At 43.1% G+C, this 144,179-nt stretch overlaps 3 protein-coding genes across 6 annotated transcripts in view; 1 reads left to right on the top strand and 2 right to left on the bottom strand.

Moving 5' to 3' along the window:
• Positions 1-796: 796 nt before the first annotated feature.
• On the bottom strand, positions 797-69,395 carry kat2b (K(lysine) acetyltransferase 2B). Of its 3 annotated transcripts, XR_014619585.1 has the most exons (19): positions 69,160-69,395; positions 58,898-59,024; positions 54,962-55,107; positions 49,526-49,612; positions 48,864-49,045; positions 35,970-36,161; positions 35,174-35,274; positions 34,731-34,859; positions 31,381-31,514; positions 25,728-25,936; positions 24,684-24,810; positions 23,484-23,594; positions 20,617-20,760; positions 15,171-15,285; positions 13,408-13,441; positions 8,912-8,975; positions 7,177-7,261; positions 2,366-3,727; positions 797-2,260 (listed from the first exon to the last, which is right to left on the bottom strand). XR_014619585.1 is itself a non-coding variant. In XM_084312879.1 (18 exons), the coding sequence occupies exons 1-18, from the start codon at positions 69,370-69,372 to the stop codon at positions 3,534-3,536; spliced, it is 2,388 nt and encodes a 795-aa protein (XP_084169005.1). In that variant the 5' UTR covers positions 69,373-69,395; the 3' UTR covers positions 797-3,533. The 3 variants fall into 3 exon arrangements, 2 of the variants coding, with proteins under 2 accessions (XP_084169005.1, XP_084169004.1); XM_084312879.1 differs by having other exon boundaries at positions 797-3,727; positions 15,177-15,285; XM_084312878.1 differs by having other exon boundaries at positions 797-3,727.
• A 1,183-nt stretch (positions 69,396-70,578) lies between these two features.
• Positions 70,579-120,319, bottom strand: rab5aa (RAB5A, member RAS oncogene family, a). 2 transcript variants are annotated; one of them, XM_084311764.1, is made up of 7 exons: positions 120,121-120,319; positions 104,535-104,756; positions 100,407-100,558; positions 99,704-99,826; positions 99,161-99,254; positions 73,768-73,884; positions 70,579-73,188 (listed from the first exon to the last, which is right to left on the bottom strand). In XM_084311764.1, exons 2-6 carry the CDS (start codon positions 104,698-104,700, stop codon positions 73,769-73,771), a joined length of 651 nt encoding a protein of 216 aa, XP_084167890.1. In that variant the 5' UTR covers positions 104,701-104,756; positions 120,121-120,319; the 3' UTR covers positions 70,579-73,188; position 73,768. The 2 variants fall into 2 exon arrangements, with proteins under 2 accessions (XP_084167890.1, XP_084167889.1); XM_084311763.1 differs by having other exon boundaries at positions 70,579-73,884; positions 120,121-120,318.
• Positions 120,320-143,803: 23,484 nt separating this feature from the next.
• LOC311226592 (tripartite motif-containing protein 16-like) overlaps positions 143,804-144,179 on the top strand; it is a gene marked incomplete at both ends in the record, with an annotated part of 86,723 nt that continues 86,347 nt past the window's right edge. The window contains one exon of the mRNA XM_084312012.1: positions 143,804-144,179. This exon is cut by the window's right edge and continues 1,287 nt beyond it. Within this exon, the coding sequence (XP_084168138.1) occupies positions 143,804-144,179 (376 nt within the window).

A 144,179-nucleotide genomic window follows, 5' to 3' on the forward strand; every position in this document is an offset into this window, starting at 1 on the left:
TATTCTATAAAAATGTTTCTATCAAGGCAAGAATGACTTGGAACTCATGTCAAAAAGACTGGTCTGGTCTTTAAACTAAAACATTTGAATGAAGAAAAGAAAAAGTTCTTATTTGCCATGTTAAAGAATACTTGCTTGAAAAATAAATAAAAGTGCATTTCAACGATGAAAGAAAGGAGCTTTTGGGTTCAGAAACCGAAAAAAATATATATTTACAATTAAAAATATACATTGAGCAATGTAAGTGCTTTGAAAGAGTTAAAATCTTTACAAATTTAAAATATGTTTTCCTTTTTCTTTTCTCTTTTAAACACAACATACATAACACTCTTACTGTCTTACGCAACACAAACACAAACTTTGACCTCACCGATACCAAGCGCACACTCGCACGCTTTGGGAAACACACATTGACACAGTTTCAAGGGGTGCCTTGACATTTTGAATTGAAGTCTGGTTTTTCCTTCCCCTGTTCTTCCGTTAAAAGCTTTTAAGAGTTTGTCTTTCAACTACCCTTAAAAGAACACGCCAACATTTTGGGAAATTAGCTTACTGTCTTCTCCAGAGAGAGACAAGAAGATAGATACCAGTTTCCTCTCTGTGCGTTCAGTAGAAAGCTATCTGGCTGCACGTTAGCCTAGCTTAGCACAATGAATGGAAGTGGACATGGGCGGTTAGCCTAGGCATTGTCCAACACCTGTCCCGAAGGCTAACCGGCCATGTCCGCTTCCATTCATTGTGCTAAGCTAGGCTAACATTCAGCCAGATAGCTTTCTACTGAACGCACAGAGAGGGAACTGGTATCTATCTTCTAATTTCTCAAAATGTTGGCGTGTTCCTTTAAGTGGCTTAGTTGTTAGTTGTTAGTGTTCTTCGCTGGGCTTCAACATGGAATGGTTATTATTAGTTTAGTTAGTTACTAGTTCATGGAAGAGGCAGCACAGAAAATGACTGGCATTTTACCCCGTCTTTACATCTCCCTTGTATTATTGCTAAAAGCCTAATCTGTGATCCAAAGGTAAACAAATGGGTAGCCCCACCAGTGCCACCCATCTTAAATAGTAATGGAGAGATTATTTAGTCTAGTCGATAAACAAGTAAATATGAGTTTTTTTTTATTGTATTTGCTGGATTTTGTAGTGGCAAGAGGTTTAATGTCATGTTAAATGTTTATAAATATTTAAGTAAAAAGAAATTCTATATTCTGAAAGAAATAAGAAAGTTCCAGAAAAGCTTAAACTCTTCAAGGACTACGTATAATGTTTACTGTATATGTGTATGTTATAAATCACAGATTGGGGCTTTAATAGGGAAAACAAATATTTGAATAGATATCACTATGAAACTTTCCCAGTTTGTTATGTACATAAAAACTAAGAAAAAATTTATTGCAAGTTTTCTGCATTTTATGCTTATATAATTATGCAAATGAGCCACTTCCTCATTTAATAATACCAACATGGATTATGCCAGATTCAAAACTTGGTTTCATTTTGTTGATACATTCAAAATGAAACTTTTTCCAGAAGGGATTGTGGCTATGTCCTCTTATCAGCCCATACATCAGGAAATACTGTCTACTGTCAAAAAAAACGGTTTTGGTATAAAATGTACTATAAACCTATGAATGATATATCAACAAACCCTTCGGTAATTAGAAGCATGATATGGATGGGAAGAAATGTGGAAAGTTTGGTGTGTGTAGGTACTAGGGAAATGGAGTTCCATGACTTTGTGTGTAAGTAAAATGCATAAAAACTACAAAAGACTCAAAGTTCTGTATTGTAATTGTGATCTATGGACCCAATCAGACAAAATTAAGTAAAATAAACGAATTGTCTGTTTTCGATATTTGATTGCCACTAGTTTCAAATAAGACATGAAAGCAAAATATAACAAAATCTCAATATCGTGGGAAAAAAGCAAAAAGGTTATTTCGGGGGTACTGTCTCGCCTTAATCGTTATTCGCCCACCTCGATACCCGTTACACGCCAGGCCGCCTCAGCAGGGTCACCTAGGCTTTCACAGAGGGGTCAAAAGGTCATCGTTCCACTGCGATGCGACTCGACTACAGAAGCGTCAACAAGACTTCAATTGAAAATGTCCAGGCGTCCCTTTTTTTGACAGTAAAGATATCTTTATCTCTCGGTCCAGTTCTTCACAGGCGACACTTATTAAAAATGAATGATTATGACTCCATACAGATGTGGTTTCCTCTTTACCTGAGTCAGCTGAGAGGGAGAGGGGATGACCAAGAGGCTGGGATGTGATAGAAAAAAAGAAAGATAGGCCGGAGGTTTTTAAAAAGGCAAATGCAAAACAAAAAACATGACAAGAAAGGGAACGACAAGAGAATATCCTCACATCGTCTGTTATGCCGCGTCTTGGTTTTCATCCAACGGAACGTAGAAAGTTGTTGACGGGATGTCCGATGTGTCCGTTGTCCTTTTGTTCTTTTGAGAACGAGCTGAGGAACTCCTGCAAAGTCGTCTCTTCTTACTTGCGATTAAGATTTTTTTTTTTTTTTTTTTTTACAAGTGTTTTAATCACAAGTTAAAGAGAGCGGGCGTGCGGGGAGTTCGTTTTCTACTCGGTAAGACCCGCCACCCAATGATACTCTGGTATCCGAAAGAGCCCGCTGCACTGGGTTGTCCGTTGATACCCTGTAATACGTATGATTGGTAGCAAGAAGTATGGAAAATATCTCCATATTCTCATATCTCTAATGTTCTCCGATAACTTCACAAATCTCATTTGGAAAAAAAAAGAAAGAAAAAAAGCTGATTGTTACCCTTGTCACATGAATTTAAGATTCAGGAAACAGGCCTGTTTTTTTGTGTTTTTTTTAATAAAGTATCAAAGAATAGACTGATCTGAGAACCAGCTTACCTCTTAAAAAGGGATGGTTCTGATATATATTCTTTTTAACCCTTTGTGGCGATACGATTACGCCAACGTGATTTAGGATTTTGAGAACATTCTAACGATGTCACAGTGGCCACTGGTCACTGACAGTGATATAAAGCCTAGGTGAAGGGTTCTAGAATTCCAAAATATAATTTAAAATTAAATAAAAAAACAAACAAAAACAAACTCACACCTCAAAGGGTAAAAAACAAAAGCCTGTCTAGTTTATGGTGAGCTGGCAGTCGTTCCGGTGGATCCGAACAGCACTTTGCACCAGTGTTTTGGTTGTGTCAGTGCAAGTCAATGGCAAAAAAAATAATAATTAAAACATTACTCTGAAAATCTTGTGCAGTACATTCCAAACTTCACAACATACCGTAATAGGACTTCAAACTTTTGATTTCTCAAATAAATGCTTTCCAGCCCCATTGACTTGCACTAGTGTTATTAACAAATGGCTAACAAGTGCTATTTTTTGGGGATATCTTATAACACATACAGTGCCTAATCTCATTATCCGGTATTTTAACCTTACCCAGTCGTGGTCTGAATAACAATCTGATCCTCTTATCGGCAATTCGGCGGGAGGGGGGGGGGGGGGCGACTCCTAATTTGGCCCCTCTTTCTACTTCTCAATGAGGCCTGCTTCCTTGATCTTGGTGTAGAAGAACTTCTCCAGTAAGTTGGCACACTTGTAGTACTCGCTCTCGGGGGGGTTGTACTCGCGGCAGTTGGTGAAGATGCGCTGCATGTCGGCCATGAAGAGCTTCCGCGTCGTGTAGTACCGGCTCTTCAGGCGCTCACTCATGGTCTTCAGATCTGAGGGGGGAGACCACGTCACGTGGGTTATGTGGGCGAGCGCCCCGCTACCACGGTCATTTCATGTATGGACGAGGAGACATAATAATGATAATCTAGCATTGATTTCAGGATGATTAGATAATCAGCCGAAAAATTACAACGTGATGACTGGATTACAGTAAAATGCCTTTTTCTCGTCTTTTTCCTGGAATGATTGAAAAACACCAAAACCATACTCTATTCAAAACGGTATAAAACGGAACTGTATGGATGAAAAAACAATCTGTCTCGGGCATGTTGACTAGAAGCAACTCACTGAGACTCGACGGCGTTATTAGACCCATAGATATAATATAAGATATTTTAAGCACTCGCAAATATCACAGTCTAAAACTATATCCATTGAATAAAGACCTGGCGATGAATGGGGTATCAGTGCCCCCTGCTGCTGGCGGTCAATGTGTTACATTATTTTAATTTTTTTTTGAGAATATGACAGAAAGGCAGCCTTTGGTCGAGAAGAAAGGTCAAACAAATTCAGTCGTTGTAATATGATGTTCTCAAATCAATGAGTAATCATGTTTAATAATCATGGATTTCAATATCAATCAAAATAATCATGATTAGGATTTTTGCCATAATCGAGCAGCCCTACTCTTACCTATCCAGGGTAGGTTCGCTGAGCACGGATACTCTTTTTCAGCAACAATCCTGCTGCACACTTGCACAGTTACACAGACTTTCAACACCTGGGAGCTGCCCAGTACAACCACAGTCTGACACTGTTGACCACTAGGAGCTGCCCAGTACAACCACAGTCTGACACTGTTGACCACTAGGAGCTGCCCAATACAACCACAGTCTGACACTGTTGACCACTAAGAGCTGCCCAGTACAACCAGCCTGACATTGTTGACCACTAGGAGCTGCCCAGTACAACCACAGTCTGACACTGTTGACCACTAGAAGCTGCCAGTACAACCAGTATGACACTGTTGACCACTAGAAGCTGCCCAGTACAACCACAGTCTGACACTGTTGACCACTAGGAGCTGCCCAGTACAACCAGTCTGACACTGTTGACCACTGAGCAGCTGGGGATGAAGTGCCTTGCTTGTATTGAGGGAGGGGAGAGCATTATTCATCCACTTTCCCCACCCGGAATCTATCCTGACTAGGGATGGGTACCGAATCCGGTACTTTTAAGGGTATCAACGATTTGGATCCCGATCATTCTGGGAGGCACCCCGGTGGCCTCTGTGGAGTCCTGCCGCTTCCTCGGCATGACACTCTCCCGGGACTTAAAATGGGAGCTGAACACCATCGCTCTCAACAAAAAGGCCCAGAAGAGGATGTTCTTCCTACGTCAGCTGAGGAAGTTCAGGCTGCCGAGGACTATGATGGTCCAGTTCTACACCGCCATCATCCAGTCCATCCTCACACTCTCCATCATCACCTGGTTCCCTGCAGCCACGGTCAGGGACAAGGCCAAGCTGCAGCGGGTGATACGCTCGGCAGAGAGGGTGATCGGCTGCCCCCTTCCCTCCCTCGTGTCCCTACATTCCACCAGGGCCTTGAGGAGGGCGAGGAAGATCATGGCAGACCCCGCCCACCCGGGTCACGGCCTCTTCACCATGCTCCCCCACGGCAGGTGGCTACGGCTGCCCAAGACATTAAAGTCCCGCCATAGACTCAGCTTCTTCCCCTCAGCAGCTCGCCTGGTAAACGAGTCAGGTGTCCCCCTGCTCCCCCCCCCCTCTATGGCGAGCTGCTAGGGCTGGACCTCTGGACTTGAACTGTGCTGCACTGTATCCATGTTCCCTACCACTGCACTTTACTGTCTTATTGTTGTCTCACTGTTCTGTCCTGTTTTGCACTTATTTATTTATTATTATGTTATTCCTATTTGTGAAAAAAATCATGCACTGTAATGTCGAATCACATTCCATTTGTATATACAATATGGTGAATAAAGTAATCTGAATCTGAATCTGACCGAATCACGTTGGTACTACCGAGTACCGATTCACGTGAGATCCACCGGTGCCACATTTCGGTACTGCAAAAAAATTAAAATAAATGTTTTAAAGTCTGATGACGTCAACGTTGTTCACAGCGAAATGAAACCTATGAAGTGTGCCGCACGTTCACGTCAACGTTGGCACAGACAATACATGCTTACCTAGGACTTGACTTGATTCAACAACAAAGCAGTCGGAGCAATGGCAAGCCGAAAACGGTCGCAGGTGTGGTTACACTTTACAATGCTCGCTGCAATATTATATATATATTAACAAATTGTTATAAATAGGGATGCTCGATATTGGCTTTTTTACCGATACCGATATTGTCCAACTCTTAATTTCCGATACCGATATCAACCGATACCGATATATGCAGGGTTTCCCCCCCCAAAAAACTGAATAATTTCAGGTAATTAACATTACATATCTCTTGTTTTGGAATTAACACAACATTATGCATACCTTTGACAATAAATAAAATCAGAATTTGTTCTTACTTGCTTGCCTGGGTAAATAAAGGTTATAGAAATGTAAAATAAAATAAAAAATATTGAAAACCGATACCGATATTTTCCGATATCACATTTTAATGGCAATATCGACCGATAATATCGGTAGGCCGATAATATCGGACATCCCTAACGGAACGTAGGCCAAGTGCGTCCACATTTTTATAGGATTCTATCACATTTTCATAACAATAGCACCCTGCGCCGTTTTCATTGAGGTTTCTTACAAATTAACGATGCTTTATCTTGTCCTTTATATGCCGATTATCATTAGAATCTTAAATTGTACCATATGTCCCCCTTTAGACAACATATGTAATGCTACCAGCGCACTTTTGTTAAGATAATTAGTTGGCCATTCGCGGTCGCTATACCGAGGTTGCAGTAATAGTTTAACGCTGTTCAGATCACGTCGGAGAATATAGACCCATCCCAGTGACCTGCGACCTGTGCTAACGCTCTTGGGAAATGCAGTGTTGTAGTTCTCAACATTTTCAGCCTTTAATTTTAAACCAATGCTGCCATCTACTGACAACAAAAAAGTGTTGTCTAATCGTCACCTTGAGAGCTACTTCCGTATACAGCGCCGCCCCAAACCCATTCTAGAGATTCCCACTTTTTGCTGGGAGTGGGGCGTGGCCGTATTTGGTCCCAGACAATAAGAGTGGCTGCAATTGGTCACCGTGACGTTAGTTATAAATAAATAATAATGATAATAAATCATTTGAAGTTTGGACACATTTTTTACAACTGAGGTAGGTAGATTACATCTTTAGAGACTAAAGTACAGAAAAAAGGTACCGTTGGGTACCGGTATAGATTCACAGGTACCGAATCAGTTCAAATGTGAAAATTCTAATCCTGACATTCCGGGGGGAACAAAGACCTCTAACTTCAACCTAAGTGCGAGTCCCCACCACTGCACACTACTCACCCATGGGGAAGCGGATCACCTGGTAATATCCTGGAGCCTCCGTCTTCTTCACAGGCTCCATGAAAGGCCAGCCATTCGGGTGACTCTGAAACATACAAGGCAGTCTGGTTAGAGAAAAGCGTGTGTGTGTGTCTTTATTTACCCAGGGTAGGTTCGCTGAGCACAGATGCTCTTTTTCAGGAACGCCCTGCTACACATTCACACAGTTCCATTCACACCTGGGAGCTGCCCACTACAACCACAGTCTGACACCATTGGCCACTGAGCAACTCCACTGGAGCAGTTGTGGGTTAAGTGCCTCAAGGGCACTTCAGCGGCAGATTTTCCTGCCGGTCCCGGGGATCAAACCGGCGACCTTCTGGTCACAAACACACTTCTCTAACCATTAGGCCACCGCTGCCCCACCGCTGTGTGTGTGTGGTGTGTGTATGTGTGTGTGTGTGTGTGTGTGTGTGTGTGTGTGTGTGTGTGTGTGTGTGTGTGTGTGTGTGTGTGTGTGTGTGTGTGTGTGTGTGTGTGTGTGTGTGTGTGTGTGAGTGTGTGTGCGTGCGTGCATGCGTGTGTGTGTGTTTGTTTCTGACTTCAGGGACACGTTTCCGACTAAAGACCAGTTGATTGATGGAAGGCTTGTCCAATTGGGGATAAAGGCCCTGAGCCTCAATTTGGAGACAGCTGCTTTTTGGGTCAGTGACTAAAACATGTGTCTCCAGAATTGAGTTATATAAGTGAAATTGATCTGTTTTAGTTTCAGAGTTTGAAAGTTTCAGAGTTCAATCTTGCTCTGTTTTGAGAGAAAAGGGATATAAAGAATTGAAGTAACTACCAAATCACTGCATAGTCAAAGAACATTAACGCCATTTTTCTCAGTTCGACTGTTTGTGTGGTCACTGCGGTTAGCTTCTGCAGGACAGCATAGTTTGAGGTAGGTTCTCATTACAGTGTAGGGCAGGTGTAGAAAGCAGTAGGCAGGTATAAATTATATTATTATATATTATATATTATTATATTAAGTATAGGCAACAGAGTAAGTAAACATGTTAAGTGTGTGTGTGTGTGTGTGTGTGTGTGTGTGTGTGTGTGTGTGTGTGTGTGTGTGTGTGTGTGTGTGTTTATTTATTTTATTTTATTTGGATCCCCATTAGCCACAGCAGTGCTGGGGCTATTCTTCCTGGGGTCCATAACACATAAAATACAGTTACAGACGTATACACTCACAACATTTACATGTCATACAGACAATTAAAACAACAATAAAAACCCTTATACACTCATAACATTTACATGACATACAGACCATTAAAACAACAATAAAAACCCTTATACACTCACAACATTTACATGTCATACAGACAATTAAAACAACAGTAAAAACCCTAATCAAATTCATAATACAATATAAAAATACAAAATTATACAATATTTTAATAATATATCCCTATCAGACACATGCCTTTTCATCCATATATACCTATCTCTTTATCAGACACATACATTTTAATTTACGTACACACTATCTATTAGGGAATGTCAATTTCTTTGGTTGAAAATGTTGTTTTACCACGATTTTGAAACGGCATTTACTATTCTCCTGCTTAACATGTCTGGGAAGAGAGTTCCATTCCTGCATACCACGGAACATGACAGTTCGCTTCATTGCATTCGACCTCACTTTTGGAGTGTGTGTGTGTGTGTGTGTGTGTGTGTGTGTGTGTGTGTGTGTGTTTCCCTCCCTCACCTTCACATGCTGAAGGATGGTCTTCAGAGTGGTGTACAACTGATCTGGATCCTTCAGTTCCTTCCTAAAGTGTAATCAGCATATAAACAGGAAGTGGTCGTGATCAAACAACATGAAACAGGGAGTTGTCGTACGCTCATACTAGGGCTGTCCCCGAATAACTAGGGCTGGGGCTGTCCCTGACTAAAAAAAATAAAGAAAGTAAAGTATCATTCCATTTGGGCTGTGGGGGGTGCTTAATGTCTGAAGGAGTCGACGGAAGGCTTCTTGTCCTCTGCAAAAGCATGCAATTGGTCCACTGATGGATACATCTTGATATAGTTTTGTCTAGTCTAGTGTGTTCATTAGATGGGTGAAATCCTCTTTCAGTGCCTCTGTGCAGAATTATCCTGGAAGCCAAGGGAAGCCTGGCTTCCCTAGAATTAAAAATTAAAAATTATTAAAAATTATTGAAAATTTACAATAATAAAAAAAATCATTATTTTTCATCTCTGTGTTATAATAATTGTCTCCCTCCTGGAGAAATTAACCGAACGAGCGAAACTGCGCCCACTCTCCCTAACACTTTGTCACTGACTGAGGCAGCCAGCCTGCCCTGGAGGCTCACGAGATAAAGCTGTGAACGAGGTTAGGAGTAGGACGCCAGGCCGTTTATTTTTTTGGTTTATTCATCCTATTACCTCATTATTAGCCAATAAGATTCTAGCTGGGTTGGGCTTAGCTCCTTAACACGCCCCCAGCTTGGTTCTCTAGGTAGGGGCAGAGTGACGCAGTCTGCGTAGGGGGATATATGCTAATTTCGCATCTGGCCATAGTGGCCAATCAAATCACATTAAAAGCAAACGTGACCAAACGTCTTGGCCTCGCGAGATGAAGCAACACTTTGGCATAATTATGCAATGAAGCATATAGCACTTTATTAGCACTTATTTTTCTACCTTTACTGAGGACCAGCAGCCAGCACAGCACACCACTGTGGATATTATGATTTAACAAATCTATCTGTCCAAGAGGAGGACCACATTATTGACCAGGTAAGCACTGAGCAGCCTGACTAACTAACTTTCTAACTAACGTTGGTTATCAGGCAAGCTTGTAGACCCTTTCATGACTGCAATGCAAGCCAGGGGCTGGAATACGCAGTCACTTATTCCTCCGTAGTAGCCAGGTTAATGTGCACCATCAAGCACAGCTTAAAAGCTAGCGGTGGGTCCAAAATATATCAGATATAAATGTCAAAGGTACCCAGCGTTCCATTAGGGTTTCACACACACATGCGGTGGGGTTTGAAAGCTCGGCGTTGCTAATAAACATTTTAAATCATTTTTATAAACGAGTAAAACTGAGGCTGAGCTAGCTTTCGCTAAAATGGCTGCTTCCGCATTTTACAGTAGGAGCGCTCTGATGGCTGGGCGTGCCGCGCACCAGACACGTGAATGAATGAATGAATGAAAACTTTATTTAACAGATTGCAGAATGGGTACAATACAGTACGGCTCAATACACACAATTGTTAAGGGGATGCAGACCAGAGAAAGACGTTTGTCTTGTCTTGTTTGTCTAGACGTTTGTCTAATAGACAGTCTCCTCCCAACCGCATGTATATATTCTCTCCTGGCCGTATGTATATTTCTCTCCCACCCACCCACCCCCTCCTAATGTACAGTCCCCTCCCCATCATATCTGTCAGGATCTATGGGTAACAGTACTGTATATTTGAATATCGTATATGTCACAAATGTAACAGTACTAAATACCTGTATCATGTATGCAGGGTACAAAATAGTTACACGCCCAGCGCCACTGGCTTGTAGATTTATTCTTTGGCGATTAGAATTTAAGGTCTGCCAGCCACCTGGCGGCTAACAAAATACACTGCATCTACCGCTTCTCCTCCGCTCCAATCCACTCCCTCCACGCCGCTCACAGTGGTTTAACACTGATGTAATATACACATGTAGTACAATGCCAAAGCAACAGATGGCGATGTACAAACATGAAGGCCATTTTCAACCAATGAGAAGGGTGAACCTGTTCAGGCTTTGTCACTCACATCCTGTTTTGACGCCATTGTTGTTGTCGTTAGCTTACATGCTAACGTTAATGGCAGCGACCATAGCATTGTGGCTAGGCTAACTATCATCGCTTAATAGAGCTAGTGAATGGATAAACAACGTTATTTAACATTGCAGAATGGGTACAATTACAATGCGGCTCAATACAAACAATTGTTAAGGGGCCCAGGGGGTGTAGACTGTTGTAGTTTGAGCTAATTTACACCATGCTCCAAAAAAAAAAAATCTGCCGAGCGATGTGACGCGGGGAGCGGGGAGCGCTCGATTCAAGGTGAGCGAGCGGAGAGCGACTTGGGGGCGGGGTCAACATGAGCGATTAGCGGAGCAATTCGTTTCCTTATATCGCTTCCTCCAGGGTTCCAACTTGTGTTGACAAAATGCAACCCTGTTCAGCTACGGGGAATCAGCGTTCTCTCTCTAGACTAGAAAGGTGCACTCAGTAGAGCACAGATGTCCGCCAGGGCGGCAGCCACACATAATAATAATAATAATAATAATAATAATAATAATAATAATAATAATAATAATAATAATAATAATAATAATAATAATAATAATAATAATAATAATAATAGATTGGATTTGTAATGCACTTTTTGTTCACTGGGATCCCAAAGTGCTACACTACATGGTTAAAACAGTTAAGTGGTGTCCCGACCCCACTTCTATGTTTCAATAAATTATTTGCATTTAAAACTATTAACACTGACTCATTCCTTCAGTCCACTCAAAATTATGGTAATATTCCTTATGTTGTTTATGATATTAATTGAAAATAGCATATGAGAGTATTATATGTAATAATAACACATGGCGATATACTAAAAAGCTATTTATAATTTTTGGCTAGTAAAAAATCTGCCCGGCTGGTACATTTAAAAATCTACCAGCCAAATGGCTGGTAAGTCAAAAAGTTAAGTTTGTTCCCTGCATGTATGTCCCTATGCCATAAATGTCATGTATGTTGTGTATGTCCCTATGCCATAAATGTGATGATGTCTTGTATGTCATAAATGTCACTATGAATTGAAAATGGGGGACCCTGATGTAAACAAGACAAACGTCTTTCTCTGGTCTGCATCCCCTTATAAAATTGTGTGTATTGAGCCGCACAGATTTTTTTTTTATTTTTTTTGCGCCTTGAAATAGAGAAGCTGAAAAAGGTAGCAGCGTATGAAACTTTTGTATCACAAACAGTACTGTATTTGCAAATCTGGTATATGTCATAAATGTATAGATGTAGCAGTACTGTCTATCTGTATGTCGTGTATGTCATATATGTTATGATGAATTGAAAATGGGGGACCCTGATGTAAACAAGACGAAAGTCTTTCTCTGGTCTGCATCCCCTTAACAATTGTATGTATTTAGCTGTACTGTACCCATTCTGCAATCTGTTAATAAAGTTTTCAATCAATCAATCAATCAATCAATCAATCAATCAATCAATCCCGCAGTGCAATACTCCAATTCAGCCATTGGGTGGGACGGTCATGTGACCCAAATCAGCCAATGGAAGCGAGGGTCCTTAAAGTGTGGGTCCTTAAAGTGTTGCGGTCCTGAGAGTGTTGGTGCTCTCGTCCTGCAGCTGGATACTATTGCCTCACAGCGCGGCCGTCAGCGCGCGGCCCAGAGAGCGCCGCTGGCTCTGCGGCTCTGCAGCTGCATGCTTCTCCGGGAGTCCGGTTGGATAATGCCATGTAAAAAGTCGCATGCCTGACATATCGGCATGTAACTCGAGAACCGAGGCACGGATTTTGGCGATCCAGATGGCATTCGAACGGCAACGAATAGCGCTTTATTCGGTAATTTATATGTTCGGCGAAAAATGCAGCCCCGAGCCTTCAGATGCTCGCAAAGGGCCGTGAAACTGAAACTGAAACTGAAAAACAGTGAAACCCCGGACATTTCGATGAATTAATAAACCCCCCCCGGACGCCCCGGACAGGGCGTGAAAAGAGGACATGTCCGGGCAAAAGAGGACGTTTGGTCAGCCTACTCTACCTGTGCTTTTGTTATGTAAAAACGGTGGCCGCGGGCCGAGCCGGTACTTAGATACAACGAATGGGAACAGCGGATGTTTGTGTGCGTGACTGCGCGTACACGCGGGAACATATCCGTGCGCGATTGCACGTACTTCAGCCTCAGTGACCGAGGTAAAACGCCGTTATACCGCGTTATACCAGCACTGCACCACTGGCCACGGTTCTAGGCCTCTTTTCTTTTGGAAAGAATGATAAAAAATATATATATATTATAATTTTTCTTTTTTACTCGACTAAGAGGTTGGCAGTCGACTACGGCTCCTTTCGATCGATTAGTTGACTATTCGACCAATAGGGGTCAGCCCTAGCTCACACAGAGAGGACTAAAGATTTCCATCAAAATCTGGAATGAGCGCAAAAGCCACGTCCTACTTACCCCTTACTACCAATCGGTTTCCAGCCAGTTTCACCTGTTGATGTAGAAAACATCGTATTGTTTAATCTCACGTCATGCCACACGATGAAATGGTAAAAATGTGTAAACGGAGTCTAGGTGGGTTTACTCTTCTCTACATCTGTGGCTACTCTTATCACAGGATTCTGGTCCCTAGATTCTGGATTCTGTATATTTTTGGCTGTATATTTTATATTTTAGAATGTATATACATAACAGAATGTATATCCCGGACCGTATTTGAGTATTTATTCTTTATTCTTGTTTTTATTCTTATTCGTGACTTTTGTCTCTGACTACCTAAATGTTCACTGTTTACTGTGAGCGATCTGTAGTGCTGAATTTCCTTCGGGATAAATAAAGTATTTCTATTCTATTCTATTGTGAAATAGGTGAGACATGGATATTGCTGCCGTTGGGTTGAAAAACTTGTATCTCCATACATGATACAAAAACCTATTATCTCCTCCAAACGGCTTTTCTTGCAGGAGTTTTCAGAGACCAAAGGACCACTCAGCACTCCTCGTTTTGGCTACTTGTTGGTGAATCTAGTATTTGAGCTCATTCTACTGCTTGAAGATGTAGATGTAAAGGACCACGTAAACTCTTAAAGGTGATATAGATAGGGTTGGGTACAGGGGCGTCATTTTGGTATGGCAAGGTATGGCACTCGCAAATAAAACCTTGGCAAATAAAAATGTAAAAAAAAAAAAAAAAAAAATGTATTACAATTTCTTATGTTGATTTAGAATTCGAATGTCAACATTATGAATAAATAAATTAGTTTTTAGTATAACGTTTCGCTACATACAATCATTGAACGTAGAGAGAGAGTGAAAGATGGGCTCAGCCCCTCCCATTCCTCACTATTGGAACAAAACCGATTTCTCAGCTGTGCCTGTGAGAGTTTCCAGGGTTAATTTAGCTTAGCTAAACATTAGCAGCTAACGTTAGTGGTGTAAGGCGATCTGGAATGGCGAGGATGCAAAGCATATTAGACGCATATGCTTTTCTCAGAGTTTTCACTGCACATAGAAACAGCGCGAGAGGAGTTGTCACAGGACTGTTGAACGCAGGGCTGAATAGCTAGATTTCATAGCTTCTACAATTTAAGGTCTGGGCTGGTCTGTCTCTATTATGAAATGACAATTGCGCGTCATTGAAGGTCGAGCACTGGACTGTGTCTATTATGAAATGACAATTGTGTGTCATTGAAGGTCGAGCACTGGACTGTGTCTATTATGGAATGACAATTGTGAGTCATTGAAGGTCGAGCACTGGACTGTGTCTATTATGGAATGACAATTGTGAGTCATTGAAGGTCCACGCTGGTCTGTGTCTATTATGAAATGACTCGAGATTATTTTCTAACTGGGCAGGTCTTAATCTATCAGCTCTCAAGGTGCCGAAATGTGGCACCGATTGATCTAACGTGAATCGGTACTCTGTAGTACCGACGTAATTCACATTATATAAAAAGTACCCAACCCTAGCTATAGATAACATTTCTATGTAGAGTAATCATTTAAATAATAATAATAATACATCCACAGAGCTTTTAGAAAGGTGCGGAATAAAGGTATTGCAAATGACTAAAACAATCATTGATTAATGAATTTGTCATAATCTATAGCACCTTTAATTCAACTATATCAACTCTTTAATTTGAAACATGAAACACATCAAAACAAGTCATTTTGACATGATGGCAGTGGTGGTAATGGTGAATGGGTAGAGAAACGTACGTATACCAGGAATGCTTTCGATGGGAATCTGTCGTACACCTTCCTTAAAACAGGAAAGTCCCGGGTAGACCTTTCTGATCTGAGCCTGTTTCCTCTCGATCAGCTTCTTGATGATCTGACAGAGAGGGGAGGAGAAGTTCAACGTTTCATTAAAAAAAGAACAGTAACATTTCAACTTTAACATATAACATTTAACATTTAACAGCACTTCCATTCATTGTGCTAAGCTACTTGTCTCTCTCTAAGCTAATTTCCCAAAATGTTGGCATGTTCCTTTAAGCCTACAGAGTGATATTTAGGGGTGTTGGAAAAATGTATACAGCAATATATTACAATATTTCACATGCCAATATTATATCGATACAGTGACGGCAAATATCAATATTAACACTTTAAGTGCCGGAAACGTGTTTAGGCGTCTTTCCTAGCCATGCTCAAGTTGCCTAGGACGCCGTAACTCATCTTTGATATCAATATTTCAAAAATCTGTGATCGGAATCATATTTCCCCTCTGCAGCCTTCACACACAGTTCTGATCTCCTCTCAATCCTCTAGCGGTTCAAGAGCGCCATCTGGTGGCCGATCGGCAGATCGCCCAACAGGAAGTCATGTGGATGAAGTGGTGATCACCCATATTACTTCCGGGCACTCGCTATAGGTCCCGGGACTCGAGCTCGACACAATACATAGCGATCCGTTGCCAATAACTCGATAAACAACATGATTTGGACATATATACTATTATACAACCTGGAAATGGACCGGGTATTTCGACATCCCATAATGGAAAACTGTCTCCTCCACGCTGATCGCCCAACGGCCCGAGGAGACTGGGGTGAGTTTTAGCGTTTAATATTACCGTGTTCGATACTAACTGCTATGATGAACATTTGACCCACATTAGATGAATGGTATAACGCTGCCCACGGAATTATAAACGCCCCCTCGCCCATCCGGTCAACATCAGATGACGTGTAGTAACTTCCAGAAGTACGTCCAGTTGGAATTTTTTATATCGCGCCGATTGCTATCAAACTGTATTTCATCATCAATATAATGCATTTGGGGCTATAAATCACGTTCTGGAGAAAGCTGCAGAAAGAGATGAAAACATACTTATACTTTAGACCATATTTTAGTATGAATATGTGAATGAAAAAGTTTAACGTTGCTACACAATGAACAATACATATAGGACCTTGAATGGGCCCTAATAATGGCAATCTAGCAATAGAATTTAAAAAGTTATAGCCCTGCAAAGAAGGGGAACTTCTCCATGTTAAATAGAGCTGGCAACGGATGGTATATCATGAATTTAACCTCCGGCAGTTAAAGTGTTAAGAAGTCCCATTTTACTGCAATAGAAATTATTGAAATAAGGTGAACAGACCTCAATGTTATTTTATTAGATAAAACAGATGATACATATTCTTATTGCAGATGTTAACAACGTTTTCTGTTGGAGACATAATTTGCAGTTGAAAAGAGGTTAATGTAATATTTAGGGCTGGGACTTTATCGCATTAATTTCGATTAATAAACTACAGAAAGAATTAAAAGTAAAAAGAATGTATGCATTTAATCGCATGATTATTTTTCTTTATTGTGTAAGAATGTTACCTTTCAAAGGAGACCAGACTCATGCATGTGCTACAAGTATAAAGTATAATAAATCGCAAATAACTTTTTTTCTTAGTCTGGTTTGTTCATAAAAAAAATTAAATAAGAGAAATTGAGATCAATAAAGAGTTTTTTTCCCAATGGTCAACTGTTCTGGAATGTACTTGAAAGTACTGCGTTTTACTTTTACCTCGAAAGTGCTTGAGTTTACAAAATGTCCTTTGCGATATATATATATAATTCCCAAAATTGCTGCACTTTATTAAAAATGGCATTGATCTGTTGGTCTGTGTAGTAGCTAATACAGGGTTTTGCTGCTTAAACGTATGTATAATGTATATTCATTGATTCACTCGTATACCAAAATTAATTTGAATAGAAATGTTTTGCTTTTTGCATCAAATATTGATGCGATTAAAATGTGATTAATTTAGATTAATTAACTATAAAGTCTCGAATTAATTCGATTACAATTTTTTATCGAGTCCCACCCTTAGTAATATTGGGATGTTACAATATCGTATCGTGGGGCCTCTGGTGATTCACACCCCTAGTGATATTGATATGGTGGTAGACCTTATGGCATTTACCGGTACTTGACAATAACATTACATTTCAGCAAAAAAAGATATGTCACACCCTGAAGAAAACATTAGTATGTGGAAAATTCAGTAAATATCTGAAGAATATCTGAAGTCTAACTAATCTAACTAAAACGGTCTGTTCTAGAACTGTTCATTGTTCATCGAGTGTGAAATTGATTGGATGGACGGCACAGGAAGTCCTTCATTCCGACAGACTTTTACTCCCTAGCCTTCAATAAACCCTGATTTCCCCACACCCTAACTCACACATGCTATTTATCCTGCCCCTTCCCCCTTGTATCTGTTCTTGTGTTCTTCTGTCCCCTGTGCCGCATTGTCCTTTGTGCTCCATTAGGGCCCGCGTCCACCTAGCGCATATTTCTCTGTGAAACATGCTGGGAGTGCGCCGGCAGCGCTGGCATGCAGCGCATCTTGTAGATGACAGAAAGAAATCTACAGCCATGCCGCGGTTTTGCACATATTATAGCATATTTGAATAACTTTATTGTATATTAATTATATATATAGTTATTGCCTGACACCACAGTTCGCCCTTTGCTTTTTATTAGCTTTTTAGTAGTGTATTCGTGTAGTTATTATTATTAGTTTTGTCGTGAATCTCAATGGTCTGTGGGAGACAGCCAGACAGGCAGGCAGCTCCGGTGTCAGGTTACAAACAGAGTGGTAGATGAATGGCTGTGATTGGTTGTCTGAAAATGAGCCCAGCGCATCGCTCTGAAAGTTGAGAAAGTTTCAACTTTCAGCCGTACAAAAAAGCTGAGAAAAGAAGCCGACGGCAGCGCACTTCCTAGAGGCGGCCGAATGCGGCCGCATGCGCTCCCTCCCCATTGGAATACATTGAAAACAGATGCGTGCGGTCAGAAATATGCGCCAAGTGGACGCGGACCCTTATCCTGTAGGTTGTTGCTTCATTGTACTTTAGTAAATAACCCCATGTCTAGTGTCCCGCTATTGTCCAGTGTGCTATGTTGTACTTTGTGCTACTCTAGCCGTGTGTTGGCTTACTGTTGTCTTATTGTCTGATTGTACCATCTTGTCCTGCTGTGCCTTTTTGTATTATGCATTTTTTTATGCTTTTGACTGTACAGCACTTTGGTTGGCTCTTGAGTTTGTAAACGTGCTTTATAAATAAATGACTTGACTTGACAGCCATCAGACTCTATAACGCATCACTGAGCACAGGGTGACAGTACAGTCTGGCATAATCTTCCTGAACACTTTACAATTTGTACACTTCTCACAATCTTCCTGGTCACTTTATAATTGTTACACTTATTACTGTACATTTGACTGTATATTTCTGTATATTTATGGCTGTATATTTTATATTTAAGATTTTAGAATGTATTGTGACAGATCTCCTCCCCCCTCCTTGGGATACGTGAAGGAGAGGAGACATATCCGTCACTTAGGTAGCTGATTAGGACTGATGTAGCACACCTGCACAGCATTTAGGCACATCCACCTCACATGCACACACACACACTACTGTAGCTGATTAGTGCTGATATAGTACACCTGCACATAATTAGTAGAGACACACCCCACGTGCACTCACAAGCATCTCACACAGTACAGGAGAGGAACAGAGTTGAGTTGAGCTGAGTATGGTGTTGGAGTAGAGAGAGTGTTATTATTGTGTGCAAGGGGAAGGCTAAGAGAATTATTAAGGACTCGAGCCACCCGAACAACTGCCTCTTTGAACTGCTGCCGTCAGGCAAGCGATACCGGAGTCTTATGGCGAGCACAGAAAGACTCAGAAGGAGCTTCTATCCCCAGGCCATCAGGCTGCTAAACGAACAATAATCGCTAAACGAACAATAATCACTATGCAACAACCATCAAATGCACACAGCACACACACCCACACGCACACACTCACTCAAACAAACAACACACTGCAGCACCCACTCTCCACACTTTAGATCACACAAACACACTTACACTTTATATTTATTGATAAAGGATTGCACTACAACTCGTACACCTACTGTGAATTGTACCTAAACTGCACCTCGTCCATTTATGCCTTGCACTATATAGTATTGTATATTAGTACACTGCACAGTATTGTATATTGTATGGTAACTACGTCTACGAACATTGTACATATGTCTAAACTGAACACTGTGACCTCTTTTTTTACTTCTAATTTTTACTATGTTTTTATTTCATACTTATCTTGTCATGCACAGTCTCTGGAGCGCAACAGTAAGAAGCATTTTGTACAAAAGTATTCTGTACTTCTGTATGACAACTATTAAAGAAACTTGAAACTTGAAACTTGTGTAGAGTTGCGACGGTGGGAGGAAGTAGAGGAGAGGAGATAGCGAGATAGGTGTTCTTTGTTACCGAACCCTGGACCGGCTGAGATACCCCCCTGTGTACTGACCTTTTTTGGACCGGACGACGACCCTGAACTGTGTGTGAACAATCCCTTTATTTTTTTTTGTCTACTTTTTTCTCCCCCTTTTTCCGTATTTTTCTCCCATCCCAATTTAGTCGTTATGCCAATTCCCTTCCTGGTCGTTGCACACTTTTGCCCCCTACTGTCGGCCTGGGAGGGAGAAGACTACCACATGTCTTCCTCCGATACATGTGGAGTCAGCCAGCCGCTTCTTTTCACCTGACAGCGAGGACTCTCACCGGGGGAGTGTAACGCGTGGGAGGATCACACTATCTCCCCCAGATCCCTTCCCTGCTGAACAGGCGCCCTGACCGACCAGTAGGAGTCGCTGTTTACAACGACCAGGATACATATAACCCACCGGCTTCCCACCCGCTAACATTGCCAATTGTGTTAGTAGGGACGACTGACCAAGCCGGAGGTACCGCCCCAACAATCCCTCTTTCTGTCGGCGAGCCTGTTTTGTGTTATTGACCCCGGAACGGAACCCGACCATTCTATTGCTTTTTCCTCCTGGATTTATCGCCTAATCAATAAATACTTGTACGCACGCACGCACGCACGCACGCACGCACGCACGCACGCACGCACGCACGCACGCACGCACGCACGCACACACACACACACACACACACACACACACACACACACACACACACACACACACACACACACACACACACACACACACACACACACACACACACACACACACACACACACACACACACACACACACACACACACACACACACACACACACACACACACACGTGCGCACGCGTGCACAGACAACAGACACACACACACCTACCTCCTTCTGTTTCTTGATGATGACGGAGAACTCTGTGTAGGGGATGCTGGGGTTGAGCTCACAGCCCATCAGTGTCGCCCCTTCATAGTCTTTGATGTAGCCGACGTACTTAGCCTTGGGAACCTTGATATCCTTCGAGAAACCCTGCAAGTTTCAAGTTTCTTTATTAGTTGTCATACAAAAATACAGAATACTTTTATATGAAATGCTTTTTCCTGTTTTTCTCCTGAGAGTGTGCTAGATAAAAATAGATACGTATAAAATAGAAAGTCAGAAGTACGTAAACAAGTGTAAACAAAAGTGTTCAATATACATATATACAATATAGAATACAATGCAGAAATGGGATGAGGTACAACTTAGGGTAAGGTGCAATGAGGTATGAGTTGTAGTGCAAATACCAATAAATATAAAGTGTGTTAAAGTGTCTAAAGTGGGTAAAGTGGGTGCTACAGTGAGTTGTTTATTTGCAACACGCAAAGAGAGAGAGAGAGAGAGAGAGAGGAGAAAGAGAGAGAGAATGAGAAAGAGAGAGAAGGAGAAAGAGAGAGATGTCAGATAAAGGCTTTTTATCTCCATGAGCCTCACTACTTTCACCAGCATTAACGATAGGTTATGACTATAACCAAGTTCTGTTAATAGTGGTGACGCTCGGCGTCACTCATGCACTGTCCTCGCACACGTGCACGCGCACTGAATAAAGACCACAATGTACCTTTATATCCCAATATTTGTCTGACCACACCCCTATCAGCTTACCTACATAAGCAGGTGTGTGGTCACCTGCTCTCCTCCTTCCCAAGCTTTCACCACAAGGTGAGATCAAGGGCTGCAGCGGCGTCGGACGCCGAGCGTCACCACTATTAACAGAACTTGGTTATAGTCATAACCTATCGTTCTGTATTCATAGTGGCTCCGCTCGGCGTCACTCATGCACAAGGGAGGCCGAGCGGGAGCCACCGGCCGACAAATACACCCCGCTGAAGGCCCCCCACAACCATCAGAACAGGGACAGGATCCCCTGGAAAACGGGGCCCGGAGAGGTCAATGACGCCAGGCATCAAGACCCCACCAGGCGGTCACTTAGTGACACCGCCCCCCACATCGCCAGCGTATTCGCATATAGCACACCGCCTGGCACACTGACCCTGCAGAACAGGCAGTCAGCATGGCCGTAAGCACACAAAAAGGTCACATGGAAGGAGAGTCCCAACTCACAGAAGGCCCGAATAGGAGCTTCGTGAGGAGGAGCCCTGACCACCCCCCGAAACAGATCCATCATATGGACCTGAACAGCACACGGAAGTCCTACCAACAGAGACGCGCACAGTGACGTACTCTATGGCGGGGGAATTTCTGCGGTGCACACGCCCAATATTCCAGGGCGTGGGACCAGGAAACTCCCTGCGAGTTTTTCCATCTGTACTCCCTGGCGCCAGCGTTTTTTTTACCATTTTCACGATGTTTGCAGACCCATTGTATATTCTATATTATAGCTATGGAAACAATAGTATGGCTCATTGAAAGGCAATATTTATACTCCAACAGGGAACAAACCGTTTATTTCTACATACCTTTGTTCCTGCGTAATCCCAGGCTAAAAACCACCCTGTTTCAAAATACTCCAGGCTCGTTTCCTGGAACGCGAGCTATTGCGTGTTTTGTGTGTATATGCACATTTCGTGCTTGTTGCTCACCTGACACCTATATTATTTGCAGGTCAAAGGTAAACATGACCATACATGGAATGGTTCTATTCACAAAGCCACCATGGTTGGGGGGGGGTCCCTCGCGGACTCCTCGTTTTCTGACGTGATCGGGACATCCCTAGAAATACTAGAATCCAACATAGTCTGGTGAAAATGCACCTTATGTTATGGATGGATCGTCACCGTTTGTCCTCTTCATAATAATCTCCAATAGTTCACTCTAGGCGATCGCCATTGCCGAACATTAGTTGGCTCTAGTCTCTAGACAACTCTGTTGTCGGCGACAGATAATGTTACATGCTCGGCCGGTTTAACTATAGTATTTTTATGATTTACCAGAAGTGCTGAGTCCAATGTAGTCTGGTGAAAACGCACCTTATCATCCATAAGTGTGATCGTTTTGTCCGCTTCATAATAATCTCCAATAGTTCGCTCGCCATTGCATAGGCAGTTCGCAGACTAGTGGCTACTGTGCCCAGCAGTGAGTGAGCAAACCCCCCCCCCCCCCCCACAGTAAACTAGCCCAGTTCAAAAGGTAGGCGATACTGCCACCTATCGGGATTCGATCGTCATTTCAATTCGAATTCACTCAGAGGTACCAGGATCACACAACAAGGTCTGGGCTGACTGTTTAATATAATAATAATAATGAGAAAAAGAAAAAGAGTATACTCACTTTTGGCGGTGAACGCATGGGAAGCAATAACGAGTAGGCCTATACTCGTTTTTGGCGTTCAATGAGTTAAGACAAAATAACAACAGAAACAGGGAGAGGGAGATAGATATTGTAGATAGATAGATCTATAGATAGATAGATACATCTATAGATAGATAGATAGATAGATAGATAGATAGATAGATAGATAGATAGATAGATAGATAGATAGATAGATAGATAGATAGATAGATAGATAGATAGATAGATAAGAAAGAAAGAAAGAAAGAAAGAAAGAAAGAAAGAAAGAAAGAAAGAAAGAAAGAAAGAAAGAAAGAAGCTAGCTACTATTTGGTATCTCAATTGTTATTAAATTGTTATATTTGATCAGATGCCAAAAAAGAAATGTATACCGGCCATTGGCTGCCCTCTGTTGGTATTGGCATCAGCCAGTGAAAAGCCCATATCGGTTGACCACTAATGCAGCCAAATGATGTACTGACCTGCTTCTTGAAGTAGCCAATGGCGTACTCGTCTGCGTACGTGAGGAAGTTGAGGATTTCGTGCTTGATGTGGTATTCCTTCAGGTGGTTCATTAAGTGAGTGCCATAACCCTGCAACCAAACACACGCATGGGTCAGAGGTCGACAGCAAAGGAATCAAATTCCTACAATTTTCCCTTTTGAAAATGCCATAGGTATACAGACCTCGATTAGTAGACATTTAAGTTCTATCGCTTATTCTACCTCCCAGCCTGTGTACTACTTTGTGTTGTACACACTCTCTCAGCAATTCACATTGAGCTGACATACCTACACACTTCTGTGTGTGTGTGTGTGTGTGTGTGTGTGTGTGTGTGTGTGTGTGTGTGTGTGTGTGTGTGTGTGTGTGTGTGTGTGTGTGTGTGTGTGTGTGTGTGTGTGTGTGTGTGTGTGTGTGTGTGTGTAGGTGTGTGTGTGTGTGTGTGTGCGTGTAGGTGTGTGTGTGTGTGTGTGTGTGTGTGTGTGTGTGTGTGTGTGTGTGTGTGTGTGTGTGTGTGTGTGTGTGTGTGTGTGTGTGTGCACACTTTTGAAGATCTGGAAATGGTCCAAATCATTGTCCACACTGTCCAGACAGGTTAGGAACCTTGTCCACCAGTAGCTAACTTTCTTACTGTCTTCTATACTATTATGTACTACGCTAAATATGTCTATACTACTATGCACTCAGAGTGAAGCACAAAGCAGTTCTGCATTGTTTGACGAACAATATCACTTACCCTAAGCGGCCAGAGTTGTATACCCTTCCTGCTGACTTGTTGTACAGAACTTGTAAGTCGTCTTGGATAAAAGCGTCAGCTAAATGACTAAATGTAAATGTGCTTGAGGATTTTACACACTGCAAAAAATTTGCACATTGCTCATTGCACATAATTTTTTGGAACTGCCATTTTGTTATAAACATTTTATATAGTATAATATCTACATCCTGTTATCGGCACTGCACACTTTTTAGAACTGTATATAGTCATCTTTATTTTAGTCATATTTTATCTTGTTTTATTATTATTCTATGCACATTTTTATGTATTTATATTATTGGAAGCTGCTATGGTCGAGGGACCACAACAAATTGAATTGAACTCTTTCTTTGCTGTAATGTACTGAAATAATAATACGTGACAATAAAGGAATCTGAACCTGAGGAGCCGAGGGTCATCCTACCTTGACCTGCTCGTTGGAGGTGACGGCGCAGAAGACGATCTCCGTGAAGCCCTGCGACGGAAACATCCGGAAGCAGATTCCCCCGATCACACGGCCATCTTTGATTAGCGACAGCGTCTTGTGCTTCCTGTTTGTAGAGGAATGTGGATTTCCTCTTAGTTTTCATACAGATCACGCTACCATCAAGTAAGACGTTTTGGTAAGCCTATATATGTGTAATGACTAGGCCTGTCCCCGACTGAGGATTTGTAGTCGACTTTGATTGGCCAACATTTGGGCAATTCTTTTTGTACTTAAATCAGTCGAATGCAAAAAAATAATAAGTTAAGTTAAATTAGACATTAAGCACCCCCCACAGCCCAAATGGAATGATAAAAAAATAAATAAGTATTAATTTTTTTGCATTCGACTGAGAGCTTGGCAGTCGACTACGACTCTTTTCGATGGATTAGTCGACAATTCGACTAGTCGAGGTCAGTGTTTTGTAAACCCATATATACCCAATTGAAGTATGACACTTAAGGTGCTATAGATATAATTTTTATGTAGAGTGATCTTTAAAAAAAAATTGTATAATACATTCACAGAGCTTCTATTATTAGTATTGCTTTTGAACCTGTAACCTTCCAGTCACAACGTTCTACAGCCTTTTAGAGCACCACTGTCCCAACTTGTTCCTACTGACATAGGGCTGGGCGATTCATCAAGTTTCAATTTAAATGACAATTCTGTCTTCCCACTATCATGAAAACAAGATAATCAAGATAAAACCATTATTGTGCTCTCATTTTGTCTTGTCTTGTAAATGCAGGGAGGAGGGAGCCATGACATGTTTCTCCAGTGATTTTTTATCATCTTTGGTAACTTATAGAAGATAACAAAAAGAAATTATCATCATATGATGTTCTCAAAATCAATGAGAATGTTTAATAATTGTGATTTCAATATCAATAAAAAAATAATGGGGATTATGATTTTTGCCATCATGGGGCAGCCCTACCTAGACATTAACGTGTCTTGGCTCCATGCTAAGGTGCTACTCACGGGTCGAAGACCAGGCGTGTGATGTACTCCTTGGGCATGCGCGGCAGCTGGTGCGAGAAGACGTTCTGCAGGCCGACCAGCCACATCAGGATCCTCTTGTTGGGCTTCTGGTTCAGGGAGTTGCCGATGACGTGGAACTCTATCACCCCTCGTCGCTCCTCTAGGCGGGCGGCCTCGTCCCGCGCGGAGTGGGCGGACAGTAAGCTGGTCTGAGAGAGACGGTCGTTGTAATCATCATCATCAGGTCATAAAACACATCTTTACAGTACACCTGCCACCAGTGTTGTAGTCGAGTCACCAAAGAAGAGCCCGAGTCGAGTCCCCGTTACCCTAGTCCGAGTCCAAGTCATCAAGGCTGAGTCCACTCCACTATGCCAGTCAAAGAGCTGACGTACAAATAATGAAAGGTGCTACATTAAACATAAATGACACAGCGGTCACCGTTTCAAAGGGAGTTCATTTACTTTGTGACACAATAGCAACAAATGCACTAGCACTATCAATATCTTATACCAAATGATTAGGGCCTATTACACATACAAATTATTATTGTTTAAACTGTATTAATCAATTAACACGTCTGAGTCCTTGTCTGCACCTTCCGAGTCCGAATGCAGTCAATGCTCGAGTCCAAGTCCGAGTCATCAGTGCTCAAGTCCAAGTCGAGTCACGAGTCCTGAAAATCAGTCCAGGACTCGAGTACTACAACACTGCCTGCCACATTGGCAAGTCGATTCAGAATGGCATCAGCCCATTTAATTTCTCAGCTACCAAATAGATTCTGAACAGAGATGAGAGAGCACAGATATTATAGCACAGATTGGCTATTTACTCAAAAGATCCCATCCACTCAAAAACATGTTTTTCTTTAGTTTACATGATTAACTCATCTTGGAAGCATGACTTTGACTATAGAGATTGTTATTTGTATTTTTCACATGTTTCCCCTGGAGAGAGCGAGAGCTTCTCTTTGCATGTGTGATGTCACCATTAATTAAGTCAAACCTATCGTGGTCCAATATGTGGTCATGTGCACCTTTAGCTTCAGCTAACACAGACATCTTAGTTGGTGTTGACAGGCCTTGAAAGAACATGTTGCCAACTTGGAATTCCTGGTAAATACCAATGGGTGCCTGTTACCAATTTACATATTCATAGATCCTTGCATCTCATTGAGGGTAAAGGTGTAGAGATGCTGCTAAGCCAGTAGTTCATTGAACAATTGGAAAGATATTTATACACATTTTAAATAGAAAATGTTTTAAGGGTTTTAAATTAATCTTTAAAAGGATTGTTCTGGTAGAGAAGACAAACAGACACTTGCAAAAAAAATTACCGGCATTTGACTGTTGTTAAATGTCAGTTCCTCATCATCATTACTTACCTTACATTCATCATAAACAGCGCTATATATCGTCATCTTCATTCATATAATCAGTGCCATCATACTACAAATTCAGACACAGTGATATTATAAATGCCTGGCTCAACAATATTGCTTTTAACACTTTGGTCGCCAGGCTTATATTCTTAATATACCATCCTCCGCCAGCTCTATTTGTCTATGGGGATGTTTACCTTCTTTGCAGGGCTATAACTTTTTAAATTGTATTGCTAAATTGACATTACTATGGCCCATTCAACGTCAAGTATCTATTGTTCAGGGTGTAGCAACGTTCTACTTTTTCATTCACATATTCATACAAAAATACGGTCTAAAGTATAAGTATGTTTTTATCGTTTTCTGCAGCTTTCTCCAGAACGTGATTTATAGCCCTAAATGCATTATATTGATGATCAATACAGTTTGATAGGAATCTGCGCGAGATAAAAAATTTCAAATGGACGTGCTTCTAGAAGTTACTACTGATCATCTGATGTTGACCGGATGGGGGGGGGGTCGTTTATAATTCCGTGGCCAACGTTAGATGATTCATCTAGTGTGGGTGATATGATCATTAGAGCAGTTAGTATCGAACACGTTAAAAAATAACGCTGAATCTTACCGTAGCTTCCTCATAGCGTTGGGCGATGAGCGTGGAACAGAAATATTCCTATTATGGGATGTAGAAATATGCGATCCATTTCCAGGTTGTATAATAGTATATACATCCAAATCATGTTGTTTATCGAGTTATTGGTAACGGATTGCTATCCGTTGTGTCTAGCTCGAGTCCTGGGACTATTACCGAGTGATCGGACCGAATTGGAATGAGCACCAGCTTCCATTTCCTGTTTCCGCTCTGGGCGATCCGCCGATCGGCCACCAGATGGCGCTCTTGAACCGTTGGAGAGTTGAGAGGGGATCAACAGTAGATCTCAAGTCTCCGGGGGAGAAATATGATTTCGATCACAGATTTTTGAAATATTGATATCAAAGATGTGGTACGGCGTCTTTGGCAGAATGAGCATGGCGGGGAATGACGTGGTACAGCGTTTTTGGCGACCATAGTGTTAAATAGTTGACTTGCTGGACAATTGGTTTGTGTGAGAATGGAAGCGGATACGGACCACTAGCCTAGCTGTTAGCCAAAACAGCTCTCCCAGAGTTTTAAGCTAGGCTAGTGGTCTGTATCCGCTTCCATTAATTTGTGTTAACCCTTTATTCGCCAAGGACGAGTTTCCATGTCATTCTCCGCCATGCGTAATCTGCCAATGACGCCGTAAGGCGTCTTTGAGATCAATATTTCAAAAATCTGTGATGGCAATCATATTTTACCCACAGAGACTTGAGATCTCCTGTTGATCTCCTCTCAACTCTCCAAGGTTCAAGAGCGCCATCTGGTGGCCGATCGGCGGATCGCCCAAACAGGAAGTGACGCGCCGGAAGTGGTGCTCATCCACATTCGGTCCGGGCACTCGCTATCGTTAGCAGGACTCTAGCTCGACACACTGGACAGCGATCAGTTGCCAATAACTCGATAAACAACATGATTTGGAAGTATATACTATTATACAACCTGGAAATGGATAGCATATATCAACATCCCATAATAGAGATATTTCTGCTCCACGCTGATCACCCAACGGTCAGAGGAAGCCGCGGTGAGTTTCAGCGTGTTTGATTATTATTAAACGTATAATCTGCTCTGATATATATATCGCCCATACTACATAAATGTCGGCCACAGACTTATAAACCCCCCCCTCCGGTCACCAGCAGATGATGAGGCAAGATGTTTAGGACCTTGTGCAATTGAAAGTTTTATTATGACGTCAATCGGTATCAAACTACATTTGATGATCTAATATATGTATTTAGGGCTATAAATCACGTTCTGCAGAATGCTGCAGAAAACGATAAAAACATATTTATACTTTAGACCGTATTTTAGTATGAATATGTGAATGAAAAAGTAGAACGTTGCTACATCCTAAACAATAGATACTTGACGTTGAATGGGCCATAGTAATGTCAATTTAGCAATACAATTTAAAAAGTTATAGCCCTGCAAAGAAGGGGAACATCTCCATAGATTTATAGTGGTGGCAGATAGGGGATTAAGATCAGAATAATCCCTGGCAGATAAAGGGTTAAGCTAGGCTAGTTTGCAGCCGGATAGCTTTCTACTGAACGCACAGAGAGGAAATTGGTACTGTTGTCTTCTTGTCTGACTCTGGAGAAGATGGTAAGCGCATTTCCTATCATTCCTGTTGGCATGTTTCTTTAACTCATTGATCGCCAAAAATTTGTATTCTCGTTTTTCAAAGCCAACCGTTGGCCGCCAAAAACGTAAATACTTGTTTTTTTTGTGGATTATTATTATTCTAAACAGTCCGCCGGACCTTCTTGTGTGAGCTCTGTGTGAATTGGAATTGAAATGACGATCGAATCCCGATAGGTGGCAGTATCGCCTACCTTTTGTACTGGGCTAGTTTACTGTGGGGAAGGGGGTTGTTCACGCACTGCTGGCTCACTCACTGCTGGCTACCACTAGCCTGCGGACTGTCTATGCAATGGCGAGCGAACTATTGGAGATTATTATGAAGAGGACCAAACGATCACACTTATGGATGATAAGGTGCGTTTTCACCAGACTACATTGGACTCAGCACTTCTGGTAAATCATAAAAATACTATAGTCAAACGGGCCGAGCATGTAACATCTGTTCACCGCTCCGCGGTAGTCACCGACACTAGAGTTGAGAGCACTCCAGACTAGAGCCAACTAACGTTCGGCAATGACGATCGCCTAGACGAGTGAACTATTGGAGATTATTATGAAGAGGGCAAACGATGGCGATCCATCCACAGCATAAGGTGCATTTTCACCAGACTATGTTGGATTCTAGTATGTTCAAACAGGCTGTTTGGATGTAACGCTAACTAGGGATGCTCGATATTGGCTTTTTTACCGATACCGATATACCGATATTGTCCAACTCTTAATTTCCGATACCGATATCAACCGATACATGCAGGGTCCCCGCCCCCCCCCCCCCCCCCCCCCCCATGTAATTAACACAACATTATGCATACTTTGACAATAAATAAATAAATAATTTGTTCTTACTTGCTTGCCTGGGTAAATAAAGGTTAAATAAATGTAAAAAGAAAAATAATATTATTTTTTATTTTTTTAAACTGATACCGATATTTTCCGATATCACATTTGTATGCCAATATCGGCCGATAATATCGGACATCCCTAACGATAACGTTATCTGTTGGGTGCTGCCAGGTCCAACTAACGTTATTTATTGTTCTGACCCAAGACACCGGAGCAAGAGTGTACAGGATTTTGGTGGACCTGCTGACAAAGGTAACGTCTATTTTACCGAACCCCATCATAAAACACGCCTTTGCAATAATCCCAGAAAACGATTCCGCGAAGGGACCCTCCCCATGGTTTGAGAATCATTCTACTATGGTCATGTTACCTTTGACCTGGAAATAATATAGGTGGCAGGCGAGCAACCTGCCCAAAACGTGCACAAAACACGTCATATCTTGCGTTCCAGGAAACGGAACTGGATTCTTTTGAAACGGGATGATTTTTTGCACGGGATAGCGCAGGAACGAAGGTATGTAGAACTAAACGTTATTTTCCCTGTTGGAGTATACATATTTCCTTTCAAATGAGCCATACTATTGTCTCCATAGCTATAATATAGAATATACGATGGGTCTGCAAACATCGTGAAAATTGTCAAAAAACGCTGGCGCCAGGGAGTACAGATGGAAAAACAGCGTGGCAGTCAAAGAGTTAAGGTAGGGGTGCCGTTTATACATGAGAATGTATCGTGTTTTTAGGGAGTCCCCTGGAGCAAGTTACTTAGGGTCACCTTACTTCCACTGAAGGGTCAAAGGTTAACCCTACTGTTAGATTACATTTCGTTCTTGAATCAGCATTTCATACCCTAGGGCAGTGCGTCCCAATCCTCTCCTCGAAGCACCCCAGCCGTTCCATGTATTTGTTAAATTCCACCACCAGCACACCTGATTCAACTTAACAAGCCCTTTATTAGTTGAATCAGGTGTGCTGGTGGTGGAATTGAACAAATACATGGAACGGCTGGGGTGCTTCGAGGAGAGGATTGGGAACCACTGCCCTAGGGGGCTATAAAACAAATTCAAACCCTATTGTAGAGTTCCAGAAAAGTGTGGCAAACGTTGTTCTTGGCCTCGAGCCTGGCTCCCTAATAAGCCTACCTCTGGTACAGCTCCAGGGTCTGTGATGGTTGCCATGACTTCATTAATAAGATCCAGGGGGATGTCCCCCACCACCCTCGGCCTCTTGTTCTCCTCGTGGGGGAGGGGCTCCGGGGGCTTGCGCTTCTCCCCAACTACACGAGTGCACACGCACACACACACATGCACACACACAGTACACAGAGTTAACCCTTTCACGGCGACACGACAGAAGGTTAACCTTTCACTGGCACACGACAAATGGTTAACCCTTTCACTACCACACTACAGAAGGTTAACTCTTTCACTACCACACTACAGACGGTTAACCATCTGTACTGTGGTAGTGAAAGAGTTAACCTTCTGTAGTGTGGTAGTGAAAGGTTAACCTTCGGTAGTGTGGTAGTGAAAGGGTTAAGTAACAGTCTATGCTAACAGAGCTACAGGACCAGATTTTTATATTTCATGCTTATAGTCGTGTTTTCCCCCACAGTCGTGTTTTCCCCCACTGCTAGGGGCTCAGTACCAAGCACTACACCTTATATTATAGTATAAATAATAGTATACAAAGTTATATTATAGAATTGATAATAGTATAAGACCTTATATTATGCTTATTAGTATAAGCATTCATTATGGTATAAGTAAGCATCCATCCAAGCATCCACAAGGGCTATTTCTTTTTTTAAATTCTATTTATTTTTGGGCTTTCTGTATTTTTCACCCATCCCAATTTAGTCGTTATGCCAATAGGGAGGTGTAGTCTGACGTCACTTTAGTTTCCCGCGCGGTTCACCCGTATAGGGATGTATTATCGGCTATTGTAATAATTCTGCTTTCCATTTTGCACAAAATGAGTTCCCTTCTATCACTAACATTATTGTTAAAGCATTTTTGGTTGAAATAAAATGATACGCAATTATTTTTGTAATTGCAAATTGCAATTGCAAATTGTTTCATGTTGAGCTATAGATTGTGGATGAATACAAGGTACACCATGCCAATGTTCATGCTTTATTTGTTTTAAACGAGACGATTTAGAAATGTGTCCATTGGAAATACATTGCAATTTCAAGCAAGGTGGACCGGTCTAAACACTATGCTACTAAAAACTTTTAATGAATGCTTATCTGGACCAATATCAACAATCATAAATAGATCCTATAGTGAAGGCGTTTTCCCAGGAGCATGGAAGGAAGCTATAATAACCCCCATCTACAAAGCAGGTCAATCCTCTGAGGTAGCTAACTATAGGCCAATTAGCATTTTACCTGTTATTTCCAAAATAGCAGATAAACACATAGCAGAACAACTAACAAGTCACCTTAGCACCAGCTCTGTTGGACTGCACCCCATGCAGTTTGGTTTTAGGGCAAAACACTCAACAGAGACTGCAATCTGCTTCCTCCTGGAGAGTATTAAATCTAAGCTTGATAAGGGGGGAGTTGTTGTAGCCGCATTTTTAGATCTAAAGAAAGCCTTCGACACTGTGGATCATGGTGTCCTGCTCACCAAGCTTTCTCGGTACAACTTCTCCCCTAATACCATCACATACATGAAGTCTTATCTTGAAGGTAGAACTCAGAGAGTAAGGGCAAATGGTGAGCTATCCTCTGCCCTTAGCTGTGGTTTTGGTGTCCCCCAAGGATCTATATTGGGACCGCTGTTGTTTAGTTTATACATTAATGATCTTCCAGCTGTATGCAATAAGTCTGACATCCAGATGATACGGAATTTATGTCCATGCAGAAACCAAGCAGCAAGCTGCAAACAAGTTAACAGCGGTGTTGACATCGGTCACTGAATGGTTGACTGCATTTAAACACCAAAAAAACTGTTTGCATGTTTTTTACAAAGAGGCTGATGAATACTGTCTCACCTGATGTCTATGTCAGAGGAGAAAGGTTGACAGTTGTATCCGAATATAGATACCTTGGGATAAAAATGGACTCCAATCTTACATTTAAAAAACAAATTAAATCGGTAGTAAACAATGCAAAGTTTCACTTATCAAACTTCCGTCACATCAGAAACTCTCTGTCAACAAAAGCAGCAGCACTGTATTTTAATGCCATTATTATGTCACACTTAACATACTGTCTGACTAGCTGGACACAAGCCTCCTGTACAACATTACGATCTGCACAGGTAGTTTACCATCAGGCTGTGAAAGTTCTGGACAGGAAAACAAACAGCCACCACCATTGTCATAGCATAACAAACCAGAACCTACTGAGCTGGGACAATCTTGTCAAATTCAAAGATGCCTGCCTTACCTATAAAATCCTACATGGCTTGGCTCCTCCCCCCCTCTGTACTTTCATAAAACAGAAAGCATCTGCTGATAGATATACCAGGTCTGTAGTCAGAGGGGACTGTGTAGTCCCAAACAGGAAGTCTGCTTTTAGTCAGACAGCCTTTTCCGTGAGAGCAGCCCACACCTGGAACAGTCTGCCAACACGGCTCAGGGAGTATCAAAGTTACATCTCATTTAAAACTAACTTAAAATCATGGTTGAGAGATGTGCGACCATTTTAACTGAGGGGTTGTATTTTAATGTATTTATTTGTATGTATTTTAGTGTATTGTAACCTATACTGATTCCTACTGTGTTTTAATTATTGTACTATGTTTTTTAACTGAGGGGTTGTATTTTAATGTATTTATTTGTATGTATTTTAGTGTATTGTAACCTATATTGATTCCTACTGTGTTTTAATTATTGTACTATGTTTTAATTATTGTTGTGCTCATGTCACCTGCCCCAGAGACTACAGTTGAAAATTAGCCAACTTGGCTAAACTGGCATATTTACAGTCAAATGTTCCTTAATATGCACTGTCTCTGTATTTTAAACCAATAAATACAAATACAAACAACAATGACGTAACCATTACACCTCCCTATTCCCTTCCTGGTCGTTGCGTGCATTGCCCCACTGTCAGCCTGGGGAGGGTGTAGACTACCACATGCCTCCTCCTCCTCCTTATGGGGGAACATAACGCATGCAGAGGTTCACGCTATTTTACAACGACCAGGAAAGTTTACAACGACCAGGACACACATACCCCACCGGCTTCCCACCCGCTAACATTGCCAATTGTGTTATTAGGGACGACTGACCAAGCCGGAGGTACCGCTGACAGCTGGATTCGAACCATGAGTCTCTGCGGTGGTAGGCGAGTGCTTAGACCACTGCGCTACCCAGCCGCACCTTATAAGGGCCATTTCTAAACAGAAACAGGCTCTGGAATTGGGACAGTGACCGGGTCTGACACTGAAACTAGAACTAGGAGTATGCATGATATAGCATGATAATGAGTCAGGTGATGGTGGTCTGGTCTGGTCTGGTCTGGTCTGGTCCGGTCTACCTGTGCTGGGTTCCAGTACAGAGGCAGGCTTGCTAGCAGGACTGACACTACCGCCGTTGGTCGGGTCCACCGACACGGGACTGGTGCTGTAGTACAGGGGCATGGCCACCGGGGGTGCACTGGTGATCACTGCAAAACAACAAACGTAGATGTGTCACAGCAATGAATACATTTATCATCCTACAGCTGCTTTTGGTTCAGATCTATAAAAGAGGGAACTGAGCGATCAGGCTAATCATAATTATAGTGTTCATGGTGGGGTCAAATTGCCAACAATGCATAAAAAGATTCCCATACTGTACATGTATGTATGTGTGTGTGTGTGTGTGTGTGTGTGTGTGTGTGTGTGTGTGTGTGTGTGTGTGTGTGTGTGTGTGTGTGTGTGTGTGTGTGCGTGCGTGCGTGCGTGCGTGTGTGCGTGCGTGCGTGTGTGTGTTACTTACCAGTGTGGATGGGGATCTCTCCTGAGGTTCCAGCCGGGAAGTCTTGACTCCAGATGGGAGAACTGTGACTGTAGACCTCCTCCTCCAGCATGGAGAGGAACCTGCAGAGGGGCGACATGTTTTAGTCCTTTTCAACAAGTTAATATTAGGTGACGTCCTTGTCCCCTACACATGTCCTGTTCTCATTCTAGCAGCCTCTATACCTCTCTGTTTCAGTCCTGTTCTCATTCTAGCAGCCTCTATACCTCTGTTTCAGTCCTGTTCTCATTCTAGCAGCCTCTATACCTCTCTGTTTCAGTCCTGTTCTCATTCTAGCAGCCTCTATACCTCTCTGTTTCAGTCCTGTTCTCATTCTAGCAGCCTCTATACCTCTGTTTCAGTCCTGTTCTCATTCTAGCAGCCTCTATGCCTCTCTGTTTCAGTCCTGTTCTCATTCTAGCAGCCTCTATACCTCTCTGTTTCAGTCCTGTTCTCATTCTAGCAGCCTCTATACCTCTGTTTCAGTCCTGTTCTCATTCTAGCAGCCTCTATGCCTCTCTGTTTCAGTCCTGTTCTCATTCTATCAGCCTCTATACCTCTCTGTTTCAGTCCTGTTCTCATTCTAGCAGCCTCTATACCTCTCTGTTTCAGTCCTGTTCTCATTCTAGCAGCCTCTATGCCTCCCTGTTTCAGTCCTGTTAACCGTCGGTAGTGTGATAGTAAAGGGCTAACCCTCTGTAGTGTGGCAGTGAAAGGGTTAAGGTGGAGATTTTTACAGTGTGTGTGTGTGTGTGTGTGGGGCGGGGGGGGGTCTTACTTGGGGAAGTGTGTGAGTATCAGGGTGCGTTTCTCAGGGGGCAGCTTGTCCTTCTCCTGCCGGGCCTGCTGCAGCAGCTGCTTCCTCATCAGTGTGAAGACGGAGCGCAGCAGCGTGCGGCCGAAGATCTGCGTGGTCTCGTGCCGAGACAGACTGTCGCAGAACTGAGGCACGTTGCAGTAGCACAGCCACCTGGAGGAGAGAGAGAGACAGAGAGAGTCACACAGGCTCCGACCTGAGTGTTTATTTTGTTTATTTTATGGATCCAGACTTGGCTGACAGGAGGAGCATGTTCAGTGGCAGGCTCACACTACCTAAATGCACCACTGAACGGCACAGGAATTCCTTCATTCCGACAGCCATCAGACTATACAATGCATCACTGTGCCTCACTGCATCACTGAGCACAGAGTGACAGTTACCATCTTCCTGGACTCTTACTTTTTAAACAGCACTGTGCAATATTACACCTACTGTAGACCTCAGTATATTTTTACTGTATTTATTTACTGTATATTTCATTCCATTTTTATTCTATTTTATTCTACTCTTATCTTAGGCAACTTGATTTGATTTGTTTTATTATTCTTATTCGTGACCTGTTCTGTCTAAATGTTTAAATGTTGAGCGATTTGCAGTGTCAAATTTCCCTCTGGATAATAAAAGTATTTCTATTCTATTATATTCTATCCCCATTAGTCTACTACACCCACATGGGTGAAAGACTATTCTTCCTGGGGTCCAAACACACACACTTACGACATAACAGTAATAAAAAAACATAAGAAACACTTTTTTAATAGGAGATGGGTCCAACACGTATTAGGAATTCAATGCTGCCAAAGTGCCGAGTCTCGCACTACTATTTACAATCCTCTCGCACTACTATTTACAATCATCTTGCACTACTATTTACAATCATCTTGCACTATTATTTACAATCCTCTCGCACTACTATTTACAATCCTCTCGCACTACTATTTACAATCCTCTCGCACTACTATTTACAATCCTCTCGCACTACTATTTACAATCCTCTCGCACTACTATTTACAGTCCTCTCGCACTACTATTTACAGTCCTCTCGCACTACTATTTACAATCATCTCGCATTACTATTTACAATCCTCTCGCACTACTATTTACAATCCTCTCGCACTACTATTTACAATCATCTTGCACTACTATTTACAATCCTCTCGCACTACTATTTACAATCCTCTCGCACTACTATTTACAATCCTCTCGCACTACTATTTACAATCCTCTCGCACTACTATTTACAATCCTCTCGCACTACTATTTACAATCCTCTCGCACTACTATTTACAATCATCTCGCATTACTATTTACAATCCTCTCGCACTACTATTTACAATCCTCTCGCACTACTATTTACAATCATCTTGCACTACTATTTACAGTACTCTCGCACTACTATTTACAATTGATTGATTGATTGAAAACTTTATTAACAGATTGCAGAATGGGTACAATACAGTACAGCTCAATACACACAATTGTTAAGGGGATGCAGACCAGAGAAAGACTTTCGTCTTGAAAGACAATAAATATAGGCAATACAATTAAATATAAATATTAAATATAAGAAAATTAAACAGTATACACAAAGGTGCAGATGAGGGTCTGTATGCCCTATTGGTCATAATATATGTTACAATAAATACAGGCAATACAAATAATTGAATCTGAATATATACTATGAATAAAGTAAACAGTATACACAAGGTGCAGGTGAGGGTCTGTACCCTATCTGTCATAAGATACATTATAGTCCATGCAGGGTTTAGTGGTTAAGAGTCGGACATTTCATCTCTCAAGTTGGAAAGGAATCCCAACCGTAGCACGACATAAGATCAAAACGCTTGCCGTGTGAATATGGTCAATGGATTCAAGAGACACTGCAAGTGAGAATGTGAACTGTGTAATTTGACCATCAGTTGACATTTGACTACATCTCACTATCTGAACAAACCACTTGTTCAGAGCAGCTCAAGTATTTACATGCAACACTGCAATCCAGGGTAGAGAAGCCATTATAATGAGTGTGTTATATGATATGTGACGGAGTCACTGATGATCTGTATGAGGATGAGTATGATGACGATGTCTCTAGCGTTGTTTATGATGGCTGTGATTGTGTTGCCACAGTATGTTCTTTCTGTGACCCTTTTAAGATGATTTCAACGTCTGTTCCCAAGTGGAAATGTGTCTTAATGTAATGGCACTTAAAACTCAGATCAAAAGGACAAAGGACTCCAAAGCTTTTTGAATACAGGTCAGGTGCAGTCTGGTGGACATACTAGGGCTGTATAGTTCAAAGCTTCATTCATAACGTTGATATTCGAATTCTAAATCAACATTGGAATTTCTTTTTAATTAAATTTTTTGTGTCTATTCATTCTGTTTAAACCAATGGGGTTTTTCTTCACAGTTGCAGATAAAGATTAGGCTACACTAATATTATAGTATTATACTATTATAGTATATGACTATAAAAGAAAATTCATAAATGATGTAGCCTATCTGCATCCGCTTGGCACTCCATCAAGACGTCACCATCACTTTCATACCAACCGTGCCCTTATTGGATTATTTATGTTGACGAAACTTGATTTAATAAGAAAAAAGACAAAAGACAGATTAATCACTTTATTCAAATTGAGGATTTTGTTCTATTTCTTTTTCTTTTTGACGTCACAAAATATGACGACAGACATTCAAAGCTTCGTTTGAAAACTTCAATAGAAGCTTCAAATGTAAAAAAATTAAATAAAATAAGAATTACATTCGGTACAGCCCTAGGACATACTGAGTCCAAAAATAAATGTAACTTCCAACAGACTTCCAACAAATGGATATGTGACAAAGGCAAGTGCTTCACAGACTACGGGCCATTGCCGATGTCCCTGTGTGCCTGGTGCACCCCATGTGAAATTAGAAGGGCATTCTACTATATGTGACAAAAGCAAGTGCTTTTTCCCGTCCTTCGGATGAGACGCTAAATCGAGGTCCTGACTGAATCTCGGTCGTTAAAGAACCCAGGACGCCTATCGCAAAGAATAGGGGGTTCCCCTGATGTTCCTGGCCAAATGCCCAATCAGGTCTCTGACATCAAGGCCACCTAATCATCCCTTCCCCTTAATTGGCTGACATCAATCCCTGTCTCCTGAGCCGTTCAGCCATTGTGTAGTGTGATGTGTGCCTGGTGCCAGTGTATGGCAGCCATTGAGCCTGTGTAGCCCAATGTTGGGTGCTACACAGTGGTGGTGAAGGAGGCAATTTCCACCCTACATTGTGGGGAGCGCTTTGAGTGTCTAGAAAAGCGCTATATAAGTGTAATGAATTATTATTATTACTAACACAGCGAGGCATTCCATGAGAAATAATAAACAGTGGCACAGTGGTGCTTCAGAGAAATGCATTATGCAGTGTTCACACAAGAGCGCTGTAATGGGACTCCCTGGAAACTTGGTATCTCATGTATAAACCTCTTACCGGCTTGACCTCATTGGACCTCACACCCAACCTTAACCGTCCCATTGAACGTGGTACACAACGCAGTACACGAGATACTAGGGGTGTCACGGTTCTCCAAATCCACGGTTCAATTTGACTTTCGATTTTAAGGTCACGATTCAAATCCGATTTAAAAACATTTTCTATGTTCCAGCACTGACGGTTTATGCCGTCGTTAGACTATCGAGTCTTGCAGAGAGGCGTAATAAACATTGGTGTTTCTTTATACTCAACTCGCTCAAGCTTATGCTTATGCTTATGGCTCCCCGAGCTGCCTTCTCTTTTAGTGCTCCATACTCTTGGAACGCCCTTCAATGCACTTTAAAGTTTGATATTCTTCCAACCTTTGGACAATTTATAGCTTTGATTAATAACCATTATATGTCATTTTATAGTTTGCTTTTCCTGTTTCTTGTTCCTGTTTTTATCTCATTTTAATTAGATTTTCTCATGCTGATTACTTGTTTTTATCCTCGTGTTATTCTATCTCTTTTAGTTGTATACTCAACGTCACTGTAAATGAGGGAAACCTCAGTGTCCCTCGAGTTTAGATTAAGGTTGAATGCTTGAATACAAGTCTTGATTTGTAAAGATTTCATTTAATTTCATTTGTATTTGTTCCGTTCATGGCAATGCACAGCTCCACAAAAGCACAACAGCATCATTTCATAATCAAAGCACCTCTCAATTCGTACATTCCAAGAGCGAAAAGGAGCAGGGAGAAGAAAATCGTATTTCGTATCTTACTCAAAGCAATAAATAACCAGATCATTGGTTTTATGCCCTGACAGCTGTCATTTACATTTTCATATTCCTCTTAAAAAGGTAGGGTTTTGATTGATTGATTGATTGATTGATTGATTGATTGATTGAAAAGTTTATTAACAGATTGCAGAATGGGTACAGTACAGTACAGCTCAATACATACAATTGTTAAGAGGATGCAGACCTGAGAAAGACTTTCGTCTTGTTTCCATCAGGGTCCCCCATTTTCAATTCATCATATGACACACACGACATACAGATAGACAGTACTGCTACATACATTTATGACATACCAGATTTGCAAATACAGTACTGTTTGTGATACTAAAAAAATCCAGAAAAAGAGTGTATATACATTTGACATAGAAACTGTGCATTGGAGGAGGTTGGGTAGCGTGTAGCTTTATGCCAAGCAAGCAGTGCAAAAATTTACCGTAGTGGCATGCAGTAATGCGCCTTTCATTTTCGCGGAAATAGGCTGTCTATTGCCATTCTCTTTGACAAACTCTAACCTTAACCAGCTCCTTAACAACGCCTAAACTTAACCGTTCTAACCTTAACCAACTCCGAAACAATGCCTAACCTTAACCTTAACCTTGCCTAACCTTAACCATAGAAATTATATTGCCATTCTCTTTGACAAACTCTAACCTTAACCAGCTCCTTAACAGCGCCTAAACTTAACCGTTCTAACCTTAACCAACTCCGAAACAATGCCTAACCTTAATCGGCGAAAGAATACACGTTAAAAAAAAATCACGTTAAAAAATATTTTCGATGGGATTCGAACTCGCCAGCAAACAAGCCATAGGATCCACAGCCATGTGTCCTTGCCAATTGAGCTATTTGTTGGATACTGAATAAGGGGCGGTGACTTATATATATTGAGCTCCGCTCGTGTCGCATGCGCGGGCACCTCGCGCGAGCACGCCGGCGCACGCACGCACCTGAGCGAGCACGCCGCCGCCGGTGCACGCACGGTAGCATTTGTCTGAAAAGAAGGGCGCTTTACCGCACTAGCGTGCGGTGACGAATGCGGAAGCATTTTTGCACTGCTTGCTTGGCATTAACGTACAGGCGGTTGGGTAGGTGGGGTGGGGCTGTACATTGGAGGTGGGGGGGGGGGGGGGGGGGTTGGGTAGGGGGGACACACACTGTACATTGGAATACTGACATACATTTGACATAGAAACTGTACATTGGGTTAGGGTAACAACAGCTACTACGAGGAGATTGGTTGTGATACCTTGATATATTTCTAGTAAACAAATGAGACCATTGCGGAAACAAGCGGTAGCGTGATGATAAGACCACACGCTTCCTGTTTAGCCGTTGTGTCCAGCCAAGCGGCATGGGGGGGGGGGGGGGGGGGGGGGGGGGGGAAGAGAGGCTTCCTCTGCACTGGAACTGACCCGGACACACAATATCAATACAACATTACATAGAAGACGGTGATATGGACTTGTGGTGGTTTCATTGTTGCCTCATGAGGAAGGTGAAATGTTGCCACAATGGTGACTTGAGAGCATGCCTATGTTCCCCCAGCCCTATGTTCCCCCACAGCCCTATGTTCCCCCAGCGCTATGTTCCCACAGCCCTATGTTCCCCCAGCCCTATGTTCCCACAGCCCTATGTTCCCCCAGCCCTATGTTCCCACAGCCCTATGTTCCCCCAGCCCTATGTTCCCTATGTTCCCACAGCCCTATGTTCCCCCAGCCCTATGTTCCCTATGTTCCCACAGCCCTATGTTCCCCCAGCCCTATGTTCCCACAGCCCTATGTTCCCGCAGCCCTATGTTCCCCCAGCCCTATGTTCCCACAGCCCTATGTTGCCCCAGCCCTATGTTCCCCCAGCCCTATGTTCCCACAGCCCTATGTTCCCCCAGCCCTATGTTCCCACAGCCCTATGTTCCCGCAGCCCTATGTTCCCCCAGCCCTATGTTCCCACAGCCCTATGTTCCCCCAGCCCTATGTTCCCACAGCCCTATGTTCCCACAGCCCTAGGTTCCCACAGCCCTAGGTTCCCCCAGCCCTATGTTCCCACAGCCCTATGTTCCCCCAGCCTTATGTTCCATAGGGCTACAAAGTCAGCGCCCCCTCAATGGGGAGCGACGACGCCTCTCTCGCGGACAAACTCAACTCCTTCTAAGCACGGTTTGGTGCAAACAGCGGCGATGCTAGCCCACCGGCTAGTGACGTCACTGGTGCGCCGGCTGTCGTGGAGGGGGGGGGGCATCCGCAGGGGGGCGGGGACGCTCTCTCATTGATGGAACACAGTGTGAGAAGAGCATTTATGCGGGTGAACACCGGGAAGGCTGCTGGCCCAGATGGGATAACAGGACGCATACTTAAGTCCTGTGCTAACCAGCTAGCCCCTGTGTTCACCACCATATTTAATTCCCTGGCGGAATCCGTGGTACCTGCTTGCTTCAAGATGTCTACCATTATCCTGGTACGAAAGAAATCCTCCCCAACAGGTCTCAATGACTACAGACCGGTGGCACTCACCTCTGTGGCCATGAAATGTTTTGAGAGGCTGGTTAAGGATCACATTTGTGCCTCCCTCCCCAGTAATATGGACCCTATGCAATTTGCATACAGGCCAAACAGGTCCACTGATGATGCGGTCTCCCAAGTACTGCACAGCACCCTCTCTCACCTAGACCGCCAGAAGGGGGGCTATGTGAGACTGTTGTTCATTGACTACAGCTCAGCGTTCAACACCATAGTCCCCACCAGACTGGTGGACAAGCTGATCGAGCTGGGTCTGAGCTCCGCTCTGAGCGCCTGGATACTGGACTTTGAGTGAAAGGCCCCAGGCGGTCAGGGTGGGGGGTCAGACCTCCAACAACATCACCCTGAGCATCGGGTCCCCCCAGGGCTGTGTTCTGAGCCCCCTGCTGTACTCACTATACACACATGACTGTGTGGCCAAGTTCAGCTCCAACTCCATAGTGAAGTTTGCGGGCGACACAGTGGTGGTGGGGCTGATCTCGGACAACGACGAGAAGGCCTACCGGGAGGAGGTTGATGTACTGGAACGATGGTGTCAGGACAACAGCCTGCTCCTGAACATTGGTAAAACCAAGGAGCTGATCGTGGATTTTAGGAGAAGACAGCAGGGGACACACACACCACTGAGGATAAACAGGGGTACCGTGGACAGGGTGAGCAGCTTCAAGTACCTGGGGGTCCACATCTCAGAGGATCTGACATGGACAACACACATAGACTCAGTCGTAAAAAAGGCGAAGCAGCGCCTCTACCACCTGAGACAGTTAAGGAAGTTCAGAGTATCTGGGAAGATACTCCAGTCCTTCTACTCCGGAGCTGTAGAGAGCATCTTGACTGGAAACATCACTGCCTGGTATGGAAACAGCACGGCACAGGACAAGAAGGCCCTACAGAGAGTGGTACGCTCAGCCGAGCGTACCACAGGTATTGCACTACCACCCCTGCAGGTCCTATATAACAAGAGGTGCAAATCCAGAGCCTGCAGAATAATGAAAGACCCTCACCACCCCAACAACAGCCTGTTCAAGCTGCTGCGGTCTGGCAAACGCCTGCGAACACCAGCAACTAGGACAGAGAGACTTCGGCTCAGCTTCTTCCCCCAGGCCATCAGAGCCTTGAACACTGAACTCTCCACACACAAGCACACATGAGCACACACACAACACACACTGTACACGCTCACACACTAGCAGCCACTTTAACATGAGCACACACACACTCATGCTGCACATGCTCACACTTATGGTCACTTTGCAAAAGGAAAGGTCACTTTAAGAATAGTATAGTATAACTTGAGATTGTATAATATAGCATTGTATAGCAGTGTACATAAAGACCCAGTGCCTCATCCGTAGCTAACAGTGTATTGCACTACCACAGGACCTAGCATGTCCTACCATGCCCTGTAAAAACTCATGTACATATACCGATATGCCCTACTTTGATTACTTGTATTATTGCACAATGTCGTTCTATTGGATTCTTATTATATTATTATATTATTATTATTGTATTATGCACAATCGCTGCGGGCAAGACCCCCCGCATTTCATTGTATACTTGTATGCCGTGACAATTAAAACTCTTGACTTGACTTCCCACAGCCCTATGTTCCCCCAGCCCTATGTTCCCACAGCCCTATGTTCCGCCAGCCATATGTTCCCACAGCCCTATGTTCCCCCAGCCCTATGTTCCCCCAGCCCTATGTTCTTCCCACAGGCCTATGTTCCCACAGCCATATGCAGTGGCGTTGCGCAATATGTCGGGGCTCCCCCGCAGGTCAGACCATGGGGCCCCGCCCACTCCCCTAAATCAATAATAAAGTGAAATGGGATAGACATCGCGGCCACTTAAAGCTTTTTTTTATTTTTTTTTATGTTTATTTTTTCAGGCATCATTCATTGACAAAAACAAGTGGCTTTGTATTTGTTGTAACATGAAGGTATTGTAGAACGTTATAGCCATATCATAATTTGAGTTCACACAGCGGAACAGTTCACATAACATAATTCTGTATAAAAGAAAAGTATAGCCTACAAAAAAAATAAAAAACACATCCTATAGGCTACATAGTAGAGGATGCAGTCAGGAGCTGCTTTCTATTGTATAGGCCTATTATTTTATACGAGCACGTCTCCTGGCATTCTTCTGCGCAAAGTCCTGTAGAACACTCTTTAAATAATAGACTGCGCACGCGTCGGCTCTCAATACTAGAAACGTTAATAATAATAATAGCTTCGAATTCTCTCGCTCTCATGTGTCGTTTATGATACGAGGAAACATAATCTGACCATTGATGCACAAATAGCATCTGATAGTTTTACGAGAGAGTTGGGGTTTTGGACCGAGGTCCTAACCAGAATAACTACACTAACACTGGCCTCTCGCAACTCTGCTTTCCGGAGTCAGTGAGAGAAAATAGGTGATATAGATAATGGTAATTTCTTATCTACCATAGAACTTATGGCGCGTTATGCGCACAATTTAAACCATGTACTAAAAAATTTACGGATTAGATTCCAGTTCCAATGTAACCTGTAGGCTACTCGTACTGGTTATGGCGAATAAAACGTTCTATTCTTCTAACCTGTCTTGGCGGCTGTAGCGTGGCTGGGGGCCTGGCTGGGCTATCTGTCTGCCTGGACTCGGAGCTGACCGGGATGGTTGACAGCTACGGCCGGGCTGGGTGGGGAGCTTACTGCCGATGCATCTTCAGTAACGTTAGAGTCAGTCTACCTTTGCTGCCTGCTGGAACAATGATGTTCTTTTTCGTAGCTTTGCCGTCTCCTGTTCGGCTTTCGCTCTCATCTTGTTTTTCTGAGCACCGCTTGGGTATTTGCGCTTCATTTTTACCGGCGCTTCCCGCTGTGTTTTGAACGCTGCCCAGCCTGCCAATGAACATTATCAACCGGCTAGCCCTATCGTAGGTGAGCAAATAATTACAACATAGCAGGGAGGGGGGGGGGGCCCCGCCCTCTGCGCGAGATGCATCCAGCTGCAGCCCCGCAGAACCATACTGGGCTCCTCCCACTGCCACACTGCACCCTGTTATGCCCTATATGAAATCTAAGAGGATAGCCTACAGTGGGGGCGGCGCCCCCTAAGCTCCGGGGCTCCCCCTCCGCTACGCCACTGGCCATATGTTCCCCCAGCCCTATGTTTCCCCAGCCCTATGTTCCCACAGCCCTATGTTCCCGCAGCCCTATGTTCCCCCAGCCCTATGTTCACGAACAAACCCTCTACTACCAGAGGACAATTTGGATAATAGGGAGGTGTAGTGGTTACGTCATTGTTGTTTCCGGCCGGTCCACCTCGCTGGAAATTGCAATGTATTTCCAATGGACACATTTCTAAATGGTCTCGTTTAAAACAAATAAAGCATGAACATTGGCATGATGTATTCATCCACAATCTATAGCTCAACATGAAACAATTAGCAATTAATCGTAAAATAATTACGTATAATTTAATTTCAACCAAAAATGCTTAAACAATAATGTTAGTGATAGAAGGGAACTCATTTTGTGCAAAAGTGGAAAGGAGGCAGAATTGTTACAATAGCCGATAATACATTTTCCCAATGATAAATCCCTATACGGGTGGACCGCGCGGGAAACTAAAGTGACGTCAGACTACACCTCCCTATAGGTTGGGTGTAATTGGCTACCAAATTAAGAGAAAGGAGAGATCAGATACAAATGTATGAAAAAAAAGAAATGTGGGAACATAGGCACATAGGCACATATCCCTACGAGATACCAAGTTTTTAACACAATGGCGCCCGGCCACGGAGATGTCCGTGTTTCGGATCCAACGGTTGAGGACCAACCACGGACAAGGTTGTTTTGGCTTTTATTCCATTGTAATAACCTACTCGATGTCACCGAGCAGCACTGCAGAAGTACCCTACTCTTTGAATTCGAAAAAGTGCATTACCGGCCAGATCCTCTTAGGGGCGCTATCTCGATAAGGCAGTGTTCCCTGTGGCAGAAGTTGTCTTGTTTTTTCTGGATCTCCAATGTAGTTTTCTGCTAACATGAAGCTATGCCTATAGCCTGTAGCACGGAATACGTTTTGGGACGCGGATTTCAGTGTGCAGTAAAGGAATATATGATCAGCCAATGGACATATCGATCTACCAGATGGCGATCGATAACTGGGAAATCCTTTGGGGGATCCAACCGGCCCACGGTAAGATCTTTTTCACGTAAATTACACGCTGATCAGGCCTTGTTATGATAGCCATCCACCCGATCAGCGAATGTGGCTACTGAGGCTAACGCGGTTATTGGTAATACTAATCAATAATCAGAAACGACGTCCCCCCCCCCCCCGCTTTCATGGTGGACCATCATACCGATCATATGCAGTTTGAGTTTTAACTGTAGCTTCTGTATATCCGAAATGCCATTGGATATAACGTTACTAGCTTAGCAGCCTGTATCTCGCCTTCCAGGAAATATACTAGTCCAAATCCCTTATAACGCTTATATTCAAGACGCTATAAAATGAGAACGTATTGATGAAAAAAACAAATTCTTTAAGCCATTTTGAAGGGACGGTTTATGGTGTCAATTGACAATGAGAATGGACAGATAGCAATACTATAGTATAAAGTATAGATTTAGCTCTACAAACAGCCCCACGGACTATGCAAGTCTATTATGAAATTCTGGCAGTTTAGAGTGATATTAGACGGATCCAAATGGCCGCGAAAGTGTCTCCAAAATGTGGTGCTGACGACACGGGCTACCTGTCAAGTTTCATGTTAATTTGTTTAGACTAATTATTAACCCTTTCTCTGCCACGCTTATATCCATCCTTGTAGCCAGTCTGCCAGCTCTATTTGTCTATGGAGATGTTCACCTACTTTGCAGGGCTATAACTTTTTAAATTGTATTGCTAAATTGACATTACTATGGCCCATTCAACATCGATTAGCTATCGTTCAGGATGTAGGAACGTTTTACTTTTTCATTCACACATTCATACAAAAATACGGTCTAGAGTATAAATATGTTTTTATCGTTTTCTGCTGTATTTCATAGAACGTGAGTTATAGCCATTTATGCATATATTAGATCATCAAATGCAGTTTGATAGCGATTGACGCCAGTGGTGACCGGAGGGGGGGGGGGGGGGGGGTCGTTTATAATGCAATGACCGACGTTAAATCATTCATGTAGTATGGGTGATATATAGATCAGAACAGTTTGTATGGATAATAATAATCAAAAACGCTGAAACTCACCCCAGTCTCCTCTTACCGTTGGGTGATGAGCGTGGAGCAAAAAGATCGCTATTATGGGATGTTGATCTATGCGATCCATTTCCAGGTTGTATAATACTATACGTCCAAATAATGTTGTTTATTGAGTTATGGCAACGGATCAATTATCCAGTGTGTCAAGATAGAGTCCCGCGAGCGATAGCGAGTGGCCGGAGGGAATAGGGAGACACACCGGCGTCACAATTATCAACATCCGGTTGCAACTCGCCGATCGGCCACCAGGTGGCGATATTGAAGCGTTGGAGAGTTGAGCGGAGTCCTACAGCACCAGTCAAGGATCCGTGGGTGAAATATGAATACCATGACAGAAATTTGAAATATTGATCTCAAAGACGCTGTAAAACATCATTGGCAGATTACGCATGGCGAGGAATGACGTCTTAACACGTCATCGGCGGAGAAAGGGTTAATGTTGTTGTTTTTGTTATTATTATTATTATTATTATTATTATTATTATTATTATTATTATAATATTATTATTATTATTATTATTATTATTATTATTATTATTATTATTATTATTATTATTACTTTGATTATTATTGTTATTATTATTATTATCTTATTATTATGAAAATAGTTTTGTGAACTTATTTAATTTTACTTTTGTTTTGTGTTTTTTTTAATCCAATGATTTAATGAGTTGAGGCCCCGTATAGGCCCATCGGTGTCTCTTGCCTCTACTCAGCACCTTTATACACTTTCTGTCATGGTCAATGTTTTATTTTTTTTACTGTTTTCCTGAAATGGTGCGAAATAAATAAATAAAATAAATAAATAAATACCTGGTGTAGTTGACTTTGTAGCCCGCCACGTCGTCCGCCGGCGCCCGCTGCCGTCTCTGCGACGGCGTCTCCAGCTGCCAGTAGTTGATCTGGCTCAGGAACATCTCGGCCAGTTCCTCAATGGTCTGACGCTCCTTCGACGGCAGGTGGCTGAACTTGTACTGGACGAAGTTGTTCACCCCCTGTTTGTTGACAACATCGACAATTAATACATTTATAATAAGGCTGTCAATCGATTAAAATATTTAATCTGATTAATCGCATGATTGTCCATAGTTAACTCGTGATTAATCGCATATTTTTTATCTGTTCTAAATCTACCATAAACTGATATTTTTCAAGTTTTAATACTCTTATCAACATGAGAGTCGACAAATGCTTGCTTTATGCAAAAAAAAATGCATGTTTATTTATTGCCACAATGAAAAATACTGTCCAGAATCTTCAAGTAACTAAGATGTGCAAACTGCATTAACGCGTTAACTTTGACAGCCTTATAATAATGAACGGGAATATGAAGACCAGTGAATTAGAGTGTCATTTGTAATGGGATTATGCCTGTTTGCAGTCGCTTGATATATTATGCTTCATGCGCTGGTTATTAGCGCACACTGTCATTGGGACGTGATCACAGCCAAAATCAATTAGAAATGTGTGCTTGCCTGTTCGATGCTGGGCTTCTCAAAGGGAGGACTCTCCTGTGCTTCTAGCATGGGCTTCCCCATCTGGAGTATGCATTTTCTCAGCAGCTGACAGACAGACAGACAGACAGACAGACAGACAGACAGACAGACAGACAGACAGACAGACAGACAGACAGACAGACAGACAGACAGACAGACAGACAGACAGACAGACAGACAGACAGACAGACAGACAGACAGACAGACAGACAGACAGACAGACAGACAGACAGACAGACAGACAGACAGACAGACAGACAGACAGACAGACAGACAGACAGACAGACAGACAGACAGACAGACAGACAGACAGACAGACAGACAGACAGACAGACAGACAGACAGACAGACAGACAGACAGACAGACAGACAGACAGACAGACAGACAGACAGACAGACAGACAGACAGACAGACAGACAGACAGACAGACAGACAGACAGACAGACAGACAGACAGACAGACAGACAGACAGACAGACAGACAGACAGACAGACAGACAGACAGACAGACAGACAGACAGACAGACAGACAGACAGACAGACAGACAGACAGACAGACAGACAGACAGACAGACAGACAGACAGACAGACAGACAGACAGACAGACAGACAGACAGACAGACAGACAGACAGACAGACAGACAGACAGACAGACAGACAGACAGACAGACAGACAGACAGACAGACAGACAGACAGACAGACAGACAGACAGACAGACAGACAGACAGACAGACAGACAGACAGACAGACAGACAGACAGACAGACAGACAGACAGACAGACAGACAGACAGACAGACAGACAGACAGACAGACAGACAGACAGACAGACAGACAGACAGACAGACAGACAGACAGACAGACAGACAGACAGACAGACAGACAGACAGACAGACAGACAGACAGACAGACAGACAGACAGACAGACAGACAGACAGACAGACAGACAGACAGACAGACAGACAGACAGACAGACAGACAGACAGACAGACAGACAGACAGACAGACAGACAGACAGACAGACAGACAGACAGACAGACAGACAGACAGACAGACAGACAGACAGACAGACAGACAGACAGACAGACAGACAGACAGACAGACAGACAGACAGACAGACAGACAGACAGACAGACAGACAGACAGACAGACAGACAGACAGACAGACAGACAGACAGACAGACAGACAGACAGACAGACAGACAGACAGACAGACAGACAGACAGACAGACAGACAGACAGACAGACAGACAGACAGACAGACAGACAGACAGACAGACAGACAGACAGACAGACAGACAGACAGACAGACAGACAGACAGACAGACAGACAGACAGACAGACAGACAGACAGACAGACAGACAGACAGACAGACAGACAGACAGACAGACAGACAGACAGACAGACAGACAGACAGACAGACAGACAGACAGACAGACAGACAGACAGACAGACAGACAGACAGACAGACAGACAGACAGACAGACAGACAGACAGACAGACAGACAGACAGACAGACAGACAGACAGACAGACAGACAGACAGACAGACAGACAGACAGACAGACAGACAGACAGACAGACAGACAGACAGACAGACAGACAGACAGACAGACAGACAGACAGACAGACAGACAGACAGACAGACAGACAGACAGACAGACAGACAGACAGACAGACAGACAGACAGACAGACAGACAGACAGACAGACAGACAGACAGACAGACAGACAGACAGACAGACAGACAGACAGACAGACAGACAGACAGACAGACAGACAGACAGACAGACAGACAGACAGACAGACAGACAGACAGACAGACAGACAGACAGACAGACAGACAGACAGACAGACAGACAGACAGACAGACAGACAGACAGACAGACAGACAGACAGACAGACAGACAGACAGACAGACAGACAGACAGACAGACAGACAGACAGACAGACAGACAGACAGACAGACAGACAGACAGACAGACAGACAGACAGACAGACAGACAGACAGACAGACAGACAGACAGACAGACAGACAGACAGACAGACAGACAGACAGACAGACAGACAGACAGACAGACAGACAGACAGACAGACAGACAGACAGACAGACAGACAGACAGACAGACAGACAGACAGACAGACAGACAGACAGACAGACAGACAGACAGACAGACAGACAGACAGACAGACAGACAGACAGACAGACAGACAGACAGACAGACAGACAGACAGACAGACAGACAGACAGACAGACAGACAGACAGACAGACAGACAGACAGACAGACAGACAGACAGACAGACAGACAGACAGACAGACAGACAGACAGACAGACAGACAGACAGACAGACAGACAGACAGACAGACAGACAGACAGACAGACAGACAGACAGACAGACAGACAGACAGACAGACAGACAGACAGACAGACAGACAGACAGACAGACAGACAGACAGACAGACAGACAGACAGACAGACAGACAGACAGACAGACAGACAGACAGACAGACAGACAGACAGACAGACAGACAGACAGACAGACAGACAGACAGACAGACAGACAGACAGACAGACAGACAGACAGACAGACAGACAGACAGACAGACAGACAGACAGACAGACAGACAGACAGACAGACAGACAGACAGACAGACAGACAGACAGACAGACAGACAGACAGACAGACAGACAGACAGACAGACAGACAGACAGACAGACAGACAGACAGACAGACAGACAGACAGACAGACAGACAGACAGACAGACAGACAGACAGACAGACAGACAGACAGACAGACAGACAGACAGACAGACAGACAGACAGACAGACAGACAGACAGACAGACAGACAGACAGACAGACAGACAGACAGACAGACAGACAGACAGACAGACAGACAGACAGACAGACAGACAGACAGACAGACAGACAGACAGACAGACAGACAGACAGACAGACAGACAGACAGACAGACAGACAGACAGACAGACAGACAGACAGACAGACAGACAGACAGACAGACAGACAGACAGACAGACAGACAGACAGACAGACAGACAGACAGACAGACAGACAGACAGACAGACAGACAGACAGACAGACAGACAGACAGACAGACAGACAGACAGACAGACAGACAGACAGACAGACAGACAGACAGACAGACAGACAGACAGACAGACAGACAGACAGACAGACAGACAGACAGACAGACAGACAGACAGACAGACAGACAGACAGACAGACAGACAGACAGACAGACAGACAGACAGACAGACAGACAGACAGACAGACAGACAGACAGACAGACAGACAGACAGACAGACAGACAGACAGACAGACAGACAGACAGACAGACAGACAGACAGACAGACAGACAGACAGACAGACAGACAGACAGACAGACAGACAGACAGACAGACAGACAGACAGACAGACAGACAGACAGACAGACAGACAGACAGACAGACAGACAGACAGACAGACAGACAGACAGACAGACAGACAGACAGACAGACAGACAGACAGAGAGGCAGACAGACAGACAGACAGAGAGGCAGATAGACAGACAGACAGACAGACAGACAGACAGACAGACAGAGAGGCAGATAGACAGACAGACAAAGAGACAAACAGGCAGGCAGAGGAGATGGACAGAAAAGGAGGAAATAGTAGATATTACTTGTATTATAATTCCTCCACCAACATGACAAATAGGCTGCTAAAATAATCCAATAATTCACTATAACGTTACTATGTAATTGGAACACATATTGCTGTTGTGCGAGGGGGGATATGCCACACATTCATATAGATGCCATACAGAATCTATTTTGAAGCTATTATTTTGAAGCTATTGTTTCTTTCTGCATTTCAGTTGTGATGGTAAAAACTATTGATAAACACTTGTCTTCTACTAAACAATTTTTATTTTTATTTTTATTTTACAATTTTTTTTACCATGTAGGTAAACAATAAAAATAAATAAACATTTATGGAGCCTGGGGAGGGGGTAATATACAGATAAAAAAACTCTGCAAATCGGATATTTTCCAAGATTAAAGTCACAAATCTACGAGAAAGAAAACTCGGTCAATGGAAGAATGGGTGGAGAGTGCATTTTCTCACCATGCCATAAAGGCCTTAGGTGCCTGCAAAGATGACAAACTGAAGATATAGATAAAGATGGATGCTATATATAAATAAATGGTCCTCGTTTACATTGGATGAGAACCATGTAGACTCAATCTGCTAAATAATGTGTGCTGTTGAATCTACTAGGTTTATTCTTCATACGGTTGAAATCTTACTTATTTTTTCCCCCCCTTCTTTTTCCGTTTTTCTCCCCTCCAAATGTTAGTCGTTATGCCAATTCCCAATCCCCTTCCTGGTCGTTGCGCACCTACCCCCTACCGTCGGTCTGGGAGGGCGGAGACTATCATATGCTTCCTCCGACACATGTGTACCCAGCCCACCACTTCTTTTCACCTGGCAGCGCGGATTCTCACTGGGAGAGTGTAACATGTGGAAGGTCACACTACCTCCCTCCAGATCCTTCCCTCGCTGTGCAGGCGCCCCGACCGAACTGTAGGAGTCGCTGTTTACAACGACCCGGACCCACCCACCGGCTTCCCTCCCGCTGACTGCCAATCGAGCCAGTATGACGGCCGGCCAAGTCAGAGGCAACGCTGACAGCCGGATTCTATACCAGTGTCCCTTGCGTTGGTGACGAGCGCTTAGTCCGCTGCGCCACCCAGCCGCGCACCTTTACATTTTTAACCTGAATCCTATCGTTCCATTTTGAGAGCAATCGACCAATCCAGAGTTTCTCAGCTGAGCTCTCGAAACAAAGTCAGTGTTACGTCTGATTATCACGACCAAGCGTAGGGTTCAGGTTAAAGATCTTGCAAAGATGCCCCTTTAAAGGTGCTATAGATAACATTTTCATGTAGACTAGAGTAATAATTTTTTTTAAAGAAATAATAATAATAATAATAATAATAATAATAATAATAATAATAATAATAATAATAATAATAATAATAATAATAATAATAATAATGTAATAATAATAATAATAATAATAATAATAATAATAATAATAATAATAATAATAATAATAATAATAATAATAATAATAATACATCCACAGAGCTTTTAAAAAGATGCAGAATTTAAGTAAAAAAAAGGATTGATTAATGAATTTATCATTTAAAAAATGTTGGCGGGTCCAAAATGTATGTTGTTGTTTACATGTTGCATGCACATATCCCCTCCCTACTTCCCATTTCCCCACGTGGAATGCACCCGATTGGATAAATGACATGCTGGTGCTCTAGTGCGACATCTAGTGGCTGAATGTTATCTATAGCACCTTTAACAAAGTCTGAGGAGACAGCAGAGCAGATGCCTACTTTGAAGAGGGAGAAGTAGACTTGTTTGGTGTCTGCGTCCTCCTCTTTGTGAACACATGTGTAGAGGTACTCCACGTCTAGGACCATACCCAGCAGTCTGTTCATCTCCTCTTCTGACACATTCTCCAGGTGGGTCACGTGATCGCCTGAGAGAGAGAGAGAGAGAGAGAGAGAGAGAGAGAGAGAGAGAGAGAGAGAGAGAGAGAGAGAGAGAGAGAGAGAGAGAGAGAGAGAGAGAGAGAGAGAGAGAGATGGACAGAGGGAGATGAGAGGACACAGAGAGAGAAAACATTGCACATAATTACACACATCCAAAAACTGTTGTTTTCCAGGAAAGTCGTTTCTTGATCCTCCAATCACAACTGTTGCCTTCCAGGAAATTATTTTCTTGATCCTCCAATCACAACTGTTGCTTTCCAGGAAAGTAGTTTCTTGATCCTCCAATCACAACTGTTGCTTTCCAGGAAAGTCCAGGAAAGTTTCTTCTTGATTGGAGGATCAAGAAAAGAGGGCAGCGTTTGAGATCGGTGGAGAGGACAGTGAGTGCAGTGCACATGTATGAGGAGACATCATGAAAGGAATAGTTGTGATTTTTGGAACCCTAGCCCTCCCTCTTACTCACCAATAATGACGCTGATCGGTAGAATCCTTTCTCAGCACAACCCATGCTGTTCCACATACTAGCTCAGGATAGTCATCCACGAACCAATGCAAAGTCAATGGAGGAGGTCGAGCTCCCGTCTATAGACCTGTTTGCTGTATACGTCAGACTCAGTGTAGCGCTGCGCGCATCACCGGGGCAGAAAGGAACGTAATCCTGGTCAGAACAACGGGGCAGACTACGATATATTTGCATTTGTTAGCCATGCTAGCTAGTAAACAATCAATCCATGCCAAAGCTGGATAATGTAAAAGGTGAAAGACTCACACTCACAGCCATGCTGATTTGGCCAAATAACATCCAGCCGTTTTCATTTGAAACAACTTTTAGACAGGAGAGTGTCATGATTTCACCATAGAGCTCCATTATACTTTTAGTCAGGGGAGTGTCATGGTTTCTCCATAGAGCTCTGTCGTATTCTCTTAGCGCAGCAGCTTGTGCAGGTCCAGGGTAACTTAGGGGGCTTTCTCACTAGCCATCCGGGGTCGAATACGAGCACGATCGCACCAAAATAAGTGTGATGAGAACGCCCACCCCCCCCGTCCCCCCCGTCACCAGGGACGATGATTCGCTCCAAGACGGGACCGCTTGAAAAGGTGGTTTCGGGTGCGAACCAGTGTCCCCGACAACAGAACGGAGCGTGGTGTGCAAGCAAACCTGTAATGCTTTCATGCTTGCTTGAATTTTGGGCAGATAAAAACATACAGCAACAACTGGACAATACCCACAAAAACTACGATATTTATGGGCAATTTGGCGAGTATTTGCGTGCGTGCATGGGTACAACAGCAACAGATCAGTCAACAATGTCGAGCTAAAAGTGAAGAAGATGAGGCTTCAATATCTTAAAGTACGGGATGCAGTGCGCAAATCAGGCAGCTCATCTGATGACAAGGACACATTTCCGTGGTTTGATGCAGAGGACAGCATAATCGGCCAAAAACCAACCAGTGATCCCTCCGTTGTTTAATCACTACCCACAGTAACGTGGCCGACGACGGAGCGATCGCAGGTGTGCAAACAAACTGTACCAAACACGGAGGAGGTTTGCTGTAACAAGTGGTTCTGTTGGTGCTAACCTGCTTGCCCAGAATAGAGTTGTATTCATACTTCAATTTTAAAATATTATTTAGGTCCGTTTGGGATTGTAGTGTAAAACCTGCTCCAACGAGGGAAGCTGTGTTGCAATTTAGCCGAGCGCCTGTCTGTCTGTCTGTCTGTCTGTCTGTCTGTCTGTCTGTCTGTCTGTCTGTCTGTCTGTCTGTCTGTCTGTCTGTCTGTCTGTCTGTCTGTCTGTCTGTCTGTCTGTCTGTCTGTCTGTCTGTCTGTCTGTCTGTCTGTCTGTCTGTCTGTCTGTCTGTCTGTCTGTCTGTCCGTCCGTCCGTCCGTCCGTCCGTCCGTCCGTCCGTCCGTCCGTCCGTCCGTCCGTCCGTCCGTCCGTCCGTCCGTCCGTCCGTCCGTCCGTCCGTCCGTCCGTCCGTCCGTCCGTCCGTCCGTCCGTCCGTCCGTCGGACGCCGTCCGTCCGTCCGTCCGTCCGTCCGTCCGTCCGTCCGTCCGTCCGTCCGTCCCTCTCTCTCTCTCTCTCTCTCTCTCTCTCTCTCTCTCTCTCTCTCTCTCTCTCTCTCTCTCTCTCTCTCTCTCTCTCTCTCTCTCTCTCTCTCTCTCAAGACACACACACATGAAAACACACAGACACGCACACATGAAAACACACAGACACGCACACACAAATTGGCCAGGCTGCGTGTGTCTGTGAGAGAGAGAGAGAGAGAGAGAGAGAGAGAGTAGAGAGAGAGAGAGAGAGAGAGAGAGACATCAGGGCGCAGGGAGCGCTTATTGTTGCGTCATCTATTATTAACTCGCTAAACTCTATCTCATTTGATCGCGAAATGCTTTATCCGAGAGCAAGAAGGGTTTAAACCCCAGCTATAGCAAACCAACTAGGTGCATACACCACCTGCTGTACCGGAGTGTTGCTCTCCTCAATTGTGCTTGGGAACTAAACTGTAGTGTGACTGTACACAGACCAGAGGGGGGAGTGGGAGGGGGGGGCTATCACTCTCGAGAACGGAACGGACCTACCGTGCCTAATGAGAAAACGCCCTTAGTCACGTGGCTCAGTTGGTATTGCTGATTGGCTCGAACGGGGTATGTTTGTATACAGCGAACAGGTCTATTTAAGCTGATTGACGGAAAATCTATTTACGGTGGGTCCTGGTGGCCTCTATACTTCCCACAAGCAAGTTGTCCTTCCGCGTTGCTCTGATTGGCCACGCACGTTTCTGGTCATGTGACATGTGCGCCCAATCGTGTGACGGCAAGTTATTTGGACGGTTAAGCTTAGGCGCTCTTTCGAAGTTGGTTAAGGTTAGAGTTTGTCTTAGAGCATGGCGATAGAATGCCAGCCCTGATTCCAAACTCGAACCTTAACCAACTGCGAAAGAGTTGCCTAAGCTTAACCAGTGATAAACTAGGCGTTAGGTCGTTTGCAAGCTGTTCGACGCGGAAATGGGCTAAGACATGATTGGGCGCACATGTCACATGACCAGAAACGTCAGTGGCCAATCAGATTCGCAAAACGCACAAACCGTAGGTCAGTGGCCAATCAGAGCAACGCGGAAGGACAACTTGCTTGTGGGAAGTATAGACGCGTCCTGGTGGGCTAGGACTGAACCCAAACGTTAGAACCTTCGAACCTTCGTTCGTTATGTTGGCATTCGAATTCTAAATCAACATTCGAATTTTTTATTTTTAATAAAAAACCTTTTTCTTTTCTTTTTTTTTTATTCATTGTTTAAACCAATGGGGTTTTTCTTCACAGTTGCAGATAAAGATTAGGCTACACTAATATTATAGTATTAAAAAAAACTGATGAGTTATATTCATTAAAGAAAGTTGATTTAATTGATTTAGTTGGGGTGGGGCTTCTCCCTGGGCTGGGTCTGGGGCTGGAAAGTTGATTTAATAATAAAAAAAACGAATTTAATCAGATTAATCACTTTATTCAAATTGAGTATTTAGTTTGAGAATAAAAAAAATCTATATATAAAAAAAAAAAAAAAAAAAATCTTTTTAAAAATAAATTTAAAATTAAAAACGAAGGTTCGAACGTCCGTTCGAAAAACCCTGACGAAGTTCGCATCCCAAAAACAGGCTTCGGGGACAGCCTTATTTATGGTGGGCCACCACAATTAAAATACACATATGGGATACACTGTAACCCCTCCCTCCCCAGCCCACCCAGACCTTTAACCCGCTGCCCAGCGTGACCTACCCAGTGTGTGTGAGCAGCTTCGACACGGCTCCTGCAGGCTGACTGTGGTGGACGGCTGGTCGGTGCGCGGCGGCGTCGGAGGAGGGTTCTGGCTCTTCCAGCCGTTGCACTTGCAGGCACCTTCCGCCTAGCGGGGAATACAGGGCAAGTAGTAAACAATGTTTACTAACATGTTTACTAACATGTTTACTGGTGCATTTACTAACATGTTTACTAGTGCATTTACTAACATGTTTACTGGTGCATTTACTAACATGTTTACTTTACTAACATGTTTACTAGTGAATTTACTAACATGTTTACTTTACTAACATGTTTACTGGTGCATTTACTAACATGTTTACTGGTGCATTTACTAACATGTTTACTGGTGCATTTACTAACATGTTTACTGGTGCATTTACTAACATGTTTACTAGTGCATTTACTAACATGTTTACTGGTGCATTTACTAACATGTTTACTTTACTAACATGTTTACTAGTGCATTTACTAACATGTTTACTGGTGCATTTACTAACATGTTTACTAGTGCATTTACTAACATGTTTACTTTACTAACATGTTTACTAGTGCATTTACTAACATGTTTACTGGTGCATTTACTAACATGTTTACTTTACTAACATGTTTACTAGTGCATTTACTAGTGCATTTACTAACATGTTTACTATCACAATTACTAATGTTTACTAACACGTTTACTAATGTAACTTACTTATGTATGTTTTTGGTGGAGACTTTTCTGCTGTTGACTAAAAACACAACTCTTCAATCTGAAATAATATATATATATATTCTTACTGTCTTTTACTATTATGTACTTTGCTACTATGTCTATACTACTATCTATGTCTATACTACTATCTACTATGCTAATATGTCTATACTACTATGCCTATACTATTCTAATATGCCTATACAGGCAGTATAGACATATTATTAGCATAGTAGGTAGTAGTATAGGCACAGTAGCATACAGTAGTAGGTAGTAGTATAGACATATTACTACTACCTATTTGCATACCGCCCCAACAGGTCCACGGAGGACGCACACAGCAGCATCACACCTGGACAAGAGGCAGGGGAACTATGTGAGAATGCTGTTCATCGACTACAGCTCAGCATTCATGGACCACAATGGAAACAAGCCTTGGCTTTATTGTGTTTTATCCATTTTTGACCAGCGTTGTTGACACTGTCATTGTTTTGTCAAAATGTTTTTGTCCTACGATTGTGTCAAAATAAAGTATTCAATCAATATTCAATCAATCAATTCAATACCATAGTCCCGTCCAAACTCATAGCCAAGCTCAGGGACCTGGGCTTGAACTATGACCTCTGCCAGTGGGTCTTGGACTTTCTGACGGGCAGACCCCAGGTGGTGAGAGCAGGCAACTGCACCTCCTCATCCATCACTCTCAACATAGGGGCCCCCCAGGGCTGTGTTCTGAGTCCCCTCCTCTACTCCCTGTACACACATGACTGTGTGGCACAGCGGAACAACACAATCATCAAATTTGCTGACGACACAGTAGTGGTGGGCCTGATCTCTGCAAACGACGAGAGGGCCTACCTGGAAGAGGTCAAGGTCCTAGCGGGATGGTGTCAAGAGAACAGCCTTAGGGCTGGGCGATAAAACGATAACGATAACTATCGCGATAAATTATTTCCTCGAAATAAACATAAAACGTGGTCGCAAAGTTTCGATTATATCGATTTCCAAGGTTGGCTCCGTTCAGCCTCGGCTCAGCACACTCACTAACAACAACCAACGTTACGTGATGACGTGACGTGCATACGCACAACAGCTAACAACCAATCAGTGAAGGAGATGGCCGAGAGCGAACGAGATCCGGAAGGAGACCCAGAGGTACTAGGACTCACTCAACAACAAGGCTTGCTAGGCTAATTAGCTTGCACGCCGTTGTTTTATATATTTACGTGCCGAGTATGTGTGTGTTTTGAATTCTGAGGCCACGTTTAAGTAGTGTGGGGTATACAGTGGACGTCGTTTCAATATATTGTGGCGGAAGAGAGTATTTTAGTGTAATATTTAGCACATTGTCATGGAATACACCGCTTATCAACAACAAGGCTTGCTAGGCTAATTAGCTTGCACGGCGTTGTTTTATATATTTACGCGCCGAGTATGTGTGTGTTTTGAATTCTGAGGCCACGTTTAAGTAGTGTGGGGTATACAGTGGACGTCGTTTCAATATATTGTGGCGGAAGAGAGTTTTAGTGTCATATTTATTGTCATGAGATACTCCGCTTGTCGGCTACTGCTAACGTGCACGGACTGATGACGACATCAACTCGACTTGAGACATTCGCAGCAGCATAAGAAGTTAATTAAACTTGACAGACATTATATCGACGATAATTATCGATATCGAATTATATGAAAATAATTTTATAATTTTATCGCGATAACGTTTTTGGTCATATCGCCCAGCCCTAAACAGCCTCTCCCTGAACGTCAGCAAAACAAAGGAGATGATTGTGGACTTTAGGAGGTCGGGGGTCAGGGACTACAGCCCCCTCAGCATCGACGGGGCACCGGTTGAGAGAGTGAACAGTTTTAAGTACCTCGGAGTCCACATATCCGAGGACTTGACATGGACCACACACATTGACAGTGTTGTGAAGAAGGCACGGCAACGCCTCTACTTCCTCAGGCGCCTAAGGAAGTTCCAAGTCAGTCAGAAGATCCTTAAGAACTTCTACTCATGTACAATAGAGAGCATCCTGACTGGCAATATCACCTCCTGGTTTGGGAATAGCACCGCACAAGACCGTAGCAGACTACAGAGAGTGGCCCGTTCAGCCGAACGCACAATTGGAGGGGGGCTTCCCACTCTCCAGAACATTTACAACAAGCGGTGCATGGGTAAGGCTAAGAGAATTATCAAAGACTCCAGCCACCCAAACAACTGCCTCTTTGAACTGCTGCGGTCAGGCAAGCGATACCGGAGTCTCATGGCAAGCACAGAAAGACTCAGAAGAAACTTCTATCCCCAGGCCATCAGGATGCTCAACGAACAATAACACTATGTAACAACCATCAAATGCACTCACACTCACAGCACACACATCCACACGCACACACTCATTTTAAACAAACAACTCACTGCAGCACCCACTTTAGAACACCTAAACACACTTTATATTTATTGGTAAAGAATTTGCACTACAACCCATACCTCATTACACCTTACTGTAAATTGTACCTAAATTGTACCTCATCCCATTTCTCCTTTGCACTATATAGTATATTGTATGGTAACTCAGTTACTTCTACTCTGCATTGAACATTGTACATATGTACATACTGAACACTTGTGTCTACGTACGTGACTTCTATTTTATACTTGCTATACTTATTTTATACTTATCTATTTTTGTCTAGCACAGTCTGTGGAGCGTAACAGAAAAAAGCATTTTGTATAAAAGTATTCTGTACTTCTGTATGACAACTAATAAAGAAACTTGTTAATATGTCTATACTGCCTGTTGGAGCCAAAATGCCCTTCTGTTTATTTAGTTTTATTTTTACTCACGGTACAGAGGTTTGGCTTTATCAGTCACCATGACAACCACCACAGGGGGTGGTTGTCCCTATATATACTGATCAGTGGGTGACGAGCCCCAGGTGCGCAAGGGGAATAGCCATACAGTTTTTGACCGTGTCTTGTCGTGTTCGTGTATGTGCCGTATAGGTCGGCGGTCAGTGTTATTAGTAAAAAGAGTTTTTGTATATATATTTTTGGTTGATAAGTCAATAAAAGGATTGGCATATCGAAAATGATAAGAGCTCTTTGGACTTCTAATTCTTCAAGCACGCGTCTAACTAAAGCCAGTCCACTTGCCCCTCGCAGTAGGCTTATAGGTAAAGGAGTCTACATTAGTCAAAAACTGAGGCTCTTCGTTTGAAATGGACAATTGCCTCCACCGTCAAGGAGCGGACGGCATCACCTGCCCCAGCACCATTTGGGCGAGGGAACGGACCAGGGAGCTGTCCACGGTACCACCGTCAAGGAGCGGACGGCATCACCTGCCCCAGCACCATTTGGGCGAGGGAACGGACCAGGGAGCTGTCCTGCGCGCAAGCAGTTTATTGAATAGCGCTCGGACAAAGAGCGCTGTTTGATGTTGAATAGCGCTCGGACAAGGAGCGCTGTTTGAAGACTTTTCGAAGTTCAAAGAATAAAGTCAAACGGCCCCGACAGCGCTGCGCAACGAACAGGTATGTAGCGCGCTACCGGTATATCTTATATGGCCATATAAAAAACAAATGTGTGCACACAGGGTCAATTGAGAAAAATATAAAAAGGGAAAATTCCAATGCATTGGTGGTATATGATTGTGCAACCCGTTCGTGTGTGTCAAGGTTTGGTTAGAACGTCATGTGATGATTAACTGTGGGTTTGTTTATTGTGATTTAACCAAAGGTACCGTTTCATATTGAATCTGTTGGTCTTATATTGCTGATATGAATTCTGATAAAGGTGTTCAGAATCCAACAAAGACCAGCGTTATGGTTGAAAAGCCAGCCACGGCTGAAACTCATTGTAAAGAACCTTCATTGGTTGAAAAGTCACAGCCCACACCCACAGTGGCTGAAACACAGTCCGAGGTGGACACAGGTCAAATCACACACAATGTTGATACCGATCAGCAGGTCACAAAACGCAAGAGCAAATTAACACCAAAAGCCCTATTGGATAAAATTGACACATTACATAAATTACATAAATCTAAATTTAACAAGGCTTCTAACTTGCAAAAAACGATTTTGGGGTTAATGCAAAGTGGATGCAAACAGGAGGTGCAATGCGCATTTATGCAATATCTCCACATATGCAAGGAAGCAGAAGCAAACCAGGAGGCTCTGTTGCCAATAGTACCTCCTGAGGAAAGGGGAAAACATGACATTTGGTTCAAAGCCAAAATGATCAATGTCAATGACTTTATTGATCACATGAATGCATGGACAAAAATGACACAACCTGTGGAAAGTGTTAATGAGGATGAGGAGGATGTGCAAAATCTAATTAATCCAAATGACAGCATTTCTAATGTGGAAAGTGTTAATAAGGATGAGGAGGACGTGCAACATCTAATTAATCCAAATGACAGCATTTCTAATGTGGGAAGTAAAAAATCTGCTCACAAAGGTCACACAAGGTCTGGTACCAGCAGGTCCAGCAGGTCCAGCAGATCTTCTACCTCAGCAGCTCGCTTACAGGCCGAGGCAGATAGAGCTTCACTTGTGATTCGCGCTGCAGCGTTAAAGGATAAACACGCTCTGGAGGAGCAGGAACAAATTCTAAAAAAGGATAAACACGCTCTGGAAGAGCAGGAACAGATCCTGAAACACGCCCTGAAAAAGGATAAACACGCTCTGGAAGAGCAGGAACAGATCCTGAAAAAGAAAAAGGAAACGATGGAGCTTGATGCACAACTGGCAGCTACCAACGCAAGAATAGCAGTATTTCAATCCCCCAGTCACCAAGCTCTTTCACTCACACAGTCCGATGGAATGGACTCCTACTACAGGAAAGGAACAAGGTTAAAGGAACCCTCAGTCACTCTCAATCCTCATGCAAAAGAATATACATCACTACCACAGCAACCGTCTATGCAACCACCAGAACTGCAGCAACCATCTGCACAGCAATCATATGTGCAACAACCATCACTATGGAAACCACAAGCTATGCAACAGCAACAAGCACCCATTCAACAACCACCACCCTGGCAAATACCACAAGCTATGCAACAGCAACAAGCACCCATTCAGCAACCACCACCCTGGCAAATACAACAACCTATGCACTTGATGCAGCCAACACCCATTCAACAGCCCCCATTTTGGCAAAGACAACAATCTATGTTGTTACAGCCAACTCTCATTCAAACACAACCGCCATCTTTACAAAGACGACATGTGTCTTGGGATGGAGCACAGGACAATACAACTCACATGGAAGCTCCTGTGCAGCTAACGACCCCAACTGTAATTTCACCCCAAAGCAATGAAACCTCAGTTGTATGTAACCTATTAAAAAGGCAAAATGAGATAACAGCAATGCTAGTGGAGCAGCAAACAACTCACTTACTGCCACCAAGAGAGATTCCATATTTTGATGGGGATCCTCTGCAGTACAGAACCTTTGTCAGAGCCTTTGTTCATTGTGTGGAGAAGAACACGAGAAACGGAGGTGATTGTTTGTACTTCTTGGAGAAGTACACCAGGGGTCAGCCTAAAGAGCTTGTGCGTAGCTGTCAACACATGGCTCCAGACAGAGGCTATGATATGGCTAAGTACCTACTTGAACAACACTTTGGAGATGAATATAAAATCACAGCAGCTTACATGGAGAAGATGCTCAACTGGCCGCTAGTGAAGGCTGAAGACATAAAATCTCTTCAAGCCTATGCTCTTTTCCTTCGGGAGTGCTGTAATGCTATGGAGAATGTCCAGTACATGAGGGAACTCGATATGCCAGCGAACATGAAAGTATTGATTTCAAAGCTTCCATACAAGCTCAGAGAGAATTGGAGAGTCTCTGTATGTTCGATAATGGAAAAATACCATCGCAGACCACAATTCATGGATATTGTCACATTCATTGAGCGCCAGGTAAAGATTGTCTCAGACCCAGTCTTCGGAGACATTCAAAATACACCACCAAATACAGGAAGTAGACCTATGAACATGAACAGAATGAAATCACAAATTAAACCCAAATTCATAGGAGACAGTTTTGCAACCACAGTTACTATCGAAACCCCTGCAAAGCAAAGAAATGCATGTGCTCACAACACCAACACTTGTGTATGTTGCTCTAAAAACCACACTCTGGATCAATGTCCTCAGATGGAGGAGAAGACACACAGGAACAAGATTACTTTTATAAAACAAAAAGGAATCTGTTTTGGCTGCCTTCGCATTGGACATCTTAGCAGGAATTGCGAGAAGCGCTTGACTTGCAAGGTGTGCAGCCAAAACCATCCCAGTGTTCTTCATATAAATCAGAAGGAGAGAGCAAGCAACACAAACCAGCCAAAGAAACCTTCGGTGAGTAACGCACAGATCTCTTTGCAGACATGTGGACAAACAGGGGCCGGAAGCAGCAATGGGGCTCTGTCAATCTTGCCTGTACAGGTGAAGTCCGGCGAGGGAGACAACATCATTACAACATATGCATTTTTAGATCCAGGCAGCACTGACACATTTTGTTCAGAAACCCTAATGAGAAGGCTGAACCTTACAGGAAGGAAAACACAAATCAGCTTACATACCATGGGCCCAAAGGCATCGGTGTCCAGCTACATGCTGACAGACTTGGAGATCGCCAGCCTTACTGGGAAACAGTTCTATGACCTGCCCAAGGTCTACACCCAGAAGAGGATGCCCGTAACCACGAGTAACATCATTAGCCAAGAGGAGTTGGCTAAGTGGCCATACTTAGATGGGGTTGCCCTTCCTCGGATTCAAGCTGATGTGGAGTTATTGATAGGTACCAATGCCTCCAAATTGCTTGAACCTTGGGAAGTTGTGAATAGTCATGGCAATGGGCCATATGCCATTAAGACCCTATTGGGGTGGGTCATTAATGGTCCCCTATCAGGCTACAGTGAGCAGCGGAGTGAGAATGTCAACCCCGCTGCTATTGTTAATAGGATCTCTATAACAAATCTGGAGGAGTTGCTGAACAATCAGTACAACCATGATTTTAATGAAAGGTCATCAGAAGACAAAGAGGAAATGTCGAGGGATGATATGAAGTTCATGGAAATCATGACTGATTCATGCAAACTGCAAGATGGACATTACACCTTGGAGCTTCCGTTTAAAAGGAAAGAAGTGTCTCTGCCAAACAATCAGTTTGTTGCTAGGCAACGCATCCTTGGACTGAAAAGGAGGTTTGGGAGAGATGAGAAGTTCCACCGAGACAGGATTTCTGCCATCCAAAGAACATCTGATGTCACGCAGTGGAGGTACATTCATACCACTCAGAACCCTGCTGACAAAACTTCAAGGGGAGTTACGGTGGATAATTTGCTGACCAACAGAAGTTGGATTGAGGGCCCTGAGTTTCTCTGGAAACCAGAGGAAGAGTGGCCAGATGGTATCTTGGAGTACAACAATTTCTGCTGATGACCCTGAGGTCAAAAAGGATCTCAACATCAATGCAGTAATTGTCGATGCACCAAGTGCCACACACCAACTGATCACCTACTTTCTAACTAGAAAAGGTTGAAGAGGTCAGTTGCTTGGATCCTGAAACTACGAAAGACTCTATTGGAGATGAGTCATAAAAGAAACAGAGTCATGAGGATGCAGACAAAATGGAACAGGAAACACTGGCTGAGAGAATACTTACCTTTGCTATAGGAGCAGCAGAGGTGGAGTAAGGAGAGACAAAGTCTTGTCCCTGGAGACATTATATTCATCGCAGATGCTACAGCCCCATGTGGTTCCTGGTTACTTGGAAGAGTCCTGGAGACCTATCCCGACAGGAAAGGACTGGTGCGTTCTGCACGAGTGTAGACCAGTAACTTTGCTTGCTTCAAGAAGCTGCAATTTAAAGCTTCTAATTCAAATAATTGTTTTTTGAGTTCTTTTGTATACATTTATTGGCTCCATTATGTAAATATTATTTTGAATTGTTCCTGGCCTCCTGCCATTCTCAATTAGGGGCCGGTGTGTTGGAGCCAAAATGCCCTTCTGTTTATTTAGTTTTATTTTTACTCACGGTACAGAGGTTTGGCTTTATCAGTCACCATGACAACCACCACAGGGGGTGGTTGTCCCTATATATACTGATCAGTGGGTGACGAGCCCCAGGTGCGCAAGGGGAATAGCCATACAGTTTTTGACCGTGTCTTGTCGTGTTCGTGTATGTGCCGTATAGGTCGGCGGTCAGTGTTATTAGTAAAAAGAGTTTTTGTATATATATTTTTGGTTGATAAGTCAATAAAAGGATTGGCATATCGAAAATGATAAGAGCTCTTTGGACTTCTAATTCTTCAAGCACGCGTCTAACTAAAGCCAGTCCACTTGCCCCTCGCAGTAGGCTTATAGGTAAAGGAGTCTACACTGCCTACTATGCTAATGTCTATACTACTACCTACTATGCTAATGTGTCTATAGATACTACTATGCACATGAAGTTTGGCACATGAACCATACCATTTATGCTTAGCTGCCAGAGCTGTACCCTTCCTGCTGACTTGTTATGTTGTTTATGTTATGTTATGTGACTGTTATGTTATAATGACTGACTTGACACAATTTGTTAGAGTCACTTTGGATAAAAGCATCAGCTAAATGACTATATGTAAATGTTAATGATTATTATTGGGTTTTTTTTTTAGTATGGGTGGGAATTGAATGGGTATCAAAACTTGGGTAACAAATGGGTATCAAACTTCTGTTAGTTGTCAGTAAACCGTCTCGGAGTATGAATGGGCCATTGTAAGCTGCCGAACAATACAGCATGATGTCCTATTCCTAATGCAACTCAGGTTTTTATTTTGTGTGTTGTTGTTGTTGTTGTTGTTGCAAGAAGTAGGCAGGCTTGTTTTCAGGAAGGGGGCGGGGCCGCCGTCACCGTCAGCTGGAGCCGCCTGCCGCCGCACGGAGCGTGCGCCTAGAAACAACAACAAACTCCGCCCCCCCCCAGCAGCTGTCACCCTGTCAAAACAAAGACACCATCCCCTCTCTGGCGGATGATATACAATCGCTATAATAAAATACAGCTTTTTTTTTACCGACGTACGACGGGCAAGAAGAGGGCACGTAAACACGGCTCTTTTTTTTTCTTCAGTGGAAAGAATTACGCACCTCACAAACACCACCTTGTTAGTTAGTAGCCCGTGTTGAACACAGAATGTTTACGTTCACCAACCAACCCCCCACCTAGAGATACACTGTAACATAGTAACCGGGGGGCGGCTTGCAACTGATAGGGCCTCACTTTAAAAAAAAAGGTGAATTGGAGCTATATAATGAATTATGCAAGTAACCTAAAACGGAATAACTGGTTATTATTAATGTGACCAAAAAAACGAAAGATACAAAGTGCGACAATGGCTTCCTTTGCTGCGCTTGCATTATTTTTTTGCAAAAGTATCGCAACCCAAGCCCGCGGGAAATACGATTAACTGAAAAATACTTGTGTTATCGAAAATCGAATGTGGATCGAAACCATTACATCCGGCCGGGCGGTGTGTAAAATAAAACGTACTTTGCACGACGAGTACACTCCGAGCTTCTCCAGTTTCTTCGGCCGCGGTGAGCAGCGGAGCTGCGCCTTTTTCACGGCGATGCGCGCGGATCCCACCACGGCGGCGCCGGAGCCCTCCGTCCCCCCGCCGGCTCCCGGAGCAGCAGGAGCCGAGCCCGCCGCCCCGACGGCCGGGGAACCCTGCTGGATCCCGGCGCCCGGCCCCTCGGCCATCCTTTTTTTTTTTTGTTACACCGAGCCCCCCCCCGGAAAAAGGGATCCCGGGCGGCCGGGGAATGATCCGTTCTGGTGTGTGTCTCGGTTATTTTCTATTCCACAATCGGAGGATCAGACATGGCGCTCATCCCTTATTTTTTTATTTCTGACTGTAGGTCCCTTTTCCTCCGCTAGGGGGACTGAGAAAAAGGGAATAGGCCTGTTCCACTGTAATTCAGGGGAGGTCACAACCAATTGAACCATTCTAACGATGATTCAAGGTCAACTGTAAGACATAAAAGTGATGGGCTACGTCACATTGTTTGCTTACCACCACACGTGCATACTTGTGATTACCTTTTTACTCAACCAAGCAGGTAAATAGTGGACTTAAAGAAACATACACCATTCCATACAGCACATTCTATAATATAACATACAACACAGTATAAAGCATAAGCTCTTAAATGACAGAAAAACATGGCTATTTCTAAGTAAACGGTGTTAAATTCACACACATTTTTATAATCAAGACAATTAGAACTCTGATGACCTCACCTGTAGGGTCATAGATAAGAGATTAAAGGGAGAACATCTGTGGTAGGGATGCTATTATATTAGGGACTATACTAATTATTCTGTTTCTGCTGATCCCGTCTGTTTTACTGAGCAGTATACAGATCAAGACCATTTAGGTTCTACAACTCATCCTGCCAGGGAGACCAACCACCCTGGGACCCAGTTACATCAGAACATACTGGATCCACAAGAGACGTGACCACAACCCATTATGGGTCCTCCTGACCCGTAAGAATCCCTGACGATTAACCCTTTCGCTGCCACACTACCAAAAACGGTTAACGTTAACCCTTTCACTGCCACACGACAGGTTAATGTGGGGTTACTGGACAAAAGACACACAATCCCCTTGCTTCCTTTAGAGAGGCAAGATCCTTCTACAGGTTATACCGAACATATTTACACATGGCTTTGGGTATAGGATTTTTAGTGTTGAGTATCTGTTTATGAGAGCATCCCTGATCACAGGCGACCAGTGACTGTGAAGATGTATTCAGTTTTTAACCAATATCTATATATATATATTAGAACTCTTTGGGTTTAACCCGCAAATACCACAGCAATGGGGAAAGCATGAAAATAGACAGAAAAAAGGAAAACTCACATCCAAACCCAGATCCACAGAATACAAGATCAACACAATAATAAATGATCAAATTTATTTCAGTATTTATTTGGTCATTACGTAACAGTACTGTAAAATGCTTGCATTTAAATGTCGTTTTCGGCTGCAATTTAAGTGTCCACAGCAAAAAGGAAAAAAAATATACAATGTACATCCCTATTATGTGTTAGATTTCATTATTCATGACGCACCAGCTTGCTGGTCGGGACAATTATTTCACCAATCCTTTTTACTATTACCGTTGTTCTTCCTCCAACGTTCTCATCATGTTATGGAGACGTTACTAGCAGGGCAAACTAGTTATGGGTTGGTTTTATACCCTTTCACTACCACACTAACAAATGCTTAACCCTTTCACGGCGACAATACAGGTTAACCCTTTCACTGCCACATGACAAAGGGTTAACCCTTTCACAACCACACTACATAAGGTTAACCCTTTCACCACCACTGTAGTGTGGTAGTGAAAGGGTTAACCGTCTGTAGTGTGGTAGTGAAAGGGTTAACCGTCTGTAGTGTGGTAGGGTTAATCAAACTGCTGTGTTTCACCTCCACTCCTAAGTGAAGCCGACACAACCAACTGTTTCTGGAAGTTCATTATTAACCGGGAAAGAGAATTGGACCAGGCAGTCATCCTTGCCCGATACCAACAAATAATAATAAAACATTTAAAATAATAATTAGTGAAACGCAAGAAAGAGAATGTTAAAAAAGAGGAACCAAAAAAAACACATGGTAATTTTATCTTTTTTGAGAGAAAAAGTACAAGACAGACCACTAAAGAAATGCAAGTTCATTTTTTTTCTTTTAGTTTTTGTTAATAACACTACATACATTTATAAAGACCACCACTGATTATAATTTAATCATTTTGTTGTGAAAAAAAGGAACAGCAACATAACCCAGAAGACCAAAGCCGTTTTTCTTCTGCTAACTGTACAGTTTTTTTTTTCATTTATGATTATCTAGACAACTCCCTAGCAAGCATTAGTCCTGTCAATTGTAAATCGAAAAACAGTAGACTACATTGCAACACCCTATTTACAGTATATTATTTATATATTTATATATATTTATATCACACTGGCTGTAATTATGACAAGATATATTCATGAGCGTCATTAGTGCAAGGCATGAGTAAGACAGACCTGTCAAAAAGAGTTATTGACCAGATAGTTTGTGTGTGTGTATGTATCTATAAGTAACAAAGTTTTAGTGAGGGGGGGGGGGGGTATGGGAAGAACACAAGTGTGTGCAAGACATGTGTGAGGGAGAGAAGGGAGTGTGTGTGTGTGTGTGTTGTGTGTGCTTGTGTTGTGTACACTGATGTACAGGTCTGGAAGATTTCAGGGTGGGTAACAAAAATGTCTGTGTGAGTAAGTCTATAAGCGTATATTTCCTCATCACTCAACAGCCCAGGCCCCGCTCTGTACACACTGAGACGCACGACTGTCGAAAGCACTTCCCTAAAGAAACGAAAGATGACAAATGAAAGATGACTCTGTAAAGTCGGCATCAAACCATGATTTCAGATTCCAAAAAGGTTCACACACTTGCTTTTTACCAGATACAATCTTCCCCCTCACCAACTACCCCCCAAACCCACCCGCACACACAAGAAAACGTACAATCCACATAATTGAAACCAACCAGTCAGACTGTATCGAGAGAGGGGGGGGTTTGTGTCTCTAGAGACATGTGTGGTAGGGGGCAGCTGGTGCTGGGGGTCTTTATGCAGTGGTGTGTTTGTTAGTCCTTGCAGACACTTAAGTCACAGAATTAATCAGGGTTCCCAGACGTTGCAAAATGAAATTCAATGACTTTCAAGTACTTTTCCAAGCACTATTTTTCATTTTAAAAGGGCATTTAAAATGATACAATTAACTTTTAAATGTTTAGACTTTTTTTTCTTCTTCAAAAATCAAGCACTTTAAGCACTTCAAGGACCTTGTGCGAACCCTGGTTAATACTGTGAGACATTGCACAACGCCAGTAGGGGACGGCTAGAAGCAGGCATGGGGGGGGGGGGGCATCTAGAAGCACTGCTGAAAGGAGACAACAACGCTCGCTCTATGTCCCACAGTTCTGTGTGTTTATGAGGAAGTGATTCCTCCACAACATGGGACCAGAATCACAGCTGAGAGTCGATGAAGCCAGACACGGAAAATATAACGTCAAAATGTAAAAGAAAAATCTCAACAACCATAATGGATATCATAGCTCGTAGACAAAACGAGTAAGAAAACTAGTTTGCCACAATTTAGTTGACAATTTATCTCCTTTCAATGGCGGTTCTAGAGGGGGGGGGGGGCAGTAGATAAACAGATGGATCTAGACTAGTGCTGCTATAGGTTTCGAGGGGGGGGGGCATGTGAATGTGATACTCAATCAGAGGGAAGGAGAGAAACTAGAGACCTAACTAGAGATTTTAGTCCGACAACCATTTATCTTTTTTTTTTTCACCCGGGGAAAGGTAGTCGTGGAAACTCAGAACTTTCTTTTTATCCCTCTTTCCGTCTCCTGCCCGTCTCCCCCACCCTCCCGTCTTTCTAAAAGGGACATTCGTTGACACGTTGCTCTTCTTTTTCCTCGTCGTCTTCTTCTAAATAAGATTTCCTTTTCAAGTGCCGCTGAAAACAAAGAGTTAAAAAACATTCGTTTTTTTCTTCCTCATCTCAGGCCATCTCGTACATGAATCCATAAATCTGATAAAAAAAATAAATAAAAAAACAACAACAACAAAAGAATCAACAAAACGAAGGGCAGATTTGTTATTGTTTGAGACGGCGTGATAAAGAGTCCTCAACCTTCCCAGGAGACAAGAGACCACATGGAAGAGCCACGCCCCTCCTCCGTCCAGCTCATACAGACACATCAGGGAGGGGGAGGGGGGGGTACACTAATATCAGTAAACAGAATGGAAAGAGCCGGAAGGAAGGAGGGGAGGGGGGGGAATCGGGGTCTCATTAGTAACAGCAGAGCCAAGAGAGGAGGGCCTTTTAGTTACTACTAACAGAAGAGAGAGAGAAAGGGGGGAGGGGGGGGGGGGGGGTCGTAGAGGATCTGAGGGCGACTTTTATTCTTTCGCAGATCAAAAGAGTCGCATTAGTAACCGCAGTGGCATTTAGGGGCATCGGTCGCATTAGTCACTGCATTACGGGGCAGTGTGTGTGTGTGTGTATGTGTGGGGGAGGGGGGTGGTTCTTCACGCTAGTTACTGCAACACGGCGCCTTGGTGGGCTGGGCAGCTTCCGTCAGGTCCACTCCTCGGTTCCGCCCGCTGTTGGCGCCGGTGGCCTGGGGCTCGCTCTTAGGCAACCTCTTCGCTGGAGGGGGGAGGGGGGACACACAAGCGACACACAGGTTAGGCTCAAACAGAACATTCGGTTTACACTGTACCCGTCTGCCATAGATACTGTATGGCAGCTTGTTATAGAAAATGTCATGTTTCTCGGTTCTAAATACATATTTCTCTGTACAAAAGCATTAACTAGTTTAACTAGTCAAGACACTAGGCGGCAGTCATATCAATCTTGTGACCCCTAAAACCCATCTTTGTTTTGATTTGTCATTCCAAACTGGGCCCTGTTCCCCGTACCTGGTTCAACTAAGTCGATCAAGAGTCACATTATCCAGATTCAGTTAACCCGATGTTTGAAGCCGGGATTTTCCTGTTCCTCGAAGGTGGATTCAGTCTCGTTAACTCGATTCAGACTTGAGACCCAGGATAAGTGCGCGCGGCCGCTTCATTTGAAAAGCCAGCACGTATCGATAGCAGAGATCCTGATTCTCTAGCGGCATTGATTGATTAATTGATTTAAAACTTTATTAACATATTGCAGTACGGCTCAATCGCCTCGCCGACAAGTTAAATGCGTTATCTATAGGCTAATTTTAAGTCCCTCATTACCTCAATCAATCAGATTATATTACTTTAAACTTGCCTGCTGGATTGAATAATCAAATGAGATCTTGCTAGCGAAAATAATTAGTTAAACTGTTATACAGAATAACGATACGGCTCTCTTCCCCATTGATTGATGTATGGTCGATCTTTTACTTATCTCCACTGTGGTGTAACGGGTTCTTCTTTTGACTTTCACGCAGACGACCGGGGTTCGAAACCTAGTCTTTCCCTTCTTTTTGCAATATAGGAATAATTCAATTTGGTGCACGTTGAGAGCTATATAAAGAATGACATCCTCAATGCATGTAGATTTATAATAGTTTAACTTAAAACTAGGCTACCTTTGCGTATAATCATTAATATTATATTCCAAAAAATTATATTGGAAACACGGGGTTTCAAACACCGGTCGCCGGGTTGCCAGGATTGAGCACTACCGCTGCGCCACTGTGCCAGATGGGATAAATTCATTGTTTATACATTAATGAACGAGAGACCCGTGTTTAGAATATTCTTTATTTTGTTGTTGTTGCACCGAGCGAGCGCCACGGTATATAACGTGCATTATTTAGGACAAAGTGAATTTAGTATCAGCATTTTGGGTCTATTTTACATTTCAAAAGCCCCCTCTGGAAGAATGGAGCACAAAAACGTAATTCAGAATGGTATAATGCAGATCCTAGACTGTGGGAATAATTTCAGGAAACGCGCGGTCACTTCTTTGCGGGGGCGTGGCGATGGTTCATCCGGCTAACTTGAACTTAAACCCTGCTTTCGACCAGGCTCAAACTTTCGGATCTGTTGTCATGGTGATTTGGACAATCCAGATTCGGGGAACCGGAAAGTCCGGCTTAAGTCAGACTTAACCGAAAGTTATCCGGCTAACTCAGTTATCCAGGTACGGGGAACGGGGCCCTGGTGTATGTAATTGTAAGTCTGACATTATAGACAGGAATTTAACTTGTGTGTTCCACCTTTTGTATCTTTATATTTGCATCTTATCTTTAGTTAAAAAAAATTGCCGTGTGGCGTTGTCGCCAATTTCTCCCATGGGGATGTGTGTGAGTGAGTGAGTGCGAGTGAGAGTGAGAGTATGAGAGTGAGAGTGAGAGACAGAGAGACAGAGAGAGAGGCAGAAGATGGGCGTGAACGAGGTGCAGTGAGACGCGTCTTGCCCCGGCTCTTCTCACTCGACACAAACCGCTTCACATCTCCACCACAGGCTCAGTCGCGATCTCGATTCATAGACCTATGCAATCTCATTTCTAAATGATGCTTTTTAAAATAATTATATATATTTTTTTACTTTCTACTTAACTTTTTTTAAATTATGACGATTCTGACTCGAGTTATTTTGTATGTTACAAGAGACTTTTAAGTTTAAGTCAAGCACTTTGATATATGTTATGTTGTCCTCTAAGAAAGAGTGCAATAAATGATTTTATTGAAAAAATAAGAATCGTGATCTCAATTCTTAGAGAAAAAAATCGTGATTCACATTTGAGCAAGAATCATGCAGCAGCCCTAGTTAAAATGTAAAGCCACAGAATAGTGTACGTGTTCAAGGATGTGTGATGATGACCCCCTCCACTCTGTCTCCATTGTCCGCCTATTGCGTGTTGTATTGACAGGTACTAGGTGGGTGTGGCTGGAGTGCTAATCAGCACAACGGGAAACACCTGGGCCAGGTGTTCCCATGCTCCATGTTAACCCTTTCACTGCCACACTACCAAACGGTTAACCCTTTCACTGCCACACTACCAAACGGTTAACCCTTTCACAGAAATCACAAGCACCAACCCTTTATACACTAGGTGACACTAAGGTTAACACTAGGGTTAACCTTATGTAGTGTGGTAGTGAAAGGGTTAAAAGACTTGCATAGCTCAGATGCTGGGCGCTCTCCGTATGGGACGCCGTCAGTTTAGTTTGGTGCTTGTGATTTCTGTTTGCATTATACAACACGACACCTATACACTTTACAATGCATGCACTCACTTACACTACTGATATCATCACTGACTTAATACGCCACTGTTAACACTTTGGGTGCCAGGAAACGTCTTTTCACGTCTTTCCCGGCCATGCTCAAGGTGCCGAAGACGCTTTACAGCGTCTTCGATCTGTTTACATCTTTTTTCGATTTTCCCCGTCTGAACTTCACAGCCGAGCTTTTGGCAGAAAATTTGAACCGGAAACTGCATTTCCTCTCAAATTTCACTAGGTGGCAGTGTCCCCCTATTTTCTAACACTATCACAATAGGGGGAATATTGTACCCCACAATGAATCTGGCATTTGATTGGCCGGCATACCTGGCCAATGTAACCACAGGTATAAAACGTTAGCGCGATCCCAGAATCGACGAGGTTTTGGAGGAGAGAGAGATAGATAGAGCGATAGAGAGAGAGATTGAGAGAGATATTTGAATTGAGATCAGCCTATAGTCTATATTTATAGTGTTATACAGTATAGTGGTAGTATCAGACTAATTGTAAGGTTTCAGCTGTGCTTTAGAAAGTACTTAGTCGTGCTAAGTAGTAGTACTATTGTGAGGGATTAGTGTGTAGTCTAGGTAGTCTATTTCAGTAGTAGTAATAGTAGTTTGATCAGTTAGTAGTTTCATTTAGATTATTAGATCAGTATGAAGAGACGTAGTGTAGGTAAGCGAGGGGACAATCCGGCGGCAGGTCGCTTTGTTCAGACGAAGCTGGCGTTTGGACCCGCGGTTGTTCGAGCAGCAGCAGCACCAACGTCTTTGGTAGCTCCAGCAGCAGCAGCACCAACGTCTTTGGTAGCTCCGATCGGAGAGAGCCGTGAGACCGTTGCTGGGCCCAGCAACGCGTCTCGCCCCGGGACCGGGAGCGGCTCTCCCCGACGCAGTTCGAGGAAGAGGAAGGCTGCCGCTGTGGTCATAGCTTCTTCATCCGAGTCAGGGGACAGCGATTCGACCGCCCACGAATCTGATGGGAGCGCCGATTGGGAACCACCAGGTAATTACACGGTCTTATATATATATATATGTGTGTGTGTGAAACGTGTATTTGATGATTTACATACTGTGACTATGTAACGTTAGTTCGCCAAACCAACGCCGATATGCATGTGATTGTGTGTGTGTGTGTGAAACGTGTATTTGATGATTTACCTAACGCTTATTCTGTGACTATGTAACGTTAGTTTGCCAAACCAACGCTGATATGCATTTATTATATTCTAGCTCCGGAATCATCTGACGATGATCTCGGCTTGGGTCGGAGGTGTTATGGGTCTGATTCATCGCACAAGTCAGACGTGGGACGCGGTGGTGGTCGACGGGGCAATGGTACGTCATGTTTACTAATGCAATGTGAATATTGTTTTACGTGCATGTTCAAATCGATAGTTGAATGATATAGGATATAGGCATGTACAGGCCACCATGTGCTACACGTTAGGTTGCAATGGTCTTGTGTGTGTGTGTGTGTGTGTGTAGGTGCACGCACTTTGATGTATGTAGCTATCAATGTAAGTGATAATAGTTGCATGCTGTGCAGGACACCATGTGCTAAGTTGGGGTGCACATCCTTTGTTGTGTGTGTGTGTATGTGCACGCCCTTTGAAGTGTGTAGCTATCAATGTAAGTGATAATAGTTGCATGCTGGACATGGGACGACGTGGTGGTGGTCGACGTGGTATGTCATGTTGCAATGTGAATATTGTTTTATGTTCAAATCGATATAGTTGATGATCATGTGCTGCTACACGTTGGGTTGCATGGATGTGTGTGTGTGTGTGTGTAGATGCCAGCCCTTTGAAGTTGTCTACCTTTAGGTTACATGGATGTGTGTGTGTGTGTGTAGATGCAGGCCTCACCATGTGCTCATGCCCTTTGATGTGTGTGTGTGTATGTGTGTGTGTGTGCAGTGTGTGTACACACACACACAAGATCAAAAGGCATGAATCCTCTCCAACACATTTGAACTTCGCAGTACATGGTGAGGCCTCTATATGCAAATTCCATTGATTACAGCACACACATACAATGGCATGGGCACATGGTGAGGCCTATATTTAAATGCATGGTTTAAGTTGCATGGATGTGTGTGTGTGTGTGTGTGTAGATGCCAGCCCTTTGAAGTTGTCTACCTTTAGGTTACATGGATGTGTGTGTGTGTGTGTGTGTAGATGCAGGCCTCACCATATGCCCATGCCCTTTGATGTGTGTGTGTGTGTGTGTGTACACACACACACACACACACACAAGATCAAAAGGCATGAATCCTCTCCAACACATTTGAACTTCGCAGTACATGGTGAGGCCTCTATATGCAAATTCCATTGATTACAGCACACACATACACACACACACAATGGCATGGGCACATGGTGAGGCCTATATTTAAATGCATGGTTTAAGTTGCATGGATGTGTGTGTGTGTGTGTGTAGATGCCAGCCCTTTGAAGTTGTCTACCTTTAGGTTACATGGATGTGTGTGTGTGTAGATGCAGGCCTCACCATGTGCCCATGCCCTTTGATGTGTGTGTATGTGTGTGTGTGTGTGTGTGTGTGTGCAGTACACACACACACACACACACACACACACACACAAGATCAAAAGGCATGAATCCTCTCCAACACCTTTGAACTTCGCAGTACATGGTGAGGCCTCTATATGCAAATTCCATTGATTACAGCACACACATACACACACACACAATGGCATGGGCACATGGTGAGGCCTATATTTAAATGCATGGTTGTGTAGCATATGTAAAATTCCATTGATTACAACACACACACATGTACATGCTTTGATGTACAATGGCCGCTGATTTATTTTGTGTTCATACAGGCTCCGACACCGAATCTGGGGCCAATACACCAACATGCTTGGGTATGTACTAACTACATTTATGTATGTGTAAATGTATTACTATTGTGTTTTATGAGACTTACTTACTGAATGAATTTAATCCAATTCAGATTCTGGCGCAGACCCTGCAGATAGTGACGCTGAGACTGGCAACGACATAGGATCACATTCTACTCCTGCAGGTAATTGTACATGGTGGTGACTGGCTGCTGCTAGAGCCTGGGCCTGGTGGTAGCTGGCTGCTGCTAGAGCCTGGGCCTGGTGGTGACTGGCTGCTGCTAGAGCCTGGGCCTGGTGGTGACTGGCTGCTGCAGGGCCTGGGCCTGGTGGTGACTGGCTGCTGCAGGGCCTGGGCCTGGTGGTGATGGTGGTAAATACAATGACAATACGTTGCCCTAGTGCAGTGGTGCCCAACCAGTCGATCGCGATCGACAGGTAGATCGCGGGCTGATTTCAAGTAGATCTTGATTAATAAAATTTGATTATTAAAAAAAAAAAAAACATTTTTTTTGCTAAATCAACTCTTCCTCTCCTTGTTAACTACAACAAGCAATGCTGTTTGTTATTTAAGATGAGGTCGGACTCGGCACTGACAGATTTGTGTTCATTATGCTGCTTTTATAAAGCCTCAAATGACGGCTTACAATATACAATTTTGGCTGGTAGCTCTCGGGCTAGGTGGTAAATAAAAAAGTAGATCTTGGTTCAAAAAAGGTTGGCCACCCCTGCCCTAGTGTAATGTATTACATCATGTGATTCTAGAACTGGATGCTAGTCTGGACATGCCGGAACCCGTTGCAGGGCGGAAACGCACATCTAAGAGCGGTAAGTTGGCCTCACTCTGCACACCACTTCCAGCTCTGACCTCTGACCCCCACACCACGTCCAGCTCTGACATCTGAACCCCACACACACTCACTCATTCACTCACACACAGTTTGTAACTACGTGGCATATGAATGTCTACAGTAGGGGTGTTATAGTATATTTGTATAATTGACAGGTTGTGGCGTGCGACGCGGAGGAGCGAAGAGCAGGGCTGCGATCCGCCAGGAAGAGGAGAATGCCTGGTCTCGTGAGGGCTGGGTGCCTCAAAGGATCCCCTTCACAGCCCAACCGGGGTTGCTCCAGGACGCCAAGGCACTCAAATCTTACCGGCCTGCAAAATGGATGGATCTGTTCCTGACAGATGCTTTTCTGAACTCCATTGTTGCCCAGTCCAACCTCTATGCTGAGCAGTCCATTGCCCGGCTGGACCCCACGCTAACCAGTAGCAGGGCACTGCTTTGGAAGCCCCTCACATTGAAGGAGCTGAAGAAGTTCCTCGGACTCAATTTCCTTAGCAGTGTCCTGCGGAAGCCTCGCATGGACCAGATGTGGACCACTGACGACATGATGTACACACCGTACTACTCTGAGACCATGCCACGCAACAGGTTTCAATTGATCTGGCGATTCCTCCACTTTGCGGACAATACTTCCCTGGAAGTTAGAGACAAATTGTGCAAAGTACGCAGTGTTGTTGACCATGTAAACGCGAGGTGCAAGGAGCTGTACCAGCCTGAACGCGAGCTCGCCATTGACGAGGGGGTGATGGCATGGCGAGGCCGCCTGACCTTCCGGGTCTACAACCCAAACAAGCCCACCCGCTATGGTATCAAGTCTTACTTCCTGTGCGAATCTCGCACAGGATATTGCTTTTCATTTAAGCCATATTGTCGGGAAGGCTCGCTCCTGGGGGACACGGTCGTCGGTCTGCTTGGACGTCTGTCTGGGGCCGGCTATACGCTCTTTATGGACAACTTCTACAACTCGGTACGTATGTCCGCCAGGCTCAGACAGTTGAGGACCGACGTCTGTGGTACCCTCAGGAAGCATCGGGGCGAGCCAGCCATCATCAAGAACGTGACCAAACGTGACATCGGTGTGGGGGAGTGCATTGCGGTCAACAACAAGGAGGTCCTGATCGTGGCATGGCGCGATAAAAGAATCGTGAAGACCATCAGTAGCTTCCACGAGGACACCATGGAAAAGGCGATGGTGTGGCAGAAGCAGAAGAAGGGCAAAGCGCTGAGGGTGGAGATGCTCAAGCCATCATCAATCATGGAGTACAATAAATTCATGAACGGCGTCGATCAGCTGGATCAGAATATATCGTACTATCCGGTTACACGTAAGACTGGAAAGTGGACCAAAAAGTTTGTGATGTATCTGATCCAAATATGTATCTTCAACGCTTTTGTCTTGTACAAAAAAAAGCACCCACAAGGGCATTACTACAACCTCTTCCGGTTCACCAGGGCTGTGGCGCGGACCTACACAGACGGTAAGGAGAAGAAGATTCCTGGGGTGACAGCGGAGATGGAGGCAGGGGAGGAGGCAGGGGGTGGGGATGAGGAGGAGGCAGGGGCTGAGCAGGTGGGGCGTGTCGACCCTAGGGCCCCACTGGGGGACCCGCAGAGCAGATTAGTGGGTGGCTTTGTGAAGCATGTAATGGTTGCATACAAAGCCACCCCCAAGAAAAAGCTACCGTGTAGGAAATGTCGTGTCTGCAGTAGAGATGTTCCGATACCATTTTTTCCTTTCCGATCCGATTCCGATACCTAAGCTTTGGGTATCGGCCGATACCGATACTTATCCGATACCAGTGCATACATAAATAAATTAAAAAAAAAAAAAACGATTTTATATAAATTTTTTATAAATATTTTTTTTTTTTTTTTAACAAATACTGTTTTATATATACTGTTTTTTAGTAATAACTAGAAAGTAATGGTATTTATTCAACAACAGGTGATTGTATAGATTTGTATTAGTATCATTAATCAATGAGTATGGGGCTTCAGCACTGCAGATATACCCTACTCCAATGATCCACACGGACATTATACGTTGCTGCACTCGCTACCCACTGGCTCTGCAGATATACCCTACTCAGTCTGTCTACAAGGCTCCGTTGAAGTAGCAGAGGATCTGTTGTGATTTTTGCACAATAAATATTCAACATTCTCTTTTGAGACTCCGCCTCACTCTTATCATTTGGCACTAAAAGCTAAACATTGTCGCCGATATGGCTGTACGCAACATGTCATTAATTGTGTACGCGACGTGCAATTGTGCAATGACGACGTTACCGTTAGCTAGCATGAGCTACCGGTATATGGGAAGACCATAGAAGACTGTAACGTTACTGGTGACATTGTGATTTAACTTGGAATACTCCTTTGCCAACTTGCTGTACTTTGCTTGCAGGTCTGCAGCCATTATTGCTGGATTATATGAATAGCCCCAACTTTAGCCAAGGTAATGTTAAAGCTAGCTTTCGGTTAGCTGTTCAATGCTAATAACACCAGCCACCAAGCGAACCCATGAGCTCCCCGTCAACACCGCTCTGTCGGGACGATGACATTAAGAAAGTATCTGCTGTTAAAATGACAAATGGCATTGACACTTTAATCGATTAAGCACACGTTTGTTTTATAATGCTTACTCAACAGACCACAGTGTTGTTGATAAATTACGTCATATGGTATCGGAGCGCAGCATTAGAGGGTACTCGCCGATACCAGCATTTTAGCCAGTATCGGCGGCTTTTCCGATACTGGTATCGGTATCGGAACAACTCTAGTCTGCAGTAGGCGTGGCATCAGGAGTGAGACCAGATATTTTTGCACATCGTGCAAAGTCCCCCTGCATCGTGACAAATGCTTCACTCTGTACCACACAAAGAGGGATTTCTCTAAATAGTTTCTTTATTAGTTGTCATACAGAAGTACAGACTACTTCTAAATAATCCGGCACACAGAAGTACAGATTACTTCTAAATAATCCATCATTGTGTGATACAGACAGAACCATGTGTACCGGTACATAGTATAGCTAGCTGAGTGTAGTATAGTATAGTGTAGTATAGTATAGTATAGTATAGTATATTGTAGTATAGTATAGTATAGTATAGTATAGTGTATGGGTAGTTGCACTGTTTTCTGTACAAGACAAATGCGTTGAACACATGTATTTGGGCCACGGTTGTCGATATTGCATAGGCATGTTTGGACCACTTGCAGATGAGACGTTATGTTAGCGATCTAGCTGTATCGACTCCATTCATAATTTGCATTGTGTGTGTATATAGTTTTTTTTTTTTTAATCTTTTTCCCCCCTCATTTTTACCGTTTGCACAGAACCAATGGTTGCTGACAGTCACCCAGTTTATAAAAGTATATACTGTAGGTAACATACCACACTTTTCTAATGCAGTCCATTGGCCTATTATTTATATACTTTGGAAGCATGTATTGGATATTTTTTGGTCCACAGATCATCTGGCGCTTCATCCATTTATCAATGGACAATGCAGTCATCGATGCGAGAGACCAAGTAAGATATGCCCTGTAGTTCATGTGACGTGAATGTTACCAGCAAACTTCTAAATGCACTGAAACAATGGTTGGTTATCCTCCAGTGTTCACTTTTTATAAGGTATTGTCTTGGTAAATTACCATAATCCTATACTGTGAATGTTACCAACAAACTCCTAAATGCACCGACACAATGGTTGGTTATCATCAGCCAGTGTTCACTTTTTATAAGGTATTGTCTTGGTAAATTACCATAATCCTATACTGTGAATGTTACCAACAAACTCCTAAATGCACTGACACAATGGTTGGTTATCATCAGCCAGTGTTCACTTTTTATAAGGTATTGTCTTGGTAAATTACCATAATCCTATACTGTGAATGTTACCAACAAACTCCTAAATGCACTGAAACAATGGTTGATTATCCTCCAGTGTTCACTTTTTATAAGGTATTGTATTGGTAAATTACCATAATCCTATACTGTGAATGTTACCAACAAACTCCTAAATGCACTGAAACTGTTTGATTATCCTCCAGTGTTCACTTTTTATAAGGTATTGTATTGGTAAATTACCATAATCCTATACTGTGAATGTTACCAACAAACTCCTAAATGCACTGAAACAATGGTTGATTATCCTCCAGTGTTCACTTTTTATAAGGTATTGTATTGGTAAATTACCATAATCCTATACTGTGAATGTTACCAACAAACTCCTAAATGCACTGAAACAATGGTTGGTTATCATCAGCCAGTGTTCACTTTTTATAAGGTATTGTCTTGGTAAATTACCATAATTTTATACTGTGAATGTTACCAGCATATAATGCACAGCAACAATGGTTGGTACTGATGACTTGTCACCAGGGGAGGAAATTAGGCCACTTTACTGGCCAAATGCTAGTATTTTTTACGTTTGGCTGGTAAAAAAAATCAGATACCCGCCAGTTGGCTGGTAAGCCAAAAAGTTAGTTTCCTCCCCTGCTGGCGAGTATACAAAAAAATAAAACATTCTGCAATCACTGCACTGGCAAACGGTGCGCGTCTTCTGAGTGTTCGCTTTAGTTGACAGTGCCACGAGAGCACTGCACAAGACCACCCGCGGACATATAATGTTTAATAAACGTTTGCGCAGTACTGGCCAACCCGCGGACATATAATAATAAAAGTCCCGCGGTACTAGGCTAGCCATCAGGAGCACTCGCAAACAGATAACGTTAAACACAGCAGAAGATGGAAAACAGACAGACTGACCAACGGGGAACTGCATCCAACCCTAGTACAACCCTCGAGTATAAGTTACTAAGGACACATTTAAATCACAGAGGTGTAATGTTAGTCTACTGGAACTGTATACAGTGGTTAGCTTCTAGTTAGCGTTTTAGCTATAGCTGCTTGCTAGCTAACGTTAGCCCCGTGTGCTCAAAGCAGCCAGCTAGGTGTATCTGTTACGACTATAATGTTTCCAAAAAAGCACCGGACTACGACGTAAGGTTAGACATTTTATTTCATGCTCAAAAGCCCCTGGCTTGCACATCGCAGTCACGAAAGGGGCTAGCTCAACCAGTGCACTGTGCACAACAGCACACCAACCCAACTGACGTTACCACAACACTTGACGGTACTTCACAGCACTGTCGTAAGACCACCGTGCTGTCTTAAAGGCACAGTGTGCCTACCCAGATGCATACACAACATTGACGCGGCTTGACATACAAAGAAGTAATTATCACAATTAGCGATTTTTTTTGTCTGGTAAAAAATCTGTTTGGCTGGTAAAAAAAATCAGATACTCGCCAGTTGGCTGGTAAGCCAAAAAGTTTGTTTCCTCCCCTGCTTGTCACCCAGTTTATTGAACATATTTTACAATAAAAATGTTCATGGCATCAAAGTTTCAAGTTTTCTGCATTGTAAAGTATTCTGTATTTTATAATAATGTTTTCTGGACCTACACCAGTAGTTATAACTTACTTGTTCATTAGCGCCAGGCATGGTGGTTGATGAGGTAGTAGTATTTCCAGGTGAAACTAATTGATATATTATCAATACAAGATATTATTACTTTATAAATGTGTTTATCATGTATGGACGAATAAATTGGAAAACAGGTAGGTACAGAGCAACACAGTGTCTACAACACAGGAGCAGATTATGCACAGTACATGAATGAGAAACAGTCAAAATGTTTTTTTGTTTAGTTTATTGCATGCACATGATCTATAATACCTGATCGGTACAATATCTACTAACCTGATCAATACAATATATTCTCACCTGATCGATATAATAGTATTACTGCATTTCAAGTTTGTCAGTCAGTCGGACTGTCAATCAATCAAACAATCTATGAATCAAACAATCAATAAAACAATCAAACATTCTATCAATCAAACGACCAACAAATCAATCAATCAATCAAACAAATCAATCTATGAATCAAACGAACAAAACAATCAAACATTCTATCAAGCAAACGACCAACAAAACAATCAATCAATCAAACCAATCAATCTATGAATCAAACGACCAACAAAACAATCAAACATTCTATCAATCAAACGACCAACAAATCAATCAATCAATCAAACAAATCAATCTATGAATCAAACGAACAAAACAATCAAACATTCTATCAAGCAAACGACCAACAAAACAATCAATCAATCAAACCAATCAATCAATCAATCAAACAATCTATGAATCAAACGACCAACAAAACAATCAAACATTCTATCAATCAAACGACCAACAAATCAATCAATCAATCAAACAAATCAATCTATGAATCAAACGACCAACAAAACAATCAAACATTCTATCAATCAAACGACCAACAAAGTAATCAATCAATCAAATCAATCTATGAATCAAACGAACAAAACAATCAAACATTCTATCAAGCAAACGACCAACAAAACAATCAAACATTCTATCAATCAAACGACCAACAAATCAATCAATCAAACAAATCAATCTATGAATCAAACGACCAACAAATTAATCAATCAATCAAACAAATCAATCTATGAATCAAACGACCAACAAAACAATCAAACATTCTATCAATCAAACGACCAACAAAGTAATCAATCAATCAAACAAATCAATCTATGAATCAAACGATCAACAAAACAATCAAACATTCTATCAAGCAAACGACCAACAAAACAATCAAACATTCTATCAATCAAACGACCAACAAATCAATCAATCAATCAAACAAATCAATCTATGAATCAAACGACCAACAAAACAATCAAACATTCTATCAATCAAACGACCAACAAATTAAATCAAACAAATCAATCTATGAATCAAACGATCAACAAAACAATAAAACATTCTATCAATCAAACCAATAAAACAATCTGTCAAACAATCAATCAATCAAACCATCCATCCCAGTCTAAATTGCTTTATAACACGTTCAGTACCTATTATCACCCCGCCGGCACACCGTTCATAAAAGTGCCTGTAACTCCTGTTCTAAATAATTTACCTCTACTTTTATCTTTTGTTGACGTTTTTTAACTTGTAATTGTGAACGAACGAAGACATGCAGAAACAAACGGTTTTTTGCATTGTGTACATCAACTTGTCGTCTTCAAATGAGCCCAACCATTTCCCCATAGTTATAATATAAAATATAGAAATAGCTCCGCTAAGATCATGAGATATGCTAGAATCGCCCAGGAATCCTGGCAACCCACAGTCATTTTCCGGATTTTTGGCCGGCACCCAAAGTGTTAAGTTTAATTTAGTAAGTGTTTCCATGTCTTGTCTATAGTTGGTTAAGTAAATAATTTGTTCATTAACACTTTGAGTGCCAGCAGGGGGCGCCAGAAATATGAATGCCAGCGCTGTAGTCAATGGGAGGGCGAGCACATTTGCGAACGCATAGCATACACTTCTTAAATTATGCCTATGTGTCTAATACGCCCGTCGCTTATCAATGACTTGTTTGCAGTCAACATTGTCGAAACGGATTGTTTTTTAACACTTTGAGGACCGGCCGTCGCCGTCTAATATGTGGCTGGAGGACAAAGCTTTGTAAACAAACCGATGTACTTTTGGAGAGCTATATCTATACTTTATATTATAGTATTGCTATCTGTCCATTCTCACTTGAGTGCATAAACCGTGCCTTCATAATGGCTTAAAGAAAAAGAAATCCATCGGTTGGTTGTCATTTTATAGCGCCGTGAATATAAGGTTTATCGCACTTTGTCTCATATTTTCTGGGAAGCTAGATATGAGGCTAAAGGCTACCAACGTTATATCGAACGGCATTTCTGTTGTATATATTCGAATGAAATAAAACAAACTGCTTATCATCCGGACTATTACAGAGCATCTATGGATGAAATGGGGGCGGCGGGGGACGCCGATTAGTATTATTGATTAGCAATAGTGTCCGTGCAAGTAGCCACATTCACTGATCGATTGCTTGCGTTTTACAACAATGTCTGATCCGGCTGTAATTTGGGTGAAGAGGGTCCTACCGTCAGCCCATGTGATCGCCGGCAGCATTTTCCCATTATTCATCGGCATCTGGTAGATCAATATGTCCATTGGCTGATCATAAATCCCATTATTCCAGGCTGAAATCTGTGCTTCGAACCGTGATCAACGGTGCAGGCTGTTCGCTTGGGATCAGGCTAAAATAAAACGCCCATAGACGGTAAAAAAAATAAAAAAATCCACTCGCCCACAATGATACTGCAGTGGAGCGATGGCGCCCCTAAGAGGATCTGGCCGGTATTGCATGTCGCCGATTTCACAGAGGTGGGTAAATCTGCAGAGTCGATCGGGGATCTTGATCAGTTTATTAATATGGAATAAAACAATAACAACTTGTGGTCCTCAACGCATGGCACCGAAACCCGAGTTAACTCGTGGTTGGGCGGCAAAGTGATAATCGTTACATTTCCGTTTGATACCATTTTGAAAAACGCTCGTTTTTTGAAACTTCCAGAAAAAAAAATTATTCTGCAGGAATCGTGCTTTACTGGAATACACAAAACACATTGTCATTTTTCGGCCTATTTATGAATCGGTTTCAAATAAACTATAGATTATCGATAGTATATGTGTACTTATGCACGCTAGAGAAGCGGGCTGGAAAATCGATTATCTTATTTCCTGATCAGCACACACACACACACACACACTCACAGCCACACACACATATGGGACACGCTGAGATATAGGTGAAAAGAGCTCAGATTATCCCAAGACTGCCTCAGATCAGATGTCCTCCAAAAAGATTATTCCAATTCCTGATCGCCATTCCAAATATCGATCGCGTTTATTGATCCAACGCTGGGTACTGGAAACATATATTCCACGCTGTTCTGAGGGTGGGCAATGACTGGGATCGTCTCCGGTTACATGCCTGACAAGTAAAATGTGGATTCCGGACTCTTTTTTTCCCATCTATTTCATTCAGTCCAATCCAATGGGTGCAATACCATCCGGAGAGACGATAGGGGGCGGTATTTTCCCTGTTCAAGCTCAGATAGATCCCCACTGGTAACGTGAGGCTAGATTGATGAAAAATGAATGGAAATCGATAAAAAAAAATAACGATTAAATAACAAGATTTCTCGTTCGTGGCACTCAACGTATGGCATGAACTAACGAGATTTCTCATGGCTGGCACTCAAAGTGTTAACTTTGGTTGTCTGCGTCTCCCTCTTTGTCATGGCCGTACGGCCAGTTTGTGACAGATGTAACTGCTATTTCTCTGTGTGAAGCTAATAAAAAGTTTTGTAAATGGAACATCAACACAGACCAAATTACCAAACAAAATGTTTTATTGGATGTGAAGCAGCAAAATTATGATTGGAAAATGTGTTGTTTTCTTATGCAGTACTCACTCATTTATTATTGTGCGTTTGTTGTGCTGCCAAAGCTGTGCTCAAAGGGCTCCCCTAGCTAAACACAACAGGAAACACAGGTCCCCTCTTAACCCTTTCACTACCACACTACCAAAGGGTTAACCCTTTCACTGAGACAATACAGAATGTTAACCCTTTCACTGCCACACTGCAAAGGGTTAACTCTTTCACAGCCACACTACAGAAGGTTAACCCTTTCACTACCACACTACCAAAGGGTTAACCCTTTCTATACCACACTACAGAAGGTTAACCCTTTCACTAACACACTACAGACGGTTAACCTTTCACTACCACACTACAGAAGGTTAACCTTTCACTACCACACTACAGACGGTTAACCCTGTCACTACGACAATACAGAAGGTTAACCCCTTCACTGCCCCACGACAAAGGGTTAACCCTTTCACAACCACACTACATAAGGTTAACCCGTTCACTACCACACTACAGACGGTAGTGTGGTAGTGAAAGGGTTAACCTTCTGTAGTGTGGTAGTGAAAGGGTTAAAAGCCTGCTTTGCCTCTATGACACTAATGTGTGCTTGTTCCTAAAGACAGCTCCAAAGAAATCCAAGTAAAACAGAGCCTCCTCGTTCACTTTTACACAGCCATCACCAAGATGAATACTCTCCAAATCCATAACAGTTTGGGGTACGGCAGCACGGACAGTCACACACACGCAAAAGAAACAGTCAATAAATCATCCAGGATTATTGGCACCCCCCCACTGGATGAGTTGAATCACTGTATCAAAAGAGCAGAAAATAAATAACTCTAAGACACCTCTCACCCTGTTCACCACCTCTTCCAGCTATAGGTCCCTGCCCACCAAATCATCCCATGAAAAGGGGACCTATTGTAAAAAGAAATTGCCATTTTCCTATGTTGCATTGACACTGAGGTTGAATATGTTCACTGTGCCATATTTGATCTGCAATGTCTAGTCTGAAAGTTGGATCTGAATTTCGCTTGACGATACTCGCACACCACTGCTAGATGTACCATAACTATCGTATTTGTACGATAAAAGCAGCTGGCTTGTTACAGGCACAGACCATTCAGAACAGGGCCCTGTTCCTCGTACCTGGCTAACTGAGTTAGCCGGATAATTTTCAGGATAACTTAAGCTAGACCTTTCGGTTCCCCGACGTGCGATTGTCTAAATCACTATGACAACAGATCAGAAAGTTTGAACCTGGTCCAGCGCAGGGTTTAGTTCAGTTAGCTCGATAAACTGGCCATGCCCTCGCAAAGAAATGCCGGCTCTCCTCACAGATCCCATTATACCATTCTGAATTATGTTTTTGTGCTTAGTTTTTCTAGAGGGGGCTTTTGAAATGTGAAATAATAGACCTAAAATGCTGATAATAAAATCATATTCAGCCTATGGATTTACTTTGTCCTAAATAATGCACGTCATAGTTATACGGATACGGCGCTCGCAAGTCGCGACACACACTATGTGGTTATTTTAATAACGGAGAATTGCAAATGTGAATCCTGCAGGGATATTTGAATTATTAAACCTATCGGGCGTTTGGCTCTGAATAGTTTCATATTCTCCGCTGTTGATGTATTTGCTTAACGGAGCGCCCGGATTGTGTTTCATTCAAGCATAAATTGAAGCGTCTTTATGCGTGATTGTGGATGTGAATTACGATGAATCTGAATATGTGGATTGTTGAATTGTATCACTGTCACTCACACGTTACTTATTGTGATATTGTAACTGGGATTGAAATGTCTGAGGAGGAGAAGCGCTGTTTGACGGATTTGATGACATGGACGTGACTTGAGAAAAGTGAATGAGCAATTGCAAGCTTTTGACGTTTTGGTGAATGAATGAGAAAATGCATTTATCTGTTCAAGCACTGTTATCTGATGATGAACAAGAGGGTGATTAACATGACTGGTGTCACTGGTATAAACCAGAGGTTAATCAATTCAATGCATGTATGGATGATGTCGAAACAGATTAAAACCTGATTAATAGTGAAACTGTATAGCCTCCAACTCCCTCTGACACATTATTTCGGGGGGTCGCGCCTTGAAAACTTTGGGAACCATGTATTTATATAGTACATGATACCTAAGCATATACAGTACAGATATCCTCATAAGTATCTATTAATTTGTATCAATTAGATACTCTTTGGGCTTTTTTTTTTTTTTTTTTTACTTTGACCAGTCAGCTGGTTCTTTTTAGCGTTTATCGCTTTTTCATCGCACTCATACTTGGTCAAGTTTGACCGACAGAAGCAGGCTGAAAGGGTTCAGATGGGGGGGAAGACACTCTGGGAAAGGCACGGCTGCCGTCCGGGATTCGAACGCGCTCAGCCCCAGATCCGTGACGAGCACGGTTGTCCACAGCGCTGAAATAGCACTCGCGGTACGTGGTGAGCTACTGGAGCTCCCCTTGGGCTTGTTTTTATCTACTTATTCTGAAAGAGTTGAACTAATTATTTTCGCTAGCTAGATCTCATTCAATTATTCATTCCATTAAGCCTACTGCCAGCAGGCACATTTAAAGATATATAATCTGATTGATTGGGGTAATGAGGGACTTAAACTTTGGCCTATAGATTATGCATTTAACTTGTCGGCGAGGCTATTGAGCCGTACTGTATTGTACCCATTCTGAAATCTGTTAAAGTTTTCAATCAATCAATGTCGTTAGAAAATCAGGATTTCTGCGATCGAGTAACAGTGTATTGCACTACCAAAGGACCCAGCATGTCCTATATGCTCTGTAAATAACTATGTACAGATACCGAAATGTCCCACCATGTTACCCGTTACCTGTTTATTGCACAATGTTGTTTTTTTATTGGATTCTATTATATGTTGTACCACTGTATTGCACATCGTTGCGGGCAAGACCACCCGCATTTCATTGTATACTTGTATGCCGTGACAAATAAAACTCTTGACTTGAATCGACACCTGCTGTCTTTTCAGGTGAGGCGGCCGCGCGCAATTATCCTGAGTATCAAGTCTGATTCGAATTAACGAGACTGAATCAGCGTTCGAGGAACAGGGAAAGCCTGGATTCAAACATCGGGTTAATTGAATCTGGATAATGGGAACTTTGATCGACTTAGTTGAACCAGGTACGGGGAATAGGGTCCAGGACTGAAACAGAGAGGTATAGAGGCTGCTAGAATGAGAACAGGAGTGAAACAGAGAGGTATAGAGGCTGATATAATGAGAACAGGACTGAAACAGAGAGGTATAGAGGCTGCTAGAATGAGAACAGGACTGAAACAGAGAGGTATAGAGGCTGCTAGAATGAGAACAGGACTGAAACAGAGAGGTCTAGAGGCTGATATAATGAGAACAGGACTGAAACAGAGAGGTATAGAGGCTGCTAGAATGAGAACAGGACTGAAACAGAGAGGTATAAAGGCTGCTAGAATGAGAACAGGACTGAAACAGAGAGGCATAGATGCTGCTAGAATGAGAACAGGACTGAAACAGAGAGGTATAGGCTGCTAGAATGAGAACAGGACTGAAACAGATGTATATATGCTGCTAGAATGAGAACAGGACTGAAACAGAGAGGTATAGAGGCTGCTAGAATAGAACAGGACTGAAACAGAGATGTATAGAGGCTGCTAGAATGAGAACAAGACTGAAACAGAGGTATAGAGGCTGCTAGAATGAGAACAGGACTGAAACAGAGAGGTATAAAGGCTGCTAGAATGAGAACAGGACTGAAACAGAGAGGCATAGATGCTGCTAGAATGAGAACAGGACTGAAACAGAGAGGTATAGGCTGCTAGAATGAGAACAGGACTGAAACAGATGTATATATGCTGCTAGAATGAGAACAGGACTGAAACAGAGAGGTATAGAGGCTGCTAGAATAGAACCGGACTGAAACAGAGATGTATAGAGGCTGCTAGAATGAGAACAAGACTGAAACAGAGGTATAGAGGCTGCTAGAATGCATAATCCGAGTGGGGGTTTCAGCAACAAAACTTCAAAGACATGTTTAGGGGACCTCAGAGACCTATATTAACTTGTTGAAAGGGACTAAATTAATGTCCGTAAAAAATATTTATTTCCCCACTGCGATAAGGACTCACTAACCCTGACAGATGTACCTGCACTTAAGACGCTTGTGTCACATCTGGTAAATATTGTCTGTTAATTTTTGTCTTGTGGTAATCTGTGAATAGGGTTGTGCTCATTCATTCATGTCTAATGTGATGTTGATATCTGCCTCCGTTTGATGTTTCTGACACTGTTGAATTGAGGGTACCCGAAAGCAAATTCCACCAAACTCGGTTGTGTGATCGTTAATAAATTATTGATTGATTGATTGTCTATACATGTAAATGGTAAATGGCTGCATTTATATAGCGCTTTTATCCAAAGCGCTTTACAATTTGTTCCTCCCATTTTTACCCATTCACTCACACAATCACACACCGATGGCGGAGGCAACCATGCAAGTTGCCAACCTGCTCATCGGGAGCAATTAGGGGTTAAGTGTCTTGCTCAAGGACACTTCGACATGCTGTCCGGGAGGAGCGGAAATCGAACTGGGAACCTCCGTATTACTAGACGACTGTTCTAGCTCCTGAGCCACTGTCAGCCCCCATGTAATTATATCATGTTTCTTTTATTTGCCATTGTTGTTTTGATTTGTGACAAACAATTTATTTGTCTAAGTTAACACAATCTGTGCCGGAAACAAGTTAACTCGTTATTGCCCGCCATGCGATCAGCGCCAGAAACGAGTTAACTAGTTTTTGGGATCGTTATTTCGTTTATTTGCTATTATGAATTAATCTATTCATAATTCATAGCTGCAGCCTCTGGTATACCCTTCAGACCCTGTCTGAGCTGGCAGACAGTCAACACCGCCCTCTACTGCCATGCGGAGCTATTGCATCTCATTGAAAATGGGCCGGTGTGTTTTAGGAGCCGATCTGAGCTGGGCGGGCGGGGTTTAAATACTCAGGCGAGCCAGTTCTATACAACGAACAGTAACCCCGCCCGCCTGTCATTGTGAAACGGTCTGTAGTGTGGTCCGGACCTCCACGAGCAGTATTTGGAATTGCGATCAGATATTTGGATTATTTATTTTTAGTGATGCACGATATATCGGCCGCCGATATAATATCAGCCGATATGGCAGTTTTTTTTACACATCGGTATCGGTCCGATATCAAGATAGAGCCGATATGGGCCGATATATATATATATAAAAAAATATTTTTTTATTTTTACATGTTTTGGCCTTAACACTTTCTCGGCCACTTGGATGCGTCTAATCTCACGCTAAACGGCCAGCATTTCTAAACAGACTTGCACAGTCCGTGGGGCTGTTTGTAGAGCTAAATCTATACTTTATAGCAGGGGTGCCCAACCTTTTTTGAACCAAGATCAACTTTTAAATTTACCACCTAGCCGAGAGCTACCAGCCAAAATTGTATATTGTAAGCAGTCATTTGAGGCTTTATAAAAGCAGCATAATGAACACAAATCTGTCAGTGCCGAGTCCGACCTCATCTTAAATAACAAACAGCATTGCTTGTTGTAGTTAACACTTTGATCGCCAGGGTTAAATTCATAATTTACCATCCCTCGCCAGGCCCTATTTAACATGGAGAAGTTCCCCTTCTTTGCAGGGCTATAACTTTTGAAATTGTATTGCTAAATTGACATTACTATGGCCCATTCATATCTATTGTTCAGGGTGTAGCAACGTTATACTTTTTCATTCACATATTCATACTAAAATACGGTCTAAAGTATAAGTATGTTTTTATCGTTTTCTGCAGCTTTCTCCAGAACTTGATTTATAGCCCCAAATGCATTATATTGATGATGAAATACAGTTTGATAGGAATCTGTGCGAGATAAAAAAAATGTCAACTGGACGTGCTTCTAGGAGTTACTAAGTATGATCTGATGTTGACCGGATGGGCGGGGGGTCGTTTATAATTCCGTGGCCAACGTTATATCATTCATCTAGTGTGGGTGATATGATCATCAGAGCAGTTTATATCGAACACGTTAAAAAATAACGCTGAATCTTACCGTATCTTCCTCGTGCCGTTGGACGATGAGCGTGGAACTGAAATATTCCTATTATGGGATGTAGAAATATCCGATCCATTTACAGGTTGTATAATAGTATATACGTCCAAATCATGTTGTTTATCGAGTTATTTGCAACCGATCGCTATCCAGTGTGTCAAGATGGAGTCCCGCTAACGATAGCGAGTGCCCGGACGAAATATGGGTGAGCACCACTTCATCCGCATCACTTCCTGTTTGGGCAGTCCTCCGATCGGCCACCAGATGGCGCTCTTGAACCGTTGGAGAGTTGAGAGGGGCTCAACAGTACATATCATGTCTCTGGGGGAGAAATATGATTTAGATCACAGATTTTTGAAATATTGATATCAAAGACGCTGCCCAGCGTCTTCGGCAGAATAAGCATGGCGGGGAAAGACGCTGCCCAGCGTCTTCGGCGATTAAAGTGTTAACAAGGAGAGGCAGAGTTGATTTCACAAAAAAAAAATTATTTTTAAATGTTTTATATAATTTTATTAATCGAGATCTACTTGAAATCAGCCCGCGATCTACCTGTCGATCGCGATCGACTGGTTGGGCACCACTGCTTTATAGTATTGCTATCTGTCCATTCTCATTGTCAATTGAGACCATAAACCGTCCCTTCAAAATGGCTTAAAGAATATTTTTTTCATCAATACGTTCTCATTTTATAGCGTTATAAGGGATTTCGGCTAGGATATTTCCTGGAAGGTGAGATACAGGCCGCTAAGCTATAGGGCTGTCCCCGACTAAGGATTTGGATGGTCGACTAGGATTGGCCAAAACACTTCTAGGCCTATTTTCTTTTGGAAAAAACGATATATTTTTTTTAATATTCTTTTTTTTAATATATTCGACTAAGAGGTTGGCCAGTCGACTACGGCTCCTTTCGACCGATTAGTCGACTAATCGATTAATAGGGGTCAGCCCTACTAAGCTACTAACGTTAAATCCAAATGGCATTTTGGATTTTGGCGGGGGACGTTGTTTCTGATTATTGATTACCAATAACCGTGTTAGCCTCAGTAGCCACATTCGTTGACCGGGTGGATGGCTATCAAAACAAGCCCTGATCAGCATGTAATTTACGTGAAAAAGATCTTACCGTGGGCCGGTTGGATCCCCCAGAGCATTTCCCAGTTATCGATCGCCATCTGGTAGATCGATATGTCCATTGGCTGATGATATATTCCTTTACTGCATAGTGAAATCTGCATCCCAAAACGTAATCCGTGTAACAGGCTATAGGCATCGCTTCAGGTTAGTAGAGAACTACATTGGAAATCCAGAAAAAACAAGACAACTTCTGCCACAGGGAACACTGCATTATCGAGATAGCACCCCTAAGAGGATCTGGCCGGTAATGCACTTTTTCGAATTCAAAGAGTAGGGTACTTCTGCAGTGCCGCTCGGTGACATTGAGTACTGTAAATCCTCAAATATAAGATGGGTCTTCTATTTACCTCAGCTGCAAAGAGCACCAGGCCTTTTTTAGAGAGAGGCTTATATAAGAGGCATGACTTAATTTCTAAAAATGACACTCATGGACATAATCCCTTCATTTTCAGACTTTTATTGCATTATTATTATTTTTTTAATACGTACATTGTCTGTCTACATTTATTTAGACTAGCATTGGTATTTAAATATTGAGTGCAGTTGAGTAATTGTGGGATTAACGTAATTCACACACTGAAGTTGGAACTGTCTATACTAGGTTGTGGGGTCCGGGGACGGTTTAGCATGTGGTACCTTCGACTTCCTCAGTTGAATCGAGTTGTTTACATGCAGTAGCTTTAGCTACTAACGTTATCATAGCATCATGGTCTGTAATGTGTCAACTGGACAATGCCAGCCTCGTCTGCCAATGCCATATAGATAGCGAACGTTAACGTTTGCAAACGAAGTCAACGTCATCCAGCTGACACCACAGATCTACCATATTATGACAACGTTAGCTAGCGCTAAAGCTAACCAGAGGGAAACGTTAATGTACGGTAGTCAGTGTAGCGGGAGGCAGCACTTGATTTCCATTGGCAAGAGTTTCTCATTCTATATCACGGCACGAAAAATAAAAAAAACACTTTTTTTTGCGACCTTATAGAGACAGACCTGTGTTTGCCTAAAGCGAGCTCCCCGCTACGACGGTCATTTCATGTATGCACGATGAGATATAATAATGATAATCTAGCGTTGATTTCAGGATGATTAGATAATCAGCCGAAAAATTACAACATGATGACTGGATTACAGTAAAATGCCCTTTTCTCGGGGAGCTCCCGTAGCTCACCGCATATCTCGGCGCTATTTCTGCGTCGGGGAAAACCGTGCTCGTCACGGATCTGGGGGACACGAGTTCGATTCCCGGACCCGCCGTCATTTCTCAGAATGTCTTCCCCTGCTCTACATCCCATTTCAACCTGTTTCTGTCGGTCATGCTTGACCAGAAAAGCGATAAACGCTAAAAAAGAAAGTTTAAAAAAAAAAAAAAAAACTTTTCTCGTCTTTTTCCTGGAATTACTCAAAAGCACCCAAACCATACTCTATTCAAAACGGTATAAAACGGAAATGTACAGATGAAAAAACAATCTATTTGGGGCATGTTGACTGGAAGCAACTCACTGACAGTCGACGGCGTTATTAGACCCATAGATATAATATAAGATATATTTTAAGCACTCGCAAATGTCGCAGTCTAAAACTATATCCATTGAATAAAGACCTGGCGATGAAGGGGGATCAACGCCCCCCGCTGCTGGCGGTCAATGTGTTAATAATTTAAAAAAAAATTACATCATCAACATAGTCAAATTTCTTATGAAACAATTCCTGAAATAATGTGAGAAAATTCTCGTTTTGAGTTTAATATCACATATTCCATTCCCATGCATCAAATGGATAATTTAACAGTTTATTATACTTAAGCAGATATATTGGTGTAGTAAAAATTCTCTGGATTGTGATATTTACATCTCCACACTGTGTCCAGCCTCCAAATCAAACTAATATAGGCTGCAATAAAATAACCAAAATGTAATACATGCTATATAGGGTGCAATAAATTACAAATGATATTACTGCAATACGCCAACATGTCCCTGTCATCCATCTACCAGAGTATGTACTTTATGCTGCCTCCAAGTCAGTTGTACCATTTTATCTACCGTATATATGCAAATTCCATGGGCCAGGTGGCTAAGAGTCACTTACAGATAGACATGAATATCTAGTCAGCTACAGATAGACATGAATATATATAGTCACCTACCAATAGACATGACTATCTAGTCAGCTACAGATAGACATGAATATATATAGTCACCTACCAATAGACATGAATATCTAGTCACCTACAGATAGACATGAATATATAAAGTCACCTACCAATAGACATGAATATCTAGTCACCTACAAATACGCATAAATATCTAAAGTCACCTACCGATATCCATAAATATCTAAAGTCACCTACCGATAGCCATGAATATCTAAAGTCACCTACCAATAGCCATGAATATCTCGTTCACATTCATCGATGTCTTGGCCGACGTCTCCATGAAGAGTAAGCTGTTGTCGTCTGCATAGGACTGGGCATCCTGACGATACAAAGCAAAACACGGTCAGTCTGAAAGGTGATACGTCATCAGATGACTTAGTGACTCGACTACAACACTGGCCGTGGTGGTAGCATTGAAGTGCCAGCCACTGCACCAGAAATATAGGATTAAAGGTCACAGTAAGATATTTGATTTGTTTGGAATGAAAACAACGTAGACTCAAACTAAGTAAAATTTTGTGGAATGAGCGTGTAATTCAATGGTGGGAGTCTAAATGGGTCGCGTCACGGTACGTTAAATTATGTGCTTATTGCGCTAAACTGAACTTGGGTTTGTGTGTCAAAATGGTTCCCATTCAAAGATCCTTTCCCCCCAAATAAACAAAATCAGTAAAAAAATATATATATATTTTAAGTATGACATAAATCATGCAGAAATATGTTAACTGGGCCCTGCGATAACAACAAAGACAAAATAAACGATCAGACCTGGAAGTCGACGGCTCTCTTGTTGGCGAGGTCGGCCTTGTTGCCTGACAGAGCGATGACGATGTTGGGGCTGGCTTGTCTCTGAAGCTCTTTCACCCAGTTCTTGGCCCGTGCAAATGACTCCTGCAAAAGAGGACAACCGACAAAATGTTGTTAAAAAGGGACCCTATTGTGAAAATGGCCTTTTCCTGTGTGTTGCATTGTTTCTACAGAATGAGGGGGTTGTCCCAACATGCTAAATATGTGCACTGTGCCTTTTCTGCCGCCACAAACGCTGTAGTTAATAACATGTGTGAAGATCTTGATAAAAATGCGCGTGTACAAGATGGCGGCTCGCTCATAAATCGTATATTTTCTACCTAAAGTTGAACCTAAAATATGTTTCAGACAACATTTTTAAAAGGGCAAGATTGGTATGCTATTGCTGCATCTTGAGTCACATTTTGATCTGCAACGGCTAATCTAAAACGTTTGTTTCATTGACGGTACGGGCTCACACACCACTGCTAGATGTGCGATAATTATTGTATTTGTACGATAAAAGCAGCTTGCTCGTTATAGGCACAGAAGCAGACTGAAACACGTGGTTATAGAGGCTTCTAGAATGCATAATCTGTGGGTTTGTTTTCTCAGCAAAATACTAAAAAGACATGTTTATGGGACCTCAAAGACCACCGTGTTCCCTGCGTGACACTGAACGTGCCTCGTTTGTGATGTCGTAGACCACGATGGCGGCCTGGGCTCCTCTATAGTACATGGGCGCCAGGCTGTGGTAGCGCTCCTGGCCCGCCGTGTCCCAGATCTCGAACTTCACCGTTGTGTCGTCTAGACACACCGTCTGGGTCAGGAAGGCAGCTGGGTGGGAAGAGGTTGGTCAATTAGTAAACAGTCATCTTTTCTACCTAAAGTTGAACCTAAAAAAAAGAATTCTGACCATTTCTTTTAATGATAACATTGCTAAGCTATTGAATCAAATCAAATCAAATGTATTTGTAAGGTCCAACAACACACGTTAATGTCCCCATGGGCCGGACACGTCTTCTTTTGAACAAGTCAAGAAGAAACATCACAATAAATCAAGAACAAAACAAAAAAACACCATGAAATCCAAAATAAAATGTTAAATAAATAAAGGCAACACTCCCAGACATACGCCAGCGAAGGTAAGGAAAAACTCACTAAAAACCTAGCAATAGGAAAAAAGCACCAGAGGCAATGTGCTGGATCTCGAGTCATATATTTGATACGGTACAGGCTTGCACACCACTGCTAGATGTACCATAGTTTACACAGGGTAGTCACAATTTCTACACATCCCTCCTAGATATACAGGGACATAGCAGCAGCCAGTGTGTATTTCACTGGAGAGGTCGTCGTCTGAGGTTACCGACTCTTTTGACCGATATTGCAATAATAATAATACATTTAAAAATTATAATAATAACAGCATTTAGACCATGTGACACTAAAGCTAAATCAGGCAGAGTGGCGGCTTCGGTAGCTGGGAGGGGAATCTCTTCTCTAGCACTTCAATCTGCAACCAACAAGGGGCCTTGGTCAGAAAAAGGCCAATAGGACCACGCTGTTGGATTCTTCGGTAATCAGCCAGTATCACCTCGTCACCTGTGGTTCCGTGAAGTTTCTGCGTTGTTTATCTCTTTCTTATCGTACTGACTGATACCGTCTCTCCTACCCCGTGGATGCATTCGTCTAAAAAATAATTCGACACTGGCAACATGATCTCTTTCCTTAGATTGTGATGTTTATTTTCATAAACATAGACTCGTACAAGATGGAAACAGTTTGAAAGTCTTTGAAGAATCTAAATTCATTATTCTAATGATCTCTCCTGTTGCCCACTCAGTGGTTGTTGCGGCCTAGCCGTTATCCAAAAAGCCTTCCCTGTTAGCCAAAGCTAGCTCGTGGCAACCGGAGGGTGGGGCCACGCGTCCCTTCCCCCCACCCTCTAGCTCCTGAGGTCTCTGTCCACGTCTACACGTCTCAGCCTCGTGTCCTAGTCTGACTTACACCGAAAGAAACTCACAGCTCATAACGTCTTTCTCCTAGCAACGGGGCCATCCCCGTAGCCCCGCCCCTTTTCTCATTACTAAGTGACACGATACCATGGCAACGGCGCTCTGGTCACCTTTGACACACTCATCAAACGCTGTGGTTACCCTGCCCCCGTCACTTCTATGTGACGACTGTGACGAATCTTTTTCATTTAGAAAGTGAGTTTAGTAGGAGAAAATACTATTTTAAACATCAGTTTGCACGTACCACACTTAAACAGATGTGTCCTTCAGTTATTGGTGTAAAGTTGTGGAATTCTCTACATAGCGAGCTTAAGGAATGTAAGTGTTTATCAATTCAAAAAAATATATATAAAAAAAAAATTGAGTCAGTATGAAAATCAAATGTGATCTGAATAGTGAGATATTTTTTTTTCTTTTATTCTTTATTATTATTATTATTATTATTATTATTATTATTATTATTATTATTATTATTATTATTATTATTATTATTATTATTATTATTATTATTAAATGTTTTCTTGTTTAACTGTGGATTGTGTGTTTCTTGTATAATGGTATAAATTATTATTTTGTGTAAATTAGGTTGTACGCCGACCATTAAGTAAATACTTGTTTAGTTTAGGAATAAGGGGCAGGTAACTATAAGATTTATTCTTCTTCCTGCTCCTTTTGTCCATGGAATGATATTTATGATTGTGTAATGAAGAAACTCTGATTGTATTGATTCCATGTGGCAAATAAAACTCTGAACTGAACTGAACTAGCGCTGCTGCAGATAATGATCTTGGCTCGTTGGTTATCTTTGGGGCTTTGAGAGCTCAGCTGATAAAAGGCCCTTGTCTGCAGCCTGACTGGAGACACACATACATCTGTCCTCTTCAGCGTCTATAGTTATAATATCTAATAGAAGAAAAGTTGAGATCCAAGGCAGCTCTACAATTTTAAAATGTCTTTATTAATTGGCTTACATTATTTAGAAACTTTTAAAATACAGACACCCTGTCTTCACCCTGAAGAAGGCCATGTGTAGACCGAAACATGTCGGTATTTTAAAAGTTTCTAAATAATGTAAGCCAATTAATAAAGGGATTTTAAAATTGTAGAGCTGCCTTGGATCTCAACTTTTCTTCTATAACGAATCCTACCCCGGATTTAATCCAAAGAGCACCTACCGAAACAAAACAAGAACGCTAAAGCCCTCTCCATGTCCTCTTTTTTATAATATCTAATATCTATAAGTTATTTACCTTATACACATATGAAAAACCTTGAATCTCACAACACTCACAATGCCCACGCTGAGGACCAGGATGTGACTGATGGGCCAATGAGAGCAGCTAGATGTGACTGATGGGCCAATCAGTTACCCGTGTGTATTATGAGATATTTCAGAGGAAGCAGATTGGATATCTGAAACTGTTTGATTCTGAGGATATCCAAAGGGATAGTGATCAAAGGGCTTTAGTCATCATTTTCACAACAACAGTTCTAACATTTGTTAATTTTATGTTAACATACCCTCTGTTAAAAAATGCAGCAAGATTGAACACAGTTTTCATTGTACTGAATCTTTAACACCTAGAGACCCACCATAGAACCATTTTTAACTTTTTTAGGGGAGGGGGGGATATTTAGGAGAGATAAAAGGTCAACAGTATATAACACAGAAGTGGTGAGAATCATCTGAGAGCTTGGAACCTGAAGATTAATTTGAGATGCAGCTCAGCACTCACTGTGTGTCAATATCTTCTAGTCATAAATCTGTAATAAACATGGTATTTTAGTTAAGCACAGTATGATATACGTGTATGGCGGCCATTCCCATCCTCAATTATAATTATAATAATTCATTACATTTATATAGCGCTTTTCTAGACACTCAAAGCGCTCCCCACAATGTAGGGTGGAAATTGCCTCCTTCACCACCACTGTGTAGCACCCAACCTTGGGCTATGCAGGCTCAATGGCTGCCATACACTGGCACCCGGCACACATCACACTACACAATGGCTGAATGGCTCAGGAGACAGGGATTGATATCAGCCAATTAAGGGAGAAAGGATGATTAGGTGGCCTTGATGTCAGAGACCTGATTGGGAATTTGGCCAGGAACGTCTGGGAACCCCCTACTTTTTAACGATAGGCGTCCTGGGTTCTTTAACAACGAAAGATTCAGTCCGGACCTCGGTTTAGCGCCTCATCCGAAGGACGGCACTCGCAACTGTACGGTGTCCCTATCACCGTAACATGGGCATTGTTACTGACAAGTCCAGAGAACACGCCAACATTTGGGGAAATTAGCTTATCGTCTTCTCCAGAAAGAGACAAGAAGATAGATACCAGTTTCCTCTCTGTGCGTTCAGTAGAAAGCTTTCTGGCTGCACGTTAGCCTAGCTTAGCACAATGAATGGAAGCAGACATGGCCGGTTAGCCTTCGGGAGAGGTGTTAGTTGGACAATGCCTAGGCTAACCGGTCATATCGGCTTCCATTCATTGTGCTAAGCTAGGCTAATGTGCAGCCAGATAGCTTTCTACTGAACGCACAGAGAGGAAACTGGTAATTATCTTCTTGTCTCTTTCTGGAGAAGATGATAAGCTAATTTCCCAAAATGTTGGCGTGTTCCTTTAAGCATTGGGTATATTGCTGTGCATAATAAAAGACATACTAAAAATATGTGTGTGTGACTCAGCACAATCTCATTATTGCTGCCGCCATGATCTTTAAATTTCCCTAAACAATTACTTGAGCTCTTCATGAGTGCTGCTTATCCAACATCTAGTTTGAAGCTCACCTCCTATGGTGCTCTCCTGGAACTCGTGGAACTGGCCCTTGACGAAGCGGAGCACCAGGCTGGACTTGCCCACGGCCGACTCCCCCAGCAGCACCAGCTTGAACTGGCAGATCTTGTTCCCGGCGTTGGACCCGTTGGGTCTCGTAGCTCCTGCCCGATTGGCCATGACCTCGTCGATCCCCGGGAGTCCTGGGCCTCGGACCTTCACTGTCGGGACTTGAACTGTGGAGAGGACGGGAGAGAGAAGAACACAATCACGATCTGGAATGTGGAGAGGATGAATGACCGGGCGGGGACGCTTGCTGTTGATGCGGTTTCGATGAGCAGATATATCGCTGGCCTGAAACCTTCCAGGGCTTTTAGTCACCGGTAGGGTTTGGTACCGTTCACATTTGAACTGATACCGGTACCCAACGGTACCTTTTTTCTGTACTTTAGTCTAAAATTATTTTTAGCTTTTTTCTTTTCATGTCAACGTTCACACGCACAATATATGCTTACTTAGGATTTGACTTGATTCAACAACAAAGCAGTCGGGGCAATGGCAAGCGACAACGGTTGAAAATGTGGTTATTTAAATTTAGATTTTTTTTTTCACAACTGAGGTAGGTAGATTACATTTTTAGAGACTAAAGTACCGAAAAAGGGTACCATTGGGTACCGGTATCGATTCACAGGTACCGGTACCGTATCGGTTCAAATGTGAACGGTACCCATCCCTACTGACAAAGCACAATACCTGTTGGTTTTTAGTTCACTCATTGTTCAGGGAAACGCATTGTTAATGACATTGACGGATTGTGAATTTTGTGATAGACTCAAATTATATTTATTTGGAAAAATAAATATAGTCACTTTATTTGAAGAGTCGAAACTGTTCTCTTGGCTTTGTTTTGTTCATAGTAGTAACACTCAGGTCATGATAAATCTGGTTAGGTCAAAACTACAGGAATATACATAAATTTTTTTATGTATGAATGAAGTCAAATACTAGGTAAGCGTGTATTGTGCGCGTGAACGTTGACGTCATCGGACTTCGGAAAAAGTGAAGTGTGCCGCACGTTCACGTCAGCATTCACACGCACAATAAACGGTTACCTAGGATTTGACTTGATTCAACAACAAAGCAGTCGGGGCAATGGCAAGCCGAAAACGGTCACAAATGTTGTTACACTTTACAAAGCTAGATGCAGACAACGCTCGCTGCAATATTATATATTAACAAATTGTTCTTAATAAACAATAATGATAATAAATTATTTGAAGTTTGGCATTTTTTTTTTTTTTTTTACAACTGAGGTAGGTCGATTACATTTTTAGAGACTTGGGTACCGGTATAGATTCACAGGTACGGTACCGGTACCAATATCGGTTCAAATGTGAAAGATACCCAACCCTAGTTAGGGGTTAAGTGTCTTGCTCAAGGACACTTCGACTCGCTGCCCGGGAGGAGCCGGAATCGTACCGGGAACCTTTCGATTACCAGACTGCTCTACCTCCCGAGTCGACCCAAATACTAACTACAACATTATAGGACTGTGCCACATACCCAAAACATATATCATGTTTTGTTTTGACAGTACACTATTTGATGGTATAGTACAAATTACAATGTGATGTGACATATTTCTTTATGTCTTTACCTTGTAATACAGTTGTCATGGTCCCATTATATTGACAATTTTTTTTAACTGCTGTAGGGAATATTTTTTTTATTGGCTAAAAAATATAATCTAGTATTTAAAAATTTTTAGGATATGTATACTGTGTAATTATACTGATATAACGACTGTATAGTTAAAATCCATACCTCTGCGAGGATCGATGACGGTACACCTACACAACTGTTATGAGTCCCATCTCCCCAGGTCATCGTCTCAGTCAGAGAACAGCTAGCGTTCTTACGGTCCTCTGTGGGACCACATTCCTTACATTCTATAGCCCCACTGTTCAGTAACCAGTTTAGCTTTTAAATACCGTTAGTATGATTACTCTCACTCTGTCTTACAAAACAAGGATGTTGTAGAAAAGACCAACAAGAGAGTCAAGCTTAGGATCTCGCATGGGAGAAGAACAATATTTGTTATGAGTAAGAATCATGGAATTCAGCATATGTCACAGGCCTTAATTAAAACCACTGCCACAGTGCATTCCGGCATCTATTGTCTTACAGCAGTGGTCACCAACCTTTTTAAGCCCAAGATCACTTTTTTTTTTTTGGTGAAGGCAAGATCTACCTATTGAAGCGTTGAGAGAAAAAGACAGCCAGGATTGTACTTTTAAACTAAATTACTTTTATCTGCCTGTATTCTAATTACATGCAATGCTTTGGTCCAACATTAAAACGTCAAAGTAGAACTGTAATATGTACTTTCTCAGTCAGTGCTAAGTGCAGTCATCTTATGCATCATCACTTTTCACATCAAAACAAAAGTAGAACTGTAATGTGGACTCTCATATTATTAACATTGACAAACATATTTACAATTAGCATTTTATAAAGTAGAACTGTAATGTGTACTTTCTCAGTCAGTGCTAAGTGCAGTCATCTTATGCAGCATCACTTTTCACATCAAAACAAAAGTAGAACTGTAATGTGGACTCTCAGGGAAAGATTAAAAAAAAAAAAAAAAAATTAAACATTTTTTTCTTCATGATAAGATCTACAGGGAAGGTCTCAAAGATCGACCAGTCGATCAAGATCGACGGGTTGGTGACCACTGTCTTACAGTATAGGCTAAATGTTGTCCCCCGTTATCACACTCAACATTACACACATGATGTGTACAGTGTGACCCAAGTTGCCAAGTATATTATTTCATCTGAAACAATAGGTGCTGTGTTGTGTTGGTCTACATTCCCCTCCCACCTCTGTCCACAATCAAATAGTGGTGTCGCTGGATCCTTACTTGTCTACCAAAACTAAGATGGGCTTAAACCTATTTCTATTTATCTTATTTTTACCCAGGGACAGTGCACATTAATCAACATCTTCAGTTTCCACATCAATGTAAATGTGCCAGAATTAGCTAATGAGCTAGTTTTCATCTGTAGTCCCTGCTGCATGTCTGTCTGTATGGTGTGGGAGGAAACCGGAGTACCCAGAGGAAACCCACGCGAACACAGGGAGAACATGCAAACTCCCCACAGAAAGGCCCCCTGTTGGGGTTCGAACCCAGGACCTTCTTGCTGTGAGGCAGCAGTGCTAACCACAGTACCTGCGTGCCGCCCTCCTGTTGCTATGGCACCCAGCATGATGGCAGATTCCTCGGATTGGCAAAGTTGTCACAATAAACATGGGGTACGTGCCGGGTGAAATAGCCAGCAACACAACAACAGGTGACTTAAGGCAGTGTCTTAGAGAGATGGATCCGTGTGGTGCCCACTTGATAACCCTGATGATGTGCTGCTGGCTCCTCTCACTGCCCATCTGTCTACACCTTGAGTTGTGGTGGCCATTAGGCCGGGGCCATGTGGTCGGGTAATGGGCTGGGCGATATGACGATATTATATAAATATCGGGTACAGTTCATTAACGATACACTTTTTTAACGTATCGTGGATATCGTGATGTTTTGCCCAAGAGGATTGTGTCGCGTCAATCTGGTCCACCCCGTTCAAACTTTTGAACAACGCCGCTCCCACACACACACACTACTGCATCAAATTTAGTTAGTACTTATGATTAACAAAGGCATTCGTTTTGTGGCATCAACATTATATAGTTACACGTTATATAGTTACACATCAGCGTATTTACCCAAACATAGCAACGTCCGATGACGACATAGATAGCAAGCGTTACTGTTCATATCTCAGTCCGTGCCGAGTTGTGCGTGCCCATTCTGCGGTCTGTTAATAAAGTTTTCAATCAGACAGATGTATGGAAAGGCTTTTATTATAACATTTGTTGCAGTAAAATCATTATGCCTCGTTGTCATGCTGCGGTGCGCTAGTAATCACTCGTCGGCTGCGGTGAGCTGTTGTTGTTGTCGTTGAGCTGAGCTCTCGTTAAAATCAAGGAGGGCATTCAGGAAGTAAAAAAAGAATAGCGCTGCTTGCCGATTGGTGCTAAGAACAGCAGGGCGGGTACAAGCGGTGTGACGTAATTGGCAGACTCGACTGTCAATCAAAATTATTATGTTGCCGGCTGAATGATTGAATGAATGAACGTTATTAACGATTGCAGAATGGGTACAATACAGTACAGCTCAATACAACAACAGTGGACTGACTGGAGGATGAAGACCAGAAAAAGACTTTCGGCTTTTTTACATAAGGGTCCTCCATTTTCAATTCATCAAAACATTTAGAGACATACAAATATACAGTAGTTTCATAAAAATGCTAAAATCCTATTGATTGATTTAAAACTTTATTAACATATTGCAGAATGGGTACAGTACAGCTCAATACATACAATTGTTAAGGGGATGCAGACCAGCGAAAGACTTTCGTCTTGTTTACATCAGGGTCCCCCATTTTCAATTCATCATATTTCATATCTAAATCATATAATATCTCATTGCTAAATATATGCAATATATAATCTAATAATCCAATAATCTAAATCTAATATATAATATAAAAATGCTAAATGCATGGGTATTTTATTTTGTCTTTAATGTTAGCTTGCAAACTCAAATACTGTCTTGGTAAGCCTCATACTGAATTGTTTGGGGAAAAAAAGAAAAACATCGTGATGCGTATCGTGTATCGCCGAAAGGTCAGAAAATATCGTGATATCATATTTAGGCCATATCGCCCAGCCCTATCGGGTATGTAGCATAACAATTGTCAATACCTGGAGCTCACATCAAAGGGGCACTCTGTTGAAGTTGGCAATGCTGGTTTGGGGGCCATTATGGAACACGTAATACAGTTGTTGTGGTGTGTAATTCCATAGTACGTATTTATAGCAAATGGTGCATTTATATAGCAGCTTTTATCCAAAGCGCTTTACAATTTGTTCCTCACATTTTTACCCATTCACTCACACACCAATGGCAGAGCCAAGCAAGGTGCCAATCTGCACATAGAGAGCAATTAGGGGTAAGTGTCTTGCTCAAGGACACTTCTGACACGCTGCCCGGGAGGAGTGGGAATTGAACCGGGAACCTCCGGATTACCAGACGATACGACTTCATTTTGGCAATGGGTTTCAAACTTTCTTCATTGAGCTTATCCTTAGGACACAAGTATCTTGTGTTTTATCATAAATAAATGCCTACTGTTGATACAATACAAGCATGCATCAATAACGAATCTGGATAATATAGGCCTATATAGACATTTGTTGTATGTGATCAACCTGTGAGATCTTAGGAGGGGTTTCATGGTTATGATTAAAGTTTCAATGCGGTGGTTAAATGTAATGTGGTAGATTTTCATAAAAGTTCTCATGACTAAATGTACTCATCTCAGAAGAACTGATTTTTTATTATAATTTCTATAGGTGATTTCTTATGCAAGTGATTTTGGGGTTGATTACTGTGCTGAGTGATTGAAGCCTGGAAGCTTTGGGGTGTTCAGGTCTAGAGGCCCTAGAGCAGTGGTCACCAACCCGTCGATCTTGATCGACTGGTCGATCTTTGAGACTGTCCCTGTAGATCTTTCCATGAAAATTAAAAATTAAAAAAAAAATTACCCTGAGAGTCCACATTACAGTTCTACTTTTGTTTTGATGTGAAAAGTGATGCTGCACTTAGCACTGACTGAGAAAGTACACATACAGTTCTACTTTGTTTTGATGTGAAAATTATGCTGCACTTAGCACTGACTGCACTTAGCACTGACTGAGAAAGTAAACATTACAGTTCTACTTTTGTTTTGATGTGAAAAGTGATGCTGCACTTAGCACTGACTGAGAAAGTACACATTACAGTTCTACTTTATAAAATGCTAATTGTAAATATGTTTGTCAATGTTAATAATATGAGAAAGTCCAACCCCCCCCTCCCCCCTTCTTTGTTGTTCCAGCACGGCGCGGGACCCGACCCCCCCCTCCCCCCTTCCCACCCACAACAACACAGAGGAACAGATCACAAACGGACAATACTTCGAACCTGCCAACATCAATGAAATAACCAACGCCAATGGACTGAACATTTTTCACATTAACATTAACAGCTTAAAAAACAAATTGGATGAAATCAAACAAATATTCATAAATGGTAAGGCAAACATACTGTGCTTCTCAGAAACTAAGCTTGACGATTCTGTAAAAGATCCAGAGATAGAGATTGAGAACTACTCAATAATCAGGAATGATAGGAACAAACATGGAGGTGGTGTCTGTATGTACATACACAAGGACACCAAATTCATCAACAGAAATGACCTGAATCATAAATCAATTGAAACTGTATGGGTGGAAATCCTATTCGAAAGGGCGAAATCCCTACTGGTTGGCACAGTCTACAGGCCGCCAGATCATAGTGGCTTTTATGATACACTGGATGGGTGTTTAGCTGGAGTTGAGGATGTAGACAAAATTCTTATTGGAGACTGGAACACGGATATGCAACGAAAAGATGCACCCGTCTTCAAGGCCTTCAGTAGGTTTTGTGATCTGCATGGCCTCAGCCAGCTAATCACCCAACCCACACGTGTATGTGAATCAACTCAGACTACCATTGACCTCATTCTGACCTCCGACAAGTCCAAGATCTCAAATAAAGGGGTTATAGCATGTGGGTTAAGTGATCATTATATGATATTCTGTACCCGAAAAAAACTAAAACAAAAGGCTGGCTGCCACAAAACAGTCACATCTAGAGACCTCAAAACCTACTCTAGCGAGGCCTTCAACCTTGAACTGGAGAGTCTGGACTGGTCAGATGAACTCAATGGTACACTGGTTGACGAAACATGGCTTGGTTTCAAAACCAAATTCTCAGCAATACTAAACGACATGGCCCCCCTAAGAACCACCAGGGTAAAAAATCGCGCTGAGCCGTGGATGCACTCCGAAATACTGGCCGCTATGAAAACCAGAGACAAAAAATGCTCTGAGTTTCGTAAAAGTCAGTCAAAGCTTACTAAAAGCACGAGCAGTGAACTCCAAGCCCACGTGACTGAACTCAAACTAGAAAGAAACAGACTAAGAAACGACGTAAACTCCATGATCAAAACTGCAAAAAAGAATTTCATCAATGACAAAACTGAGGAAAACAAAAACAAACCACGTGAACTTTGGAAATTACTCAATAATCAACTAGGATGCAGTAGTGTTGTCAAAAATATCGAAGTATCGATAAATATCGATACTGAATATTTAAAACAGTTACGATACTCATTTCCCGAAATACCGATACTTTCTGTAGTATCGGTACCCGCTGGCAGTGTTCTACCGGAAGTTTGTTGACACGCTGTTCAGAGCACGCTTGCCCCTCCAGCTGTTCAGAGCACGCTTCCCCCTCCAGCCCTCCCCCTCACAGAGCGAGCCGTCGGCGTCTTCACTCTTCAGTAAACATTTTAGCTGAGTGAACTAAGATGGCAGATGCAGCGCCTCCACAACTTAAAGATAAAGAAAACAGCAGAAGTGCTGTTTGGAAGTACTTCGGTTTTGAAGTAAACACAGAAGGGAAAGTTAAAGATGTCACAATGCCCATTTGCAAGCGGTGTTACAGGGCAGTGCCAACGAAAGGTGCCAACACCTCAAATATGGCAAAACACCTGAAGGACCGGCACGCGGATCTCCACAAAGAAATGAAAGAGGTTTGTGACTGAAGCATTAAACCACTAACTCTAGTTTAATACAAGATACGTTGTCTACTGATGGCGCATCATATCAACAGCTGATTCGTTGTACGTTACAGCTATTAGCTAACGTTAGATAGCTACTGCTAGTCGTTCCTCTGTTAGCTTATGCTAGCTAGCCGGCTACCGCATGGAAACGGAGTAAAATTACGTTTAAACGTTATGTCGAGGTCATACAATACTACACTCGACACGAGGTTGGTTAACGTTACCAGCCCCGGAGAAATATCTCTCTCTCTCTCTCTCTCTCTCTCTCTCTCTCTCTCTCTGAGGTTAACGTTACCAGCCCCGGAGAAATCTCTCTCTCTAATGAAAATTGTTGTAGTCATATATTTTAGTCTTATTAACTAAAATATTTTAACCAAATAAAAAGCAGCAGCACTATTGCATAACTAAGTCATGTTTGCTATGTATTTCTTTCTTTAGAGAGAAACAACGGGTTTTAAAAGTCTTATATTTCTCTTTTCTTATAGTACCAGAGAGAAGCTGAGGAGAATCGACCAGCAACAGCACAGCAGCCTACCCTACCAGCATTACTTGAACAACAAAGGAAGTATCATGCAAACTCAAAGGAAGCCAAGAAACTTAACAGGGCTGTAGCAGAGTACATATGCATGGATCAGGTCCTTGTCTATACTGTTGAGAAACATGGGTTCAGACAACTGCTTGGACAGTTAAATAACAAGTATTCCCTTCCTTCACGGAACCACTTCATGTCAACTGAAATCCCTGCCCTATATAATGAAACAAAAGACAAAATCATGGAGAGCCTTAGGGGGAAACCCTTATTTTCATGCACCACTGACTTGTGGACCAGCAGGGCCACGTCCACATTCATGGCAGTAACTCTGCAGTTTATTACAGAATCCTGGGACATGCAGAGCTGGTGTTTGGGCTGTGTTGGGCTGCACTCAGAGCACACAGGGGACAGTTTGAGAGAGGCGTTGGAGGAGATGGTACATGAAACATGGAAGCTGGACATGTCAAATATGGCTGGCAGTGGCATCACCACTGATAATGCCTCAAATAACAAGAAAGCATTTAAGCAGAACTTCACATGGGTCCCCTGCTTTGGGCACAACCTTCACCTAGCCATTAGCAAGGGTCTGGATATAGGCCGTGTGTCTGCAGCACTGTCGAGGCTGAGAAAGACAGTGTCTGCCTTCAGCAGGTCACCAAAGATGTCCCGACAGCTGAAGCAGAAGCAAAAAGAGTTGCAACTGCCTGAACACAAACTGATCCATGATGAGCCGACACGCTGGGACTCAGCGTATCAAATGGTGGCGAGATTTCTGGAACAGCAGCAAGCGGTCTGTTCAGTTCTAGCCGACGATCGGAAGAAATGGCACCTCATGCCTAAAGATTCAGACATTACAATTCTTGAGACTGTAAAAGATATATTGAGCCCTGTCAGCTCTTTCACTGATGCCCTTAGTGGTGAAAAGCACACCACACTCTCCTCTGTCCTGCCCCTAATTTGGAAGTTATCTTCAACTTTGACCATTGAGGAAAATGACAGCCTCCTCAAATGTGAACTTAAAGAAAATATTGGTACAGATCTCAACAAACGATATAACGACGTCGACGGGGCTCTGCAGCTGGTGTTGAACACAGCCACGTTTCTCGACCCAAGGTTCAAGGACAGTTTTGTTATGTTAAGAGACGAGGTCAAACGAAATCTGATGGACACTCGCACTGAAACAGGAAGACAAACACCCGCTCCTCCTCCTCCATGTGCCACTGCCATGCAACCACTACCACTACCAGGCGTACCAGCGAAGAAAAGTAGAACGGATCTGAAGGGACTGTTAACCAGCATACAGGGGGAAAAGAAGGGTCAACATGGTGGTGGCGAGGATGCAGAGGACGCAGAGGCTGAACTAAAAAACGAGTTCACAATATATGAAAAGATGCCTGAACTCAGCGCAGGAGACGACCCACTCGCATGGTGGAGGACACATGAGAGAACTTTACCTCACCTTGCCCAGCTGGCGAAAAAGTATTTGTGCATCTCTGCTTCAAGCTCAGCTTCAGAACGTGTATTTAGTACGTCAGGGCTCATTTGCAGTCCAAGAAGGGCACGGCTTACAGAGGAGCACATTGACATGCTGGTGTTCCTAGCAAAAAATCTGAAAGTTGTAAAGAAACTTTAGGCTAGTACATTATTACACTACTTGCACCACCTTATGTGTGATTAGTCTGAGGCCGTTGAATAAGTGCACTACCTATTTAAAAAGAATTTAACTTGAAAATGCACTTTTTTTTTGTACTTGCACTTTAGTGCCTTTTGAATGTGTGCTTAATGCAAAAAAGTTTGAATTATTGTTTTAGTCATTCTGCTGTCTAAATGCCCTACCTCAAGAAGAATATTGTTTCATTTGCTAGTTGCTGGCTGCTACTTGAAAATGCATAAGATTGCAGTTTTTTTTTTTACTTGAGGCCTTTATATAAGGTATGATAAGGTATAAGTACTAAGTAGGTATTGTGCATCGTTCGGTTCGAGTCCTACAGTTATCAGTACCCCCATCGTTCCTGACGTTATCTGGACGCTTATCCAGGCTGGTCAGACCCCTAGTGGTGATTGCATCCGAGGAGCTCCGGGTCAAGAGCGACTGGACCTGTATATTGGATTACTCTACCCGACGACGGCGAGCCTTCCACGGCTCTTATGCTTTATGTGTATCACTAGGTAATGTAGAAGGTATGAGAAGGTGGTATGAGAAGGTATTAGAAGGTGGTATGAGAAGGTATTAGTAGGTGGTATGAAGGTATTAGAAGTTGGTATGAGAAGGTATTAGTAGGTGTAGGTGGTATGAGAAGGTATGAGAAGGTGGTATGAGAAGGTATTAGAAGGTGGTATGAGAAGGTATTAGTGGGTGGTATGAGAAGGTATGAGAAGGTGGTATGAGAAGGTATTAGTAGGTGTAATGAGAAGGTATTAGAAGGTATTAGAAGGTGGTATGAGAAGGTATTAGAAGGTGGTATGAGAAGGTATTAGTAGGTGTAATGAGAAGGTATTAGAAGGTGGTATGAGAAGGTATTAGTAGGTGGTATGAGAAGGTGGTATGAGAAGGTATTAGAAGGTTGTATGAGAAGGTATGAGAAGGTGGTATTAGTAGGTGTAATGGTATGAGAAGGTAATGCACTACCTAAGAAGAACTTGACTTGAAAATGCATAAGATTGTACTTTTTTCTTACCCTGCCTTTTGAATGTGTCCTTATTGTTTTCACTAATGCAAAAAAAAGTTTTAATTATTGTTTACTACTACTAGTACTAGTAATTTTGCTGTTGTGAAGTTATATATGTTACACATATAGCCCTCGCCCTGTTATCTTTATCAAAACTGTTACCAACTGTAATACAAACAGTTCAGTTTGTCAGGTACATGCAACACAGATTACAGTGAGTGTTTACATCTGTCTGCTTGAGAAAATACTATGTTCTAACTTCTGCATCTGCAATAAAAATGATTGAAGTGAGATGAACAGTTCTTTTTAAATGTGTGATCTAAAGATAAACAAAGGGTTTTAAAAGTGTTATATTTATCTTATCTTATAGTACCAGAGAGAAGCTGAGGAGAATCAACCAGCAACCAAAGCTAAATTTGTTTAAAAAAAAAAAAAAAAAAAAATATATATATATATATATATAATATATATATATATTTTTTTTTGATATCGAAATGGTATCGAAGTATCGATACTTTTCAAGGTATCGTATCGAAGTCGAAATTCCAGTATCGTGACAACACTAGGATGCAGTAAAAAACTTAAAACCAGATTCTCAAACATAAACATAAAAACGGACAACACGCTCATCACAGACAAGCTGGATGTAGCCAATTACTTAAACATTTTCTTCACAAACATAGCCACAACACTGGTAAACAAACTACCCTCCCACTCAGGGCTTTATGGGGTAGAACACATAGTAGCTTACTACAAAAACCTAGGGGTCCGCAAGGACGACTTCAAGCTGGAAATGGTAACAACAGATGAGGTACTCAATAAACTGAGCGCCCTCCAACCTAACAAGGCCACTGGCCATGACAACATCCCCTCCAAATTCCTCAGAGACTCAGCAGCCGCCATCACACCAATCATCACACACATAATAAACCTCTCCATAAAACAGGGACACGTCCCCAAGGACTTCAAAATTGCGAGGGTGACCCCTCTGCACAAAAAGGGCAGCAAATTAGACCCAGGCAACTACCGCCCTGTTTCTATTCTCACCTCCATCTCGAAAGTCATGGAAAAAATAGTCTACGAACAGGTCGAAAAGTACCTAGCGGAAAAAAATCTAATCTACGAATTCCAATCTGGCTTCAGAACATCCCACTCCACTGACACATGCCTTCTCTATTTGAATGACCACATCAAACAAGAGGTGGACGCAGGCAAATACTGCGGCATGGTCATGCTGGACCTACAAAAGGCCTTTGACACGGTCAATCACTCCATTCTGATTGGTTTTGATAGTCTATCAGTGAGCTGGATGCAATCCTACCTTGAGGGGAGGGAACAGATGGTGGAGGTAAACGGTACCCTATCCCCCCCCCTCACAGTGAGCTGTGGTGTTCCACAAGGAAGCATACTAGGACCGCTACTGTTCCTAATTTATGCAAATGACATGTCGTCAGCTTGTGACTGCAACTTGTTCCTGTTTGCGGACGACTCAGCCCTGCTGGTCTCTGACAAGAACAAGTTACAGGTTGAAAAAACCCTCAGCTCGGAACTAGGCAGAATCTGCATATGGCTCGCTGATAACAAACTATCATTACACATGGGCAAAACAGAGTCCATTCTCTTCGGTTCAAATAACAAACTCAGCAAGACCGACGGCTTCTCAGTTACAGTGGGTGACAATATTGTCACAAGGAAAGATGAAATTACCTACCTGGGTTCCATCCTAGAGGCTAATCTCTCCTGTGACAAAATGGCATCCAATGTAATAAAAAAAGTCAACCAACGAACTCGATTCTTGTACCGGATCTCCTCTCTGGTAAACAAGAACACCCTGAAGACTCTGGCAGGAGCACTCATTCAGGGGTACTACGACTATGCTTGCACCTCATGGTACCAAAGCACCTCAAAGGCGCTAAAAACAAAATTACAAACATCTCAAAACAAACTGGTCAGACTACTGCTTGACCTTACTCCTAGAACCCACCTCACCCCTGCCCACTTTGACAACCTAGGATGGCTTAGAGTAGACGACAGAGTACAACAACTTGCAATGGGCCTGGTCTACAAGATACACTACACGACCAAGGTACCCATGTACATGTCAAAATACTTCCCAAAGGTCAGTGAATACCACGATCACAACACCAGAGGGAGCTCCACAAATCATGTTAAACCCAGATTCGGCTCAAATAAGGGACTAAACACGTTTCGCAATTATGCCACATCAATGTGGAACGCCCTACCCAAAGCTGTAAAGGAATGTGGATCACTACCCACTTTCAAAACCTCTCTCAAGGGACACCTACGGGAGACTGCAATTCAACACTGGCCCCTGTAAATATCCTAACCCAACCCCCTCCAATGTACAGTCATTTACCTAGTATGGTTGTCAATAGTTCAATGTACAATTGTGTTTGTTTGTACAGTGTCTCCTCCCCCCCCCCCTCAATGTACAGTGTTACTTGTTTATACAGTGTGCCCCCCGCCCCCCCCCCCCCCCCAACCACCTCCAATGTAAATTACCCAGTATGGTTGTCAATATCCCAATGTACCCAACCCCCCCCACCCAACCTCCTCCAATGTACAGTTCCTACGTCAAATGTATATACTCCCTTTTCTTGACTCCTTCTGTATCACAAACAGTACTGTATTTGCAAATCTGGTATGTCATAAATGTATAGATGTAGCAGTACTGACTATCTGTATGTCATGTATGTCATATATGTCTATATGAATTGAAAATGGGGGACCCTGATGGAAACAAGACAAACGTCTTTCTCAGGTCTGCATCCCCTTAACAATTGTATGTATTGAGCCGTACTGTATTGTACCCATTCTGCAATCTGTTAAATAAAGTTTTCATTCATTCATTCATTCACAGTTCTACTTTTGTTTTGATGTGAAAAGTGATGCTGCATAAGATGACTGCACTTAGCACAGACTGAGAAAGTACATAATAGTTCTACTTTGACGTTTTAATGTTGGACCAAAGCATTGCATGTAATTAGAATACAGGCAAATAAAAGTAATTTAGTTTAAAGTACAATCTTGGCTGTCTTTTTCTCTCAACACTTCAATAGGTAGATCTTGCCTTCACCAAAAAAAAAAGTGATCTTGGGCTTAAAAAGGTTGGTGATCACTGCCCTAGCGATCTTAAGAATAGCTCCTATTCGCTCAAACCCTGTTAAGTGATGATGTTGCAATAGCAAAGCTCTGCTGTAAGCAATGACGAGTACAAATCTCCATTAGCATGGCGCCGTCAAATAGCTGTCATATTATTTGGATCAGCTTCACTGGAAGAATTACAATATGGTAACGTCTTGATCCCATAGCCCAGGAAGGACCTCTGTACATTTATTTTTAAATTGCAGGGCAGTGGGAGTAGTTATGGTTAGGGTTGAGTTAAGGCATTAGGTTTATAAACAACTTCAGGTAAACATTATGATGGGTTATCAGTTATGGCATTAGGTAAACATTATGATGGGTTATTATGGCATTGCAGCTTGGTCAGAAAGTGATGATTCCAATGAAAACACTAGTTCCAGGCTATGGGATCTTAAGACACCTGCATGCTGGTTATTGACTGGGAAATGATAGCTCTCTACTTAGTACTGAGCCGAATAGAAAAACCTCTCTCTCTACAGGTCATGTACAAAGTTAGGCAGGGGAGGCGTGTTTGTTTTATGACACCCAGGACAAATCCATACAAACATGCTTTAAAATGTGAGTCTGTCACTTAAAAACTGCAGTGATGATACAACACAAGTGCTTATTGTTTTGCTTGGCTTCTTGACAACTTAACTGTCAACAACACAGACAATGCAGAGGGGAAAAAAACATTAGGTTGCCATACCTCTCATTAGTTTTGCCTGCCTAGCAATCAATCATGAAACAGCAGGCTAGGTAGCTTCTTTAGCTAGCTAACTATTTAGATTTGACAGAGGACGCCATTTTCCAAATTGTTGCGATTGATTGAAAACTTTATTAACAGATTGCAGAATGGGTACAATACAGTACAGCTCAATACACACAATTGTTAAGGGGATGCAGACCAGAGAAAGACTTTCGTCTTGTTTACATCAGGGTCCCCCATTTTGTGTGTGTGTGTGTGTGTGTGTGTGTGTGTCTGCGTGTGTGTGTAACCAGCTTGTTCCCAATCGCAATGTCTATGCAGCTAACTAACAAGGTTAGCCTGAAGTTTGTTAGCTACACAACATCAGCCAGGCAGGGAGGGACCGCATCAACGACACAGCAAAACAACGAGCTCCCCACATACACGCACACATGATCAGCAGACTGTGAAACAACTTGACATTAAATCAAAAAGCTGACAAGCGATGATTTCAAACCGGGAGGAACGTTATGCTGTTGCTAGCTAACATCGGCTAATGGGGTGTAGCCATGAACCGTTCAGCTAGCTGGCTACTAGCATGATTCCATCTCTTTAGCTGTTAGCCTGGACGACACCAGACATCACTGGATCCTGGCGAAACAGCAACACAGGGACAGGCCTGTATTTGTCCCATCAAAACACCAACGCTAGCACATGAAGCTACTAACCCCGCTGACAACTGGGCTAATGTACGTTAGCAAGTAAAGCACGACTTGCCCACAACAACCGTGTCGAGTACTCTACCTGAGAAACAGGCGATGTGTTGAACAACACTAGATATACCACCACAGCAGTACTTCTTCTTCCACGACGAGACCCGGGACACTGCGGTGGTTCGCTGATGATGTTGTTGTTGTGGAACCAACAAATAATTCCCAACAAACCCGATCACTGGTCTCCTCCTTTCTTTCTTTCTTCTTCTTCTTCTTCTTCTTGTAAGTTTCCGGCGGACTACGCGTCTAGGCGTATTGCCGCCCTCCACAGGACAGAGGGAGCACTATAGATTTCCAGCCCTATATTCTATTATACAGCCCTGCAGCAAGCAACTTCCCCTTTGGAACCAAAACACAAACAAGCCCTTCCGCCGTGCCACGTCACACAGCACGTCTGGCCGGCCTCCTGCAGGAATGACTTTTTGATGATGATGATGATGATGGTCATGGTGATGGTGATGATGATGATGATGATGATGATGGTAATTGTTGTGAAGGGCCAGATTAAACTGAGAATCTACCTTTATTGTTTGATATACTTTGTATATTATTTATATATATACACGGAATATCCCTTTACCTGCGTTTAAACCAGAGTAATATTCACTCTCCTATTGGACAGCGCCCCCAGGCGCCAGCGCGCAAGCCCCCAACGGCAAGTTCAAAGACAACTGCAGGCATGTCAGAACATGCCCGGAGTCAGCGTAGTAATACCAGACAAGGACTGAGGTTGGGACTAGATATTCACTTAAGTATAAATACGGCGCAGGTGTGAACAGCAGCAGTTCGGTAAAACAGTGAAGTGAGCAACCTTGCGTCTAAACAGAGCGTTGAGAACCGCGTGCGAATAGAATGGTAAAAGTGTCAGAGTTTAATGAAGTAACGTTGAGTTCCACTTAATCTAATGTGAAGTAAATAGTCGTTCATTTATTGTATATCGTGCGGCCACAGTTCTTTCGTGTGTAGCATTACCCAGCGGTTCGTCGTGTCTTTAGCTAGTGTCCTTAACCAGGCTGTGTGGCCTAAATACGTCTCCCACACCCGAGGAGTCCTAGGCGGAGAACCGTTGGACATGTACACAGGAGAATCGGCGTCGGCGATTGCAGAACCATTCCTGGTTGGATTATATTGATTTGGAACGTGGTACCGGAGAAGAGCATCGTTGATTTCCACTATCGTTTGGGATTCAACCTCGTGAGGATTACAACTCGGGTCGGCCTCGTGGACGGGGCTGGCTGGCTGTCATCAATGCTGTCGAGCATCTGGATTACAATTATTACTTTGCTGCTGATCAAGGGAGTTTACAAGGACCGACTCCTGTACCTGGAGTCTCTTTATTCCTCATTGAATCAGACGGAGTACCCGAACATTCCTCTACCCTCCAGGCCTTACACCCCCGGAGGGAACCCATTGTCTCAGTCGGTACCAGTGTTGCCCTATATAGTTGCTACTATACGACAGGTGGTGTCAACTTAGACCCATCGTAGGATTCCTGCTATTCTTAGTGACTCATGCTCTTGACTGACTTTACGTATATTCTTCGCCATACCAGCGCGACCCTAATTCTCATTCTGTAACCTAACGTTGCCTAATAATAATAAATTACCCTCAAATACTATTTCTTTGTCAATGCCGTATTCTTGTGGGTGTTCACCATCTATATTTGATGTACTGTCTGGCCAGTAATTAAAGTACATAACTAGCAGTGGTTTAATCTATCACAATCTTTAATACAGTCAGGGTTTTGTAACCCCTCAGTTACAATTGGTCCTTCAAGCCGGATCCAATTGTAACTGAGGGGTTACAAAACCCTGACTGTATTAAAGATTGTGATAGATTAAACCACTGCTAGTTATGTACTTTAATTACTGGCCAGACAGTACATCAAATTACATAACTAGCAGTGGTTTAATCTATCACAATCTTTAATACAGTCAGGGTTTTGTAACCCCTCAGTTACAATTGGTCCTTCGAGCCGGAGGGTATCAGTGTAATATTTAATATAATATTAATATTAACATGGCCAGCGGTGAACACTCCCCAAGCGGCTCCCCTAAGCTAGAACGCCCGCAGCGCAAACGTCAGCTACCTCCATATCTGGAGGAATTCGCTTTCGTTCTACCCCCTAGCTTATCTAAACAGATGTTAAATACGGATAAATCGGATAGTCTAAGCATGTCCAATCCTATCGACTTGGCGACCCTGCCAGTAGAGACCCCAGTGGGTTCAAACGAAACTGACTCAGCTCACAGGGGGGACCAGGTGGGATATGACGTGACTATACCTCCAGACAGCGTCACCGGGATAGACCCCGGAGCGCTCCAGGATAAAGAACGCGCTCCAGGGATAGAACCCGACACACCACCAAGAGAAGAGAACCGCGCCCAGGAGATAGACCTCGGAGCGCGCCAGGAGAACAGATCTCCAACAAGCCCTGTCAGCACCCGATCACCTCCGTCAGTGTCATCCCCCAGCGAGGCGGACCAGAGACTGGCGCAAGCCCTGATCGCCACACTGACAGCCTCAACCGAAAGAGACAGACTCCAGGGTGAGCGCGACCGGTTTCAAGCAAAGACGCTTAGTGAGCGCGAACACTCTGCCACGGAAAGAGAGCGCCTGCACGTGCAACTCCAAGCGCAAGCCCTTAGTGAGCGCGAACACTCTGCCGTGGAACGAGAGCGCCTCCGGGCGCAACAATTAAGTGAGCGCGAACACTCTGCCGTGGAACGAGAGCGCCTCCATGCTCAACAGATGAGCGAGCGCGAACAACGAGAGCGCCTCCAGGCGCAACAATTAAGCGAGCGCGAACACTCTGCAGCGGAACGAGAGCGCCTTCATGCGCAACTCCAAGCGCAAGCCCTTAGTGAGCGCGAACACTCTGCAACTGAACGAGAGCGCCTCCAGGCGCAACAAAGGAGTGAGGACGACCGCATAAGACTGGAGGAGAGGCGCCTTCAGACGGAAGAGAACATCGAACGAGACCGCGCCAATGCACAGCGCGACGCCGCCAATGCACAGCGCGAAGCAGAGCGCGACCGGCTGCAGGCGCAGATGATAGAACAATTGATCGCCAGGGCGACACCCCCTCTCTCCGCACGGAGCTCCCGGAGATCATCACGACAAGGGTCTAGGGCACCTTCCCCTACCCGACAAAGCGACCCGGGACCCGGCCAACAGGAGGAACCTGTCTACGTCTCCGAGCCCCCTCCCCGACCGGTCCATACGAGACCCAGCCAACGGGAAGAACCGGCCTACGTCGCCGAGAGACTAACTCGAAGACTCCAGGACCTAGAAGAGGAAGAGGAAGAGGAGGAATATCAAGCCCACCAGCGCGAACGTACTCTGGACCAGGAGGCCCAGTACAGCCCCGACTTCAGCCCCGAGTCACTGCACTACAAACCCCGACCCAACTCACGGGTGAGTTTGACGTACAGTCAGCACCGAGGAACAGCACCTGGGGACCCGGCCTCTGGTACCCACCAAGTACTAACCCACGACCACACGTACGGGGAGACTCGCCCAGGAGGCCTCTTCCCCTACGCTCACCAATGTACCAGCCATCCATGGCATCGTACCTTGGCACACCGACGTTCCCAGACTTTACGTGCGAGGACAGAGCACAGTACACGGAATTACGCATGTGTTTGGAGACTATGATGTCCGATGTCCCCGACGAGTCGTACAAATATGCCATCCTCCTCAAGCATCTCAAGGTGCCCAGAGCGCATAACATAGCGCTGGCATATTCCAACTCAAGCACCCCATACTCCGCGGCTCTGGTGGCCCTCGACCAGCGTTATGGACGCATATGGGATTACGTGATCCAAGAAATACGGGATATCGACCGCCTCCCCCCAGCCAAAGACAATAGAGCACTGGATGACCTCTCTATCAAGGTACAATCCCTTGTGGGGATGCTGGGGTCCCAAAAGGAGAAGGGGAGATATGAACTGTATGCAAATTCTAATGTGGAGCGAATACTGGAGAAGCTCCCTCCAGCCCGCCAAGAGCGTTTTCGGCGGCAGAGAGACCACCGTGATCCCAACGGCCCAGAGCCATCCCTCCTAGACCTGGCCGCTTTCCACGCAAGGGAAGTTAGCAGCCTACGACTGGACACATTCGTGTGGAGTGGATCTAGCCCAAGAGATGGACCTCGGAGGTCCAACGATAACCGCCGATCAGTGACCGTTATGCACCAGGCCGAGTCAGTGCCGCAGCACAAGAACCACAGCACCCCCCAGACCAAGGGGAAGTGGAAGATTGTATGCCAGTACTGTGAAAAGGAACATTGGCTGTCTCAATGTGACACCTTCAAGAAGCTGACCGCTGACGAGGTGAGTCAGTGGATCAAAGCCAACCGCCGCTGCTTCCGCTGCGCGCGCAGCCATATGGCAGCTGAGTGCCGCCTAAAGAAAAGATGCAGCAAGTGCGACGGCGCCCACTTGGAGGTCCTACACGACAGCAACAAGAAGAAACCCGTACCCCCAAGCAGCTCGAGAGTGAACGTCATGTACATAGATCCTGCGAAGAGCGGGAGCTCCCGAGTGCTCTTGAAGGTGGTCCGAGTGATCTTAAGCTACGAGGACAAGGTCATGGACACTTACGCCGTCCTAGACGATGGGTCAGAAAAGACTCTCCTCCTCGCATCCGCCGCAGCCCGGCTGGGTCTGCGGGGGAGCGAAGAAACAATGACAATCCGTACCATTAGAAGAGACCTAAAGACCATAAAGGGTGAAAATGTCTCCTTCACGATAGCAGCGGTCGGGCAGCCCGAGAAGCAGTATAGCATCACTAACGCCTTCACCAGCCACGACATAGGCCTGTCACAGTACACCTACCCCATCCCAAAGCTGATGGAGAAATACATGCACCTACGTCAACTACCTATACCGCTCATCGACGACGCCACCCCAACCCTGCTCATAGGATCCGACCACGCACACCTCATCGTCCCAACGGACCGGGTCCACATCGGGCCCAGAGGCTGTCCAGCAGCGGTCGAGACCCGCCTGGGTTGGACACTACAAGGCCCCCTCTCCGGGTCTTCCAACCGACCGACAGCCACTCGCTGTCTCTATACGAGGATAAACGAAGAAGACACCACCCTCTTACAGCACGTCGAGAGGCTATGGACACTAGACGCGATGCCCTTTAAGAATGAAAAGAAACTTGTTCGCTCAAAGGAAGACACTTATGCCATAGCCCTCCTCGAGCAGAGGACAAAGAGAGTCGAGGTCAACGGAGTGATGAGATACGCAACTCCACTCTTGAGGCGAGAGGGTATGCCCACCCTCCACGCCTCAAAAGAAGCGACAGAGCGATATCTACTGAACACAGAGCGGCGTCTAGCCAAAGACCCCACTCAAGCCACTGTGTACCGCGCTGAGATCGACAAGCTGATCACAGCGGGACACATAAAGAAAATTGACATTCAAGAGGCCGACCAGACGATCGAATCTTGGTACGTGCCCCACCACAAGGTCCACCACAACGGCAAGGATCGCATTGTATTCAACTGCAGCTACCAGATCGGACTACAGAATCTGAATAAAGAACTCTTGCCCGGCCCGACACTTGGCCCCTCTCTCCTCGGCGTACTACTACGTTTCCGCCAAGACAAGGTGGCCATCAGCGGCGACATCAAAGGGATGTTCCTGCAGGTGCGACTAGTGGAGGAGGACAAGCCCTTGCTGCGGTTCCTATGGAGAGAGAGGATCAAAGATGAGCAACCATCCATCTACCAATGGGAGGTCCTCCCCTTCGGAACCACATGCAGCCCATGCTGTGCTACGTTCGCACTGCAAAAACATGTGACAGAAGACCCTGAAGCTGACAAGGAGGTCAGACAAAGTGTAGAGAGGAGTTTCTACGTGGACAACTGTCTGCAAAGCGTCTCGACGCCAGAAGAAGCCGAAGCCCTCCTGCTCAAGCTCCGCGCCTCACTGATCAAAGGCGGCTTTGATCTCCGGCAGTGGGCCAGCAGTGACCCTCAAGTACTTCGCAGCCTCTCCCCAGAGACAAAGGCAGCAAGCAGCGAGACCTGGATGGCGACCACCCCAGGTGAAGCACAGGAAATGACATTGGGCCTAGTCTGGCGCTTCAAAACAGACTCGCTCCATTACAAATACACACCCCTGACCACGGAGCAGGGAAGGTTGACCCCTCTACCGACCACCAGACGGAGCGTATACAGAACACTCGCAAGTCAATACGACCCGCTGGGGTGTATCCTACCTTACACCACTCGGGCGAAAATGATTGTACGAGAGCTGTGGGACAAGGAACAGGGCTGGGACGACCCCATACCCGACCACCTAGCTTCCACCTGGAGAGAGTGGGAGAGAGAACTCAGCTCGCTCCAAAATGTGAACATACGCCGAAGCTACTTCCCACCCACAGTGCGGCTGGAGACGTGCCAGATGGACCTGCACGTCTTCAGCGACGCCTCAGAAGTGGCCTACGGTTCGGTGGCTTACTTGCGGGCCCGAGAGGAGGGAGGAGAAATACACACAGCCTTCATCCTGGCTCGCTCAAGGATAGCCCCCCGCAAGCAACAATCGATCCCGCGTCTAGAGCTCTGCGCAGCTCTGGTAGGCGCGCAACTCGCCACGTTAATCCAACGTGAACTCACCATCCCGGTGCAAAGAACAATCTTGTGGTCAGACTCCATGACCGTACTCACATGGATCCAGTCCGATTCTTGTAGATACAAGGTCTTCGTGGGAGTCAGAATCACAGAGATTCGAGACCTAGTAGGATCAGCGTGCTGGAGGTACGTGGACGCGAAACAGAACCCAGCCGATGTCATCACACGGGGGATGTCCCTAGATGACCTCACACGTCACAATATCTACAGTGACGGTCCTGAGTTCCTCAAGCTCCCGGAGGAAGAGTGGCCTACCCCCACCCCTCGGGAGGCTAGTCAAGAGGAGGCAGAGATCAAGAAATCTATGTTCTGTGGGTTGACGCACACCCCAGTCCCCACTGACCCTAACATAGACGACTGCCTCACCTTTGAGAGTGCGCAGCTAAAGACATTCCTGTGGCACCACCCTGAGGTTCCCCCCACTACCGACATTAACGCATCGAACTACGCAGAGGCAGAACTCCTTCTGCTACAGCGAGCCCAAAGAGACTCGTTCCCCGACGAGCTAGACTGCCTGCAGGGAACAAAGCCAATCCCGTCAGACAGCAGACTGCTCCACTTGGCCCCCGAGCGCGACACCCATGGCCTCATCAGGGTGGGTGGTCGTCTGAGACGGGCCCCGGACTTAACGGATGACGTCAAGTTTCCTATAGTCCTCAACAGCCGACACAAGGTCACTGAGCTCATCATAAAGAAATACGACGAGGATGTGCACCACGCTGGGGCAGAGAGAGTCTTCGCTGAGATCCGACGTCGCTATTGGATACTTAACGGAAGAGAAGCAGTACGTCGCTTCCAGCGGACTCGTCTAGACTGTCGCAAGTGGCGAGCACAGCCCAGTATACCCAGGATGGCCGACCTGCCTCACCGTCACACCCGACCCGTGGCGAGGCTGATAGAGTTGCCGAGGCTCCCTGACCCCCCTGATGACGATCATGACCCACTGACTTTGTAGATTGCCCTACTCCCCACAACAGACATTGAGCAGTTGACTGGACTATTAATCTGTCTTCCTTTAACTAATTAGGTGCGGACTAATTAGGAGGCGGCTGTTGTGAAGGGCCAGATTAAACTGAGAATCTACCTTTATTGTTTGATATACTTTGTATATTATTTATATACACGGAATATCCCTTTACCTGCGTTTAAACCAGAGTAATATTCGCTCTCCTATTGGACAGCGCCCCCAGGCGCCAGCGCGCAAGCCCCCAACGGCAAGTTCAAAGACAACTGCACGCATGTCAGAACATGCCCGGAGTCAGCGTAGTAATACCAGACAAGGACTGAGGTTGGGACTAGATATTCACTTAAGTATAAATACGGCGCAGGTGTGAACAGCAGCAGTTCGGTAAAACAGTGAAGTGAGCAACCTTGCGTCTAAACAGAGCGTTGAGAACCGCGTGCGAATAGAATGGTAAAAGTGTCAGAGTTTAATGAAGTAACGTTGAGTTCGACTTAATCTAATGTGAAGTAAATAGTCGTTCATTTATTGTATATCGTGCGGCCACAGTTCTTTCGTGTGTAGCATTACCCAGCGGTTCGTCGTGTCTTTAGCTAGTGTCCTTAACCAGGCTGTGTGGCCTAAATACGTCGCCCACACCCGAGGAGTCCTAGGCGGAGAACCGTTGGACATGTACACAGGAGAATCGGCGTCGGCGATTGCAGAACCATTCCTGGTTGGATTATATTGATTTGGAACGTGGTACCGGAGAAGAGCATCGTTGATTTCCACTATCGTTTGGGATTCAACCTCGTGAGGATTACAACTCGGGTCGGCCTCGTGGACGGGGCTGGCTGGCTGTCATCAATGCTGTCGAGCATCTGGATTACAATTATTACTTTGCTGCTGATCAAGGGAGTTTACAAGGACCGACTCCTGTACCTGGAGTCTCTTTATTCCTCATTGAATCAGACGGAGTACCCGAACATTCCTCTACCCTCCAGGCCTTACACCCCCGGAGGGAACCCATTATCTCAGTCGGTACCAGTGTTGCCCTATATAGTTGCTACTATACGACAGGTGGTGTCAACTTAGACCCATCGTAGGATTCCTGCTATTCTTAGTGACTCATGCTCTTGACTGACTTTACGTATATTCTTCGCCATACAAGCGCGACCCTAATTCTCATTCTGTAACCTAACGTTGCCTAATAATAATAAATTACCCTCAAATACTATTTCTTTGTCAATGCCGTATTCTTGTGGGTGTTCACCATCTATATTTGATGTACTGTCTGGCCAGTAATTAAAGTACATAACTAGCAGTGGTTTAATCTATCACAATCTTTAATACAGTCAGGGTTTTGTAACCCCTCAGTTACAGTAATGATGATGATGATGGTGATGATGATGATGATGATGATGGTGATGATGATGATGGTGATGGTAATGGGGATGATGATGATGATGGTGATGATGATGATGGTGATGGTAATGGTGATGATGGTAATGGTGATGATGATGATGATGATGGTGATGGTAATGGTGATGATGGTAATGGTGATGATGATGATGGTGATGATGATGATGATGATGATGATGATGATGATGGTAATGGTGATGATGATGATGATGGTGATGATGGTGATGGTGATGATGGTGATGGTGATGATGGTGATGATGATGATGGTGATGATGATGATGGTCATGGTCACCCACCTACCATCCATAGGAAATAGAGTGAATGATGCAGAAGGATATTGGATTTTGTGTACCATTCTCATTCTAATGTACCATATATTTAAGAGTAATTGTTTTCACTCACTGTCTATGTACCATCATGTAAATGTCTATGTGTGTGTGTGTTTTTGCGTGCGTGCATGTGTGTGAGTAACTTCATTCTCAATTTGACTGGGACAAAAATAGTATTTCAGTATTTTCAATTTGCCCTTATCTAAGCAACAATGTGAGAGCAACGTAGAGCATGTAAACAAGCAGTGTAATCTACCTGAGCAGCCAATGGAAGCCTAGGAAATGAAGCTGCATGATTTCACTTTACTTTATTGGAAAGAGGTAGACATGAAAAGACATCTTGAATATGTATAAAACGTTGCATATATTCACCACTAGATACTGTAGATCAGGGGTGCGCAACCTTTTTTGAACCAAGATCTACTTTTTAATTGACCACCTAGCTGAGAGCTACCAGCCAAAATTTGACATACTCTCGGCTAGTATTAGTATTAATAATACCCATTCAATATGCACATGACAGAACATATTATATGGCATATAATATTTTCTGTCATGTGCATATTGAATGATTATATAATATAATATGATATTTTATATATCATTGTAACGGTGTAGTGTAGCAATTACAAGAATGACGAGACTAACTTCTCACGTTGGGCATGCAGGCAGCATGACCCATTTATTCCACACTCTGCATACACAGACAACAAACACACTCAATTCAATGGGCATGAGAAAACATGAGTTTACATTGCCAAAGCAAAAGTGGAACAATACAATCAAAACAAAAATGATATATGTACAATTAAAAGGGAATAGGAATGATGTGTAAACAGAGCTGTCACATTGCAACTAGTGTTGTCATGATACTGGAATTTCGAACTTCGATACGATACCTTGAAAAGTATCGATATTCGATACCATTTTCGATACCACAGGGAAAAATGTTAAATCTTAAAATGTAAAAAAATAAAAATAAAGATAAATATATATATAATTTTTATTTAACAAAATTTTGCTTTTGTTGCTGGTCGATTATCCTCAGCTTCTCTCTGGTACTATAAGAGAAGATAAATATAACACTTTTAAAACCCTTTGTTTATCTTTAGATCAGACATTTAAAAATAACTAAATGATCTAATCTTGGAAATTAAGTAAAGTTAATAGTACTGCATGTTAAGCATAACAGATTGATTGATTGATTGATTGAACATTTTATTAACAGATTGCAGAATGGGTACAATACAGTACGACTCAATACACACAATTGTTAAGGGGAGGCAGACCAGAGAAAGACTTTCGTCTTGTTTACATCAGGGTCCCCCATTTTCAATTCATCATAACATTTGACATACAGATAAACAGTACTGTTACATCCAGCCATTTATGACATACAAGATATACAGTACTGTTTAAGAGACAGAGTTTCTAAAAGAGAGTATATACAGTTAATTGACTTTTTTTTTTTTTTTTTTTTTTTTTATATTTTTGCACAAATCTTTACATTATTTACAGAGTACCTTTTCACAGCATAATATGCAACATCCAAGATTCGCCTTTTTCATTTTTTGTGACAACATACAAAACATGCAAGAGACTCATACAAATACACTAATAACTGACATGGAAATTAAAGAAGCACTTACAAAAAAAAAAACATACTATACATTGTGCATATACATCCCTGATATATATATATATATATATATATATATATATACGTCATACGTTACATGTAGACCGATCTACCTGCGAGCAGGTATGTGCTGCATCTTTTCTTTTCTTTTCTTTTCTTTTTTTTTTTTTTTTTTTACGTTTCAGCTACGCCTGTGTGTGTCTCCTATATACTTGTGTATCCCCCTATGTGTCAGTGAAAGCCTATATCTCAACTATGTGTATATGTAGGTGTATGTATGTCTATTTCCTATATATGAGTATGTGCATGTATGTGTGCCCCTGACGTGTATACCTTATCCTTGTGTATATGAGTGCGTGTAAACCTATTATGTACACATATGCATATGTGTATCCTAGATACTTGTATGTGGCTATATCTGCGCACATGTGGGTGTGATAGAGACAGTGACCGTTCCATAGACACGCCATCCGGACATAAAATATATGTACATATATACATAATATATTATAGAGCACAAGTACCATCAGATCAAATCCCCTTTTTCATATTCATCCTTGATAATATTGTAATCCCATTTTACTCATTTGTCCTCAGATCGTTCAGTCAGGTGTAGAAATCTGTCCCATATCTCAGCGAAAATATCCTCTCTCCCTGCGACTCTATATGTCACCCTTTCATATGATGCTGTCCGAAACATTAGTTCCATCCATTCTTTAAAAGTAATATCAACAGGTGATTTCCAATGTCGTAATGCAATTCTACATCCTGATATCATGGCCATTCTATACCACATTCCCCGGTATTTAGGCAGTTTAATCCCTTTCGGTACTATACCCAAAACACATGCCATTGGGGCGTTATTTATCTTCACATTCAGGACCTTACTTAGGAATATCACAATTTGATCCCACATTTTCCGGACCTTCTCACATTCGTACAACATGTGCAGTAAAGTGCCTGTCTCCTTCTCACATCTCCAGCAGATGTCACTGTCCCTTAATTTCAGTCTGGCCAGTTTACTAGGCGTCCAATAGCTTCTGTTCAGTACTTTGTAAAAAATAAGTTGTGATTGCGCCTCCCTAGAGAATTTACTCCATTTGGATACCAGTTTCTCCCACATTTCCTCAGTAATCTCCCCATGTACATCGTTCTCCCAGCTCAATCTCAAACCCGCCAATTTGGGTGCATTGTATTCTCTTATAACATCATAAAATCTTGACGCACCGCCTTTCCTGCGCCATCCTTTATAGAATATTTCTTGAATTGCAGTAATTGGGCCGCACTTTGGTCCTCCTATTGATGACGATATACAATGTCTAATCTGTAGGAATTTATAAAAGTTTTTATTATCTATATCAAAATCCTCCTTAATATCCTCAAAAGGCAAAACCCCATCCTCCCCGGCTATATCACCTAGTACATGTATCCCCCTTTTAACCCAATCGTCCCATATGACTGATTTCTTCCCAATCTTTAGTTTCTTATTATACCATATAGAGGCTCTCGTAGTTAAGTATGGGCTATCACCAGTCATTTTGTGCGATTGATTCCAAGTTTCCCTGATAAATGCCATCAAAGGGTTTTTAAGAGGTATAGGTCTGTCTGATTGCGTCAGGAAGGATTCCAGAGATGAGGGATATATCATTTCCTCCTCCATCTTGACCCAAGCAGGTGCCTCCTCAGACGAGTGATTCAGTTTGGAGAGCTGGGAGAGCGAGAATGCATAGTGATACCAGTCTAGTTTAGGCAGGGATAAACCGCCATTTTCCTTTGCTGCATACATTTTGGCCCGTCCAAATAGCGGCCTTTTGCCCCCCCACAGATATACATTAATGACTTTGTCATACTGTCTGAGTAACTGGGTCGGGAGAGTCAGCGGCAACATATATAGGATATAATTTAATTTGGGAGCTAGTATCATTTTCACTAGGTTTATCTTTCCCAGGAGGGACATATTCATTTTGGCCCAATTCTGGGTCAGAGCACTAATGTGTTCGATTATAGGGGCAATATTGGCTTGCATCAACTCTTTCAGACCTGGGATCAGCTTTATTCCTAGGTATATCAACCCTGACGGCATCCATCTGTATTGCCACCCCCTTCTGATATCAGGGGGACAACATTTAGAGAGAGGCATTGCTTCTGACTTGCTCCAGTTGATTGTGTACCCAGATATTTCGGAGAAGGACTCGATAACATTTCCAATGATCCCAACTGCTGTTCGGGGATTGCTGGATACCAATAAGATATCGTCCGCATATAAAAATAATTTATGTTCTACCTGCCCCGCTATTATCCCTTTGATGTCCTGGTTAGTCCTCAGTGCGATAGCAAGTGGTTCGGGGAAAAGCGCAAACATTTGGGGAGAAAGCGGAGAACCTTGCCTCGTCCCCCGCCCTAGGTTAAAGGGCGAGGATACGATCCCGTTGGTCAATACTGATGCCATCGGATTTGTGTATAACAGTTTTACCCACCCAGTAAACGATGGACCGAACCCGAAGCGCTCTAGCGTGTGAAATAAGAATGCAAATTCCACCTTATCAAAGGCCTTTTCGGCATCCAATGAGAAGGCTACTGTAGGTTCTATATCATTCCTTACCTTCCACATTATGTGTAGGAGTCTGCGGATATTATCAGCTGAGTTTCTCCCCTTCACAAAGCCCACTTGATCTGAATGCACCAAAGTTGGTAGCACATCTTCTATTCTATTTGCAAGTATCTTTGCCAATACTTTTTCTTCCAAATTGCTCAGGGATATAGGTCTATAGCTTCCACAGCATTGAGGGTCTTTGCCCTTTTTCTGTAGTAATGTAATAGTGGCAGATCTCAAGCTAGTGGGCAATCCCCCCTTTATCAGTGAGTCCTCATATACTTTTAATAATCTCGGAGCGATTATATCACTGAATTGTTTGTAGAAATCGGGAGTAAACCCGTCGTCTCCTGGTGCTCAATTTAAGGCTGTTGATTGCCGCGTGTATTTCTTCTATCGAGACCCCCCCCTCCATTGATTTTACCTGTTGTTTCGATAATGACGGTAATTTGATTTTGTCGAAGAACGCGTCCATTTTTAGCTGATCCACCGCCTTCTGTGGGGTATATAAGTCCTGGTAGAAGCACCTGAAGACATTATTAATTTCCTTTTTGTCCGTAATAATCTTGTCATCTTTATTACGAATCGAGGATATAATATTCTGATTATGCATTTGTTTAACCCGATTCGCTAATATTTTACCCGCTCTCTCCCCTTGTTCATAATATCTTTGGTTGGTCCTAAATAACGCATATTCAGCCTTCTTTTGATATATGTTGTTCAATTCGTATTTGGATTTGCTTAGGTTCCTCCACGTTTCTGGGTCTGGTCTTTGGCTGTGCTGTTTCGAAAGTATTTTAATTTCCTCATCTAACGCTGTCATTTTTTGTTTCTCCGTCCTTTTTAGTATCGCACCGTATTGTATGAGTCGTCCTCTCATGTAAGCTTTACATGTGTCCCACATTATGCCACTATCATCTATTGACCATTCATTAAGTTCCCAGAATTCCTTAAATATAGTTCTAATGTACGTACACGATCCTTCATCATTTAACATCAGGTTATTGAATCGCCATCTCCGAGATCGTTGCCCTTCTTCCATGGATGTGATCACTAAATCAACCGGAGCATGGTCAGATATTACAATGTTCCCTATCCCAGTACTTGCAACCTGTTCTACCAGTGCGCTAGAGATCAGGAAATAATCTATTCTAGAGTATGAGGAATGTGGGTGAGAGTAAAACGTGTAGTCTCTTTCTTGTGGGTTCATAACCCTCCAAACATCCACTAGACCCAACTCCTCTATCAGAACACCAACCGCCAGTCTCCCTGTGTTGTCAGCGGTTTTGGGTTGGTATGATCTGTCTATCAAGGTGTTTCCAACCAAGTTGAAGTCCCCCCCTATGATTACGTTGCTATTCCCTATTTTCCTGATCACCTCACATACCTCATGGAAAAAGTCTGAGGACGACCCGTTGGGCGCATATATATTAGCTAAAGTAGTCCTCTGTCCCTCTAAATCAGCATCCAGTATAACCCATCTTCCCTCATCATGTGAGAAACTATTGTGTACCTTTAGGTCTAAGTTTTTTCTCACCAATATTGCCACCCCCCTCTTCCTAGAAGAGAACGTGCTATAGTATATTTGTCCCACCCAATCCCTTTTAAGCTTGGCCGACTCCTCCTCATCCAGGTGTGACTCCTGAATTAGTGCAATATCTGCCTTTTTTTGTTTCAAGAACGTCAATATCTTCTTTCTCTTAATGGGATGATGACATCCGTCTATATTCCACGATATTATTTTAATCAGCCCCATATTTCTCGTAATGCATCTCCCCTGTGCAATCCATGACGTAGTCTAGTGCCTGAGACTGTGAAGATATATATACAATAGTATAGCATACAATGAAATAAAAAAGAACATATAAAAACATAAATACACTTCCCCCCCCCACATTTACCCAAGCTACGTTCGATATGACCCCAGATAGAACAGTCGTACCGAGGGTGAAATCGATACTCACCCATGCACCTTGGTCCCCCTCGACTAACAGAGGAGTGCATACGGCACGAGGCAGATTGCCCAAAACTGTGCCCCTATTATCTTGTAAACCCTGACGTAACGTATGGCTCACACTGTAATCTATATACAGTGCGATCAATTCAACTGAACTTGACAAAACGGTAACGTTTCCAGCCATTAACATTTGTATATCTTTCAGATATATCTTGGTACATTGTAACTTCTATGACATAGCCACGATGGCCTGTGGTTCATTTCGTTATATTTTTCCTGTATCCATCCGGGATATTTCCCCTCCCATACTTTTATTATATTCTTCTATCCATTGCCCTCTATTTTCATTTCACATTTTTTTTTTTTTTCTTTTTTTTTTTAATTATTTTTCTTTCTCTTTTCCACTCATCTCTTTTCCTCTATATACATATTGACGTTTTTTGATGTTATTTACTCTATGACGATGCCCCCGTGACTTATCTGTATTCATGCGCTTCATGAACTTTATCTCAATTGTCCGCCTCCGACTGTCCCCGTCTGAATCCCTGTAGTTTCTCCCGGTATCCGTGATGACCATTGCCCTGCTGTGTGGGGCGTTCAGTCCCCGTCGTCTGCATGTCGTCCCCCGGTCCCCGTTTTCTTCCCATCGTCTGCCAGGTAGACAGCCGTATTATCTCCTCTCGGTCCGGGTCGGTAGTCGGGTTCACCACGGTGATCTTGAATCCACGCTTTGCCATATCCGCCGTCGCCTCCGCCGCGCTCTGGTATAGGCGGGTGCCATCCTCGTAGAATACCCTCATCTTCGCTGGATACGGTGTCTGGAACTTGAGATTCTTCTCCTTCATTATTCTCTTGGCCTCGGCATATTCTCCTCGCTTCTTCAGTATTTCAGTGGGTAAGTCATGGTCGACATAGAAGCGATCGTTGCCACATGAGACGTTCTTCTTCTGCCATGTTCGGCGTATTATCTCTTCCTTCATTTTGTAACTCCCAAACTTAACCACGATTGACCGTGGCTTCAGCTGTGGGTTGTTAGGCCTCGGGGCCAGTGCCCGGTGTGCTCTTTCGATACGAAGGTCCATGTCATGAGGCAGACCGAGGGCGTCTTTAAACAAGCCGTCTAGAAATCCATGCATGTCTTTCCCCTCTTTTTCCTCCGGGATACCATACACCCGCAGGTTCTCTCTCCTCGTCCTGCCCTCCTGGTCGAGTAGCTTAGCCTCCACGTCGGCCTGCCTCTGCATTAGCTTTTTTATTAAAACCGTCGCCGCACCAAGCACATTTTCATTTTCTCCGATTCTCCCCTCAGTTTCATCGAGCCTGTCGTTCATTTTGTTCATGTCATTTCTTATCTCCCGAAATTGACGCTCATTGTCTTTTCTGAAGTCTTTGAGCTCGTTGTATATGTTCAACAGCGTGGCTTCTTGTTCACAGTCATCGTCGCCATCTTTTCCTCCCGTTACTTCGTCATTCTCTGCCATTCCGTCGTCCTTTCCAGTTGTAATCGTGGTCGCCCTACGTCTCGTGATAGCCCCTTCTGTCATCCCTATTAAATATATACCCTGGTGTTTTTACTAAATGTTTCTCGGGGCTACATCATTTTGCTGTCGGGGAGCTCGCGAGTTAAGCAGCCATGTTCTTCCGCGGTCAGACCGGAAGTCCAGTTAATTGACTTCTGACCATTATAGTCAAAGTCTTTTCCTATGAACTGAAACTCATAAGATCACATACTGTAAGGCTAGCATCATTCAGTTACAGCTATATTGGCCAACATTAGCCAGCTATCTAGCCAGCTACTGCACTGCCAGCCAGCCATATACCTTAACCCACAATACAAGAGCTATCCAGCCAGCTACTGCACTACGAACTGCCAGCTTGATTGATTGAAAAGCTAGCCAGCTGGCCACCCCCAATCCAGCCAACCGTACAAATTACGGTCTCAGCCAAATCACATCGATTTGTACAGTTAGTTAGCTATCCATTCCATTGCGAATTAAAAGGTAGGCCAGTATTAGCTAGCTAGTAGCTAACGTTAGCCAACTGAGAACGATAGCTAGCTAACCAACAGCTGCCAGCCTGCAAACAACAACGCCGTTGATATAATGAGCTATCCGTAGTAGGGCTGACCTTCGAATATTTTTTGGAATTCGAAGCTTTGGGGCCGAGATTCGATTCTAATTCGAAGCTTCGAGATACATTTTTTTTTTTTTTAGATTTTTTTTTAATGTTGTGGGACTTGTACAGCACGTTGTTCAACTTTGTCAGTGCTGTAAAGTTTAAACCTTTTTAAATCTTAGACAAACAAAACACTTTGCTTTCATGAAATATTGTAAGCCGTCATTTGAGGCTTTATAAAAGCAGCACAATGAACACAAATCTGTCAGTGCCGAGTCCGACCTCATCTTAAATAACAAACAGCATTGCTTGTTGTAGTTAACAAAGAGAGGCAGAGTTGATTTTGCACACAAAAAAAATATTAATATTTATAAAAAAAAAAGAAATGTATAACCGCATTTTATTAATCGAGATCTACTTGAAATCAGCCCGCGATCTACCTGTCGATCGCGGTCGACTGGTTGGGCACCACTGCAGATAGATAGATTGATTTATCTGATTAGATGAGCACTCCCTAAAAAAACGTTGCCGTCTAGCTATGTCTAGCTCGCTCTCCGGTCACTCCCCCCCCCAACACCAGCGGGATACAGGCTCTGATTTGTTCCCTTTGGCTGTGGGCCGCGTGCTTTCAGTGAAGCACGAGCGGCCCCACGTTTCGCTTCTCATGGGGACAGGGGCTGACACCCAGTTGCTGGCTAGGCCTGGGTCTGTCCGTGAGAATGCTGTGCTGTCAAGCGACTCCCACGCCACACGTTCTGCGTCTGTGTTTGGTGAGCCTGGTGTTGTGTCTGTCAACGATGAAGGTTGTCAGCGGGGGGAACTCGAGGCCCAGGCGAGTTCCCCCAGCCCCGCCCTTGCCAGGCCGGGTATCACGTTAGTGCCTCCTCAAGGGCCTTTAAGTGGATTTGTGCAGCAATGGGGAGCCAGTGCAGGTCCCTAAGAAGTGGGGTGACATGGGCTGACGTCGGTAGGTTTGAGATCAGGCGGGCAGCTGCGTTCTGAATGAGTTGAAGATTCTTGGTGGCAGTGGTCGGAAGGCCAGCAAGCAGTGCGTTGCAGTAGTCGAGGAGTTGGGTGGCTTTTGTCAGGAAGGAGCGGATCCTTCTGACGTTGCTCAGGAGGAATCTGCAGGTTCTGGTTGTTGCTGCAATGTAAGCAGAGAAGTTCAGCTGGTCGTCAAGGAAAACACCAAGGTTCTTGGTGGTCGGGGATGTGGCCACAGCTACATTCTTCACTGTGATGGAAAGGTCGGTCAGGAGGGAGGATTCGGCCGGCAGGTGAAGCAATTCGGTTTTTCTTAGGTTCAGTTTGAGGAGGTTGGTCATCATCCAGGCAGAGATGTCGGACAGACAGGCCGAGATCCGCTCAGAGACGTGGATATCTGAGGGAGGAAAGGAGAGGAAGAGTTGAGTATCATCGGCATAACAATGATACGAGAAGGCATGAGGAGGGGTCCAAGGACAGAGCCCTGGGGGACACCTGTCTGCAGCGGGTGGGGGGCTGACAGGGTCCCTCTCCATGATACTTGGTTGGAGCGGTCATTGAGGTATGATGTCAGCCATGTCAGCGCAGAGCCAGCCACACCCATTCCTGCGAGGGACGCAAGGAGGATAATAATAATAACTAGACAATTCCGCGCGGGGGAAATTGTGAAAGTGTGGGTGACACCTGTGCACCGCCGGCCAACGGGAGAGGGTCTCTCGCGAGTCTCTATGACAAACAAAAAAAACGTATTAAAAAACGTTTCAGTTTTAAAAAATGTTCGGACTTTTCCGAGTTTTTAACATTTTTCTGACTTTTCCGAGTTTAACATTTTTTTAGGACTTTTTCAGAGTTCTAAAAAAAATCTGACTTTTCCGTTTTTTTTTTTAACTTTTCCGAGTTTTTAAAAATGTTCAGACTTTTCCGAGTTTTGTAAATTTTTCGGACTTTTCCGAGTTTTAAATTTTTTTCTGACTATTTGACTTTTCAGTTTTTAAAAATTTCGGGGCTAGGGGTGTGTGGCCTAAGGGGGCGTGGTCTAATGATCGGGGGAGTGGTCAACATCGACCAATGAAAGAGGATATCCCTACCGAGTCCAATGGCACAACCCGCAAGTCTCGACGACAAACGGTTCAAGAGATACACTGAGGGGGTGTGGCCTAAGGGGGCGTGGCCTAAGGATCGGGGGAGTGGTCAACATCGACCAATGAAAGAGGATATCCCTACCGAGTACAATGGGTCAACATAGACCAATGAAAGAGATCCCTCTGACTTTTCCAAGTTTTTTTAAAATTTTCGGACTTTTCCGAGTTTTTAACATTTTTCAGACTTTTCCGAGTTTTTAAAAAAAATCGGACTTTTCTGAGTTTAAAAAAAATTTGGACTTTTCCGAGTTTAAATTTTTTTTCGGGACTAGGGGTGTGTGGCCTAAGGGGGCGTGGAAAGAGGATATCCCTACCGAGTCCAATGGCACAACCCGCAAGTCTCGACGACAAACGGTTCAAGAGATACACTGAGGGGGTGTGGCCTAAGGGCGCGTGGTCTAAGGATGGGGGAGTGGTCAACATCGACCAATGAAAGAGGATATCCCTACCGAGTCCAATGGCACAACCCGCAAGACAGAGGGCGCTGTCAAGCAATTCAGTACTGCTACACAGAGGGGCAAGTAAGGGTTAACCCATGAGAGGTCATTGGCAGGTCAGCTGTAGCCATGAGCCATGAGCCACACACCTGTTACCTAATTAGGCACGAATGACTTGCACTTTCGATACAATGCATTTCAATGAGGGCAGACGCATGACTGCATTGTCACGATGATTAAAAGCAAACGATAAGAGATGAAGCGTTGTGAAGCGCACATGAGCACTTCAAGGAGTAGGTGAAGGGTTGTGTGCAATATTGTGGCATTCCGTCGACAATTGTGGCTGCGGTGACGATCGGAACAGAAGGGGGGAAAAGCGATAAAACCAGCCTATTCCTAGAATGCGAACACATTGGTGTCTATGGGGAGGAGAACCTTCAAACAAATGGTCATCAGTTGAGATAGAAATGTCCAATTCCATTTATTTTTCTTTTGTGAGCGAGCCGACAGCTGTGTCATTGTGTTTTTTTTTCTACGTCCAAAATTTAGATCAGTGTCGCAATTTACCCAAGGTAGTAGGAAAAAAATTATTTCAGCTCCTGCACTCTAACTTGCAATGCATTTCCAATGGGACCGACATTTTCCTGTTTAAAGTCAATTCGTAGCCAAACGGTGCTGTGAAACTTTCCGAAAAGCAATAGCGCTGTTGCCATAGTCAAGCCGGTCGTTTTGATACCTTTCACGTGTATGGGGCGCGAACGCTCTGGCAGGAGTTGTGTTTGCAAAATCGGTGGAATAAAGAAATAAAGAATAAAAAGAGTATAGATTACTATGTTAATGTAACATTACTATTACTATGTTAATGTTCATCAAAGTGTTGCGTGTTACAGTGTAGGTTAGTATATTAGGACAAGTGCATGACAGTAAGGTTAGTTAGGGTTAGTGTTAATTTTGTCAATGGAAATGATGACTATATGGTCGTCAACAAAGCTTTTTCCCCTGACTGAATGTAGACTAAAACAAAAAAAGTCAAAATCGAGACAAAAACTGACTAAGACTAAAATGAAAAATACATGAAGGTGACTAAAATTGTCTACATTCAACAGACCTATATTTTGACTACTTATATGTAGATATGTGCAATACGTCTGGCATATATGTGTACAATTTGACCTTGTGCTCATCTCATATTGCAACGAAAAAACTTCAATAAACAAAGTTTTGAAAAAATAAAAAGTACAGAGGTGGATGACTTACCATGTTCTCAATGATGTAACTATGTGGGAAAGACCCTGAAACGTTTAGACATGTAAGAATGTAGATCAAGGGAAACACCATGTGATCAAAGACTAGACCAGGGGTCAGGAACCTTTTTGACTGGGAGAGCCATAAAAGCCAAATATTTCTAAATATATTTCATTGAGAGCCATATAGTATTTTTAACGTATAATGAATTAAATATGTCTTACTTTTAATGCGACTTCTGGTGCTGCATGGTTTTGCTGATGGCCTTGTAATCTGGTTCATACGTGGTGAGGTTGAGCTTCATGTAGGCGTTGAGGCTTCCATCAGTTAAACGTGAGCGTAGGTTGGTCTTAATGTTCCTCATATGCAAGAATGACTGCCCACATATTATGTAGAGCCAAACATGGTCAATATACGGCAATACTCACGCTGCATTGTGTGGTATGTCACAGGAAGCTCGTTCCAAGTTTTAAGAATCAGCTGGTCTTCAGGTTGAAGATTTTTAATTTCTGTCCACTTGTGTTCCCTCGCCAGCTCTGCTCGCTATATCTTCAGCTACAGATACTATTAGCTGTATCTTCAAAACTAATTTCTGTTTACTTTTAAATTACACAGTATCATTAAGAAATATCACAAGTATTTAAAAAAAATAAAATAAAAATTATTTTTTACTCAAAAAATTCTGGGAGCCATATGCTGTCACCAGAAGAGCCATATATGGCTCGCGAGCCATAGGTTCCCGACCCCTGGACTAGACTATCAGTAGGATGCTCAGAAACTGAAAATGTACAGAGATGCTGTGGGTAGCCTCATTTATTTAACAATGTGTACCCGCCCTGACCAATGGTTTGTAGAGAGTAGATGGTCACAGCATTTTGCTGACCCCACAGAGGAGCATGTGGATTACAGCCAAACATGTTTTTTTGTTATCTTAAAGGTACAGGATATTGAATGCCGTTTGAATACAGACAGCTCACTGGTTTCGTGGGAAAACAAAGAAGCAGCCCACAATGGTGCTATCAACTAGTAAAGCCAAATATACGGCTCTAGCTCTGACCATACATGAGTGTGTTTATTCAGAACAACTGTTAGAAGTGATGGAGACAAAATTACGAGTATATCGTTTAATATGTAATAGCCAGATAATTGGAATGTACTCTCTATACCAGATAAGGTGTTTTTGAAGATGAGGGGCATTTTGTCAACATCAGTTAAAAATGATGGACACTGTTGTTTATGAGGGCAACCAGGGAACCATTGTGATTGCTAGGAACCCAGTGTGTCAACATAGATGTAAACATGCCAATATAGAAAATATCATCTCATCAGATCCGTCATCAGAGAAGAAAGGATGACACCGGTTTACTGTCCAACGGATGACAGAGTAGCAGACACTATGAGGAAACCTGTTCCAAATTAAAATTGAAGGGATTTGCAAGGGTCATGTTTAATGTGAAAGAATTGACTGTCATACCCTGTCGATGTTTTTGGATTATATTATTTCCTTTGTAAAATGTTTTTCCAATAAGTTATCCAGTATGCTAAACCCTAAGTGGGAGTGTTGAAGGCAGAGGTTCTGTGTAGGATTGTTAGTAACTGTCTAACTGCATTATATAACTGTTTCCACCAGTAACTGTCTAACTGCATATATAACTGTTTCCACTAGAGGGCGCTCTAGGAGGAGCCACTCAGGTACACCACCATGTGGCGAGTATAAATACAGATGTCTCCTCCCATTCTTTCTCTTTCCCCCAGTCTCTCAGTGAGAGAAGACCTGTAGTGTAACTGCTCTGCCATGTGAATAATAAACCACGCCGATTAAGGGCTCAAGATAGAAACCATGCCTCTTGACCTACTCTATAACCAGGAAGTACCTCCCACCTGACACGCGTTCAGAGTTTACTCTTCCTGAGAAGACAAAACCTAAGAGTGTAGATGGTACATAATTCACCCACGGAACTATTGTTAGGAACATTCTAGAACATTAGTTCGGCCCGAACATTCTGGAACGTTTGTGATGATGTCATAGCAGAACATTCTAGAACATTAGTTCCGCCCGAACATTCTGGAACGTTTGTGATGATGTCATAGTAGAACATTCTAGGACATCGAACATTCTTATTTAAGCGGTGGCAGTTCCTGTCATTCTAGCTTTCCAGTAACGTACTGCATCGTGTAGGTGTACTCAATAAATACTATTCGCTCTGCCGCAAGCCACCGTCTCCGACTCCCATCTCTCGGCACTACAAGAGTGCCGTTGTTAAAATGGCTAAGCAAGGAGTTGATCTGGACCGGGACCAGTTCTGCTGTTCTATCTGTCTGGATCTACTGAAGGATCCGGTAACTATTCCCTGTGGACACAGCTACTGTATGGGCTGTATCAAAGACTGCTGGGATCGAGATGATCAGAAGGGGATCTACACATGTCCCCAGTGCAGGGAGACTTTTAATCCGAGGCCTGTTCTGAAGAAAAACAACATGCTGGCTGAAGTGATAGAACAACTAAGGAAGACAGGACTCCAAGCTGCTCCTCCTGATCACTGTTGTGCTGGACCTGGAGATGTGGTCTGTGATTTCTGCACTGGGAGAAAGCAGAAAGCCCTCAAGTCCTGCCTGGTATGTCTGACCTCTTTCTGTGAAA

The sequence above is a fragment of the Notolepis coatsorum genome (genome assembly GCF_963971535.1).
Source record: "Notolepis coatsorum genome assembly, chromosome: 4".
Classification (NCBI taxonomy): domain Eukaryota; kingdom Metazoa; phylum Chordata; class Actinopteri; order Aulopiformes; family Paralepididae; genus Notolepis; species Notolepis coatsorum.

What these genes read in the sequence shown, in the direction of transcription:
- kat2b (XM_084312878.1), bottom strand. Translation starts at nt 69,372, where the DNA reads ATGGCCGAGGGGCCGGGCGCCGGGATCCAGCAGGGTTCCCCGGCCGTC. An exon ending in AGAAGCCCAGCATCGAACAG is followed by an intron (nt 49,046 to 49,525) that starts GCAAGCACACAT and finishes GTCAACAAACAG; the next exon opens with GGGGTGAACAACTTCGTCCA. An exon ending in CCTCCAACGAGCAGGTCAAG is followed by an intron (nt 23,595 to 24,683) that starts GTAGGATGACCC and finishes GTTTGGTTGCAG; the next exon opens with GGTTATGGCACTCACTTAAT.
- rab5aa (XM_084311764.1), bottom strand. Translation starts at nt 104,700, where the DNA reads ATGGCCAATCGGGCAGGAGCTACGAGACCCAACGGGTCCAACGCCGGG. An exon ending in CCAGGAGAGCACCATAGGAG is followed by an intron (nt 100,559 to 104,534) that starts GTGAGCTTCAAA and finishes CTTCCCACCCAG; the next exon opens with CTGCCTTCCTGACCCAGACG. An exon ending in AGAGAGCCGTCGACTTCCAG is followed by an intron (nt 99,255 to 99,703) that starts GTCTGATCGTTT and finishes TTGTATCGTCAG; the next exon opens with GATGCCCAGTCCTATGCAGA.